The sequence below is a fragment of the Pelobates fuscus genome, chromosome 2 (genome assembly GCF_036172605.1).
Source record: "Pelobates fuscus isolate aPelFus1 chromosome 2, aPelFus1.pri, whole genome shotgun sequence".
NCBI classification, from domain to species: Eukaryota; Metazoa; Chordata; class Amphibia; order Anura; family Pelobatidae; genus Pelobates; species Pelobates fuscus.
Window position 1 is genome coordinate 11,601,900 of NC_086318.1, and position 117,080 is coordinate 11,718,979.

At 43.9% G+C, this 117,080-nt stretch overlaps 1 protein-coding gene across 1 annotated transcript; it reads left to right on the forward strand.

Moving 5' to 3' along the window:
* Positions 1 to 10,954: 10,954 nt before the first annotated feature.
* Positions 10,955 to 102,038, forward strand: LOC134585375 (uncharacterized). Its single transcript, XM_063440778.1, has 3 exons — positions 10,955 to 11,038; positions 82,840 to 82,958; positions 101,020 to 102,038. Exons 1-3 carry the CDS (start codon positions 11,027 to 11,029, stop codon positions 101,564 to 101,566), a joined length of 678 nt encoding a protein of 225 aa, XP_063296848.1. The 5' UTR covers positions 10,955 to 11,026; the 3' UTR covers positions 101,567 to 102,038.
* Positions 102,039 to 117,080: the final 15,042 nt, after the last annotated feature.

Consider the following 117,080-nt stretch of genomic DNA (forward strand, 5'->3'; position numbering starts at 1 on the left):
CCCCCACAGCCCCTGTCTGTATTATGGCAATGCAAATTGCCATAATACAGACTTTTGATTCGAGTATAAGTCGAGTTGGGGTTTTTCAGCACAAAAAATGTGCTGAAAAACTCGGCTTATACTCGAGTATATACGGTAATCAGGGGTAGGGTTAGAGGTAGCATTAGGGTTAAGGGTAGGGTTAGGTGTAGTGGTTAGGGAGTTGCCGAAGTCCCCAATTGCCAAAGTGCAGAATTTTGGAAGTTCCAAAAAATGTTTTGCCCATGCACATCCCTACTATGAAAAAAAACCTCCCTTTTACTTATCTTTTTTACCCCTCAGTGACCCCTTTTCCCCCTTCCACCACTTTCATGATCTTCTCTTGTTAATAGAAGATTTTGTCAGCAACTTTCAGATGAATCTTCGTCCACTTTTTAGCCTCATCTATATTCTTGATAAAGTGTGTGGTGTCATTAAGGTGACCAACGTTTTCACGGGGAAGCCCCAATTATATTTTACATTTTTTCCTTTTAAAAGATTTGTGAAGAATTTAAACAATTTTCTTTTGGTTCTTGTTTCTGTAGATAAGTCCTGAAAAAAACAGTTTTTATACTTTCTATCTCTTGTGTTCAAAAATGTTATATTATAGGATGAAAAGCAGACGATAACATCTCGTTCTTGTTCCTTAGGAATATTTTGGGCTCTTTCGATGATACCTAGATCCTGAGCTTCCTGAATTCCTAACTCCTGCTCACAGATCCATTAAATAGGTTACCAATTAACATGAGTCTATTTCTTTCAAGGATCCCTCTTACACGTAGGTTCTTTCTTCATGCACGGCCCTCAGCGTCTGCGAGTTTCAATTCCAGTGCTTCCTGTTTGCTTTTATATTTCTTCATCTGTTCTTTAGATTAATTAAGTTCCTGTGTCTTAATAGATCTTCCTTAAACTCACTGAATTGTTGATTATAATTCTTCATTAATTTGAGTTGGAAGTTTGACATTCATTTCTCCTTTATTTGCAACCTTAAAAACTTAGTAAGATTTTCCTCAGCAGAATGAACAACTTGTGAGTAGTGATGTCGCGAACACGAAATTTTCGGTGGGCAGGCGGATTTTAAAACCCACAGGGACTCTTTCTGGACACAATAGTGATGGAAAAGTTGTTTCAAGGGGACTAACACCTGGACTGTGGCATGCCGGAGGGGGATCCATGGCAAAACTCCCATGGAAAATTACACAGTTAATGCAGAGTCTGGTTTTAATCCATAAAGGGCATGAATCACCTAACATTCCTAAATCACAATGGATATGGATTGACACCTGACATATGACATATTGACACCTTGACATATGGATTGACACCTGTCCTCAGAGACCTTGATGCACACTGACACAGAGCAGAATAGGGACTGTAGGGTCACTTGGCAGATATGGATTGACACCTGTCCTCAGGGATCCTGATACACACTGACACAGAGCAGAATAGGGACTGTTCCCCCCACATAGGGTTATTTGGCAGATATGGATTGACACCTGTCCTCAAAGCACCTGATACGCACTGACACAGAGCAGAATAGGGAATATTCACTAAATGCCAAGCATTGTTATACAGGGGAATATTCAGTAAATAAGGATAAGGGGGGGGACCTACTGTCCTCCTCCCTGGCCCCCACCCCTGCGCGGTGGGTGGGGGCCATAAATCACAATGGGGAGACCTACTGTCCTCCCGCCCGCCCCCACCCATGAGCGGTGGGTTGGGGCCATAAAAATAATGAGGGGGGGACCTACTGTATGATGTTGTATCGATCACGTAGTGTAAGCCCGCTTCACAGTGACAGACCAAACTCCCCATTTAACGCAACGCAAACAACCGCAAACAGTCCATTTGCACAACCGCAAACTCCCCATTTGCACAAGGTTGGATACCAAGCTAGCCATGTCTGTTCCTTGTCCTCACTGATGTGATTGAAGGTCTCTTCCTCCACCCAGCCACGTACAACACCAAGGGTCCCTGAAAGTATGCTAATAAACTGAAAAAAGAAAACATCTCCCAAGAAGGAGATCTAAAACTGGCATAGGAAAAGGTTAGACAACTATAATAAAGTGATACCTACAAATCCTAGTGAGCATAGGTGTATAATAGAGGGAGAAAGGGAAAGCAGAGTAATGCTTGCTAATACCGTGGTTAGTACCCTTTGCTAAAATAAATTGAGTAATGGACAAAAGTCTTTATTGTATCATTTATAAATAACAAAGAGATACTATACTCATTCCCCTATAGTGGCTAATTGTGTAATAATGGTGTGGCGGAACCCACCTCGCCACTGGGCCTTGGAGGGGCCTGGCTGCCTGCCTCTTACCTGCTGACTATGGCCCCTGGAAAACTGGTACATTTAAAGATTTATATTTGGGCATGATGTACTGTATATTGCTGCTGCTGGCCCTTTTAAGATCATCTATGGCCATATTGGGACTTTTGGGACTACTGTCCCTTTAAGACTGTGGAACATATTCTAGTGTATTGCCTTTCATATTATATCTGTATTTATGTGTTAAGTTTAACCTGGGTGATTTGTATGCAGCATTCATCTGATTGTTCGGTAGAATCACTCCATTCATTATATTGAGTGAAACTACCGAACAACCAGACCACCCAGGAATGAGTGTGCCTCCAATTACCATTTGCAACAATGTTGCAAATGGGTAATTGGCAATCCGTGCAGTGTGGTCTGTGTCCTCTGGGTGGCCGCCATTCGGGAGCCGAACACGTGGCGGCGGCCATCTTAAACTACCGAACAGCGGTGTTTTGCCGTCGAGTGTCTGGAACTGAAAACGGACACTCGACTAGGCAAGCACCGCTGAGACCTCCAGACTTCCAGGATTTCGTGGGGAAACTACCGAATGGCCCGCCATTCGGTAGAAAGAAACGCACGCACTAGGGGATTCATGCGAATCCCCCTTAGTCCCCATAACCCAGGCAGTTCGTCTGTTTCATTCTCTTTTCTGTGACCGACCGCAGGGCCAAAATACATGGAACTGTTTTCGGATACTTTACCCATGCGGTCGGTCAAAACTTTGCCTGCTCATAACTCCCGAACCCCTGGTCCGATCTGGGTGAGTTTTGAGTATGTTGCTCACCCAGATCAGGGCTATCAGGGGATACCTGTTTTAGGGGTGTATCATATGTATTTGGGGTACATCCAGGAATTGGGGAAAAGTGTGTACTGTATAATTGGGTTAAGTGTTAATCTAAGGGGAGGAGATGTGTGTGCTGAACCATGTATGTGATTGGGTATTTTATGCCTCCCCCTGGGTGTGGACTGTATGTGTATTATTGTAATAAAAGCCAGGCTGGATGAGCCAGTCCAGAGTTCCTGTTTTTACCCTCAAAGTGATGTGTCGTCTCATTATTGGGGGGGAGGATTTATTGCATGCTGTTCCAGTTGACTGCTAGGAGTGCAAGCCTATTCGTATGGTTCCTATTCAACGGTCTACAGCATTCCTATGCTTGAGAAGGTTCATATGCTGCATCGGTTCGGTGATTGTGGTGTCTGCCAGAGTGCTTGGAGTCCTCAGGAAGCACTAGGAGCATCCATTAACGGAGGTACCAAGTCGGGGTGCCAGGCGATCCATTACAAATGGTAATACTATTACCTATTATATAATATTGGCAGGGGCAAGGAAATTCCCTCTAAATAGATGGGTATAGGCAGAGAGTATGGAGACCGGAGTGATAAAGTGTCAATAAGGTGATATAAAGGTAAATGTATCACAGACACACAGCCACCCTTTCTCTTAGCTAGTTTCCAGAAATGCTGGATAGGTAGAAGGTCTATAAAGACTCAGAGAGGTCTAAGAAGAATCCTCTAAACTAGCCCTAATCTCCTTAAACACCTTCAAGGGTGTTCTAAGCTAAAGCTCAATCTAAACGTTTAGATGACTGCCTGATTTCCCATCACAGATGCTGGCTAGGAATAACACTGTGCAAGACAAAGAGTGGGTCTAAGTGCCCATAGTGCAGTAAAGTGTCCCTAGTGAAGTGAAAAAGAGAATAACGAGCTGGCGCCCTATCAGGGGACGTGTATATGGCATCGATTTTAGGAAACGGGCGATGGAAAAAGATGCTTGGTCGGTCCTCCTACTTCAAATTTGGGGCACTGCGCGTGCAATCTAATGTGCCACCAGATAGGTGTGGTGTGTTAAGTAGTAGTATTCCTATCAGTTTAATCCCTGTTATGTGCCTTTTTTTTGGTTTGGTTTTTGAAGCCACAGTGCAGCCCCAGAGGGCCGAAAAATTAGGCATGTACACATGCCTGAAAAATTAGGTATTGTTGCAGCCGCTGCTGTAGCAGCGGCCATAAAAATTAATGTTTGTTTCCCAGGCAGAAAGTGCCCTAAAACATTGCGGCTTGAACCCTAGTTGGTGGCGGATAAGTCACGCATGTCAACTGGTATTCAGAGCTAAAATACAGCAGCGTGTGGACCATTTTTAGCCCAAGGCAGCTCATCTCATCAGGCCTTTTTTAATCGAATGTATCGCCCACTGTCAGTCCCTTCGGGATCCATCCCTCATTCATCTTAATAAACGTGAGGTAAGCTAGACTTTTTTGACCGAGGCGACTTCTCTTCTCAGTGACAATACCTCCTGCTGCACTGAAGGTCCTTTCTGACAGAACACTTGAAGCCCGCGGGGCAGGCCAGAAGTTCTATCGCAAATAGGGATAGCTCAGGCCACAGGTCAAGCCTGCACACCCAGTAGTCAAGGGGTTCATCGCTCCTCAGCTTGTTGATATCTGCAGTTAAGGCGAGGTAGTCTGCTACCTGTCGGTCGAGTCGTTCTCTGAGGGTGGATCCCGAAGAGCTGTGGCGATGCGTAGGACTTAAAAAGCTCTGCATGTTCTCCGTCAACAACACGTCTTTAAAGCGTCCTGTCCTTGCCGGCGTGGGAGGAGGAGGATGACTTTCACCTCTTTCCCTGTTATATTCCCGTTGTGCTGTGACATCACCCTTATACGCTGTGTAAAGCATACTTTTTCATTTATTTTGCAAATGCTGCAGCCTTTCCGACTTGTAATTTGGTAACATTTCAGCCACTTTCTGCTTACACCGGAGGTCTAGTAGCGTGGACACCCAGTACAGGTCATTCTCCTTCAGCCTTTTTATACGAGGGTCCCTCAACAGGCATGACAGCATGAAAGACCCCATTTGCACAAGGTTGGATGCCGAGCTACTCATTTCCCGTTCCTCCTCCTCAGTGATCTCAATGAAGGTATGCTCTTACCCCCAGCCACGTACAACACCACGGGTACCAGATAGGTGACAACGAGCACCCTGGGATGCCTGTTGTGGTTGGTCTTCCTCCTCCTCCTCAAAGCCACATTCCTCCTCTGACTCCTCTTCCTCACAATCCTCTTCCAGCGTTGCCGCAGGTCCAGCAAGCGATGCTGATAAGGCTGTTTCTGGTGGTGATGGTGACCACAACTCTTCCTCTTCCTCTTCACGCTCATCTACGGCCTGATCCAGCACTCTTCGCAGGGCACGTTCCAGGAAGAAAACAAATGGTATGATGTCGCTGATGGTGCCTTCGGTGCGACTGACTAGGTTTGTCACCTCCTCAAAAGGACGCATGAGCCTACAGGCATTGCGCATGAGCGTCCAGTAACGTGGCAAAAAAATTCCCAGCTCCCCAGAGGCTGTCCTAGCACCCCGGTCATACAAATATTCATTAACGGCCTTTTCTTGTTGGAGCAGGCGGTCGAACATTAGGAGTGTTGAATTCCAACGTGTCGGGCTTTCGCAAATCAAGCTCCTCACTGGCATGTTGTTTCGCCGCTGGATATCTGCAAAGTGCGCCATGGCCGTGTAGGAACACCTGAAATGGCCACACACCTTCCTGGCCTGCTTCAGGACGTCCTGTAAGCCTGTGTACTTATGCACAAAGCGTTGTACGATCAGATTACACACATGTGCCATGCATGGCACATGTGTCAACTTGCCCAACTTCAATGCCGCCAAAAATTTGTTCCGTTGTCACAAACCACTTTGCTGATATCCAGTTGCTACGGAGTCAGCCACTTTTCCACCTGTGCGTTCAGGGCGGACAGGAGTGCTTGTCCGGTGTGACTCTCTGCTTTCAAGCAAGTCAAACCCAAGACGGCTTGACACTGCCGTATCCGGGATGTGGAATAGTACCTGGGGAGCTGGGGGGGTGCCGTTGATGTGGAGCAAGATGCAGCAGCAGAAGAGGACTTAGCCGAGGAGGTTATGGAAGAGGATGGAGTAGGAGGAGTAGAGGAGGTGGCAGCAGACCTGCCTGCAAGTCGTGGCGGTGTCACCAACTCCTCTGCAGAGCCACGCATTCCATGCTTGGCAGCCGTCAGCAGGTTTACCCAATGCGCAGTGTAGGTGATATACCTGCCCTGACCATGCTTTGCAGACCAGGTATCAGTGGTCAGATGGACCCTTGCCCCAACACTGTGTGCCAGACATGCCATTACTTCCTTTTGCACAATCGAGTACAGGTTAGGGATTGCCTTTTGTGAAAAGAAATTTCGTCCGGGTACCTTCCACTGCCGTGTCCCAATAGCTACAAATTTTTTGAATGCCTCAGACTCCACCAGCTTGTATGGTAAAAGCTGGTGGGCTAGGAGTTCAGACAAGCCAGATGTCAGACGCTGGGCAAGGGGGTGACTTTCTGACATTGGCTTCTTACACTCAAACATGTCCTTGACAGACACCTGACTGTGGGCAGATGAGCGGGAACTGCTCAAGGCGAGAGACAGGGTGGTGGATGGTTGAGAGGGGGCAAGGAGGACAGCAGTGGTTGACGTGGCTGAAGATGCTGGACCAGGAGGAGGATGGTGGCTTTGAGTTTGTGTGCTGCTTGTACTCATGTGTTGATCCCATAGGCGTTTGTGATGTGCGATCATGTGCCTACGCAAAGCAGTTGTACCTAGGTGGATGTTGGACTTCCCACGACTCAGTTTCTTTTGGCACAGGTTGCAAATGGCATCGCTGTTGTCAGAGGCAGACACACAAAAAAAATGCCACACTGCTGAGCTCTGCAATGACGGCATTCTGGTGGTGGACACAGCATGCGTTGATTGGCGTGCTGTCGGGCTGACCCCGGGTGCCGATGCATGCTGTCTGACTGTGCCACTAGCTCCTTGAAACGACCTCCCCCTGCTTCCAACTCGTCTCTTCCTCCTCTCTGTCTCCCCATTTGAACTTTCGCCCTGTTCTTCTTCTTGCCGAGCGGGCACCCACGTGACATCCATGGATGCAGCGTCATCATCAACCGCTTCACTTGTATCTGACAACTCAGCAAAGGAAGCAGCAGCGGGTACAACATCATCATCATCACACCATACGTCCATGTGTGTAATGCTGCCTGACTGAGACATATCCCTGTTATCTACATCCTCTGGCAATAATGGTTGCGCATCACTCATTTCTTCAAATGGATGTGTAAATAACTCCTCTGACAGATAAAGTGAAGCGGCTGTGGTGCTAGTTTGGGCTGTGGTGGCAGGCGGGTGAGTGGTATCTTGAGAGGTGCCCGAAGCTAAGCTGGAGGAGGATGGTGCGTCAAGGTTCCGAGCGGAAGCTGTAGAAGATTGGGTGTCCTGTGATAGCCAGTCAACTATTACGCAAAGTAGATGGTGGGAACCGCACTCAATCCCAGCGGCCAAGGGTGCTCCGGATCAGGACCAGTGTGGTGTCAGCTTGAAAAAGACCTTTGTTGGTCGACACGTTGCTTGGCGTTGCATTTTTTCCTAATAAATCTGCATACGGTTTCAACTTGGAGTGCCTGTGGTCCTTTCTTCTTTCGTGTATAAGCCAAACTTTGTCCTCAGAACTTTTCAAGTTCAGGGTACGTGGCCTCTGAAAACTGGGCATTATTCTAGGGCAAAAGCGAATCACAGCACCACGACCACGATGGCCCCTGTGGGGTGGCCTGCCTCTGCCTGTCATTTTTTTGGGATTAGTGGTACTATGCGAGCAAGCTACTGTGAGACCAGATATGAGTGGCAATGTGCACTTGCAGAGGTTGGCAGAGTACACGCTGTAGGCCTGACACCCGCTTGAAGACAAGTAACTGCTCTTCAATCTATAACAGTGAAAAAAGTTTTTTGGCTTTAAATGCACGCTATTGTGACACCAGATATGAGTGGCAAAGTGGACTGGCAGAGGTTGGCAGAGTACACGCTGAAGGCCTGACACCCACTTGAAGGACACTGACTGCTATTAGCTTACAGTGAAAAACTTTCTTTCTTTTTAAAGGCACGCTATTGTGACACCAGATATGAGTGGCAAAGTACACTGGCAGAGGTTGGCAGAGTACATGCTGAAGGCCTGACACCCGCTTGAAGGACACTGACTGCTATTAGCTTACAGTGAAAAACTTTTTTTCTTTTTAAAGGCACGCTATTGTGACACCAGATATGAGTGGCAAAGTGGACTGGCAGAAGTTGGCAGAGTACACGCTGAAGGCCTGACACCCAGACGCTTGCAGACAACTAACTGCTATTCAATCTATTACAGTGAAAATTTTTGTTTTTAAATGCAAACTATTGTGACACCAGATATGAGTGGTGGCACTGGGCAAGTGGGCACAGTATCCACTGTGAGTCTGACACAGAAGCTGGCAGGCAGGCAACTGCAATTACATTACACACACAAAAAAAAAAAAAGCAGACTGATGTTCTAGCCCTAAAAAGGGCTTTTTGGGGTGCTGTCCTTACAGCAGAGATCAGATGAGTCCTTCAGGACTGTAGTGGACACTGAATACCCTAGCCTAGCTAGCCATTTCCCTATCAAATGAGCAGCTGCTACACTTTCCCTCCTCTATCTAAGAATGCAGCTTCAGAATGAATCTAAAATGGATGCTGTAGAGGAGGTGGGAGGGTCTGGAAGGGAGGGTCTGCTGCTAATTTGCTGGAATGTGTCTGCTGACCGTGAGGCACAGGGTTAAAGTTTACTCAATGGTGACGAATAGGGGGCGGATCGAACCGCGTATGTGTTCGCCCGCCGTGGCGAACGCGAACACGCTATGTTCGCCAGGAACTATTCGCCTGCGAACAGTTCGGTACATCACTACTTGTGAGTCTTGATTACTTGTGGTGATTAGCAGGGCCAGATTAAGAACCCATTGGGCCTGGTGCTGACAATTATATAGGCCTAATTACAGAATCTTATCGACCAAAAACACTAAAACAGCCATACCTCCCAAGTGTCATGTATCTGATGGAGATTGTGCTGGAGGGAAACTCATAATATGCAGCTATAAGAAAACACATACTCTATTCTAATCTCTCTAATTTATGCTTTCATCTTTCAAGTAAATCCATGCCCCCTAACAGCAGTGTCCAGTGAAGCAGGAAGTCAATGGGCAGGGTAAAAGGGTGGGCCACTGACGCAAATCATGTAATCAAAACTGTGAAAGAGGCAACCATGGCTTAATTGGAAGGCCAGCCTGGCACCCCAACTGAGTGCCTCCGCCAATCGATGCTCCTAGTGCTCACCGAGGACTCCAAGCACTCCACCAGACACCATCAGCACAGTAGACCCCACAAACCGCCACAGCTTGGTAGGGGTCTCGCCATCCTCCACCCACCCTGGACCCAAGACCAGGATCCAGCTTCCAGTGGGTGAACCTCTCCTACTCCAGCAAGTATAGAAGGAACAGCTCTTATAAGAGCTAGGTATTTTAATCCTAGGGAGTATAATGAGTATAGCAAGCCCCAGAGTGAATATAGCTGTCCCCTCCACACATGAGACGAGACTCTATGTTGAGGGTGAAGAGGAACTGATTTTAATGGTGCCACACTTGATCTTTTCTGACAATCCCACATGGACCTTGTGGGGAACTACGGTACAAAGTCACAGACCAATAATAACAGTGTTACAATGCCTGACACTCCCACACATAGCATACAATCTCTCCCCTCTGCCTGGGAGATAATTGAGTCAGATACTGTATTAACTCAATTATCTCCAGGCAGAAAAAAAATACATTTTTATAAAACCCCCAAAGTACCCCAAAAACACATAAGACCCCCACAAATGTTACATCCCCTGGGAGCCCTGATCTGGCTGACCAACATATCCAAAAATCACCAATATCAGTTCAAGGGTTCAGGAATTCTATGGAAGTCACATTTTGACTGACGCACGCATGGTCCCATGCCCAAAACAGTTCCAGAGAATCAGGTTGTGCGGTCGGTCTTTTTCGAGGATACATAAAACGAATGCCATTTGACTATATATACACACACACATTTCAGAACTGCAGTTAATTGTTTACCTGTTAATATTATACAGAGATTTTCCAGTGATTTTTCCTCAATGAAGATAGGATAGGGGATGACGGGATATGTTCGACATTTTGAGGTTCATTAGTGCTTATGACGATGTTTCACTTGCCACTAGCCATTTGTGAGTGGAAATGAAGCCCTGGCGAGTAGACATTCACCTCTGGTGAGTATGGTATGGCTTGCAGGGGTGCATATAACTGTTAAGCCTGGCTAGGAGCATACAAATTAAGATGTTAAGCCCTGAGCTACTTATGTGCTGGTTGTCTGACTCTAATAATTTGTTACGTTGCTGTACCAGATGCTCATATCAAACTAACATATGAAATGACAACTAATCCTGCACATGCAGTGTAATCTGCTATATCATGACACAGTATATATTTAAATATATGTGATACAGGGATTGCACTCATTTGGTAAAGGAACCGGTAGGTATTGTTGTTTTTGTAGGTTATTGGAGCCTTTTTTGTTATGGTTGTATATCAGGATATAAGCGGATTACTGGATATTATTGACTACAGTTTTAATGTTTAACTTTGCATGTTTTCCTCCTTTTCCCGTAACCGTCTACAATATTTACTTGATAAATATTGTCTTTGTGTTGGCAACAGGTTAGAATGCTGTGTGTCGAAATGATTAGCACTAATTCTCTGCTATAAATATCGTTACTGAGATAAAATCATTATATGGTTGAAGAATTAGGTAGTGATCGCATTAACTTCCTTCATTATGAAATTTCAGGTAAGTTTAAACTTACTACTTTCATTTAAAGCGACACTGTTGGTAACGAACCACTTCAATTAAGTAAAGTGGTTAGGGTGCTCGAGGTAGTCTCCTGATGCCATTCCACTGTTCAGTGTCAAACCAATGGAGAATGGTTGACACTGAATGAGGGTCACCAGATGCTTGTGGCTTTACGACCCCCTTGTAGGATAATTCACACTCCCCATTAGCCATACCAACTCATACCAGTGATGGGATGCAGGGATAGGTAGAGATCACGCAACTGACACTCTGCCAATCACTGAAGCCCATCACTACTTGGAAACTTTGGAAACTTTAGCAAAAGCAGAAGAGAAGGACTGGGCTGCAGCACGTGGGTACCCTTGTTCCATGTTAACCCCTTCAGGACGGAGTCAATAGTGCACGTTCTGATCAAAACATAACGTAAACAAAAACTGGAATTTGCGCTATATGTCTGTTCACCTGTAGTTCCCCTCTTTCAAATTATATGCACCCACACTTATTATATATCATTTTGTTCAGGAGAAACCGTTTTTTAATCTATCATTAACTATTCATATATGGAACATAATTTATTATGAATAAAATAAATAAAAAATGTGAGAAAATAAGATTTTTTTTAAATTTGCATTTCCGTCTGACATTTTAACTGTGAATGTCATAACACGGTTTTACTGCAAAAAAATGCACATATTTGTAATCAGCGATGTCTCACAAGTACAACAGTACCCCCCATTAACAGGTTTTATGTTGTTTTGGAAAGTTACAGGGTCAAATATAGAACATTCCATTTTTACCTTTGAGACGGTGTGGTAGCCCAGGAATGAGAATTACCCCCATAATGGCATAGCATTTGAAAAAGTAGACAAGCCAAGGTATTGAAAGTGGGGTATGTTTAGTCTTTTTTAGTAGCCACTTAGTCACAAACACTGGCCAAAGTTAGCGTTCATATTTGTTTTTGTGTGAAAAAAGCAAAAAACGAATATTTGGCCAGTCACAATATTTGTGACTAAGTGGCTACTAAGAAAGACTGGACATACCCCACTTGCAATACCTCGGGTTGTCTACTTTTGCAAATGGTATGCCATCATGGGGGTAATTCTCATTCCTGGGTTACCATATGCTCTCAAAGGCAACATAACCAATCTGGCAAATTTAAATGTGAAAAAATGAAATGCAAGCCTTATATGTGACTCTCTAACTTTCCAAAACACCAGAAAACCTGTACATGGGGGGTACTGTTATTCTCGGGAGGTTTCACTAAACACAAATATTAGTGTTTTATTTTTTTTGTAAATCTGTTTATTGAAGTGTAACAACAGTTTCAAGTTGGCTCACAGGCCAGAAAGGAACTCGTATTTTCCAAATGGTAGCAATATAAACAATAAGGTTCACAAATTAGTAAAACACCATTAAACTTGTTCCAGCATGTTCCAAATTTCCGAGTATCAAGTTATGAAAGTGAGTATGCATAGCAGGTCATAGCACTCGTTTCGTTCATAACAGTCAGTAAAATTACACAAGTTTTAAATAATAATGTAGGATAATATAAATCCATCCCATATCAGAACAGGGATTATATATACGTGTGTATATTTCCGACATACTGTCACTCATGTATCAGACATTGCTTGTATTTACAACCCATTCGTTTTACGCACTGCTGACTTAACATATATACAATCACCGGCCGCTATGGGTATACAGGGTGAATCGTTCAGTGTCAAGTCGTAAAAGGGGAGGGCCAATTACTCTCGCTTTGTGTGACAGTCGGCTTGGAGTAGGAAGGTAGAATGTTATCAGTGCATGGTCAGGGGGTTTGTTGGGTAAGGTCGGGTGTGTATACCCGTGTATCGGAGTTAAGGCTTCTTCAGCGTCTAGGGCGTATATTAAGCGGGCGGCTATCAGTATTATGATGCTTAAGTATCCTTTTCCACTGAAATTAACTGCCCAGTTCTCTACACCCCTCGAACCCCATTCCTCAACCCGCATCCCCCACTAGTAAGTATCCCCTTTGTAAGAGCCGTGTCAGTAACGGGAGCCTACCCAACCCCCGTGTCCATCCCCCGTAGCGGAGCTCGAGAGTCGTACATTAGGTGTTTCAGCCTCTATATCATCATTTTCACCCTGTGTCATAGGGGCGCTTCAATATTTGCGTCCTGTCAGCGGTGAGTTGCTGTGGTTTGTGTGCCTAAGAAATGTATCTGTTAATCGGGACGTCAGAGAGTACATAATGTCTTTTTTACGTATTAGTTATGGTGGAACATATCCCCGGAAACAGGGCTAGTAAACAGGGTCCAGAGTTCCACATCAGATCTCTGTCCGAGGATTATTATCGGTTGATGTTACCGTCTGTCATAATTCGTATGTCGTCTACTACCTGTTCCGTATATGGTTCCACCAGTGCCGAACCCGGGCGAGCCGATCTCCTAACGATCCAGAAGAAAAAGAAAGAGGAGAAAGTTAAGGGGGGGGAGCATCATAGTCTGAGGAGCATTCCCTCGAGCGTCCGCTTCCTGTCAATATCTAGCAATGTATAGGAACCACGGGGCCCACATTTCTGCATGCTTGGCTCCTCTGCCTGTGATGGTGGCATGGGCCTCTTCTGCCCCCTGGATCTCTTCCACCCTGCGTATCCAATCGTGTTCAGTTGGTATCGTGGTCGTCTTCCAATGGGCTGGGATGTTCGCCTTAGCGGCATTAAGTAGGTGTCGTAAGATCGATTTCTTGTATACGGAAATGGGCTGAGTGGAGATGTGTAGCAAGGCTAATTCCGCAGTCCAGTCTGGTAGAATGAGCTCTATTGTGTTTTTGATCAGGTCCCAATAGGGGGCAATAACTCTGCATTCCCACCAGATATGGTATATCGTACCTCGGTCTTCTTGGCATCTCCAGCAATCTGGGAGATGAGATGAATTAATACGGTGTAAGAAAACTGGCGTCCTGTACCACAGGGATATGAGTTTGTAGTTCATCTCCTGGTAGTAGGAGCTCATAGAGCTCTTGTGTTGCCATAGCAACGCTAAGTCCCATTGTCGAGTGGTGATGGTTCTCCCCAGCTGACCTTCCCATTGCCTTTTAAATGCCATCGGGGTAGGAGTGCCTCCTGTCAGCAGGTGTTGGTATAGCGCCGATAGTGCATGATCGAGGACGGTCCCCTGGTCACAGAGTCTCTCGAACCATGTAAGGTCTCTGCGTAAACGTTCGTTGTGTGGTATGGAGGTGTGGTAATGTTTCAATTGCAAGTATCGGAGTTGGAAAAGAGATGTCCGCGGCCTGTCTGCCAGCAATGAGGAGAAATCCCGTAATTTTCCATCGGCAAGAACCGTGTATATAGGGATATAGTCGCGCAAGCTCTCAATGGGCCACACTCCCGCAGGGAGCCCTCCACCTAATTTTTCATTATGTGTGATTGGCAACATGGAGCTGGGTGTTGGGGATATGTGCTCCATCCCTCTCAGTGTTTGCCAGGTAATCAGGGTTTGTAGAGTCAATCCTTCATCGGTCGTCGAGGCGAGTCATCCCCCAGGTGTTCCCCAGATCTCCATTTCCATTGTCCAGGGTCACCCATTGTTTGGTCGGCAGTGTCGTGTGCCAATCCAGTACGCGTTGCAATACCGCTGCCTGATGGTACCTTTTAAAATCGGGTAGTGCCAATCCGCCCAGTGTCCTAGGTCGGCACAGAATGTCATGTCGTATTCGGGATCGACCCCCGCGCCAGACGTATTTAATCACTCCCGTCTTTAGGGACGAGAAAAACGTCGCTGGTAAGGCAAGGGGTATAGTTTGCATGAGAAATAAGATCCTCGGTAGGACATTCATTTTAATCACTGCCACCCTACCATGCCACGTGATATGCGGGTAGGACCAGCTAGCCATGTCCATCAGGACCTTCTTTAGGAGAGGTGCGAAGTTATGGTCATACATGTCCTTCGGTTCGTAGTCACCCAGACGCCTAAATACTTCATCTTGCCATAGCACCAGCGGAACGCGAATTGTGACTCCAGGGAATGGAATTCTTCCGAAGGGAGCGAGATGTTGAGCGTTTCACATTTCGAGATGTTAAGCCGGAAGCCGGACATTCGTCCGAATCTGCTGAATTCCGAGAGGAGGCAGGGCAGTGTGACTCGAGGATTGTGGACAAAGAAGAGGAGATCATCTGCGTATGCAGCTACCTTATGTTGTACCTCCTGCCATGTGTAACCCATGATGTTTGGGTTTTGCCTGATCACCTGCAGGAGGGGTTCCAGTTGGAGCGCGAATAGCAGAGGTGAGAGTGGGCACCCTTGCCTGGTGCCATTCCGAATTGGGAAGACTGCGGTTGTGGCTCCATTAATTCGTACAGTCGCTCTGGGGTCCGTGTATAGGGCAGTTATCCACGTTAGAAGTCTCTCTCCGCAGCCTTGCCACTTCAACGTCTCGAACATGTACGTCCAGTTGACCCGATCAAATGCCTTTTCCGCATCTGTTGATAGGAGCATCAATCGGGTCCCTCTTTTCCGAGCATGATGTTGGATAGCGAAGAGCCTCAGCGTACTGTCTCTGGCCTCCCTACCCGGAATAAACCCTGTCTGGTCTGCGTGTATTAAATCAGGCAGGAGGTGTTTCAGGCGGGTGTCAGGGTACCTGAGGCCTCTACCTCTAAGGGAGGTAGAGACTTGATGGTTTATCCGTCCAGGCGAGCTGTTTCCTCCGTTCCTCGCGGTTCATCCAGCCACTTAAACACCGGCCGCGAGGAATCCACGTCCTTTTCTAGCAGGACGCTCAATACGTGACGTCATGACGCTATCACGAGCGACCTGTCACTCAAGTGTCCGATATCCAATCGGCACTTGTCAGAGGCGTGCTTACCATCCGGAGCCAGGGTATTTAAGCTTACTTCTCTCTTCAGCTCATTGCCCTGTCGTGGTTCTAGCTTGTCTAGTCACTCAGTGCTCTGGTATTCTAGTTTGCTCTATTTGGTTTTGACTCGGCTTGTTGTACTTCCCTGCTTCTCTGTTCTTCCTTGACCCGGCTTGTCTCTCGCTTATCTGTCTTCCCGTTCCCTCGACCTCGGCTTGTCTCTGACTATTCTCTATTACTCTCGGTACGTTAGTCCGGCCATTCTAAGGCCCGGTATACGTACCTTTCCACTCTTTGTACTCTGCGTGTTGGATCCCTGTCCCGATCCTGACATTACGACAGGGCCAATGGATCCTGCAGGTACAAACAGTCAGCTTGGTTCTTCTGATCCCAGGTTTGACGCCATGGAGCATAGGATGGATCAGATGGCTCTAGCACTACAGGCACTTTTGTCTCGTGCTAGTAACCCACCTGAGGAGACACGTACTCCTTCTATTTCTCCTGCAGTCTCAGGTCTAGAGGTAGCCACTGTAGGTGCTTCTTCCCGTATTACCCCACCAGTACGTTATGGCGGTTCACCGGAGAAATGCCGTGGTTTTCTAAACCAGATTAGCATCCATTTCGAATTACAACCCCGATCTTATCCTACAGATAGAGCGAAGGTTGGATTTGTTATTACTTTACTCATTGAGAAAGCTCTGAGATGGGCCAATCCTTTATGGGAGAATGATAATCCACTAGTCTATAATTATAATGCCTTTGTGGCTGCGTTTAGAAGAACTTTTGACCCTCCTGGTAGAAAGGTCAATGCAGCTAGATTACTGTTGCGCCTTAGACAGGACAATCGAACACTTGTGGACTATGCACTAGAGTTCAGGTCCTTGGCGGCAGAAGTTAAGTGGAACGAACAGGCTTATATAGATGTGTTTCTGAATGGGTTATCAGATGTAATTCTTGACGAGGTCGCTACTAGAGAACTCCCTGAGAATTTGGAGGATTTAATTTCTTTTATATCTCGTATTGATGAACGCATAAGAGAGAGGCAGAACACTCGAGATAGGACCCGTAGACCCTCCTTTAAACTAGCACCTACCTTTCAAAATTCTGAGTTCGAGGACTTACGTATTTCTGAACCTATGCAGATAGGCAGTACTCATCTCACAGAGAGAGAGAGACAGTACAGAAGAAGGGAGGGTTTATGTATGTATTGTGGAGTCAGAGGACATTTACGCCTAAATTGTCCTAATCGTTCGGGAAACGCTCGCACCTAAGTTTCTCTAGAGGACAGGCCTTGGGTGTTTCTACTTTGTCCTCTATTCACAACTACAAAGAGTTCAGGCTTCTGTTACCCGTTTCTTTGAGGTGGGAGAAGGGAGTAGTAAAGACTATGGCACTAATCGATTCTGGAGCTGCTGAGAGCTTTATAGATCAGGGTTTTGTTGCCAAGCATGCTATCCCATCCCAGTTAAAAGAGACACCACTGGCTGTTGAGGCCATCGATGGAAGACCGTTACTTGAGCCTGTTATTTTCCATGAGACCATACCGATTAACTTAACTGTTGGCATCCTACATAAAGAGGATATATCCTTAATGCTCATTTCTTCTCCGTCTATTCCCATAGTCCTGGGGTACTCCTGGTTGAGGAGACACAACCCTATTATTAATTGGGAGTCAGGGGAGATAGTTTCGTGGGGAAAAAATTGTCAAGAAAAATGCTTGCGGAAGGTCTTACCTCTCGGATTAACTAACACATCGACTACCTCTGACAATCCTACAGAGACACAAATTCCGCCTCAGTATCTAGATTTAAAGGCAGTATTTGACAAAAAGAAAGCCGATACCTTACCTCCTCACAGGTCCTTTGATTGCAAAATTAACCTACTCCCTGGTACCATGCCTCCCAGAGGTCATGTATACCCATTATCTACTAAAGAGAACTCAGTTCTAGAGGAGTATATTCACGAGAATTTAGACAAAGGATTCATCAGGAGGTCCTCCTCCCCTGCCGGGGCTGGATTTTTTTTTGTTAAAAAGAAAGATGGTTCTTTGAGACCTTGTATTGATTATCGAGGCTTGAATAAGATAACCATTAAAAATGCCTACCCGATTCCCTTGATCACCGAACTCTTCGATCGTTTGAAGGGCTCTACAATTTTCACCAAGTTAGACCTCAGAGGGGCATATAACTTGGTGAGAATCCAGCAGGGACATGAGTGGATGACGGCATTCAATACTCGATATGGTCACTATGAATATACTGTTATGCCTTTTGGGTTATGCAATGCGCCAGCTGTATTCCAGGATCTGATAAATGAGGTTCTTAGGGAATTTCAGCAAGAGTGCGTCATTGTATACCTAGATGATATACTTATTCATTCTAGTGAGATTGAGACTCATCACAAGCAAGTCAGGAGGGTTTTGCACAAGCTTCTCCAGCATGGCTTGTACTGCAAGTTGGAGAAATGTAGCTTTGATCAAACCCAGGTAACCTTTCTCGGCTATGTGATCTCTGGGGAGGGATTTAAGATGGATCCGGATAAGCTCCAATCCATTCTAGAGTGGCCTTTACCCAAAGGTCTTAAAGCCGTACAGAGATTTATTGGTTTTTCTAATTATTATAGGCGCTTTATTAAGGGCTATTCTTCCATTATCGCACCTATCACTAATATGACCAAACAGGGGGCTGATACTAAGAATTGGACTACTGAAGCTCTCCTTGCGTTCAAAACTCTCAAGGAGCTTTTCGCTTCCGCTCCAATTTTAGTTCACCCCGACACTTCTCTGCCTTTTCTACTTGAGGTAGACGCATCAGAGACTGGTTTAGGTGCTGTCCTATCTCAAAGGTTGGGGGTTGATAAACCATTACATCCATGTGGATTTTTCTCTAAAAAATTGACCGGTACTGAAAGCAGATATGACATTGGTGACAGAGAATTACTAGCGGTTATCAAGGCTTTGAAAGAGTGGAGACATTTATTGGAAGGTACATTACATCCTGTTACCATTCTAACTGACCACAAAAATTTGTCTTATATCGGAGAGGCTAAGCGGTTGTCCTCCAGGCAGGCTCGTTGGTCGTTGTTTCTTACCCATTTCAATTACGTTCTGACTTACAGACCTGGGTCAAAGAATTCTAAAGCCGATGCGCTATCTCGCCAATATGAGCCCTCTGCTTCAGTTGAACCACTTATGTCCTCCATTGTACCCAAATGCAATATTATTGCTAATACCAGTCTCAAAATTCATTCTCCGCTACTTGACCAGATCTTGAAGTCACAACATCTAGCTCCCGGAAACACTCCTGAGGGAAGAAACTTTGTTCCTCCTGAACTTCAACTGGAGCTCTTACAATGTTTTCACGAAAGTAAAATAGCTGGTCATCCTGGTATTCGCAAGACATACTCTTTGATATCCAAGGATTTCTGGTGGTCTTCACTTCGAAAAGATATTGAGGAGTTCGTCGCAGCTTGTGAAACTTGTGCCAAGACTAAACTACCTCATGCATCTCCATGTGGCCTCTTACACCCCTTGGACATTCCTGAGAAACCTTGGTCCTGTTTGTCCATAGACTTTATCGTTGATTTGCCTGCTTCCAAGAGACAGACTGTTATTCTCACGGTGGTGGATAGATTTACTAAGATGGCCCATTTCGTGCCATTACCTAAACTTCCGACTTCTCCTGAATTAGCGGAGATTTTTGCAAGAGAGGTTTTTCGCCTACATGGGATTCCTTCGGAGATTGTTTCTGATAGAGGCTCTCAATTTGTCTCACGTTTCTGGAGATCCTTTTGTTCTCAAATGGGCATCAAATTGAACTTCTCCTCGGCCTATCACCCTCAGTCTAACGGAGCTGCTGAACGTACCAATCAAAAGATCGAACAGTATCTGCGTTGCTTTGTTTCCGAACACCAGGACGATTGGGTCGGTCTGATTCCTTGGGCAGAGTTCGCACACAATAACCTTGTTTGCGATTCAACTCGCTCTAGCCCTTTCTTCATGAACTATGGCTTTCATCCTTCGATTTTTCCTTCGGTTTCCTCTTCTCAGGGGATACCGTCGGTTGATGATCATGTCGCCAACCTGAAGAAATTATGGGATCAGACTCGGCAAATTCTGTTACATAGTTCCTCGTTGTTCAAGAAACACGCTGACAAGCATAGAAGAGCGGCTCCTGTTTTTGTTCCTGGGGATAGGGTATGGTTAAGTACTAAGAATATTCGACTAAAAGTTCCATCTATGAAATTTGCTCCTCGCTACATAGGCCCTTACAGGGTTCTCACTCGTATCAATCCGGTTGCGTATCGCCTTGCTCTGCCACCTGCCTTACGCATTCCTAACTCTTTTCATGTCTCCTTGTTGAAACCTCTTATTTGCAACAAATTCTCCTCTAAGGTCTCCTCGCCTCGTCCTGTTCAGGTGGAGGGTCGGGAGGAGTACGAGGTCAGCTCCATCGTTGATTCCAGAATTTCAAGGGGAAAATTGCAATATCTGGTCAACTGGAGGGGATATGGTCCTGAGGAGAGGAGTTGGGTACCTCAGGAGGACGTTCATGCTTCTCGCCTTCGCAGAGCATTTCACCTCCGCTTCCCATCTCGCCCCGGTTCCTTCCGCCCGGTGGGCGTATCTGAGAGGGGGGGTACTGTCAGGGTACCTGAGGCCTCTACCTCTAAGGGAGGTAGAGACTTGATGGTTTATCCGTCCAGGCGAGCTGTTTCCTCCGTTCCTCGCGGTTCATCCAGCCACTTAAACACCGGCCGCGAGGAATCCACGTCCTTTTCTAGCAGGACGCTCAATACGTGACGTCATGACGCTATCACGAGCGACCTGTCACTCAAGTGTCCGATATCCAATCGGCACTTGTCAGAGGCGTGCTTACCATCCGGAGCCAGGGTATTTAAGCTTACTTCTCTCTTCAGCTCATTGCCCTGTCGTGGTTCTAGCTTGTCTAGTCACTCAGTGCTCTGGTATTCTAGTTTGCTCTATTTGGTTTTGACTCGGCTTGTTGTACTTCCCTGCTTCTCTGTTCTTCCTTGACCCGGCTTGTCTCTCGCTTATCTGTCTTCCCGTTCCCTCGACCTCGGCTTGTCTCTGACTATTCTCTATTACTCTCGGTACGTTAGTCCGGCCATTCTAAGGCCCGGTATACGTACCTTTCCACTCTTTGTACTCTGCGTGTTGGATCCCTGTCCCGATCCTGACAGCGGGTCGCCAAAACCTTGGTGAACAGTTTAGAGTCCACATTTAGCAGCGAGATCGGGCGGCAACTGCCGCATAGGGGGTCCTTCCCCGGCTTAAGAAGTACAGTGATGGTCGCTGCAACCGATTCCCTGCCCAGCGTTCTCCCCTCGCCAATCGCATTCAGAGCATCAGTGAGCCGTGATAGGAGTAGTCCCGAAAAGGTTTTATAATACCCCAGGGAGAAGCCATCTGGGCCAGGTGCTTTGCCGATTTTGGACGATTTAAGAGCAGTAGCTATTTCCTCCATACTGATTGGAGCATCCAGCAAGTCCGCCGAGTCCCGGTCCATGACGTTCAGGGTTGCTTCTGAGAGGTAGTCATGGATCACCGAGCGGTTCCGTGCAGCTTCTGCGTCCGTTGTGGGTGGGTATAGGTTGTAAAGTTTCTCATAGAAAGTCCTGAATTCCTCCGCGATCTTTTCGGGAAAGGGGGAGATCTCCCCTGTGGACAGGCGAAGCTGTTGGATTTGCCGGTGAGGAACAGGGCCCTTCAGTAGCCTCGCAAGATACCTGCCGCCTTTATTGGCGTGGGCATAATAAAATCCTTTATTACGTTGCACTGTTCGTAGATGTCTTTTCAATAGGAGTGCTCTCAATTTCCTCCTATGTTCCATTAAGTCGCCGTACACTGCGTTTAGTTGGGATCTCTTGTGGCTGCGTTCTAGTGTCGCGATCGCCTTGTGCAATTCAGTTAGTTCCTGCATAAACGCTTTCCGCTTCTGGGAGGCAAGGCGGATAAGAGTGCCGCGAATCACGCTCTTATGGGCTTCCCATAGGGAAATCGGGGAGATATCCGGGGTGTCGTTTTCCAGGAAGTATTGCTCCAATTCCTGACGCGTCTGTTCCTTGACGTGCGGATCTAATAACAAGGCTTCGTTCAGTCTCCAGTTCCAGACTGCCGGTTTGAATAGAGGGGAGGTCAGCTCCATTTCTACAGAACCGTGGTCCGACCAAGTAGCCGGGGTGATATCGGCTACCCGTAGGTGCGTGAGGCCCTCCCGAGCGACAAAGAGATAGTCAATACGGGAATAACGGTTGTGGAGTGCCGAATAATAGGTGAAATCCTTCACCGAAGGGTGTAGTGCCCTCCAGCAGTCCACCAACCTCAAATCCTCCATTGACTGTCGGATGGATTTAATAGTACGCTGAGGTATGCAGCTGTGTCCCGTTGAGGAGTCTAATATTGGATCCAGTGGAGTATTAAAATCACCTCCCACAATTAAGATACCGTCCGAAAAATCTTCCAGCTGCTGAAGAGCGTTACGGAGGAAGGGAGCTTGCCTCTTGTTGGGCACATAGATGGTAGCTATTGTGTAGATTTTGCCAGCAATAACACCTTTAAGGAAGAGGTACCTCCCCGACGAGTCTTGCATCCGATCCAGTTCTTCAAATCCGAGATCTGTCGCTAGGAGAATGGCTACTCCTGTTTTGTGCGACGTGGGGTGGTTGCTAAAGTAGTTATTGGAGTAATGTCGATTCTGTAGCCTAGGCTGCGTCCCTTCCTTGAAGTGAGTTTCCTGTAGCAGGGCTATCGACACATGTTTTTTCCTCAGTTCTCTCAGAAGGTGTGTTCTGCGTTCTGGTATGTTAAGACCCCTGCAGTTCTGTGTGATGATTCTCAGGGGCGTGGAGCGGTAAGCCATGATTACCGGGGCTATCGGTGATTAGAATACGGAAAAGCTCTAGGGAAGGCCCCCAGTCGGTAATTAAGTTATTACGATGCTTGAGTGGGGGGGAGAGGAAGGAGGAATATAGCAAAGTGGTACAGAGCAGTAGGTATAAGGCAAGTGTGAAAGGTAGAATAATGAGCCAGGAGTCAGCGTCCCGGGTGTGGTCCTGGTTAACACTATGGTCGATACCCTCTCAGAGTCTGGACTAAGTCCAGCTCTATGCCCTCCCTCCAGGTAAGGGGGGGGTTTCTCGTGCAGCAACCGACACTAGCGGATCCTCGTTCCGGTACCAGCCCAGGAATCCGAGGTACCCCCTATGCGGCTGCGTCACACGTAGCACGAGTGTATGAGTGTGGAAGTGTGTCTCGAGCTCCGCTCAAATGATATCTCACGGAGGGTCCATAGGCTCCCGCCCCTAACCGCCCCCCAGCGCTATGCCACCAAGGCAGGACTATCCCCGTTATAGGGCGTTAGCAGTAAGAGGATACAAAAGCATCAGGCGTTGGATAAGCGAAGGATGCGCTAAGAATCTTATACAAATTAGCTGTGTCTAAAGGAACTCAGTGTCCCCCAGGTGGTTCCCCCAGCAGGGTACCCTTGAGTCACTCCCTCTCAGCATGTCTTGGGCGGTCCTTTTCCACCCGTGTGTCAGGTGTGTGAAGCAGTAAAGATGGTCAGGAGGTATACATTAATTCCCCTGGAGCGTCAACATGTATGGGATCCCGTTGTCATGATATCCCCACGCAACCCGGGGCGTCCCTCCATAATAGCCCACCCAGGTCCACCCTCCGCAGGGTTGCGCTCCGTCCACTCCAGCCATTATGGTGTGAGATGTCATGCCTCCAGGGGCATGGGGGGGGGGGGGGGGGAGGGAGAGGGGGGGTCGACATAGAGTGCGTCCGTGAGTATGGTTATTAGGAGTGTAAGTCACATATGCTACGTGGATGGATGTACCGGTAGTCACAAGGTGCACCTACAGTAACAAACAAGCAGTTATAACGGTCAATTGCATGTAGCACATTATGTAAGACAGTACACATCATCGGGTTAAGGCACATGATAGAAATGAGCACCACCGGATCCCCCCCGCCCCCCCCACATCCCCCCCAGCCCCCATCCCAAGAGTAGGTCCAACACATTCTGAAAATCCCATTAACGATGAGTCCCAATGTGTTAGTAAGGAAAGTGGAACGGAGTGAAAAGCTGCATCCCAAGCCCGTCCCCCCCACCACAGCCCCCCACCCAAGGGTTCGCTATCCCACTCCATTACAGGCGATATCATCGATCTGGAGTCCAAGTGTCCCAACATGTAAGCGGAGTGTTGTATGTACAATCATGGCACACCCATCCAGGAACCCGTCCACCCCGTCATCCCCCACCCCAGGCTTCAATAATATGTCCCAAAGTACCTTAAAATTTGCTGTAGGCGCTTCATGTTCCTCACGAAATGGGGAAGGTAAACGTGGGGCTCCTAAAGGGGGGGTACCTGTTACGGTGCCAGCGGTCTCTCGTGGAATGAACTGGAACCGCCGGGGATAATGCGGCGTGGAGGTCCACACGGTCATCTGCAGGGGATGGAGATAGAGGCAGCTACTCCTCCAGAGATGTCGGTCTCCCATACCGTCCGGGTTGGGAAGAAGCAGGGGCACCTGTTACTCGTTGACGTGGGTCTCTTCGTGGTCTCGGGGGTGGGCCCAGCGTGCTCAGGATCCAGTTAGGGACAGTCTGTGATGGAAGGCCCAACTCCCCCAGGAAACTCGGCACCTCTTCTGGCCATCTCAGAGTAAGCCAACGATTCTGGTGCCGTGCCATCAGAGCAAAGGGAAAGCCCCATTTATAAACCACGTTGTGTTCCCGTAATGTTGCTGTCACAGGGCGGAGGGCTCGCCTGGCATCTAAGGTGATAGGGGAGAGGTCGTTGTAGAGCGACACTTGAGCTCCCCGAAAGGGCCAGGAGGGTCTCTCCCGGGCTTTAACCATAATGTTGTTCTTCACCGGGAAGGAGCTCAGGCAGCATATGAGATCTCTCGGGCCATCTTCCGAGTTTCTAGGGCGCAGGGCCCTATGGGCTCTATCGAAATCAATTTGTGGCAATAATGTCGGGTGCATGACAGAGCGGAAGAGCTCTTTAAGGGTGTCAGTCACATCTTCTGCCCCCTCAGCCTCGGGCACACCTCGCACACGAATATTGCATCGCCTACCTCTGTTATCCACATCCTCGAGGTGGCGACGCATGTTCAACAGCATTTCACCTTGCCTTGCCACTGCGGTGTCGGTAGACGCCATGCGGGGCGCGAGGGCTGTGTCCGTCTCCTCAAGCGTGGTAATATGGCCTGCATGTGCTGTAAGGTCAGCGCGGATCCCTGCGACCTCCGACCGCATGGCTTCCTGAATTGTGGCTGCCACGGTTTGCAAGTCGGTTTTCGTGGCCATAGCCAATGTTAGTTTCTCGAGGGTTCCCTCAATTCTCTCCAATGCGCTGTGCATTGTGGCATGAGGTGGCTCCGACGCCATCTTGGGGCCCGTTGGTTCGCCGCTTGCTCCGGGCTGGGGTTGAAAGAAACCGTCAATAAGTCCCTGCTGGGGGTTCCCCGGGGTCTGGGGTTGTTCCTGGCGTTTTGTGCGCCCCATCAATGCTGAAGTGCCGCTTATTATAGCTTTAGCGGGGGTTCGGCAGAGCGGAGCTCTCTCCTCACGCGGCCATCTTAGACGGAGCCGAAACCACGCCCCCTAAATATTAGTGTTTTAAAACAGTAAAACATATTACAACAATAATATAGACCATAAAAGTGCTGTTCGCTTGTAAAAAATGCTAAAAACTTCACTTTTACTTAAAATATCATCGTTGTAATACAATTTACCAGTTTGAAACACTAATATTTGAGTTCAGCGAAGTCTCCCGAGTAAAACAGTACCCCCTATGTACAGGTTTTATGGTGTCTTGGAGAGTTACAGGGTCAAATATAGTGCTTGCGAATTAAATTCTCTGCACTTTCTCCCTGTGTTGTCAGGCATGTCAATCAAATTTTAATTAATCAAATCACATAATTACATTAAAAGATTATTTAAATATACATGTCGAATTTTAATATATATGCATTTATAGGTATTTAAATTCTACGTGTATACTAATGTAATCTTTTATGTAATTATATGTATTTATATATATATATATATATGTATATATATATATATATATATATATATATATATATATATATATATATATATATATATATATATATATTTGCGGTTATTTCTATTTTATATATAGATAGATATATATAGAATGTCATTCTAAGTGTATTTTGTTACCGATTTTATATATATATATATATATATATATATATATATAACAAAATACAGTTAGAATGAAATTACATATGCATATATAATTTATATTAAATTTTGTTTCAATATTTTATTTATTTTATTATTTTATTTATTTATTATTTTAATTATACGTATTTATATATAATATATATATGTACATCTATTATATATATGTAACGTCATTCTAAGTGTATTTTAATATTAATATATATACTTATATTAGTATTAAAATACACTTTGTAAGACGTTACATATTATATATATATATATAAATATATTTAATTTATTTTTACACGTTTAATATTTTTTTTATTACTTTCCACCAGCAGGGGGACTGTCTGCTATTTCAAACAGTCCCCCTGCTGGCAGATCCATAGCCAGCTATAGGGGGCCATGTGATCACTCTTTGAGGGGGCCTGATTTGCCGGAGGGGGGCTGCCTGGGCTCTCAGGCAGCCCCCCAGAAGAGGATCGCGGCGGAGGTGAGTACAACTCATCTCCTGGGGCTCAAAGCCGTTACGACGTTCCATGCCTTCGCAACGGCTTTAAAACCGATTTAATCAGACACATTACAGGGAGTATTATTGCTGTGTGGCTCTGTTATACACTCAGACACCTTACTGGGAGTATTATTGCTGTGGAGCTCTGTTATACACTCAGACACATTACTGTGAGTATTATTGCTGTGGAGCTCTGTTATACACTCACACACATTACTGGGAGTATTATTGCTGTGGAGCTCTGTTATACACTCAGACACATTACTGGGAGTATTATTGCTGTGGAGCTCTGTTATACACTCAGACACATTACTGTGAGTATTATTGCTGTGGAGCTCTGTTATACACTCACACACATTACTGGGAGTATTATTGCTGTGGAGCTCGGTTATACACTCAGACACATTACTGGGAGTATTATTGCTGTGGAGCTCTGTTATACACTCACACACATTACTGGGAGTAGTATTGCTGTGGAGCTCTGTTATACACTCAGACACATTACTGTGAGTATTATTGCTGTGGAGCTCTGTTATACACTCACACACATTACTGGGAGTATTATTGCTGTAGAGCTCTGTTATACACTCACACACATTACTGGGAGTATTATTGCTGTGGAGCTCTGTTATACACTCAGACACATTACTGGGGGTATTATTGCTGTGGGGCTCTGTTATACACTCAGACACATTACTGGGAGTGTTATTGCTGTGGAGCTCTGTTATACACTCAGACACATTACTGGGGGTATTATTGCTGTGGGGCTCTGTTATACACTCAGACACATTACTGGGAGTATTATTACTGTGGAGCTCGGTTATACACTCAGACACATTACTGGGAGTATTATTGCTGTGGAGCTCTGTTATACACTCACACACATTACTGGGAGTATTATTGCTGTGGAGCTCTGTTATACACTCAGACACATTACTGGGAGCATTATTGCTGTGGAGCTCTGTTATACACTCAGACACATTACTGTGAGTATTATTGCTGTGGAGCTCTGTTATACACTCACACACATTACTGGGAGCATTATTGCTGTGGAGCTCTGTTATACACTCAGACACATTACTGGGAGCATTATTGCTGTGGAGCTCTGTTATACACTCAGACACATTACTGAGAGTATTATTGCTGTGGAGCTCTGTAATACACAGACACATTACTGGGAGTATTTTTGCTGTGGAGCTCTGTTATACACCCAGACACATTACTGGGAGTATTATTACTGTGGAGCTCGGTTATACACTCAGACACATTACTGTGAGTATTATTGCTGTGGAGCTCTGTTATACACTCACACACATTACTGGGAGTATTATTGCTGTGGAGTTCTGTTATACACTCAGACACATTACTGGGAGTATTATTGCTGTGGAGCTCTGTTATACACTCAGACACATTACTGTGAGTATTATTACTGTGGAGCTCGGTTATACACTCATACACATTACTGTGATTATTATTTCTGTGGAGCTCTGTTATACACTCACACACATTACTGGGAGTATTATTGCTGTGGAGCTCTGTTATACACACACACACATTACTGGGAGTATTATTGCTGTGGAGCTCTGTTATACACTCAGACACATTACTGGGAGTATTATTGCTGTGGAGCTCTGTTATACACTCTCACACATTACTGGGAGTATTATTGTTGTGGAGCTCTGTTATACACTCAGACACATTACTGTGAGTATTATTGCTGTGGAGCTCTGTTATACACTCACACACATTACTGGGAGTATTATTGCTGTGGAGCTCTGTTATACACTCACACACATTACTGGGAGTATTATTTATGTGGAGCTCTGTTATACAATCAGACACATTACTGGGAGTATTATTGCTGTGGGGCTCTGTTATACACTCAGACACATTACTGGGAGTGTTATTGCTGTGGAGCTCTGTTATACACTCAGACACATTACTGGGAGTATTATTGCTGTGGGGCTCTGTTATACACTCAGACACATTACTGGGAGTATTATTGCTGTGGGGCTCTGTTATACACTCAGACGCATTACTGGGAGTATTATTACTGTGGAGCTCGGTTATACACTCAGACACATTACTGTGAGTATTATTGCTGTGGAGCTCTGTTATACACTCACACACATTACTGGGAGTATTATTGCTCTGGAGCTCTGTTATACACTCAGACACATTACTGGGAGTATTATTGCTGTGGGGCTCTGTTATACACTCAGACACATTACTGGGAGTATTATTACTGTGGAGCTCGGTTATACACTCAGACACATTACTGTGAGTATTATTGCTGTGGAGCTCTGTTATACACTCACACACATTACTGGGAGCATTATTGCTGTGGAGCTCTGTTATACACTCAGACACATTACTGTGAGTATTATTGCTGTGGAGCTCTGTTATACACTCACACATTACTGGGAGTATTATTGCTGTGGATCTCTGTTATACACTCAGACACATTACTGGGAGCATTATTGCTGTGGAGCTCTGTTATACACTCAGACACATTACTGGGAGTATTATTGCTGTCGAGCTCTGTTATACACTCAGACACATTACTGGGAGTATTATTGCTGTGGAGCTCTGTAATACACAGACACATTACTGGGAGTATTATTGCTGTGGAGCTCTGTTATACACTCAGACACATTACTGGGAGTATTATTGCTGTGGGTGCTCTGTTATACACTCAGACACATTACTGGGAGTATTATTACTGTGGAGCTCGGTTATACACTCAGACACATTACTGTGAGTATTATTGCTGTGGAGCTCTGTTATACACTCACACACATTACTGGGAGTATTATTGCTGTGGGGCTCTGTTATACACCCAGACACATTACTGGGAGTATTATTACTGTGGAGCTCTGTTATACACTCAGACACATTACTGGGAGTATTATTACTGTGGAGCTCTGTTATACACTCAGACACATTACTGGGAGTATTATTGCTGTGGAGCTCTGTTATACACCCAGACACATTACTGGGAGTATTATTGCTGTGGAGCTCTGTTATACACCCAGACACATTACTGGGAGTATTATTACTGTGGAGCTCTGTTATACACTCAGACACATTACTGGGAGTATTATTACTGTGGAGCTCTGTTATACACTCAGACACATTACTGGGAGTATTATTGCTGTGGAGCTCTGTTATACACCCAGACACATTACTGGGAGTATTATTACTGTGGAGCTCTGTTATACACTCAGACACATTACTGGGAGTATTATTACTGTGGAGCTCTGTTATACACTCAGACACATTACTGGGAGTATTATTGCTGTGGAGCTCTGTTATACACCCAGACACATTACTGGGAGTATTATTGCTGTGGAGCTCTGTTATACACCCAGACACATTACTGGGAGTATTATTACTGTGGAGCTCTGTTATACACTCAGACACATTACTGGGAGTATTATTACTGTGGAGCTCTGTTATACACTTAGACACACTTACCATATGGAGCTCCAAGAAAATATGGACAATAGGATAGAAAAGATGCACATAGAGATTTGAGTCCAAAACAGGGACTGTCCCTCCTAATAGGACACTTGGGAGGTATGCCTCCTCAAATAAAGTCTTATCAGTACTTGTGAGGCCATTATGCATCTGTTTGCTGTTGCAATAGTCACCAACTGAACTTGCTCTAATAAGGGGCAGTAACACAGTGCAAATGTGGGATCTTACAGTAAGGGCACACGTCTGTGAAACTCATCATGGGAGGGTGGGGGGGGAGTGCGAAAACAGCAAAAATGTAAATGTAACCAGCGGTTTGGCAGAGATTGGTGACAAAACAGTTAAATAAACAGCTCTCTGTTCAGAAGCATTGCTTGTTTGGCCCTTAATTCAATAAGCTGTTGCACAGTCTGATGGTCTCATTTTAATAAGTCCAATGTTTGGAATTAATATCAGGATTAGTGAACGCACATTGAGTGTCGAATACTTGCACAATGTTTAGTCAGATAAAAGAGTGATAGAGATGGTTCACATAAGGCAAGCCAGGAGATGCCCTAAAATGATACATTTCTTTAAATATTGCATTGGCAGAATCATTCCTGATATATAATATGTATGGAGCCACTAAAAAAGACAGTGGGAAAGTATGGTGGAACAAAAGGAATGTTAGAAAAATCTCCATTATTAACCGTTTGAAATTGATTGTATGTATGTATATATATATTTTTTTTGTGTTCGGAATTTAAAATGTAATGGATAGTGTCTGAGATTAAAGTTGGTTGTGGCGTGCCAAAACCAACGTCCGAGTGGGCCTGTAAATAAAAGAGGGCCCATCAAGGAGAATTATATATTCTAAGGGTGCTGGTGGGTGGGGAACACTTTAACGCGAACGTCAGAGGTGAGTAGGGGCTGGGAGTTTAAGTAGGGGACTTACTCCTCCCACAAATTCAGGCCTGATGGCCTTTCCAAATTCAGCTGTGAATTTATTGAAAATAGTAAGTGCCCTACTGTAGGTGATATAGTGGTGTTGATAGTGCTTGGTGCGTAATAGTGCTTGGTGCGTAAGAGTCCTAGCGTGGTGCATAAGTGTGTTCTGGATGGTTGATGGTGGGCTGACGGGAGTGCCTGGAAAAATACCTGGAATTGAGATCGAGAGAGCATCAGCGGCCGTGTTGTGGATACCCGGGATGTGAAAGCAAATTAAGTGGAACTGGACGGTTGCTGCCAGCCAGGTCAGCTTGCAAATCAGCCGCATAATGGTAAGGGAGGAAGAGCGCCCCTTGTTAATGATATTGCAAGCTGACGAGTTGTCGGAATAGCATTTTATTGCCTTGCCGGACCAGAGATCACCCCAGGTGTGTGCGGCCGCCACGATGGGGTAAATTTCAGATAGGGCTGAAGTCTTTCTGAAACCCGGCAAGGCATCCGTCTCAGCGGGCCAGTGACCCCTAAACCAGTGATTACCGAATATAGCTGCGAAACCCGTGTTGGCTGCAGCGTCAGTGTGAATGCAGGGTGAGGAGCCGTAGAGAGGGGGCATAAACATGGAGATACCGTTCCACTCAGTCAAAAACTTCCCCCACATGAGTAGGTCAGCTTTGGTGTGCTGGTCCAACGCAATTGGGCAGGCGTCCGGTACCCCGTGAAGCAGACAAAGAAGCCTGGATACAAAAGACCTTCCCTGCGGAATGATGTGCATCGCGAAATTCAGGGACCCCAATAAGGACTGAAGTTCCTTCCTGGTGCATAAATCATTCCACAGGAACATGTCTATCTCCTCTCTCAAGCGGACCAGATTGTCGGGGGGGGGGGGGGGGAGAGAGTGGAGAAAAGTGCTGAGGATATCGGTGGGTGTGCGTGTGCTCGGTTCTATTGTGAGGAAGTCATCCAAATAATTAATGATGGCGTGACACCTGGGAATGTTCAGAAGCAGCCAGCATAGAGTTTCTGTGAAAATATCAAACAGTTTAGGGCTGCTTCTGGACCCGAAAGTGAGTCGCGTGGAAAAATAGTACCTGTTTCGCAAAGTGATGGGTGCATGGGCAGTAATTTGAATGCATTGGTTGTCTGTTTTGCTAAGCCAAGCATTGCTACCAGTTGAAATGATGGTTTGTATAGCGTCGTTGTAACGGATCACCTGGCACCCCGACTGGCTACCTCCGTTAAAGGATGCTCCTAGCGCTTCCTGAGGACTCCAAGCACTCTGGCAGACACCACAATCACCAAACCGGAGAAGCATATGAATCCTCTCAAGCCTCTGAATGCTGTAGACAGTTGAATAGGAACCATACGAATAGGTTTGCACTCCTAGCAGTCAAACTGGAACAGCATGCAATAAATCCTCCCCCAATAATGAGACGACACTTCACTTTGAGGGTTAAACAGGAACTCTGGACTGGCTCATCCAGCCTGGCTTTTATTTCCATCTCACACATACAGGCCACACCCAGGGGGAGGCATAAAATAACCAATCCGAGATATGGTACAACCCACACATCCTCTCCCCTTAGCCTGAGAGATAATCCACTTACTATACAGTTTAAAACATAACTTTTACACAATATCTGTAACTTCAAAACCATACATCACATTCACATACAGATCACATATTCAGACTCAGCATACTTTAAACATAAACACTTCCAAAATTCAGGCAAATCCCTCCAGTGGATCAAAAGTTACACGGAAGTCCTTTTATGACCGACCGCAAGCACATTTTCTTGCCCAAAACAGTTCCATAGATTTGGGCTGTGCGGTCGGTCAATTCCTGGCATAAAAACGGCTAAGTCCCATTCGAAGTGTGCCTGTACTTCGACTTTGGTCGAAGTGTCGAAGTGGAGTTGATGTTAAGGGTCGGCGGTGTTCGAAGTTAAAATGGCCGCCGCCACGTGGTCCTTTGTCCGATACCGGCCACTTCGACGACTTCGACAACTTCGGTAACTTCGACAGCTTCGACAGCTTCGACTGTGTCTGAAGTGCCATATACAAAAGTACCAATCTGTCCCCAAAGTATTTAAAGGGCTAGGGACAGTATTATACAATCCACATGCCCAAAAGTAGTTCTTAAAGGGTCAGTACATTATGGTAGCAGTCCATAAGCCCCAATTCAGTCCCTTAAAGGGCAATATCTCCCAGGGACCATAATCACTGGGCAGGAGGCTAGCAACCAGGCTTCTCCAGTTCTCAGTGGCGAGGTTGGTTTCGCCACAGTCGTCAATTTTTACGTACTGTAGTGAGAATTCATCTGCGGGAATGAGTGCATTAATGCTGGGAACAAAAGAAGAGTGCGGTGCCCATAAATCGATAATCATGTGCTTTTTATTCGAGTATTTGTGCACAGCTATGCCAATGGGATTAGTGCGCCAGGAGAAAAACGGTGAGGAGGTGAAGGGGCCGATCATGAAACCTTGTGCTATTTCTGTGGAAGGGAGAGCGTCCGTGGCCTCTGGGTCTAGGCAGGCTGATAGGAGATTGGGGCATTCCAGCGTGCCTGAGGGAATGGCTACGAGACCCATGAGAAAGCCCTGGGTGAACCCTGTTAACAAATATTCCACTAGATGTCTACTTGGATGAGTTTTCAAGTAAAAAACCAAGTTGTCGATATTAATGTTGGTTCACTTGCTAGGGGACAACCTGGCCGGGCACATGGTCTTAGTGTGTGCCCTGAAACAGAGAGCAGATGTGCAACAATCTACAGGTGCTGAAGCTGCAGGAGATGGGCCTACCCAGTTTATCCCGCTGACCACCCTCATGTTTATTGTGAGGAGTGGAAGTGGATTCAGGGGTGGGAGTGGGGGTGGATGGATCAGCCACAGAAGGGCACAAATCAGCCAAGTGAGTTGAAGAATTACATATGGCACAAGACAGGGGCCTGAGACCAGCGAAGTGGCGACAGAATAATTCTGTATCCATCTGACACCAGTTAATTCTTATGTTAAATTGTTTCAGATGTGTCGCCACTTTTTCGCTGATATCGATTTATGATAGTCATAAAAAGATGAGCCCCCGTACTTGACGCCCAAATCCACCACTTTATGGAGATAGAGGTCCAGTTCCTCTCTCCTGTGGGGATATACCGAGCAGATGACAGAGTCTTGGACGGAGTGAGCTGGTGACACAAAAGGAGATGTATCTGAGGCAGGAGCTGAAAAGGGAAGTATAGGGCGGGTGTTGGTGCCGTAGGTACTGCCGGGGTGAGGGCTGAGAGGTCAGGAATGTTACCTGGGGAGGCCATGGCACTCTCCACCTTGCTTAACCTGCTGTTCAAGGTCTGCAGGTTGGCCAGGATTGCCGCAAGGGTGTCCTGCAGGCTGTGCCAGCGACAGATGGTTAACCTTGAGAGCTAGTGCCTGGCCTAGGCTCAGGGGCCTGGTTGGTCAAAAGTCTGTAGAGTTCTGCCTTATGAGCCGTAGCAGGAAAGGGGAATGCCCCTAAGCCTAAGTTCGGTCGTAATTTTTGGAATAGTCCATGCTCTCAAAGACGTAGGGGTAGAAGGGGTGAGAGATTCGCCTGGAGACTCGGGTCTGATAGGCGTGATTGGTATCTCATCGGTAGGCAACTAGTCAATGGGAGCTGTATCTTGAGACATTCTAGAAATGAATTAATGAATTGTATTTAGTAGGGGCATAAGAGAAAATGACACAAAAGGGTGGGGGGGGGGTCCTCAGGTGAACTGGACTGTAAAGCTATTGCCGAAGCGAAAAACGTAACTTTGACTAGTGACAGATGAGGCCCTACTAATGCCAAGTGGCGATGAGAGGCTCTATGATTGTCAGGGTACCTGAGGTCTCTACCTCTAAGGGAGGTAGAGATTTGGTGGTTTACCCGTCCAGGCGAGCTGTTTCCTTCGTTCCTCGCGGTTCATCCAGTCACTTAAACACCGGCCGCGAGGAATCCACGTCCTTTTCTAGCGGGACGCTCAATACGTGACGTCATGGCGCTATCACGAGCGACCTGTCACTCAAGTGTCCGATATCCAATCGGTACTTGTCAGAGGCGTGATTACCATCCAGAGCCAGGGTATTTAAGCTTACTTCTCTCTTCAGCTCATTGCCCTGTCGTGGTTCTAGCTTGTCTAGTCACTCAGTGCTCTGGTATTCTAGTTTACTCTATTTGGTTTTGACTCGGCTTGTTGTACTACCCTGCTTCTCTGTTCTCCCTTGACCCGGCTTGTCTCTCGCTTATCTGTCTTCCCGTTCCCTCGACCTCGGCTTGTCTCTGACTATTCTCTATTACTCTCGGTACGTTAGTCCGGCCATTCTAAGGCCCGGTATACGTACCTTTCCACTCTTTGTACTCTGCGTGTTGGATCCCTGTCCCGATCCTGACATTACGACAGGGCCAATGGATCCTGCAGGTACAAACAGTCAGCTTGGTTCTTCTGATCCCAGGTTTGACGCCATGGAGCATAGGATGGATCAGATGGCTCTAGCACTACAGGCACTTTTGTCTCGTGCTAGTAACCCACCTGAGGAGACACGTACTCCTTCTATTTCTCCTGCAGTCTCAGGTCTAGAGGTAGCCACTGTAGGTGCTTCTTCCCGTATTATCCCACCAGTACGTTATGGCGGGTCACCGGAGAAGTGCCGTGGTTTTCTGAACCAGATTAGCATCCATTTCGAATTACAACCCCGCTCTTATCCTACAGATAGAGCGAAGGTTGGATTTGTTATTACTTTACTCATTGAGAAAGCTCTGAGATGGGCCAATCCTTTATGGGAGAATGATAATCCACTAGTCTATAATTATAATGCCTTTGTAGCTGCGTTTAGAAGAACTTTTGACCCTCCTGGTAGAAAGGTCAATGCAGCTAGATTACTGTTGCGCCTTAGACAGGACAATCGAACACTTGTGGACTATGCACTAGAGTTCAGGTCCTTGGCGGCAGAAGTTAAGTGGAACGAACAGGCTTATATAGATGTGTTTCTGAATGGGTTATCAGATGTAATTCTTGACGAGGTCGCTACTAGAGAACTCCCTGAGAATTTGGAGGATTTAATTTCTTTTATATCTCGTATTGATGAACGCATAAGAGAGAGGCAGAACACTCGAGATAGGACCCGTAGACCCTCCTTTAAACTAGCGCCTACCTTTCAAAATTCTGAGTTCGAGGACTTACGTATTTCTGAACCTATGCAGATAGGCAGTACTCATCTCACAGAGAGAGAGAGACAGTACAGAAGAAGGGAGGGTTTATGTATGTATTGTGGAGTCAGAGGACATTTACGCCTAAATTGTCCTAATCGTTCGGGAAACGCTCGCACCTAAGTTTCTCTAGAGGACAGGCCTTGGGTGTTTCTACTTTGTCCTCTATTCACAACTACAAAGAGTTCAGGCTTCTGTTACCCGTTTCTTTGAGGTGGGAGAAGGGAGTAGTAAAGACTATGGCACTAATCGATTCTGGAGCTGCTGAGAGCTTTATAGATCAGGGTTTTGTTGCCAAGCATGCTATCCCATCCCAGTTAAAAGAGACACCACTGGCTGTTGAGGCCATCGATGGTAGACCGTTACTTGAGCCTGTTATTTTCCATGAGACCATACCGATTAACTTAACTGTTGGCATCCTACATAAAGAGGATATATCCTTAATGCTCATTTCTTCTCCGTCTATTCCCATAGTCTTGGGGTACTCCTGGTTGAGGAGACACAACCCTATTATTAATTGGGAGTCAGGGGAGATAGTTTCGTGGGGAAAGAATTGTCAAGAAAAATGCTTGCGGAAGGTCTTACCTCTCGGATTAACTAACACATCGACTACCTCTGACAATCCTACTGAGACACAAATTCCGCCTCAGTATCTAGATTTAAAGGCAGTATTTGACAAAAAGAAAGCCGATACCTTACCCCCACACAGGTCCTTTGGTTGCAAAATTAACCTACTCCCTGGTACCATGCCTCCCAGAGGTCACGTATACCCATTATCTACGAAAGAGAACTCAGTTCTAGAGGAGTATATTCACGAGAATTTAGACAAGGGATTCATCAGGAGGTCCTCCTCCCCTGCCGGGGCTGGATTTTTTTTTGTTAAAAAGAAAGATGGTTCTTTGAGACCTTGTATTGATTATCGAGGCTTGAATAAGATAACCATTAAAAATGCCTACCCGATTCCCTTGATCACCGAACTCTTCGATCGTTTGAAGGGCTCTACAATTTTCACCAAGTTAGACCTCAGAGGGGCATATAACTTGGTGAGAATCCAGCAGGGACATGAGTGGATGACGGCATTCAATACTCGCTATGGTCACTATGAATATACGGTTATGCCTTTTGGGTTATGCAATGCACCAGCGGTATTCCAAGATCTGATAAATGAGGTTCTTAGGGAATTTCAGCAGGAGTGCGTCATTGTATACCTAGATGATATACTTATACATTCTAGTGAGATTGAGACTCATCACAAGCAAGTCAGGAGGGTTTTGCACAAGCTTCTTCAGCATGGTTTGTACTGCAAGTTGGAGAAATGTAGCTTTGATCAAACCCAGGTAACCTTTCTCGGCTATGTGATCTCTGGGGAGGGATTTAAGATGGATCCGGATAAACTCCAGTCCATTCTAGAGTGGCCTTTACCCAAAGGTCTTAAAGCCGTACAGAGATTTATTGGTTTTTCCAATTATTATAGGCGCTTTATTAAGGGCTATTCTTCAATTATCGCACCTATCACTAATATGACCAAACAGGGGGCTGATACTAAGAATTGGACTACTGAAGCTCTTCTTGCGTTCAAAACTCTCAAGGAGCTTTTCGCTTCCGCTCCAATTTTAGTTCACCCCGACACTTCCCTGCCTTTTCTGCTTGAGGTAGACGCATCAGAGACTGGTTTAGGTGCTGTCCTATCTCAAAGGTTGGGTGTTGATAAACCATTACATCCATGTGGATTTTTCTCTAAAAAATTGTCCGGTACTGAGAGCAGATATGACATTGGTGACAGAGAATTACTAGCGGTTATCAAAGCTTTGAAAGAGTGGAGACATTTATTGGAAGGTACTTTACATCCTGTTACCATTCTAACAGACCACAAAAATTTGTCTTATATCGGAGAGGCCAAGCGTTTGTCCTCCAGGCAGGCTCGTTGGTCATTGTTTCTTACCCATTTCAATTACGTTCTGACTTACAGACCTGGCTCAAAGAATTCTAAAGCCGATGCGCTATCTCGCCAATTTGAGCCTTCTGCTTCAGTTGAACCACTTGTGTCCTCCATTGTACCCAAATGCAATATTATTGCTAATACCAGTCTTAAGATTCATTCTCCGCTACTTGACCAGATCTTGAAGTCACAACATCTAGCTCCCGAAAACACTCCTGAGGGAAGAAACTTTGTTCCTCCTGAACTTCAACTGGAGCTCTTACAATGTTTTCACGAAAGTAAGATAGCTGGTCATCCTGGTATTCGCAAGACATACTCTCTGATATCCAAGGATTTCTGGTGGCCTTCACTTCGAAAAGATATTGAGGAGTTCGTCGCAGCTTGTGAGACTTGTGCCAAGACTAAACTACCTCATGCTTCTCCATGTGGCCTGTTACACCCCTTGGACGTTCCTGAGAAACCTTGGTCCTGTTTGTCCATAGACTTTATCGTTGATTTACCTGCTTCCAAGAGACAAACTGTTATTCTCACGGTGGTGGATAGATTTACTAAGATGGCTCACTTCGTACCATTACCTAAACTTCCGACTTCTCCTGAATTGGCGGAGATTTTTGCGAGAGAGGTTTTTCGCCTACATGGGATTCCTTCGGAGATTGTTTCTGATAGAGGTTCTCAATTTGTCTCACGTTTCTGGAGATCCTTTTGTTCTCAAATGGGTATCAAATTGAACTTCTCCTCTGCCTATCACCCTCAGTCTAACGGAGCTGCTGAACGTACTAATCAAAAGATCGAACAGTATCTACGTTGCTTTGTTTCCGAACACCAGGACGATTGGGTCGGTCTGATTCCTTGGGCGGAGTTCGCACACAATAACCTTGTTTGTGATTCAACTCGCTCTAGCCCTTTCTTCATGAACTATGGCTTTCATGCTTCGATTTTTCCTTCGGTTTCCTCTTCTCAGGGGATACCTTCGGTTGATGATCATGTCGCCAACCTGAAGAGATTATGGGATCAGACTCGGCAAATTCTATTACATAGTTCTTCGTTGTTCAAGAAACACGCTGACAAGCATAGAAGAGCGGCTCCTGTTTTTGTTCCTGGGGATAGGGTATGGTTGAGTACTAAGAATATTCGCCTAAAAGTCCCATCTATGAAGTTTGCTCCTCGCTACATAGGTCCTTACAGGATTCTCACTCGTATCAACCCGGTTGCGTATCGCCTTGCTCTGCCACCTGCCTTACGCATTCCTAACTCTTTTCATGTCTCCTTGTTGAAACCTCTTATTTGCAACAAATTCTCCTCTAAGGTTTCCTCCCCTCGTCCTGTTCAGGTGGAGGGTCGGGAGGAGTACGAGGTCAGCTCCATCATTGATTCCAGAATTTCAAGGGGAAAATTGCAATATTTGGTCAACTGGAGGGGATATGGTCCTGAGGAGAGGAGTTGGGTACCTCAGGAGGACGTTCATGCGTCTCGCCTTCGCAGAGCATTTTTTTTTTTTTTTTTTTTTTTTTTTTTTTTAAATTCTTTATTTTTGGTGCAATAAGAATTACAAACAGGCCTGTGGTGCCACGACAGCAGACACAGGCTCAATGATGCAGACACAGTCATGACAATATTCAGTTGCACGATTTTTGTATATAAGACAGGATGTAGTCGCATGTGTGTTGCATATAGAATGTGTACATCGGCATTTGTGAGATGCGTTTCTATAGAGTACAAGAATTTAAACTTTGCTTTTAAAACTAGGAACATGCTTAAATAACTTAGGCTAAACATGAGAAATAAATTGAGAAAACACACTTATGGGTTGTGCATGAGACTGTGGATATCATGTTGTAGAGCTTGGGTGTTTAACTGTATAGATTGTGTCACCAGTTTGAGAGGTAGGGTAGCTTGTACCGGTAGGGTTAAACTGGCTTTAAGTGCTTGTGGGCCTTGTTTCTAGTTTGGTAGAAGCTCGCAGGACAGGTGAACCGGATAGCTGGGGTTAAAAATTTAATAGGGTTGGGAGAATTGAGTGCGCTTAGGGCGCCGTCACGTTTCCAGCCTACCCTGAGGTCCCAGTAAGGCTACTCTTGCCCGGCATGTTGATTGCCTCCAGTATGCTACGATTTATAACTTTGCTAAATCAACTTAAATGAGGCTACAGGAAAAGGTAAAAACGTTAGGGAACCTTGCCGTCCACATGACTTGCAGTGTTAGGTTCGTCCGTTCCTTGCCGGGATTATCCGACGCCCTGCTGGGGTGTTACAGAATGTGAGGGATTTTCCTATACGGCTGTCCCATGGCGTAGGTGCAGACTTAATAGGTAAGGTTAAGGTAGGTATCTCCAGTGAGATTGCGCCGTGCCGAACCCTGGTGGGGCGCTTACAGTTATGGTTGCCTGTGGCCCAAAAGTAACACGAGATGTTAGCGCAGAGCTCCTTTAAATGATAGGACTAATACGTTAGCTTAGACTCTGCTGTTAGGGTACAGGGGGCTCATAACAGGTTGCTGTGGGCCTCTGTGACAGTGTAATCAAGGCATGTTAGTTAGGCAGATATTAACATTGTCAGAGTGAACAACTGGTGAGAAAATAAAAAGTTAATTTAAACTTATGCCTATAGTGTTAAAACGTTGTGGGAATAATTAGGAGACCGCAGATCAACATATTATAGCAGTGGAATAACGAAAAGAATAACATAAGAGAAAGAAATAGTGGCTGTGTGCCATGTGATCTGTCCCTGCAGTGTGATGCAGAAGATGAAGCCTCCCAGCAGTCCATGTTGGTCAGCCTATACCCCGTCTAGAGGCTCGTAGTGTGGCCCTAATTGTACTGTTACAGGGTACTTGCAGCTGGGTAGTCAGGACCATGAGCTGTAGCCGTGTCTGGTACGTGATGCCGTGGTGTCGCGGTTCAGCATGCTGGGAGCGGCTGTGATAGTCATCTCTCAGACCCCTTGAGGAAGCAGGAGGCCATCCGCCGTCTCTAGTTGTGGTAAGTCTCCGTTGGGCAGTGAATTTGCGGGTCTGGCGACTCTGCTGGTCCGAGGGCTTGCAACTGCTTAGTAAAGAGCCTTTCTCTGTGAAGTGCTTGTGTCCCCGGCTGGGAGCAGCTCCCCAGTATCGTGGGTGATGCGTGGTGGACTGTCTCTGCCTAGGCCGTGGCCTAGGATGGCGTACCTTGGTGGCGCCAGGCTGTTTGCGTCGTGGCACTCTCCGAAGCGCTTGCTTCCTCCGCTTGATCTCTAGTGTTGGTGCCATGTCTTGTGGCCGTTTTGTGGGCGGCCTAGCCTCAGAAGTGTGTTCCCGGCGTGCAAGTTTGGCCCAGAAGTCCTGCAGAATGCGGTCAATCCTTTCCGCTAGCGGGGGCAGTCTGGTGCCGGTCTCGAGGCTGCATGCGGTGTCCGCCATGTTTTTCACAAGGTGATTCCCTGGTGCTTGGTCGTCGTTTATGTTTGCCGGGATATCCCCCGCCGGCATGGGGGGGGGGGAGGTAGAGTCCTCCGGGGAGGCCCCAGTCCCCGAAAGTTGCAGCTGCGGAGGGATCGGCCGCCTCCCTCGTGTCGCCTGCTGCCGCCTTCCGTAGGCCCCGGGTCGGTCTCCGGTAAAAGACTGTTGCTGGCAGTTGGGACTTTGGGCTGGTAAGGTTGCTTTGGTGTGCCCCTTAGGTTGGGGCTGCTGTGCGAGCAGTTTTAAAGGCTTTGTCTCGTTTGTTTCGGCATTTTTTAGGTTTTTGCCTTGGAGCCCATGTTGTGTGCGACTGCTCGGCATGGCTGCCAGGCTCCGCCCCTTCGCAGAGCATTTCACCTCCGCTTCCCATCTCGCCCCGGTTCCTTCCGCCCGGTGGGCGTATCTGAGAGGGGGGGTACTGTCAGGGTACCTGAGGTCTCTACCTCTAAGGGAGGTAGAGATTTGGTGGTTTACCCGTCCAGGCGAGCTGTTTCCTTCGTTCCTCGCGGTTCATCCAGTCACTTAAACACCGGCCGCGAGGAATCCACGTCCTTTTCTAGCGGGACGCTCAATACGTGACGTCATGACGCTATCACGAGCGACCTGTCACTCAAGTGTCCGATATCCAATCGGTACTTGTCAGAGGCGTGATTACCATCCAGAGCCAGGGTATTTAAGCTTACTTCTCTCTTCAGCTCATTGCCCTGTCGTGGTTCTAGCTTGTCTAGTCACTCAGTGCTCTGGTATTCTAGTTTACTCTATTTGGTTTTGACTCGGCTTGTTGTACTACCCTGCTTCTCTGTTCTCCCTTGACCCGGCTTGTCTCTCGCTTATCTGTCTTCCCGTTCCCTCGACCTCGGCTTGTCTCTGACTATTCTCTATTACTCTCGGTACGTTAGTCCGGCCATTCTAAGGCCCGGTATACGTACCTTTCCACTCTTTGTACTCTGCGTGTTGGATCCCTGTCCCGATCCTGACAATGATTTGGCCGAGGTAAGTACGTTGCCACAGATGTGGTGGCGGGATGTTGGCCTCTCGATGACATTTAAGAAATTCAAACATGTGGCTATGGAAAGTGAGGCCCTGACTACGGCCCTGTAGAAGAGCGAATGAGGCTTTTAACTATGATTTGGACGTGGGACGTGTTGAGGTGGGAGATGGCCTTGTGGGGCCTGTAAATGCCTCGGTGAGCTAGGTCTGGAGCCCAGACCCTGTGAGCCAGTTCACGTACCATATATGGGATAAATTGGCAAATCATGTAATGGGTGGATACTAACCTTGATAGTGGTTATACCCAGGAACTTTAACCTTCAAGTATTTTTAGAAGAGAGGCACAGCAGTAAGTGATATCGTAGAAGAAGCCTAAGGGTTTCAGACAGATGTAGATCGTGTGAGCGTGGCGTATGAGCGCAACATGAGTTCCTGGGGGTCTGAACTAGTGATACGAGACAGAGTGACAAGTGTAAAGTGAGGCCTTGACAAACAGAAATGAAGTGAAATAAATAGTATACCTGGATTAAAGGAAAAGAACCAGGATTTTTTGTAATTTAGCCGTAATATATGACAAAATGGGCGATCTGTGGATATTAAAGATTTTTTTTTTAACAGAGCTAATATTAACTTGCACATAAAAAAAATGGTATATTGTGTAATTAGTAATTTCACGGTAACATCCAAGTAAGTAACATTGTAGCTGCTGTTAGAATTTAGGCAGGCAAGCTACATGTAATACATAAAAACCAGCCAAATCCATAAAAACCACTAGGTGGCGACTGACAAGAGAAACAATAATGGAAAGCATGAATGAGAGTTTACAACCAGTAGCAATATGCCATGCACACTATAGTAAATTATGGCATTTTACATACACAGTATAGTAGCATAGCCTCTGCTATAACAGCAGAGGCTATCCCAATGCGGATAAACATGCCCCTATTTACAAGATTATCATTTTGGCCGAGGGTATTAACATACCGCGAACCTACGAGTCCGGGGGGGGGGGGGGGGGGGGTGGAGTGTAGCTGAAAGACAGGACGCTCGGTCCGGAAGTCAAGCAAACCGGAAGTTGATCAGGAACACTTGAACTCCTCCCACAAATTCAGGCCTAATGGGCTTTCTACGCACACATTATATATATATATATAGAAACATAGAAACATAGAAACATAGAATGTGACGGCAGATAAGAACCATTCGGCCCATCTAGTCTGCCCAGTTTTCGAAATACTTTCATTAGTCCCTGGCATTATCGTATAGTTAGGATAGCCTTATGCCTATCCCACGCATGCTTAAACTCCTTTACTGTGTTAACCTCTACCACTTCAGCTGGAAGGCTATTCCATGCATCCACTACCCTCTCAGTAAAGTAATACTTCCTGATATTATTTTTAAACCTTTGTCCCTCTAATTTAAGACTATGTCCTCTGGTTGTGGTAGTTTTTCTTCTTTTAAATATAGTCTCCTCCTTTACTGTGTTGATTCCCTTTATGTATTTAAATGTTTCTATCATATCCCCCCTGTCTCGTCTTTCCTCCAAGCTATACATGTTAAGATCCTTTAACCTTTCCTGGTAAGTTTTATCCTGCAATCCATGAACCAGTTTAGTAGCCCTTCTTTGAACTCTCTCTAAGGTATCAATATCCTTCTGAAGATATGGTCTCCAGTACTGTGTACAGTACTCCAAGTGAGGTCTCACCAGTGTTCTGTACAATGGCATGAGCACTTCCCTCTTTCTACTGCTAATACCTCTCCCTATACAACCAAGCATTCTGCTAGCATTTCCTGCTGCTCTATTACATTGTCTGCCTACCTTTAAGTCCTCAGAAATAATCACCCCTAAATCCCTTTCCTCAGATGTTGAGGTTAGGACTCTATCAAATATTCTGTACTCTGCCCTTGGGTTTTTACGTCCAAGATGCATTATCTTGCACTTATCCACATTAAATGTCAGTTGCCACAACTCTGACCATTTTTCTAGTTTACCTAAATCATTTGCCATTTGGCTTATCCCTCCTGGAACATCAACCCTGTTACATATCTTAGTATCATCCGCAAAAAGACACACCTTACCATCAAGACCTTCTGCAATATCACTAATAAAAATATTAAAGAGAATGGGTCCAAGTACAGATCCCTGAGGTACCCCACTGGTGACAAGCCCAAACTTCGAATATACTCCATTGACTACAACCCTCTGTTGCCTGTCACTCAGCCACTGCCTTACCCATTCAACAATATTGGAATCCAAACTTAAAGATTGTAGTTTATTGATAAGCCTTCTATGTGCAACAGTGTCAAAAGCCTTACTGAAATCTAGGTAAGCAATGTCTACTGCACCACCCTGATCTATAATTTTAGTTACCCAATCAAAAAAATCAATAAGATTAGTTTGGCATGATCTCCCTGAAGTAAACCCATGTTGTCTCTGATCTTGAAATCCATGTGTTTTTAGATGTTCAACAATCCTATCCTTTAACATGGTTTCCATCACTTTCCCCACTACTGAAGTAAGGCTTACTGGCCTATAGTTGCCCGACTCCTCCTTATTACCTTTCTTGTGAATGGGCACAACATTCGCTAACTTCCAATCTTCTGGGACTACTCCTGTTAACAATGATTGGTTAAATAAATCTGTTAATGGTTTTGCTAGTACACCACTAAGCTCTTTTAATAGCTTTGGGTGTATTCCATCAGGTCCCATTGACTTATTTGTCTTTACTTTTGACAGTTGAAATAGAACCTCTTCCTCTGTAAACTCACATGTAATAAATGACTAATTTATCCTTTTTTTTAACAGAGGTCCCTTTCCTTCATTTTCAGCTGTAAATACCGAACAAAAATATTCATTGAGGCAGTCAGCTAGACCTTTATCCTCATCTACATACCTTCCTTCTTTTGTTTTATATATATATATATATATATATATATATATATATATATATATATATATATATATACACATATACACACATACACACACACACAGTTGCAAGAAAAAGTATGTGAACCCTTTTGAATGATATGGATTTCTGCACAAATTGGTCATAAAATGTGATCTGATCATCATCTAAGTCACAACAATATACAATCACAGTCTGATTAAAATAATACCACACAAAGAATGAAATGTTACCATGTTTTTATTGAACACACCATGTAAATATTCACAGTGCAGGTGGAAAAAGTATGTGAACCCCTAGACTAATGACATCTCCAAGAGCTAATTGGAGTGAGATGTCAGCCAACTGGAGTCCAATCAATGAGATGAGATTGGAGGTGTTGGTTACAGCTGCCCTGCCCTATAAAAAACACACACCAGTTCTGGGTTTGCTTTTCACAAGAAGCATTGCCTGATGTGAATGATGCCTCGCACAAAAGAGCTCTCAGAAGAGCTACGATTAAGAATTGTTGACTTGCATAAAGCTGGAAAGGGTTATAAAAGTATCTCCAAAAGCCTTGCTGTTCATCAGTCCACGGTAAGACAAATTGTCTATAAATGAAGAAAGTTCAGCACTGCCGCTACTCTCCCTAGGAGTGGCCGTCCTGTAAAGATGACTGCAAGAGCACAGCGCAGACTGCTCAATGAGGTGAAGAAGAATCCTAGGTCTCAGCTAAAGACTTACAAAAGTCACTGGCAAATGCTAACATTAGCGAATCTACAATACATAAAACACTAAACAAGAATGGATTTCGTGGGAGGATACCACAGAGGAAGCCACTGCTGTCCAAACAAAACATTGCTGCACGTTTACAGTTTGCACAAGAGCACCTGGATGTTCCACAGCAGTACTGGCAAAATATTCTGTGGACAGATGAAACCAAAGTTGAGTTGTTTGGAAGAAACACACAACACTATGTGTGGCGAAAAAGAGGCACAGCACACCAACATCAAAACCTCATCCCAACTGTGAAGTATGGTGGTGGGGGGCATCATGGTTTGGGGCTGCTTTGCTGCGTCAGGGCCTGGACGGATTGCTATCATCGAAGGAAAAATGAATTCCCAAGTTTATCAAGACATTTTGCAGGAGAACTTAAGGCCATCTGTCTACCAGCTGAAGCTCAACAGAAGATGGGTGTTGCAACAGGACAATGACCCAAAGCATACAATTAAATCAACAACAGAATGGCTTAAACAGAAGAAAATACGCCTTCTGAAGTGGCCCAGTCAGAGTCCTGACCTCAACCCGACTGAGATGCTTTGGCATGACCTCAAGAAAGCGATTCACACCAGACATCCCAAGAATATTGCTGAACTGAAACAGTTCTGTAAAGAGGAATGGTCAAGAATTACTCCTGACCGTTGTGCACGTCTGATCTGCAACTACAGGAAACGTTTGGTTGAGGTTATTGCTGCCAAAGGAGGTTCAACCAGTTATTAAATCCAAAGGTTCACATACTTTTTCCACCTGCACTGTGAATGTTTACATGGTGTGTTCAATAAAAACATGGCAACATTTCATTCTTTGTGTGTTATTAGTTTAAGCAGACTGTGATTGTCTATTGTTGTGACTTAGATGATGATCAGATCACATTTTATGACTAATTTGTGCAGAAATCCATCATTCCAAAGAGTTCACATACTTTTTCTTGCAACTGTGTGTGTGTGTGTACATATATATATATATATATATATATATATATATATATATATATATATATAAACACTCAAAAAGGTGTGATGCAAGCAATTTTGCCACTGGTTTTTGGAGAGTACTAATGGCCAGCCTTTTGCCCAAAGACTATGGGCCCTGCAAAAAGACATGCTAAAAAGTGACTTCCAGGGGAAAATGTACCTCTTTCCTGTCCTATTGTTTCTCCAGCAGGGCGTTGTCCCAGGGACACTGCCAGACCAGTTGAAACTCGCTGCCTTGACCCTCCTCAGTCTCCTATCAGCCCTTGCTATTGTGCAATCCCATGGCGATCCAACTGTTTTCGTGAGAGCTGAGCACTTTTCGGACATATTGAGTGCTCAGATCCAAGCTATCTGGGGATATGTTGGACACATAGGTTAAACCATGGGTCGTCAACCTGGTCCCTACCGCCCACTAGTGGGCGTTTCAGGATTCCAGGTGGGCGGTAGGGATTTCGGCTGCTAAATCCTCTGTTTGAGAGAGTGGGTGGCTGGGCTGGTGTGGCTGGGGCTGGGATGACAGCCTTAATGATCATTCTGATAAATCCTCCCCTCGGACTGTGCCAGCCTGTCTGTCCGAGGGGAGGAAGGAGGGAGGAGCTGGGGGCTGGTGTGGCTGCCAGCAGCTGCAGGGAGACCTGTCAGTCTCCCTGCACAGTCTGAAATGATTCCAGCTGCATGCTCCGCACCCAAACGGAAGCTCCGCCTCCCACTCACATGTTTCTGGAGAGCTGCCACCGGACCAAGAGGACACTGAAAGGTATTTACCTTTTTACATCCCCCTACCCACCATTCAAACGCCCCCCACCTCACACAGACAGTCCCTCTACCCACTATAGAGCCCCCTACCCACCTCACAGCCCCCCTACCCACTATAGAGCCCCCCATACCCACCTCACAGCTCCCCTACCCACCTCACAGCCCCCCCATCCACTATACAGCCCCCCTATCAACCTCACAGTCCCCCTAATTACCATACAGAATCCCTTCCACACCATACAGCCTGTAACTGATCGACGGGCACCCCGACTGGGTACCTCCGTTGAAGGATGCGCCTAGCACTTCCTGAGTACTCCAAGCACTGCAGCAGACACCACAACCATTGAACCGGAGAAGTATATGAATGCTCTCAAGCATATGAATGCTGTAAACAGCTGAACAGGAAAAGCATACAATCAGTTTACACTCCTGGCAATCAGCATACAATCCAATTCCCCCAATAACAAGACAACACTTCGTTTTGAGGTCAAGTAGAACTGACTGTACTGGCACATCCAGCCTCTTTTATTCTCAATCCACAAACATAGTACTGCCCACAGGGTTTTTAAATACAACCAATCAATCCGTACAATACACACAGACACTCCCACACAAAATCCTCCCCTCTGCCTGTGAGATGATTACAGAACACAATAGGTAATATAATTATCACAGGCAGAGAAATACAGTTTTATAAAACATCACACCCCAAAACATGCAATAACCCCATAAAGTATATCATCGGAACCGGGGGATCTGGGTGAACCACATATCCAAAATTCACCCAGATCCGTTCAGTAGTTTGGAAGATACAGTTTAATGCAGATTCCGCAGAACATATACAGGCTATATGAAAAATAATTACTGTATAATGTGTCCCCTGCTGTATAGTTTAAAACTACTGCACAATGTTTTTGTGCACCAAATACCGGCGAGATGGCACCGTGTAAAAAAAAGTCCAAACAGTGTCTGTGAGTTAAAATGGCCGCCATCCATTGTTCTCACCATGTGCTTCATCCATTGTTCTCACCATGTGCCTCTGATACATGAAATGGTGGCCACCCAGTAACTCCATAGTATGTCCCCAGATGGTTCTTAAAGGGCCAGCAGCAGCATAATAAAATACAATATGCCCAAATACTGTATTAAAACGGTCAAATCTCCCAGGGTCCATAGTCAGCAAGCAGGAGGCAGGAAAACCGGTTTCTCCAATGCCCAGTGGCGAGGTTAGTTTTGTTACACAGCCCCCCTACCCAGCTTACAGCTCCCCCATCCACCGTACGAAAATCGAACCAGATAATATTTAGTCTCGCAGCATCAACCTCAAGGACCTCATTAGTCACTAGTAAAGGTAATTTCAATTTACTTTATTGTTTTCTCATTAAACTTTATAAAGTTAAAAACATTATAAACATGGATAGATAAAAAGATAAATCTATGTACATTTTATTTTAAACCCCCCCTTTCTAAAAAATATTCTGCACTTGCGCGAAAACTGGTGGGCGGTAAGGACATTTTTCCATCAAGAAAGATGCATTAGTGGGCGGTAGGTAGAAAAAGGTTGACTACCGATGTGTTAAACATTGTATTATATGAGTTATGTATTTTTATGTGGTTTTTGTAACAGTTTTTGACTTATATTTCCTGTACCGGGAGATAATGAAGTTACCACAGCCACTGTCAATTAGAGAAGACGCTAGACCGGCCACACATCCTAAATCTGTGGAACTGTTTTGGGCATGAAAGCCATGCTTGCGGTCGGTCAAAAGAGAATTCCAGAAAACTTTTGAACCCCTGCTCTGATCTGGGTGATTTTTGGATATGTTGCTCACCCAGAACAGGGCTATTGTGGGGATATGTGGTGTTTTCTGTGTTTTGTGAAAAATTTGTGTTTTCTGCCTGTGGTTAATTGAGTTAGTCCATTGTGTTTGTTAATTGTATCACAGGCATAGGGGAGAGTTTGTGTACATTATCTGGGAGTGTCTATTGATTGGCTTTGTAACTTTGTGTCCTGTTCTCCACAAGGTCCACTGGGGTGGTAACCTTGTGGGAGAACTTGTGTTAAAAAAAAGAGACAATAAACCCTTAGTTCATTCTGGTCTACTTAACCCTCGATACGTAGCCTTGTCTCGTCATTGTAGGGAACTGCTATATTCACACTGGGGATTGCTATACTTTGTATACTCCCCTGAGCTCTAATCACTTAGCTCTTTTAAGAGCTGTTCCCGATACGCTCTCCTGGAGGAGAGGTCTCCCCCACACGGTCCTGGATGTCAGAGGTTGATCCAGGGTGGAAGGAAGACGTCGAGACTCCCGTTAAGCTACGGCGGTTGTGGAGTCTGCGGTGGTTGTGGTGTCTGGTGCGGTGCTTATGGTCCTCAGCGTCTGCTAGGAAGCGTCCGTCAACGGAGGTGCCCAGTCGGGAGTATTATTGCTGGGGAGCTCTGTTATACACTCAGACACATTACTGGGAGTATTATCGCTGTGGAGCTCTGTTATACACTCAGACACATTACTGGGAGTATTATTGCTGTGTCGCGCACCGGAAATTTTGTGTTCGCGACATCACTATCCATGACTTTATACTCATCCACATAGCTCCAATTGACCCTATATAATTACCGAAGTAATTAAATCTCCTTCAACAAACTCCACGAAAATGATTGCTAAGTCCCGGGTCCTGGGCGCAAGCCTTTAGCACAAAACCCCTAGATACACACGTTTCGCTCTCCAGCGCTGAGACCGAACTCTATTCCCTGATAGGGAAACCTCCTCCCCCCTCCCCCTTGAAATACTTACCCCTCTCCACCCTCCACCCCACATCCTTCCCACCATTCCCCAGCCTCTGTATTGCACTACCCTTTTCCTCCTACTCTTCCCCATACCCCCAATACTCACAATACACGCATACAGATACGTTTGATATTGTCCGAACACACTATTCGGATTAAAGTTATAATTGAACATAGACTCACTCTCTCTATATTCTTAAGTACCTACTCACCTTCAAGACAGAGTGATTCAAGATCTTCTGGAAGTGGGTCACAAGAATCTTTTAATTATTGAAATATTGTTATTATTGTTTTGAACTACATCTGTTCTTTGTACTATTGTTTAAGTGTATAGGCCTGACACACAGACAACAACTTCAGTGGTAAAACCCAAAGCGACATTACTTATATACAGTTTAAACGACTAAACAAAACCAACTTTCTCCAGGGGTAGTTACGAACTTAGTGTTCTCTGCCTCTAACAACTTTAGAGGCTAAGCAGCTAACTCCCATCCACACGCCCCACACCGTCAAGACATAAGCTATTAAAACCAGACGACCGCCCCAAACAACTAGATAGTAGATCCATTATTAACCCTCTAATTACAACTCTCTTCCAAGTCTCACCATGACGACTATAACGATACTCACAAAAAACGCAAGGGGTCTGAATATTCCTGAAAGGCGATCTATGGCTCTTACCGATTTTCGCAGACATGGTGCACAAATTGTATTTACCCAGGAAACTCATTTCCGTAAAAACTCACCACCCACACTAAGAAATAGGGACTACCCAAGGGAATATTTCAGCCACTACTCTGAAGCGAAAGCGAGAGGGGTGGCTATACTCATTGGCCGCCAGGCACAATTCACGTTCCAGGACAAACTATTAGATGACTCGGGCAGATTTATATTCGTAAAAGGCAAAATAGGTAATACACAAATTACGTTAGCTAACATTTACTTACCGAAGAAACAACCCCAGACCTTGAAAAGAATTCTACAAAAACTCTCTGCATTCCAAGAGGGAATACTGATACTAGGGGGCAATTTAAACTTCTCCATGGATGGTACACTAGACACCACTGCCTCTTCTCAAAATTACCTAACACAAACACGCACACAAATGAGAAACACCTTACATGAGGCCCAATTATACGATACATGGAGAGCTACTCACCCCACTAAGAAAGACTATTCCTTCTACTCACCTCCCACTGGAACTTACTCCCAAATAGACTCCATATTCCTCCAAAACAGGTACCTCTATTTGTTAAAATCCGCACTCTATGGAGCGATCACCTGGTCCGATCATGCGCCAATGATACTAACATTAATGATCCCCACCCTCCCAAACCCAACAACACAATGGAAACTCAACGACTTCATCCTGAACAACCCTGACACTGTTACACAACTACGGGAAACGGCCTCTAATTATTTTAAGGAAAATACACACCCAGACACTACGCCTATCATGACATGGGAAGCACATAAAGCAGTTCTCAGAGGAGAATTGATTTGAATAGCAGCCTCTTTGAAGCGCAAGAGAGAACAAAAGATCTCTCAACTCACCCAAGAAATCAAATCCCTCGAAGACAATCACAAAGGCTCTGCCTCACTAGAGGATTACAGACACCTACTCTCTAAAAGAACGGAACTAACAACCATACTGACTATACATGCCAAGTGCAAAATCTTCCTTACGAAAAATACATACTATATTCAAGGGGGCAAAGCCGGTAAACTACTAGCGCAATCCCTGCAAAACGAGATACAATCCTCCTTCATTTCCGAAATTAAAACAGATACAGGCAAGCAGACATGCCACATGCCCGACATAATTAAAGCATTCCATGACTTTTACACACACTTATATAATTTGACTGATGCACAACCAAACACAAATGACATTCTGGAATTTCTTGATGAGCCCATTACGATAGACGAATTCCTACACACGGTCAAAACCATCCCTCTTGGCAAGAGTCCAGGCCCAGACGGAGACACTGGGAAATACTATAAAGTAATGTCCCAAACGCTTGCACAGCACTTTATAAATGCTTTTAACACATCAAAACTCTCAACCACAACGCCCAAATCAGCGCTGGAAGCCACTATAACCCTAATACCCAAACCCGGTAAAGACCCCACCGTATGCGGTAGCTATAGGCCTATATCACTCATTAACACGGACTTGAAAATCCTTACAAAAATCATGGCCACTAGACTTAAGCCACTGTTGCCAGGCCTTATCCATCAAGATCAGGCAGGCTTTGTCCCTAACAGAGAAGCCAAAAACAATACTACAAAAATCTTAAACCTCATACACTGGGCGCAGACTCATAAAACTCACAGTGCCCTTCTGGCCATCGATGCCGAAAAGGCATTTGATAGAGTCAGCTGGGCTCTACTAAAACACATGATACAACAGCTGGGTTTCGGTCAACGCTGGCAAGATTGGCTGAGTGCAATATATTCCCTCCCCACAGCCCGGTTACGAATCAATGGCCAATTATCCACCCCCGTAACAATAACGAATGGAACGAGACAAGGTTGCCCTCTCTCACCAATCCTTTTCATCCTCGTCCTCGAACCATTCCTCCAGGGAATCCGAGACAATGAACACATAGAAGGGTTTAAAATCAACCGACAAGAATATAAAATCACAGCTTTCGCGGTTGATCTTTTATTCACCATCTCCAATCCCGCCGCGACACTGACAGCAATTGTAGCAGAAATGGCAACATATAGCAAGATTTCAAACTTCCAGGCCAACCTCACCAAATGCGAATTGATACCGATCTACACCTCAAAATCTCTTGACACGTTACTACAAGAAGATTTTAACTTCACCTGGGCCTCCAAATCTATAAAATATCTCGGGGTGCATATCCAAAACAAACTGGAATATGTCTACCAACTCAACTTCCCCCCTTGATTAATATTCTCTTACCAAAGACCTACAAAATTGGCACAAATTATCTATATTGGCCTACATTTTTACAGTTCATATTTACATTTATTACAATTGCGGTTTAGTGAACAAACTCTGCAGTTTTAACATTTTGTTCAGATAAATGAAAATCAGTAAATTATGTTTTTTTTTTTTTTTTTTAAGAACTCCGCAGAATGGCAATCCGGAACCAGACCATTACCACTGAATTTATTCTGTTGGGATTTTCTACGGACCTGAAAATAAATGTTACTATATTTTTTGTGTTTTTACTGATATATGTAGTAACATTTGTTGCAAACTGCTTTATCATTTGCGTCATTTTTTGCAACATGCGTTTGCACATGCCAATGTATTTCTTTCTGTGCAATGTAGCATTTTTGGATTTGTGTTTTTCTACAAACTCAGTGCCCCGCTTCCTGGTAGACCTTCTCCAAATCCAAAGGACGATTTCATTTGCCGCATGCGCTATCCAATTATATGCAGGTTTGTTTTTGGGAACAACTGAGTGCATTCTTCTCGCGGCAATGGCTTATGATCGTTATGTAGCCATTTGCCACCCACTACACTATGCTCTACTTATGAGTATGACTATTTGCTGCCGAATAGCAGCCTTTGTATGGATACTGAGTTTTTTCATATCTGTTGTTCCTTCTCTTACAATGCCTATTGACTTATGTTTCCCGAACATTGTCAATCATTTTACCTGTGAGGTCCTGGCGGTGTTAAAACTGGCGTGTGGTGACACCTCCCGAAGTGAAGTATTTATATTTTCCATTAGCTTCATTTCACTCGTTGTTCCCTTTACATTTATCTTAGTATCTTATGGCTGCATAATATATTCTGTGCTTCAGATTCGGTCAGTCGAGAAAAACAAGGCATTTTCCACCTGCATATCACATATCACCCTGGTGGTTTTATGGTTTGGCTCAGCAATGATCTTGTATTTTGGATCCTCGACCAGCTACGCATCAGATCAGGAAAAATATATTTCTATTTTTTATGTTGTTATCACACTAATGTTAAACCCTTTAATTTATAGCTTTAAAAATAAAGAAATTACTGAAAACATGAAAAAAATGCTCATGTAAAAATGTTAGCTTTCATGAATTATACCAAAATGTGACTTTGCAAAATGTTACATCTAAGTGTATTACAGAACTGAGCCATGTATCAATGGTTACAATAACAGACAGTATTGGATGGGTGTCAAAGGGTAATGAAAAGAGAGAAAGAAAGAGAGAGAGAGAAAGAGTGAACGGGAGAAAGGAAGGGATTGCGTAAGCGACACTTTTTGTAAGTTGAACACATTTTTTTGTTTTGTTTTATATTGATTAGTATTGATCTGTGAATATTTACTAATCGTGGAAAACTATTTGCCAAATGGTTTACTAGAACATTAAAATTAACTTTTTTTAATTTAGCTTGCATTGTATTATAAAATGACATTATTTATTTTTATTATATGTTTTGGTAATTTATTATCTGAAAATTTTACACAAAAACACTCAATTTCATTACAATTAAGAATTATTTCTAATTAATACAAGAAGGATTGTAAAATTTCAATAAATATATGATTCCATAAGGGTTGTGAAATCGTACATATACATAATAAATGTGTAAAATTATAAATTTTTTCAATACTTTTCATCATTGCTTTTGTTTGCCAATAAGCAAATTGTCAGGTTAATGCGAGAGATGTATAAAGGTAAATAAGCCTCGGGCAATGTATTAAAAAATAAATTTTCTTAGAAATAATATAAAAAGCGGATATTTCAGGGTCATATTTGCCCTCCTGTCCCCCACCTATGATTGATCTGTCATATTTTGTCACTTTATTACTGGAAGGGTAAAATACACTGAATTACACTTATTTCAATACATCCCATAATAAGGGTATTAGGATAAATGCATAAAAATGGGTATAAAGCATGAAGCCCTTAGTGACACATTCTGATTTTGTTTGTTTGCTACTTTTGTGTTTTTCTTTTCAAATATTTTTTTATTAATAATACATTTTCAATGACAATAAAAGTATAATATAACAAGTATAATAATTAACAGCAAAGGAGACCCTTGAAACAAGGGGATCCCAAAGGAAGTAGCTCTGGATACAGAAAAAGAGATGTATATAGTACCAGATAATAAAAGGAATAAACAGAAAGAAGAGAGGGAAGTTGCTCCTGACGACGGCGTGTATTCATGCTGAAACGCGCGTCGAGCGCTTTTCTTTTTATTTTTTATTTTCACTTTGGGTAGCACTTAGGTAGTCAGTATGTTGGTATAAGTTAGTTAGTTTCCCAGTTGTTTAGGGTTTCTAGATAGGCAGTCTTAGTCCTTTTCTGGACCTTATATTTAGGGCTATTTATTCAGGACCCTTTTGTCCATAGGACTTAGTCTGCCTATGAGAGAGGGGGTTTTTCATATTGCCTTTTTTTTGGGTTATCAGCTCCTATTTTTGCTTTTACCTGGGAAGCTGTGGGTGGTATAAGGTGGAGAGGGGTTCTCTCTTTTTTTGCTCCCTTCCTCCTACCCTTTCTATCCCTTTACCCATTGTTATATGCAACTTCCCTCTCTTCTTTCTGTTTATTCCTTTTATTATCTTGTACTATATACATCTCTTTTTCTGTATCCAGAGCTACTTCCTTTGGGATCCCCTTGTTTCAAGGGTCTCCTTTGCTGTATCTAATTTTGTTTGGGTTACCCCCTATCCTGTAGCTCTGAAGTAGGCTATTACAGGACAGATTCTACAGATTCACACTTCATCGTGACGCTGTGGCTCTGTCTTGTATCTTCCATTTTTTCTTAAATTTTAATAATGAACAATAATGATAAAACAAAACAGGGGAAATATAAATGTAAATTTACATTGCATAGTGTGTTTTTAATTACTAATAAGGAAGAAAATAATAAGTAATTTAAAAATATATATATTTTTTTCACAACAGAAAAAAAGACTCAGTAAGGAGAAGGGTGAAGCTTGCAAAACAAAAGTCCTTCCCATCAGGTCTATACAATAAGTACAAAAATACTTACAAAATACATTTAAATGCATCATCAGTCAACATTCATACTAACTCTCATACCCTGGGTCGGTGTCGGGATAGCTCCTCTTGATCTATTGATCCAGAGAGACCAATATTCATAGTATACATCAATAGATTATTCATTGTTTATATAGAAGTCTTTCTCCATTGAGGCTTGAATTATCTGTGATTCTATTTCAGACCATGTTAGAAAATTGAAAATCGCCAATTTCTTACTGTCTTAAGTTTTGTTGCCACTAGTTTATGTATTAGGAGACTCAGCTCAGCCTTCTCAATTTTTAGGGGGGTGAAATGGAATAATGCTAGAGCTGGAGTTAACAACATTTTTTTGTTATATTTTTGATCCATTCTGGTTTACCATCTTCCAAATTTGACAAACTGAATGACAGTCCCACCACATATGTTTAACTGAGTCCTTAACCAAATCACATCTCCAACACGTCCCTAACTGGCTAGGGTCCATTCGGCTTAGTTTTTCTGGCATTAGATACCAGCGTAGTAATACATTTTGGTAGATTTAATAGAGAGTTGTGCAGTGAACAGATTATTTTGTGTAATTATCACGGCCGTGTGATAACCCAACACAAAGTATGTAAACCCACAGAAAAACTGAGCACGTATTACCGAACCTTAGAATGGTCTGGTTTCACATATGTAGAAAAAGAGTAGTCAAGGAATAGCCAAAATGAGTTTCGCCGCCCAATGCGGAGAAAGGGCGCGAAACACGGCTGCATCAATCCGTGCTTGAGGAGCTTTGGGGGTTTCCAGGAGAGCTCCCAGGCGAGGGACAGGTATGAAGGACTACGGGCAGAACAAGGGAAGGGAGAAGTGATTATAGCTCTGTTGGGAGTGGGTAGGGTGATCCCTGACACCGGGATCAAAGACAGAGTACACAGGCTGTTCGGGAGACGAATGCTCCCCGTGGTGGGCGTTCGGTAATACGAACCGGCAGCCACCCAAGGGAAGCACACGTCGCTCGTTCCCTTGCGGTTTGTGGTTTTAACACCTCGTTAGCAAGGTGTGAACATTCTTAGTAAATGTTCTAACTGAGTTGCTGGGGTGGTCCGGCACACGGGGCTCCGTGCGCTGGAGCGCCACCGGTCGGTCAAAAGGTGTAGTGCAGGATTTTATAGGCAAAATTATAGAAAAAGGAATAATAAAGAGGGGAAACACACATTCTAGTAAGCACATCCACACGCAAAAGAAACAAGGCAATTCAGTTTAGGAAATCCCGCCACAAACCAAATAGCACTAAGGGGCACACAAGGAACCACAATAGGGCAAGGCGTACCTTTTATAAGGGAGTTTCTTTTGCTTTAAGGCCACACCTCCAAAACATTCTGGGCCGGTATTAATGATGCGGGATGCCTCATTGACGTCATGAGTTCATGTATGCATTGCGTCATGAAAAGGGGTGTGATTCCAGCGTCCGGCGTGGGACATGCTGAACCCACTGTGAGAGGAGCTGGCATTGGATCCTGCACCACGTGAGCGTGAAGGAGTATGGTAAGAGATCATGACAGTATCTCCTCTCCCAGAACCACCCACCGGGCAGGAAGGACCAGGTCGATCAGAGAATCAAGCATGGAAGGAACAGACCAATAGAGCAGCATGGACATCCAGAGCATTCTCCCATGATCTCTCTTCAGGACTGTAACCTCTCCAATCTATAAGATATTGGAGTCTACCACGAGAAGTACTGGAATCCAAAATAGAAGTAACTGGAAGTAACTATTTGTGTTTCTCTTCCTGTCCATTCACAGGTATAAAAGAAAGCCTTGACATAGGTTTTGTGTAATGGTTACACAATAAAGGTTTGGGTAAGAAACCTGAAAAGCATTAGGTTTACTTAACGATGATTGTAAGAGCAACTTATATAAGACGGGATTGAGTTTCCTAAGAATCTCAAAAAAAACAATGTAACGAGGAGCTAGCTTCATAGACCTGATATTCTTAATGCTCAGCCAAACCCTGTCACCCTCCATGTACACAGGAGCTGTCGATCAACGCTTATCAGAGTAAGTTTTTGTGTACAAGAGCTTTCTGCTTTAGGATCTGTTGTACACCATTCCATGTCTCACAAATCTCCCTTACTCTATCCTCCACAACAGGCACTTCAGTGATAGGAAAGGTCTCAGGTAGGATAATTGGATCAAACCCATAGTTAATGACAAATGGACTATGTTGAGTGGATTTGTGTATATACTATTATGGACAAAAATTCTTCCCAAGGTAGGAGCTTGACCCAATTATCTTGATGTTCAGAAATTAAGTATCGTAAGAACTCTTGAAGGTCTTGCTTCATCCTTTCTGCAGCACCGTTGGTTTGTGGGTGGTACAAAGAATGAAAAACACAGTTTGATGTATAATTGTTTATAAAAAGCCTTCTAGAAATGGGATACAAATTGTGACCATCTATCTGAGACTATCTCCTTGGGTAATCCATGTAACCGGGCTATCTATATTGTGAAAATAGAGGCCCATTTGTTGGAGGTAGATAGTTTAGGTAGAGATAATAAATGAAACATTTTGGAAAACCTATCTATAATACTCAAAATAACCATAATCTTTTCAGATACAGGTAGGTCTATTACAAAATCTATTGCAAGACTAGACCATAGTCTGTTGGGTATAGGTAAGGGTTGAAGGAAACCACATGGTTGTTTGCACAATGATTTGTTAGTCGCACATGTAACACAGGCTTTTACGTAATCACAAATGTTTTTTTTTTTTATAAGAAGACTTAAATTGCAGCGCTTCCGTTTTAATGAAAAATGGATGACCCGCTATCTTGGTCTCATACAAAAGAGAGAGAATGGTCTCCCTATGTCCCATAGGGACATATAACTTATTAGGTGGTGTATTCTCCTGTGCTTGATCCTTTGAGTGCTGATCTAATCTGTAACTTAGTAGTGACCACTAAACATTATTTTGTAATAATCAGCTGTAATTGTGGTTTGGGACTAGCTTGGGTTTTAAATTGTCGAGATAATGTGTCAGCCTTAGTATTTTTGGAACCTGGACTATAAGTCACAATGTAGTTGAAACGAGACAAGAACAGAGGCCAACATGGCTGCCTGTTTATTAGCCTATTAGTCTCCCCAAAATAGGACAATTTTTTATGGTCTGTGAGAATTGTTATAGGAGTGGAAGAACCCTCTAGCACATGTCTCCATTCTTTTAGAGCCATGATTATGGCCAACAATTCTCTCTCTCCAATGTCATATTGTTTTTAAGTTTATGTTACTTTTTTAGAAAAATAACCACAGGGGTGAAGGGGTAAATCTGCTGCTGATCTCTGAGAGAGTACTGCTCCCACCCCGGTCTTGGGATCATCCACCTCCAGTAAAAAAGGTAGGCAAGGGTCAGGGTGTACCAAGATAGGAGCCGAAGCAAAAGCTTTTTTTAAAGTTTTGAATGCAGTAAGAGCCTCAGATGCCCATTCTTGTTGGGTCTCTCCCTTTTTTGTCATGGAAGTAATTGGAGATGCTATGGAGGAAATCCCCTTAACGAATCTCCTGTAATAATTTCCAAAACCCAAGAAGAGTTGTACGGCTTTCAATCCTATTGGCAAAGGCCAATCTAATATAGCCTCTAGTTTCTTTGGGTCCATTCTAAAGCCTGTATCAGATTTTTTGTATCACAAGAATTATTTTTTCTTAATGTCAAAAAGGCATTTCTCCAACTTACAATATAATCAATTTTTAAGTAATTTAGAAAGTACGAGTTTCACATGGTTATGGTGGCTTTCAAGGTCTTTAGAATAAATCAGGATATCATCTAGATACACTATAACACATTTGTGTAAATAGTCCCTTAAAACATCATTTATGAAGTCCTGGAAAACAGCTGGGGCATTGCATAAACTGAAAGGCATAACGGTATACTCATAATGCCTATATCGTGTGTGAAAAGCTGTTTTACACTCATCCCCCTCTCTGATTCAAACCAGATTGTAAGTCCCTCGCAGATCAAGCTTGATAAATACCCATGCTCCTTTAAGCCTATTGAACAACTCCGATATTAACGAAATAGTTATTGCATTACGTATTGTTATCTTGTTAAGTCCATGGAAGTCAATACAGGGCCTAAGAGCCCCTTCTTTTTTGAAACAAAAAAAAAACCTGCACCAGCGGGAGAGGAGAATTTGGTGATGAACCCTTTCTTAGATTCTCCTTAATATATTCCAGTTTTTTTTTCTGATTCTTTAAAAACAAAGTCTGATTCCCGTTTTTCAATATGACTACATTGATTTATTAGAGGGAATAATCTACTATATCATACACTCTACTACTCTTTTTATTTTTCCATTTAGCAGAGAGGAAGTCATCCAATTTGTCATTTTCCTCATGTCGGTACGGAAAGCTCTTTTTCAGTAATTAGTGTTTAACTCTCAAATAGTTATATATCTCAGAATTATTGAGTTTATTAACCTACCAAATTCTACTATAGTGTAATTTTAAATAAATTGGGACAATCTAATATTAGCCATAGCTATATCCATCATCATGTATTTTTTTAAGGTTATACAATGGACAGTATGATTTCTTTATGTATTCCCAAGCTTTCAGGAGATCTATCACAATTGGATTTTCACATTTGCTTTTAAGACTAGGTAAAGCAGAAATTTTAGATCAAATTTCTCCAATCCAACCCCTCTTGTTCTGTAGCAAGTGAAGATTGCATATCTGTAGAGTCTCTCTACCACACTGAGATGTGGTTTTGAATTGAGGCTCGGTATAGTTTCAGGATGTTTGACATTCCTAATCATCCATTCTTAGTCCTTCTAGACACTATATTAAATGGCACTCTAGGATTTTTGGCCTTCCAAATAACTTTATTTAATATGTTTTTAAAATCTCCCATCCATTGCGATTCAATACCTATTGGAATAGATAAATACAATTTTGGGAAGTATATAGTTGTTAATGGCATTACATCTTCCTATTCAAGATATGTATGAGGGGTTCAATTCATTAAGTTTGTTTTTTATCTCCACCAACATAGGGGCTAAATTGATCCTCAAGTCTTCTTTAAAAAAAGTTATGTCTATCCCTAAATAATGGATGATTTTATATCACAATTTGAAGGAGTATGTGTTCATGATGGCTTCCTTGATATCTATTTTGTGTTAATTAGGAGAGCTTGAGTTTTTTCCACATTTAACTTGTATGGTGAAAAGTTTGAGTATGTCTCAATGTCTTCCATCAAGAATTATAGTGAGGAAACAGGGTTTGACAAAGTTAAACTTATGTCGTCTGCATATAATGATATCTTTACATGAGAAGATATTAACTTATGACCATCTATTTCCTCCTGTAATTTAATACTTTGGGCCAAAGGCTTAACGGGTACCGTTTGACACCCGAAACCATCGTGTAGCAATACCTGAGCCCATAATTCTGCCCTCCAGTGAATCGTAGAGGTCCAGAACTGCATCCAGGAAAAAAAACCTTCTAGCCCAAAACTTGTCACCCTCATAATGATCCAGCTCACCCTGTCAAATGCTTTCTCCGGATCCAATGACAGGGTCAGCATGGATTCTCTCCTAATCCATGCAACAAACATTACCCCCAAAGTCTTGCATATGTTTGAGGCAGTGGATATTAAAGTGATGAAGCTTGACTGATCAATGTGGATCAACCTAGAGATACAACCCTTGAGTCTATTTGCTAAGATAGACGAATAGATTTTGGTATCCACATCGATCCATATTGAGTGAGACTGGACAATAGTTCTTTATATCTGTTCTATTTTTACCTATTTTTAGAATAGGTGATATATTGGCCATAAACATTTCCTTCCTAAATTGTTTTAAAATGACTATTTAAGTTAAGAGACCCACTAGGATTGGGTTAAGTTCGGTCACAAAATGTTGATAAAATAAATTAGAAAACCCATCTGGACTTTGTCTGTTTATAATTTCTCTACCACCTTATTTTCTCCTCTAGTGTACCATATTTGTTATAATCTTAACATATTTAAATGCATTTTTTTCGATATTCCTTTCTTTAATTTTGCTCTTTATATTTTTTATCTCTACTGATGAATATTCTTGTGGATTAATTTATTTTTGTCTTCCAACTTTGAGAGCTCAACTATTAGGTGTTGTAAGTTCATGGTCTTTTTATTTTTATCTGTTGAAACTATTTTTATTATCTTTCCCCTAATTACCGCTTTTAGAGCGCACCAAATTGTGGGTATAGGGAAATCATCTATAAGATTTTCTTTCAGATAGTTAGTTATATCTTTCTGATTTGCTTCTTTTATTTTTTATTCTTTAACAGAGATTAATTGAGCCTCCTTCAGGGTAAAGCTTTGTTAGTATTACTATACCTGATTGACATTTTGATCGGAGCATGATCAGACCAAGTTGTTGGAAGTATTTTGATGGATATATGGGAATCAAAGGTTTCTTTCTTTACAAAAAAGTTATATATTCGTGAGAAACTTGGGATGCAGAAAAAAATATATTACTTGTGTGAGGATTTAGTGTTATCCAATATAAAAAAAAAAAGAAAGTCTATATTTACAACTATTATAGAATTAAAATCTCCCCCCGTTAATAAGTTTCCCTGTAAATATTGATCTATTTTGTGCATAGCTTTCTCCAAAAAGGGAATAGGTATATGTGTAAATATTGACTAGTATACTAACTTCATTGTTTTATATGTAAGCTCGTTTGAGCAGGGTCCTCTTCAACCTATAGTTCCAGTAAGTTTTCTTGTAATTGTCCTATTTATAGTTAAATTCCCCCCCCCCCCTCATAATATTGTAAAGCGCTACAAAATCTGTTTGCGGTATATACATGGCAATAATAATAATAATAATAATAATAATAAATAAATATTCATTTTAAAAATTACAATTAGAAATCTGCCCATTTTATCCATAATTGTGTGAATTATTTCAAAGAATACTGTGTCTCTAATTAAGATCAGAACTCCCCTCTTTTTGATTCTTAAATTATAATTTGATGTGAATAAATGGGTTCTTTTATCATAAATCCATTTTTTGTGCCCTTTACACAGTGAAATCCTGGCACCAAACTAATATCAATACCTTCTTTTTGCATTGTATCCATTGTATTTAGCCCCTGACAGTGGTGTGATTTTTAAACCAGCCATATCACAGCGAAACGACACTTGGTTTTAGACAGTTTGCAGGCATGTTTCTAGGCACTGACCCCAATCATACTTCGCATTCATACCCAACCAACTTTCGAATACAACAACCGATTGATAATTTGGATTCCCAATAGGTAACCCCATAGTCTCAAAATATGTTCTTGGGACCTCCATTTAAACAAAAATGCCCTTGATATCTTTCTGGAGGACTCTACACCTTGATGTCCGTAGGACTCCAGAGGCACCAGCAGCTTCAAATATCTGTAGCTATGTTATGGTATTTTAGCATCTGCTCTCTTGATCCGATGTATGGATCTGGCAGAAATCTTCCTCAATGTGCCTTTATCTGCATGAACCTGTCTGTGCTCTGAATCAGCCACAAATTTCTTAATAGTGCGATGATCACGCTTACGTTTTCGTGAAATATCTAATGTTTTCATACCTCGTCCAAGGCATTGAACTATTTCACTCTTTTCGGCAGCAGAGAGATCCTTTTTCTTACCCATATTTCATGAAAATGGTGCTCTGCTTAATAATGTGGAACACCCTCCTTTAGTAGTTTTTCCTTAAATTGGGCTCACCTGGCAATCTAATTATCACAGGTGTCCGAGATTGTTTTCAGTGATCAAAAGAGCTCTGAGACACAATGCCATCCATGAGTTAAACTGAAAAACAAAATATTTAATCTTTATGAAACTTAAATAGAATTTGCATAATTTGGAACTGGGTGTAGTCAGATCAGCTAAACTTTTTTCCAGAGCACACTTTTTTCGTGAATTTTTCATGATATCGAATGTACCACTTCCAATTTCTCTCTGCAGTCAGATAGTTGTTGATTCACCAAATTACAGACAGTGAGATATAAGGTACAAAATTGTGCAGGCTGGCCATTGAAAACAGGGACACTCCAAAATCCCTCCAATAAACAAGTGCAAAGATAACTGTATAAAAACCAAAGTTTAAATACAGTGACAGGGCACCACAGTCACAAATAGTGAGAAAGTTATATTTACCAAAATGAATGCATGGAACTCACATAAAAGAGAAAAATATAAAAGATCATAGTTCAAACTTTGATAGAAGTGATTCAAAATTGAAAAAAGAAACATTCACAAACTTAATGGCACAATTTAAATAATCAATATGTGCTACGGCACTTAGTGCCTATAATAGGCTAAATCCCCAGGAATGCCAGTTTGTTGTAAACACCTCTGAATGTTAGAAGGGCTTCCTCCACCGACTATTGATGTTCAGGAGTCAGGAGTCAGTTTCTTAAATCACTGCTGGGCTGGAGTCCTTTTGTGGGTATAATACTGCTAAACGCGTTTTGTCCTATTAGTGACTTCTTCAGGAGCATATATTCCATTCTTCGATCTTCAGTGTTTAAACAACGCCCTTCAGATATGCTTGCGCATACATCTGAATTGAATGTTGTTGGCTCTTAGTATCTCTGTATATTTTGCATAAGATCTTCTTTTAGCTCTTGTGTATATCTATAAATCTGAGTAAACTATTATTTTTTCATAAGGAGCATGAATTTTTCCTTCTCTGGTTGAGTTTGTTATGGCTAATTTGATTCGGAAGGACGAGCAGCAAATTATGACGTCTCTGGGAATATTTGAAGACAGATGTTTAGGTTTAGGTATCCCATGCCATCGTTCCATTAAAGGGCCGTATGTCTAGTTTTTGATATTTAAAAATTCTTCGAGTTTTTCTGTGGAAACTTCATCTGGAATATTTCTTATTTTTAAGTTGTTGCAGTGTGACCTGTCTTCCAGGTCTGCATGTTTTTGTTCCATTTGAACAATTTTGCTTTTTAGTTGATCAGTATCGTTCTGGTTCTGTATCAAGCCTTGTTCCATTAATTTTTTTTCTAGAGTTTTCTATTACTTTGCTGTTGATATTAAGTATTTCATTTTAAATATTTATAAATTGTGTTTCCAGAGCACTGTTAAGCAGATCTACCGTCACCTTTTGGAACTCAGTTGCTGTCTCAGCTTTTTCTGCTCTCTCATGTTCCCCACTCTTCGTTGTTTCGTCCAAAGAGTTACTTTGATCCCCTGTTTTCTGGGATTGAGGTGAAAAGAAAGATAAATGTTTCTCCAAAGGTTAATTTTTGTTCTCCATTTCCTTTTTAGTGTTTTCATTTTTTAGATATGAGATGAGGAGAAAAAACAAATAAACAAAACAAAGAAAAACAGCAACCAAAGTATGTACAGTCTATTTGCTTTGTGTCCTGCAAATTTCCAATCCTATAGCAGTCTAAAGACGTACTCCTTCTTCCACCCCTTAGCTTATTTTGTTAACCTGTTAATTTCCTAATGGTATTCTTGTCCTTTGTATTTCTTAAAGGGACACTATAGTCACCCAGACCACTTCAGTTACAGTTTTGACCCCTTCAGCACCACGGGAGGGGGACCCTGAGGGTGGGGGCACCCTTAGGGCACTATAGTGTCAGGAAAACAGGTTTGTTTTCCTGACACTATAGTGATCCTTTAAGATTTCTTATTTTTTCCCTTTTTTTCTCCTTTCTTTTTCCCTTCACTTCCCTTATATTCTGCTCTTTCAATCTCTCTGCCTTCCTTTTTTTTACAGAAAAAGTTGTAGATTCATATAGCGGACTACCAACCAAGGGAGTAAAGAGGACCAAAGTTTAAGAAAGCAAGATATAGGTACAGTGCAGTTCTGTGCAGCAAATACAATAGGGAATAATTAGCAATTGAATTGTGCTTGTTTTTTTTTTAATCATTGAAGAGCTTTTAGCTCACTCACATGTCCTTGGGATAAGGCAGTGTGACCCCCTTCTCAAGCTCAAGTCTGCAACGTCCTCCACAATTCTATGTAGCCTGACAGCATCTGCAAATCGCCCGTTACTCCATTACTTCGGGGTCTCACAGCCTTCGAGCCCATACATCAACCCTGTTAGCAGCGTGCTAAGCAGGGCCAGATTAAGAGCCCAGTGGGCCTGGTGCTGATAATTATGATGGGCCTAATTACAAAATCTTATTGACCAAAAACACTAAAACAGTCCTACCTCCTAAGCGTCATGTATCTGATGGAGATGGTGCTGGAGGGAAACTCATAGGATGCAACTATGAGAAAACACAAACCCTTTGCTAATCTCATGCTTTCATCTTTCAAGTAAACCCATACCCCCTAACAGCAGTGTCCAGTAAAGCAGGAAGTCTATGGATGCGGTAAAAGGGTGGGCCACTGCCACAAATCACATAACCAGAACGTCCGAAAGGGCGAACATACACAAAAAGGGTGCATGTCTGTGTCCCCATGTCTCCCAGTCCCTTAGTGTCTGTGTCCCCATGTCTCCCAGTGTCCCCATGTCACTAGGACACGAGGGGACACTGGGAGACATGGGGCACTGAGACACTGTGATATATGTAGGGGGCACTGGAGACTTGATAAAGACCTGGGTACGGGTCAAAATGTTGCAATGTCCAATAAACCTGCCTAAAGCTATCACAGTGAGTGCCTGAGATTTTTTTATTTTATACTAGGGGACACAGACACTACGGGCACTGAGAGACATGGGGCACTGAGAGACATGGGGCACTGAGACACTCTGATACATAGGGGACACTGATACCTAGGGGACATTAGAGACTTGATAAAGACCTGGGTAAAGGTCGAAACGTTGCGGTGTCCAATAAACCTGCCTAAATCTATTACAGTGAGTGCCTGAGATTTTTTCTTTTATACTAGGGGACACTGAGACACTAGGAGACATGGGGACATTGGGGGACTAGGGGACATTGGGAGACTAGGAAACACTAGGGACACTGGTACACTACAGACACCAGGGACACATGGGGATACTGAGATACTAGGGACACTGGCTGGGAGATGTGGGGACACTGGGAGTGCCCCATGTCTCCTAGGTCTCAAAGTCGCCCAGTGTCCCCATGTCTCCCTGTGTCCCCCAGTGTTTCCATGTCTCTCATTGTCCCCTAGTGTCTCAGTGTCCCCATGTCACCCAGTGTTCCCTAATGTTTGTATCCCCATGTCTTCCAGTGTCCCTTAGAGTCTGTGTCCCCATGTCTCCCAATGTCCCAATGTCACTAGGACACTAGGGGACACTTAGAGACATGGGGACACATGGTAACACTGGGAGACATGGGGCCACTGAGACACTAGGGACAGTGGCTGGGAGACATGGGGACACAGACTAGTGCCCACTGCGAGACATGGGGCCACTGTGTCCCTAGTGTCTCAGGGTCTCCATGTTCCCCAGTGTCCCAATGTCTCAGCATCCCCATGTCTTGGAGCTGCTGTCTGGACTCTCTGTGCAGAGCTGCTCCCCCGCGGATCAGTGAGTAGAGAGAGGCAGGGAGGGAGATGCCGTAACTTCTTATCACTGCCTCTATCCACACAAACAGCGGCCCCTACTGGCCGGCGCTGGTACTGCAGAATAATCTCTGTTTATACTGAGACAGACATTTGTATTGCCGGTATTACTGCAATACCGGCACCGGCTAGGAAGCCTCAAATACCTGAGAAATACTTCTGAGAAATACCTGGCAACCCTAAGAAATACATGAGAAATACCTGGCAACCCTAAGCGTAGTGTGTAAAAAGAAAAAATGTAAAAAAAATTTTTTTTTTAATCAATGGGCCTATTCCATGGGCCTGGGCCTGGAGCTGCAGCTCCATCAGCCCCTATGTTAATCCGGCCCTGGTGCTAAGTCATCGCTCCTCCCCAGCCTTTAGGAATATTTTTAAGCCAGTTACGATGGTGACAGCTGGAGAATTCGATAAAGCTATTGTCATCTGTAGGCTTAAAAAATGTTTTACTCTGTATTTGCCCATTTTTACAAAAAAAGTCAAATCTAAAAAAAATATTTCTGTTTTATAAATATCTGCAGTACATTTGAGATTGGTAGGTATTTAAATTATAACTTAAGAAATCATCCAAACTAGTTCTAGATCCCTTCCAAATAATCAGCATGTCATCTACATAACGTTTCCAAACTACCAGGTTTGCACCAAAGGGGTTATTAAGCCAGATGTTATTCAACTCCCAATTGGCCACAAAGATGTTAGCGTAGCTTGCCGCGAACCTGGTACCGAAAAGACTGCCATTTTTGGTGATTTAATAAAAATATATTCAAATTAATCTACATTAATGACCTTCGTTTAAAAAAAGGGCTAATCCAAGGAGACATCTGACTGCTATTTTGGGGTTAAGAAGGATTTTTTTCCTATTTTGTTGCAAAATTGGAAGCGCTTCAGACTGGGGTTTTTGCCTTCTTTTGGATCAACAGCAAAAACAGTTTTAATGTAAATTTTCTTAAAAATTTCTGAATGTCGATAAATAATTCGAAAGAGTTAGGACCTCTTTCTGGGGCAAATTTTAAACCTTTATTGAAGACTTTTAACTGATCTTCATTTAATGTCTGTTTAGAAAGGTTAAACATACCTTCAACTTCATAACAAGTTCTTAACAAAAAACTTCAGAATAGACATTATCCAACAGATCTTGTGGAGGCATCAAAAAAACAAGTTGAACATTTCAATAGGAAAAATATTTTTAATAAAAAAGGAGAAGTTAAACCAGGGACTGGTGAATTTAATACAGTTTTATAACGAAATATAAGACCGACCTAATTGAAAAAGCAATCAGGAAACACCGGCCCACTTTAATTCAAGATGAGTTTTTAAAAGAAATTCTACCTAAAAAACAACGTGTAATTTACAAAAGAACTGACAACTTAAAAATACTGTTAACCTGGTAGAAAAATATTGTAATCTGGTAAAAGGCCAGAGCTTTATCACCTATAATACACATGAGATCTTTAGAAATCTTTGTTCCTTTTTTTATGAAATAGAATATTTATAAAGTGAAATGTGTTATAATTCAGTTCTTTAGAATTACCTACAAATTCTATCTAGATCATACTGATAACATGCTTTATACAATGCTCAGTAGTGATGTCCCGAATGGTTCGCTGGCGAATAGTTCCTGGCGAACATAGCTTGTTCCCGTTCGCCACGGATGGCGAACATATGCGATGTTCGGTCCACCCCCTATTCGTCATCATTGAGTAAACTTTGACCCGGTACCTCACAGTCAGCAGACACATTCCAGCCAATCAGCAGCAGACCCTCCCTCCCAGACTCTCCCACCTTCTAGACAGCATACAATTTAGATTAATTCTGAAGCTGCATTTTTTTTTCTTTTGTGTTTGTGTTTATTATACATTATCCCCCATAGCCAGTAACCTGTGTTTATTATACATTATCCTCCATAGCCAGTAACCTGTGTTTATTATACATTATCCCTCCCATAGCCAGTAACCTGTGTTTATTATACATTATCCCCCATAGCCAGTAACCTGTTTTTATTATACATTATCCCTCCATAGCCAGTAACCTGTGTTTATTATACATTATCCCCCCATAGCCAGTAACCTGTGTTTATTATACATTATCCTCCATAGCCAGTAACCTGTGTTTATTATACATTATCCCCCATAGCCAGTAACCTGTGTTTATTATACATTATCCCCCATAGCCAGTATCCTGTGTTTATTATACATTATCCCCCCCATAGCCAGTAACCTGTGTTTATTATACATTATCCCCCCATAGCCAGTATCATGTGTTTATTATACATTATCCTTCCATAGCCAGTAACCTGTGTTTATTATACATTATCCTCCCATAGCCAGTAACCTGTGTTTATTGTACATTATCCTCCCATAGCCAGTAACCTGTGTTTATTATACATTATCCCCCCATAGCCAGTAACCTGTGCTTATTATACATTATCTCCCCCATAGCCAGTAACCTGTGTTTATTATACATTATACCCCACAACCAGTAACCTGTGTTTATTATACATTATCCTCCCATAGCCAGTAACCTGTGCTTATTATACATTATCCCCCCCATAGTCAGAAACCTGTGTTTATTATACATTATCCTCCCATGGCCAGTAACCTGTGTTTATTATACATTATCCCTCCCATAGCCAGTAACCTGTGTTTATTATACATCATCCTTCCATAGCCAGTAACCTGTGTTTATTATACATTATCCCCCCATAGCCAGTAACCTGTGCTTATTATACATTATCCCCCCATAGCCAGTAACCTGTGTTTATTATACATTATCCCTCCCATAGCCAGTAACCTGTGTTTATTATACATTATCCCTCCCATAGCCAGTAACCTGTGTTTATTATACATTATCCCCCATAGTCATTTATCGTTGGACCTAGGCAGCATGATGTCTTAGGCCGGCCCAGAGAGTGAGTAAGTGAGTGAGTGAGTGAATAATATAATATATATGTTCAGAAACATATTAGTACTATATGTAAATCGGGTTCATGCAAAGAGGGTGAAAAGGTATTAAAGAAAAACACACTTATTGCATCAAATTTACAAAGCCAAACTTTTAAAAGCTTTCCTCATTTATTTCTCAGGATGAGGAATATAACGGTTGTAGACGGAGGATTTCCATCTGCCCAATCTTTTAATAATATGCACTCGAGTGTCAGTGTTGAAGGAGACCGAAGCTGCCCCTATTCTAAATGAAAGACCCGAGACATGGATACAACCCAATCTTAGGAGTAGTGTTCTGATGTAGAAGACGAATTTAGCCGTAGTCAGAGGGATTCAGTGAGAGTAGTGGTGAAATGTGTGTGGCATGACTGAGTGTGGGTAAGTAAGAGTCAAGTATTTTAACTGGGCACTAGTTCTAGGTGGGATAAAGTGGTATAGCAGATGGATGAGTAGTGTTGTCGCGAACCCGAAATTTTCGGTTCGCGAACGGCGAACGCGAACTTCCTCAAATGTTCGCGAACCGGCGAACCGCGCGAACCGCCATTGACTTCAATGGGCAGGCAAATTTTAAAACCAACAGGGACTCTTTCTGGCCACAAAAGTGATGGAAAAGTTGTTTCAAGGGGACTAACACCTGGACTGTGGCATGCCGGAGGGGGATCCATGGCAAAACTCCCATGGAAAATTACACAGTTGATGCAGAGTCTGCTTTTAATCCATAAAGGGCAGAAATCACCTAACATTGACACCTGTCCTCTTTAAAATCTAAAGCTTAAGCTATTGTTAAAAGAACAGATATGAGTGGTGGCACTGACTGTGCAAATGGGCAAGGCATCCAACCTGACACAGAAGCTGGCAGGCAGGCAACTGCTCTTCTATTACAGTGAAAACAAATTATTTATTTAAAATCTAAAGCTTAACCAATTGTTAAAACAGATATGAGTGGTGGCACTGACTGTGCAAATGGGCAAGGCATCCAACCTGACACAGAAGCTGGCAGGCAGGCAACTGCTCTTCTATTACAGTGAAAACAAATTATTTATTTTAAATCTAAAGCTTAACCAATTGTTAAAACAGATATGAGTGGTGGCACTGGGCAAGTAGGCACAGTATCCAATGTGAACCTCACACAGAAGCTGGCAGGCAGGCAACTGCTCTTCTATTACAGTGAAAACAAATTATTTATTTTAAATCTAAAGCTTAACCAATTGTTAAAACAGATATGAGTGGTGGCACTGGGCAAGTAGGCACAGTATCCAATGTGAACCTCACACAGAAGCTGGCAGGCAGGCACCTGCAATTACATTACACAGGAAAAAAAAAAAAAGCAGCCTGATGTTATAGCCCTAAAAAGGGCTTTTTGGGGTGCTGTCCTTACAGCAGAGATCAGATGAGTCCTTCAGGATTGTAGTGGACACTGAATACCCTAGCCTAGCTATCAATTTCCCTATCTAATCTATCTATCTTTCCCTCCTCTCACTAAGCATGCAGCTTCAGAATGAATCGAAAATGGATGCTGGGAGGGAGGTTGGAGGGTGTGGAAGGGAGGGAGTGCTGCTGATTGGCTGGAATGTGTCTGCTGACCGAGAGGCACAGGGTCAAAGTTTGCCCAATGATGACGAATAGGGGGCGGATCGAACCGCCCATGTGTTCGCCCGCGGTGGCGAACGCGAACACGCTAAGTTCGCCGGGAACTGTTCGCCGGCGGACAGTTCGGTACATCACTATGGATGAGTAGTTTGGTTCGTTTTAGAGGTTTGTAGAGAAAGTATATAGTGATCATGATTTTTAGCGATATTCAATATTTTTAAGGTGGTCTCAAACAAACATAAAATGCTATATAAAATTTGTGGGAATATCGAATAGTCGTGTACAGTAAATCAGAGAGGGCTCAGAATATCGAACCATTGATCGGTAACCTGGATGAAGTAGGGGGTCTATCTGTTTTATTAAATACGCGGTAATATGCTTTTAATGGGATAGGATGTTAGGAAAGGTGTCTGATTGGGATAAGTGGTTGTGGCTGTATTTACCTTATCCTGGGACCGACCTGGCTCCTAAGTTTGAGCCGCGCGTGGCTGGATCACTCCTGCCTCCACACGAGCCGCATGCAGCTTAATCTCCTCTTCTGACTTAGCCGCGTGCACTGACTGCAGTGATCGGTCACATGGCCCTCCTGGCACTAGGAGCACGGCTCGAGGCACCAGCTCGTTCTTAAAGGGGCAGTGGGAGCCAAAAGTTGATTCAGGCTCCAATTGGCCCACGTCATTCCAGCACCCCCACACACGAACGTTTTGGGGGCGTAGGCATGATGTGGGCCAATCACTGGTGTAACAGTAGTGTACATTAAAAAAAACAACTAGAAATTTGACTGTGAAATAATAGCAGTCAGTTTCCTTCAGACGTGTGCGTTTCAGGGCCTGCCAGGGCACAGTGTCACACCAGTGCAACTCATATCTGGTGTAACAGTAGTGTACATTTAAAAAAAAAAAAAATACAGGGGGCTTGTTGTCACCTTTCGGGACCCTTGGTGTTGCACGTGGCTGGGTGGAGGAAGAGACCTTCAATGACATCAGTGAGGACAAGGAACGGGACATGGCTAGCTTGGTATCCAACCTTGTGCAAATGGAGAGTTTGCGGTTGTGCAAATGGACTGTTTGCGGTTGTTTGTGGTGCGTTAAACGGGGAGTTTGGTCTGTCACTGTGAAGCGGGCGTAACCCTTACACTACCTGATCGATACAACATCATACCTGATGTTTTAAAGCACGTTATTCCAAACAATTTAGGAATGTTTTATGTCCGAGACATCACTAATGCTCAGTGATTACAATCATATCATAAACAGTAGAATAAGATAAACAATCTTAGAACGAATACACAAAGTAAACCACACATTGTATGCTTATTTCTGATTGGTTAATTCATTGCTATCATGATTCCTTCTAAGGTTTATTCATTGTAGCTGTGACAACAGAGAGTTTCTGACTGATACAGAGATACATCACGAATAGACGATTTGATCTTCCTGAGAGTTAATCTGCGTTAATTACTCCATCCATTGCTGTAAACATTGCGACTGGCAGAGCCATACAGAGATCTCGCAGGTCAATTCAGAACAGATCACAATTACACAATTTCTCATAATGGCATTCATACACATGCCTTCACACTGTATATGTGACAGCAAATACAGGTGTTACCAGGGCTGCCATCAGAAATTTTGGGGCCCCTGACAAAGCACAAAGTCTGCCCCCCCCGCCCGCTCCCTCCCGGGCCCGCCCACGCCCTACCTAGTCCGCTGACAATGATGCAGGACTGAATATGTTGTGTATAGTGGAAGTGAATTAGAATGTGTGTAATGGATGTAGTGTTTGTGTGTATTAGATACTGTTTGTGCAGTGAATGCAGAGTGTGTGTTTGTGTAGCGGATGCAGTGTGTATAGTGAACGCAGAGTGTGTTTGAGTAGTGGATATAGTGTGTGTACAGTGATGTAGTGGATGTAGTGTTTGTATGTACTAGATTAAATGTGTTTAGTGGATGCAGTGTCTGTAGTGTGTGTATTAGACGCAGTGTCTGTGTATAGTGAATGCAGAGTGTTTCAATTTGTGGTGGATGTAGTGTGTGTACTGTGAATACAGGATGCTGTGTGTACAGTTAATGCAGAGTGTGTGTGTGTCAGTATAGTGAATCCAGAGTGTGTGCATAGTTTAGTGAATGCAGAGTGTGTGTTAGTGTGTAATAAATGCAGAGTGTGTGTTAGGGTGTAATAAATGCAGAGTGTGTTTTAGGGTGTAATAAATGCAGAGTGTGTGTTAGGGTGTAATAAATGCAGAGTGTGTGTTAGGGTGTAATAAATGCAGAGTGTGTGTTAGGGTGTAGTGAATGCAGAGTGTGTCAGTGTAATGAATGTAGTGTGTGTGTAAATTTGTAGTGAATGCAGGGTGTGTGTTAATGTGTAGTGAATGCAGAGAGTGTGTTAATGTGTAGTGAATGCAGAGAGTGTGTTAATGTGTAGTGAATGCAGAGTGTGTTAGTGTAGTGAATGCAGAGTGTGTTAATGTGTAGTGAATGCAGAGAGTGTGTTAGTGTGTAGCGGATGCAGAGTGTGTGTTAGTGTAGTGAATGCAGAGTGTTAATGTGTAGTGAATGCAGAGAGTGTGTAAGTGTGTAGCGGATGCAGAGTGTGTGTTAGTGTAGTGAATGCAGAGTGTTAATGTGTAGTGAATGCAGAGAGTGTGTTAGTGTGTAGCGGATACAGAGTGTGTGTTAGTGTAGTGAATGCAGAGTGTGTTAATGTGTAGCGAATGTCAGTATAGTGGATGCAGTAAGTGTGTTAGTGTGTAGTGTATGCAGAGTGCATGTTGTATTAGTGAATGCAGTGTGTGTATTGTATTAGTGTATTCATGTATGCAGTGTGTGTTGTGTTGGTGTATGCAGTGTGTTGTGTTAGTATATGGAGAGTGTGTGTTGTGTTAGTGTATGCAGTGTGTGTTGTGTTAGTGTATGCAGTGTGTGTTGTGTTAGTGTATGCAGAGTGTGTGTTGTGTCAGTGTATGCAGTGTGTGTTGCGTCAGTGTATGCAGTGTGTGTTGTGTTAGTGTATGCAGTGTGTGTTGTGTTAGTGTATGCAGTGTGTGTTGTGTTAGTGTATGCAGTGTGTGTTGTGTTAGTGTATGCAGTGTGTGTTGTGTCAGTGTATGCAGAGTGTGTGTTGTTAGTGTATGCAGTGTGTGTTGTGTTGGTGTATGCAGTGTGTTGTGTTAGTATATGGAGAGTGTGTGTTGTGTTAGTATATGGAGAGTGTGTGTTGTGTTAGTGTATGCAGTGTGTGTTGTGTCAGTGTATGCAGAGTGTGTGTTGTGTCAGTGTATGCAGAGTGTGTGTTGTGTCAGTGTATGCAGTGTGTGTTGTGTCAGTGTATGCAGTGTGTGTTGTGTTAGTGTATGCAGTGTGTGTTGTGTCAGTGTATGCAGAGTGCGTGTTGTTAGTGTATGCAGTGTGTGTTGTGTTGGTGTATGCAGTGTGTTGTGTTAGTATATGGAGAGTGTGTGTTGTGTTAGTATATGGAGAGTGTGTGTTGTGTTAGTGTATGCAGTGTGTGTTGTGTTAGTGTATGCAGAGTGTGTTGTGTCAGTGTATGCAGAGTGTGTGGTGTGTCAGTGTATGCAGTGTGTGTTGTGTCAGTGTATGCAGTGTGTGTTGTGTCAGTGTATGCAGTGTGTGTTGTGTTAGTGTATGCAGTGTGTGTTGTGTCAGTGTATGCAGAGTGCATGTTGTTAGTGTATGCAGTGTGTGTTGTGTTGGTGTCTGCAGTGTGTTGTGTTAGTATATGGAGAGTGTGTGTTGTGTTAGTGTATGCAGTTTGTGTTGTGTTGGTGTATGCAGTGTGTGTTGTGTTAGTGTATGCAGAGTGTGTGTTGTGTCAGTGTATGCAGTGTGTGTTGTGTCAGTGTATGCAGTGTGTGTTGTGTTAGTGTATGCAGTGTGTGTTGTGTTAGTGTATGCTGTGTGTGTTGTGTCAGTGTATGCAGAGTGTGTGGTGTTAGTGTATGCAGAGTGTGTTGTGTTAGTGTATGCAGTGTGTGTTGTGTTGGTGTATGCAGTGTGTGTGTGTTGTGTCAGTGTATGTAGTGTGTGCGTGTGTGTGTAAATGTGCAATCTGGGGGGGGGAGTAAAATGTATATGTTCTGTAGCATAACAAAATACAAGAGTCTGTGATGTACAAGCAAAATAAATTTTTGACTGTTTCATCATAAGACACATAATTTAACCCTTTGAGTGTCCTCCTACAGTTGGGAAGGCTATTTATATCAGAAAGTGTTCTCTTCTTCAGTGATGGCTTAACCCTCTGGCACTCCTGATGTTGTAGTCCGTACACCCTTTAATGGCTGGCAGAGCATTATGTGAAGTGTAGTTCAAATGATCAGGAATTCTGGAGGTTAAGCCATCACTTCCCTGCAGAGTATTATTGATTTTTATGCAGTCCATATGGCAACCCTGGCCAAATAATACATTGCAGGTTGTTCTGGCTTAGCATAATGAGAGTATTAGTCCAAAGCAGACAGAAGGGGAGGAAGGGGCATTTTCACACAAATAAAAATAAATTTCATTAAATGTTATTCCCCCCTCCCTGCTTACCTGGTCCAGGGAGGGGGAGATTCCATCACTGGTGGTCCGGTGGGGCCCCCCCCCCCGGCTCCCTGTTACCGCAGAGGGGGCCCAGCACACTGCCTCTTCTCCTCTCTTCTCTCTTCCTATAACTCTCGCGAGACCCGCGGAGCGTTGCCATGGCAACCGGGTCTCGCGAGAGTTATTAGAAGAGAGAAGAGAGGAGAAGAGGCAGTGTGCTGGGCCCTCCTGCGGTAACAGGGAGCCGGGGGCCCGCGGCTGCACACATAGATCGCGATATTCGCTATCTATGTGTGCAGAGAGGGAAAGTGGGGCCCGGGACTGCCAGAGCAGTCCGGGCCCCCCAGGGCCGCCGGGCCCGTAACAACAGTCATGGTTGTCACCCCCTGATGGCGGCCCTGGGTATTACTTTTCATTGAACTGGTAATTGTGAACAACTATAGAGTTTATTAAAGGGACACTCCAGGCACCCAGACCACTTCTGCCCATTGGAGTGGTCTGGGTGCCAACTCCCACTACCCTTAACCCTGCAAGTGTAATTATTGCAGTTTTTATAAACTGCAATAATTACCTTGCAGGGTTAACTCCACCTCTAGTGGCTGTCTACTAGACAGCCACTAGAGGTCACTTCCTCCTTCATAGCACAGGAAACCTGTGCTAGAGCGTCGCTGGACGTCCTCACGCTGTGTGAGGACCTCCAGCGTCGCTCATTTCCCCATAGGAAAGCAGTGAAATTATTTTTCAATGCTTTCCTATGGAGAGCGCTAATGCGCATGCGCATGCGCATGCGCGGCAATGCCGCGCATGCGCATTAGGTCTCCTCGGCCGGTGGGCGGGATCAGTCTCGCCCACCGGCCGACGCAATGCAGAGGAGGAGCGGCGCGGAGGAGGAGACAGCGACGAGGGACATCGCCGCTGCCTCAGGTAAGTGACTGAAGGGGTTTTCACCCCTTCAGTAACCAGGGATTGGGGGTGGGAGGGAGAGGGACCCTCCAGTGCCAGGAAAACGGATTGTTTTCCTGGCACTGGAGATTCCCTTTAACTAAATCGTTATTTGATAAAATGAAAACTGAATTGCAGAATTCAAGATAAAATAGTTTTACTGTGACCAAAACAAAGTTGGAGAAATTTGTCCCAATCCTCAATTTTGTCCTAAATGTTGCAATTTTCTCAATTCAAAACAATTATCTTTTTATGAGTAAGAATGTGTGTATGTGTGGGTTCCAGGACGTAGATTGTCCCTCTGGATCAAACTACTGTCAATCTATTCCTGTGAAGTGAAAGGTGACTTGCCCCCAGGCTGGCTGCTCCTAGCTCCGTTATGGCCCCAACAATGGTGGCAGACACTGTGTTAATATCAGGTGCCTCCAACTTATTTGTTATTATTATTATAAGTTATTTTTTCTTATCTATTTTTTTTTTATAACTATTTTTCCTGGGGAGAATACTTAGAAGTAAAACTCTCAATGCAGGGGTATCTGATTCAATATATTTATTGTTTGCTAGCGATATATTCTGTTTATAGAGGTCTATGGTCTAAAAAGATTTAAAAGTAATTCTTTGGCGGCATCTTGTGGCTAAACTCTGTATTGCACATGTAATTTGAATTTAGCCCCAACATCGCCAATTTATTTCACTCATTAATATGAATATGTGTGTATAGTTTATTCCTTATATATGGGACTGTCCGCTTATTTTGAGGTATTACTGCCATAAAGACATATTCCTAATTATGATTAATAACATTTAGGGCATTGAGTCTGGCACCCCACCAGCTCGAAGTGTCATTATCCCAGTTAGTGGGTATGTAATTAACAGCTGTGAGGGTATATAATAGTCTCTTTTTATTAATTCATGTGGAAAAAAAAGTCAACTGTTCTTAATTTGGCTATTGACCTAAAAAGTGGAATTCACTTTGATTGCTTAGTTTACATCATTAGACACCCTGTGGGTGTCCGCATTGTGCCTTGTACTTCTGATTATTGAAGAAACAATTAGTGATGTCCCGAACGGTTCGCAGGTGAATAGTTCCTGGCGAACATAGCTTTTTCGCGTTCGCCACGGATGGTGAAAATATGCGATGTTCGGTCCGCCCATTATTTGTCCTCATTGAGTAAACTTTGCCCCTGTACCTCACAGTCAGCAGACACATTCCAGTCAATCAGCAGCAGACCCTCCCTCCCAGACCCTCCCACCTCCAAGACAGCATGCAATTTAAATTAATTCTGAAGCTGCATTCATTTTTATTTTATTTTTTATTATTATTTTTTTTTGTGTGTTTGTGTTTATTATACATTAGCCCCATAGCCAGTAACCTATGTTTATTATAGATTATCCCCCATAGCCAGTAAAAGAGAGGATTGGGTATAAAGTACCCCTGTCTCTGACCAGCAAACTGTTGAATCTGAGACTAGGGTAACGGGCCAGGATGGTGGTACCAGTTCCACCTAAGTTGGGCTTGAACCCAGATATAGATATGCAATTTACAAAAGATTGAACAGATTAGACAGCTCCCCCCACTCTCACTTGCAGAGCCAAGCAAAGGGAGAGAAGAGCTATCAATCAACCTGGTATATTGGAGAAAATAGAGCAGTGAATAATATAGAGATATGCCTATAGTTAAGTCCAAGAAACTAGGTATCTAAAAGTTAAACACAAAAATATTTGAGACACTGTGTTTATTATACTTTATCCCCCCACAACCAGTAACCTGTGTTTATTATACATTATCCCCCATAGCTAGTAACCTGTGTTTATTATACATTATCCTCCCATAGCCAGTGACCTGTGTTTATTATACATTATCCTCCCCATAGCCAGTAACCTGTGTTTATTATACATTATCCTCCCATAGCCAGTAACCTGTGTTTATTATACATTATCCCCCCATAGCCAGTATCATGTGTTTATTATACATTATCCTTCCATAGCCAGTAACCTGTGTTTATTATACATTATCCTCCATAGCCAGTAACCTGTGTTTATTATACATTATCCTCCCCATAGCCAGTAACCTGTGTTTATTATACATTATCCTCCCATAGCCAGGACCTGTGTTTATTATACATTATCCTCCCATAGCCAGTGACCTGTGTTTATTATACATTATCCTCCCATAGCCAGTAACCTGTGTTTATTATACATTATCCCCCCCATAGCCAGTAACCTGTGCTTATTATACATTATCACCCCATAGCCAGTAACCTGTGTTTATTATACATTATCCTCCCATGGCCGGTAACCTGTGTTTATTATACATTATCCTCCCATAGCCAGTAACCTGTGTTTATTATACATTATCCTCCCATAACCAGTAACCTGTGTTTATTATACATTATCCCTCCCATAGCCAGTAACCTGTCAGTGCGGATTGGCTGAGATCATCAAGCTTGATGATCTCAGCCTTAGAGGCAGGGCCAGTTGAGGGGAGACCAGCACGATGTTGGGGGAAAAAAAAGTGAGTAAAAACACTATTTTTAAAAACACACACAGACACACACACACCCCACGACAGACACACACATATACCATGACAGACACAAACACACCATGACACACACATACTATGACAGACACAAACACACCATGACACACACATACTATGACAGACACAAACACACCTTGACACACACATACCATGACAGACACACCATGACACAGACCATGACACAGACGGAGACACACACACCATGACAGACAGACACACCATGACACAGACAGACAGACACACCATGACACAGACAGACACTCACACCATGACACAGACACAGACACACCATGACACAGACACACACACCATGACAGACACACACATACTATGACACAGGCAGACAGACACACAGACCATGACAGACACACACAGACCATGACACAGACACACACACCATGACAGACAGACACACACCCTGACAGACAGACACACACCATGACAGACAGACACACACCATGACAGACAGACACACACCATGACAGACACACATAGACCATGACACAGACAGACAGACACACACACACACACCATGACAGACAGACACACACACAGCATGACACACATAATTGTTGCTACCTTTGGGCAGACAGCTTGGTGTGCTGGCGGCCGCAGGGGCAGCTGGCTGTTCTGTCTCTGCTCCCCAGAGCGCAGCTTAAGGAGACCGGGGCCGGAATATGATGTCATATTCCAGCCCCAGTCTTAGGTAGCATGCAAGGGCGGGGGAGCAGAGACAGAACAGCCAGCTCTCCCCTCGGCCGCAAGTCACCCAGATGTCTCCCCAGCCCGAGGTGCCGACGGCCTACTGGGAAATTTCCCGGTGGGTCAGTCCGGCCCTGTATAGGGATACCAGTTTGTTTAGGGAATGAAGTGTGTGTCTAAGGGATGCAGTGTGTTTGTGTGTAAGGGATAGAAAGCAGTGTGTGTGTAAGGGATGCAGTGTGTGTGTAAGGGATGCATAGTGTGTTTCTATGTATGTGTGCAAAGCATGCATTGTGTTTGTGCGTGTGTGTAAGGGATGCATTGTGTGTGTGTGTTTGTGTGTGTAATTGATAAGTTGTGTGTTTCTGTGTGTGAGGGAAGCATGGTGTGTTTATGTGTGTGTGTGAATAGGGATGCATTGGGTGTTTGTGTGTGTGTGTGTGTGTAGGGATGCATTATGTATGTGTGTGTGTAGTGTGAGAGTTTGTTGGGTAGGATAGGGACTAATTCTTGCCTGGGCTGAGAAGGGGGTAGCTCTTTGTTTTTATTATTATATTTATTTTGTTAATTTATTGTGTGTTTTCATTTAAGCTTTGTGTCCCCTGCCCCCTGTCCCTTAGTGCTCTCCTTTGCCTCATGTCCCTTAGTAGTCTCTCCTCTCTCCCTGTTCCTTAGTAGCCCATCTGCCCTCTGTCCCTTAGTGGTCTCTCATTTCTCTCCTCCCCTGTACCTTAGTGGTCTCTCCTCTCCATCACCCTTTTCCCTTAGTGGTCTCTCCTCACGCCCCCTGCCCCTTTGTGGTCTCTTCCTCCCCCCCGTACATTAGTAGTCTCTCCTCTCAACCCTCTTCTGTCCCTTAGTGGTTTATCCTCTCCTTCCCTCCATCCCTTAGTGGTCTCTCCTAACCCACTGTCCCTTGGTGGTCTCTCCACTCCTCCCCCATTTCCTTAGTTGTCTCTCTGCTCCCCCCGTTCCTCAGTGGTCTCTCCTGACACACACTTAGGGAAACACACTGTGAGAATAGGGAATAGGGCTATATATACAGTTGCAAGAAAAAGTATGTGAACCCTTTGGAATGATATGGATTTCTGCACAAATTGGTCATAAAATGTGATCTGATCATCATCTAAGTCACAACAATAGACAATAAAAGTCTGCTTAAACTAATAACACACAAAGAATGAAATGTTGCCATGTTTTTATTGAACACACCATGTAAACAGGCCTGTTTCCATTAGGAGATCCCGTTATACCCTCCATGAATTATTCCTTCCATTAGTAACGAGGAGAATAAAATAATTGTTGTGATTCCAGGTGTGGAAGTTGCCCGTTCTCTGCCTCCTGTTCTGTTACTGGAGCTCGACATCAACAGTGACCGGATTTACGAATGAACAATTAAAAAGGGTAACGGATTATGTCAGCCAGACATACGGGTAGGGATCTGTTTCCGTTTTACTGTTTGTCGCTGTGGATGTAGTGATGGAATAATATTTATTTTCTAGGAAATATAGACCTTCAAATAATCCACTGATCGGCTGCTTACAATGTGCTTGCACGCGTCTGGGCATGTTTTGCGTTAAATAACTTTACTACCAGGTTTTTAATTTAAAGCAATGATACACAGAATGCACGGAAATTTAATATACTTTATATACTCGAGTATAAGCCGACCCGAATATAAGCCAAGGCCCCTAATTTTACCCCAAAAAACTGGGAAAACTTATTGACTCTGTGGTGGAATCTCAGTAAAAATAAATTTACTAGGACAAGATTGCCACGTGGTATGTGCACTTGCATATGTTGGTGTATCAGTTAGTCAGTTACACGTAGCTAAGATACAATCAGTAGTGTAAGGAGCAAGTGTAGGAATACAGGATATACGAGTATTTCCCCTCCTCCATTGTGCTGGGCAAGCCATGTGGTCAAACAGGAATTTAGTCTCTATTCGGTTGATGGATAAGAGTATGTGTAGGTTGAACTGATTATGGGAGGAGCTACATGCCTATATAAGGGACCTACACTGTATGATCAGGGCTCAGACTTTGCTGTTTTTTGGTGACATTAGTCCCTCTGAGTCCCGGTCGGTGAATCGAATAAAGAATCTCTTCCTTCCTGAAGAAACCTGTGTCCATCTCTCTGTGCTTGGCTTCCGTCAGTTTCTCCGGTATCATTTGGTGCAATTGGCCGGGAAGCTCATCGTTCAACAGTAGCTGAGAAGCAGAGGCGTGAGATGGTCTATCTTTGCCCACGCTCTCTACGGCTGCACCCCTGAACTTCTGCGTGGACCTCCCTTCGTCTCGGCGCCACTGGTCTGTTGTCCAGGAGATCATCGGCCTCTACGTAGTAAGTGCTGGGGTGCCCCCGTCGATGAGTGTGAACTCAGGTTCAGGAACGAGGAGGTAAGACGACTACTGTTTTAGACGGTGGACCCACTAGGGGTATTGGATACCGATTGTGCGGTAGGCCCATAAGGGGTTATTTGTGTATGGAATCTGCCCCCTCCAGTGGAGGGAAGGAGCGAAGGCGCACCGCTCAATTAAACGCCCTGTAGTCAGCCCGTTTAATTTTGGTTTGGAGTCAGGCTGGGTTCTGTGTAAATAGCCCAAGCCGGACCCCGGTGTCTTGTCTAGACTAGCGTTCTAGGGTGTATATTACGTTCGCTAGGTCGGAGGGACCGCGAGACTAAGCGGCGTCTGTGTAAATTCGGTCCGCTAGATCTCAACCTATATTGGCTAAGTGGGAAGGCGTGTAAATTTGGAACCCACTAGATTTTTGATAGAGTATATAGACTAAGAGGGTGCTGTTGTAAATTCCGCCCTCTAGTTCGCTATATGTGGTGCTTGGGCAGCGTGGCTAACCAAAACGGATGTAAATAGTTTTAGGTAGTCCATTGAGGTACTGGCCAATAGATTAGTTGGGAATTGTAAATGTGTTAAAGATTGTTGTAGTAGCGTGTATATCTTGCTAGATAGCGTGAGCTCTGCCGTCTAGCGAGAGTGTGAATAGTGTGTAACTGTATTATAGCGCACGGTACCATAACCATGTATAATTACTGATACTGTAAATAACTACTAATAACTGTCGTCCATGTTGTATGTTTAACACCATAACCACTACTAATTGAAATGTGACTTTAAATTGTACTCTAACCAATGCTAACCGTACTATAACTACTGTTTGTAAAGACAATGTTACTGGGGTATGTTATAGACGGGTAATTCAGATATAGGGAATTATAGCGTGGGTGACTGTATAGTTTCGCCAAGAGGCGCAGTAATAGTTATTTAGTGACTGGTGTAACAGCTGTGTGTGTACGGGAATTCCCTGTATGATTTGTTGTGTGCGTTTCACCTAGTAACTGTACCACGTGGTGCTGTTGCCAAGGGAACGGGTGTGACCGTTGGAAGTGTGTTTGTTTAGTTTCTGTTGGAGACAACGCTTCATTGTTAGTATGGGTGCGTCAGATTCAACGGTTATGGATCCCTTAGGATGTATGTTGAAAAACTTTAAAAAGGGATACACTGTGTATGATTTTGGGGTAAAAATATCTCCAACACGCCTGACTACTTTATGTAGTAGGGAATGGCCTACTTTGGTGGCTGCATGGCCACCACGTAGCAGTTTGGATCCTAATCTGGTACAGCGTGTACACGTGGCTGTATCAGGTAGGCCTGAACTTTGCGGCCAGTTTCCGTATATTGACTGTTGGAAGCAGGCCGTAAATGACTTGCCAAAATGGATCCGGGTATGCCACGAGGAACAATGTCGCCTCATGGTGGCCAGAACTCGCTTGTCCAATAAGGCCGTAATTACGCCCATTTTGGACACGCCTCCTGAATCCGAGATCCCCATGCCGCCCCCTTACTCCTCCTTCACAGGAAGAGGAGGTGCTGTTGGTAACGCTACTCCCCTTGCCCCGTTGTCCCCACCTACCCCCTCCTCTAGCTCAGAGCCCAGCCCTCTTGTTTTAAACCCTCCCCTTCCGGTACCTACCTCCGTTAACCCCACCTATCCAGATTTGATGTCATATCTAGTTCCTGGTCAGGCTCCTCCTAGCCCGGCCCGGAATATTTTACTCACTGATCTCCCCCTCAGTAAAGCGTCCCCTTCCCCTCTGTCAGGATCGGGACAGGGATCCAACACGCAGAGTACGAACAGGAGAGGAGTACGTATACCGGACCTTAGAATGGCCGGACTAACGTAAGGAGAAAGCAAAGAATGGTCAGAGACAAGCCGAGGTCGAGGGAACGAGAGAACAGGTAAGCGAGAGACAAGCCGAGGTCAAAGGACACGAGAGGTAAACAGGAACAATAGTACAAGCCGAGTCAAAACCAAATAGAACAATAGACATAAGAGCACTGAGGAACCAGACAAGCTAGAACAGGGCAATGAACCATTACACACATCCCTCTTTTATACCCTGGTTCTTTAATTGATGACTCCGCCCTTGCCGAGCCCTGATTCGTTGTTCCGAACTAGATTGACAGGTCGGGATGTGATTGCCGTCATGACGTCGGCTCCTGAGCGTCGTGTCATAAAAGGAAGCGGGGCTCTCGCGGCTGGCGTGGGAATGACTATGAGAGCTGTGAGGATTGGATGAATCAGCCCCGCTGAGAGAACGGCCGTCGGGAAGTCTAACCTCCTCCGAGGTAGAGACTTCAGGTACCCTGACAGTACCCCCCCCCTCAGAAACGCCCACCGGGCGGAAGGAACCGGGGCGACACGGAAAGCGAGCATGAAAAGCCCTGAGAAGGCGAGGAGCATGCACATCCTCTTGGACCACCCAAGACCTCTCCTCAGGACCATATCCTTTCCAGTCAACAAGATATTGCACCTTCCCCCGAGAAATCCGAGAATCGAGGATGGAATTGATCTCATACTCCTCCTGACCCTCAACCTGGACAGAACGAGGGGAAGGCACAGTGGAGGAAAATCTGTTACATACCAAAGGCTTCAATAAAGAAACATGAAAGGAGTTCGGGATGCGTAAAGCAGGCGGAAGAGCCAGACGATATGCAACAGGATTTATCCGAGACAGAACCCTGTAAGGGCCTATGTAACGAGGAGCAAATTTCATGGAAGGAACTTTCAAGCGGATGTTTCTGGTACTCAACCATACCCTATCACCCGGAGAGAATACAGGAGCCACCCTTCTGCGTTTGTCAGCGTGTCGTTTGGACACCATGGAATTATGAATAAGGATTTGTCGAGTCTGATCCCACAACTTTCTCAGATTGGCAACATGAATATCAACCGACGGTATCCCCTGGGAGGGGGAGGCCGACGGAAGAACGGAAGGATGAAAGCCATAATTCATGAAAAAGGGGCTAGAACGAGTAGAATCGCAAACACTGTTGTTGTGTGTAACGGATCGCCTGGCACCCCGACTGGGTACCTCCGTTAATGGATGCTCCTAGTGCTTCCTGAGGACTCCAAGCACTCTGGCAGACACCACAATCACCGAATCCGAGAAACCTTTAAATTCTCCCAAGCATATGAATGCTGTAGACCATTGAATAGGAACCATACGAATAGGCTTGTACTCCTAGCAGTCAACTGGAACAGCACTCAATAAATCCTTCCCCCCAATAATGAGACGACACATCACTTTGAGGGTAAAACAGGAACTCTGGACTGGCTCATCCAGCCTGGCTTTTATTACACTTGTACACTTACAGGCCACACCCAGGGGGAGGCATAAAATAACCAATCACATACATGGTTCCACCCACACATCCCCTCCCCTCAGATAACCAGTTAACATAATTATTACAGCCAGGAAAACTACAGTTTTTATACATGTGCTATAACTTTAAATCCATACATCCAATCTTCCTAACAACTGCATATTTAGAATCAGCACACTTTAAACATACACCCTTCCAAAAATCAGCCAAATCCCTCCAGTGGATCAAAAGTTAGCTGGAGGTCCCTTTATGACCGACCGCAAGCACGTTTTCCTGCCCAAAACAGTTCCATAGATTTGGGCTGTGCGGCCGGTCAATTTCATGCGAAAAAACGACTAAGTCCCATTTCGAACGGGACTTAGTCTCTGGAGCTGCAAGTTCAGTATGGAAGAAGGTAAGGGTCAGCGGTGTTCGGCAGAATGTGTAGCCGATTTCAGTTCCACAGAATCTTTAGCATATACCGCTGACCGCGTTCGACTGAACAAAGATGGCCGCCGCCACCTGCAATTAACCTAACCTCACAGCCTGGGAGGTAAATTGCCTGCACACTTTAGCTTCTGGGTGGTCCGCCTGTGTGGTACTTGGTTCAGTAAGCCCTATTTACTGAACCAAGTGGGGGAAAGCCAGGAACAAGTTATTTTACAGGTCTGGGGACATAGTCTTAAAGGGACATTGTTCACCAAAGTTACAAGATGTCCCCAGCCGGTTCTTAAAGGGCCATACTCACCAAATAAAAGTCCATACGTTTTCAGGGGCCATAGTCTTAAAGGGTATTGTTACCCAAAGTCTCAATATGTCCCCAGACAGTTCTTAAAGGGCCAGCAGCAGTACAATAAAATACCATTCACTGTGCTTAAAGGGCCAGTAGCCGCCATATAAAGTACAATATGCCCCAAATAACCCAGGGGCCATAGTCAGTAGGTAGGAGGCTAGCAAACAGGCTTCTCCAGGGCCCAGTGGCGAGGTTGGTTTTGCCACATTGTGCGCAAACTCCGCCCAAGGAATCAGACCGACCCAATCGTCCTGGTGTTCAGAAACAAAACAACGCAAGCTGGGAACACAAGGATCTCCAAAACCGGGAAACAAATTGGGAACCTCTATCAGAAACGATTTCAGAAGGAATCCCATGTAAATGAAAAATCTCCCTCGCAAAAATTTCAGCCAATTTGGGAGAAGAGGGCAATTTGAGCAGAGGTACAAAATGAGCCATTTTGGTAAACCTGTCAATTACTGTGAGGATAACCGTATGTTTTTTAGAAACCGGTAAATCAACGATGAAGTCTATAGCCAGACAGGACCATGGTTTCACAGGAATTTCTAGGGGGTGCAAAAGCCCACATGGAAGCGTATGAGGTTGTTTAGTCCTCATACAGACATCACATGCCCCGACGAATTCCTTAAGATCCTTACGTAATGAAGGCCACCAGAAATCTTTAGAAATCAGAGAACATGACTTGCGTATGCCAGGATGTCCGTCAAATTTACTGTTATGAAAACACTGCATAAGTTCCAGTTGGAGTTTAGGAGGAACGAAGTAACGGTCCCCCGGAATAGGTCCGGGTGCCAGATGTTGTAACTTCTTGATCTCATCCAGCAACGGAGAGTGAATCTTGATGCTAGTGCTGGCAATAATATTACGCTTGGGAACTATAGAAGAAAAAACCATATCAGGCATAGTAGAAGGTTCATGTTGGCGGGACAATGCATCGGCCTTAGAGTTCTTAGAACCAGGTCTATAAGTGAGAACATAGTTGAAATGAGTAAGGAACAAAGACCAACGAGCCTGCCTGGCAGATAATCGCTTGGCTTCCCCTATATATGACAAATTCTTGTGATCCGTCAAAATAGTAACCGGGTGTAAAGTCCCTTCCAACAAATGTCTCCACTCCTTTAAAGCCAAAATTACCGCTAACAGTTCCCTGTCACCAATATCATACCTGCTCTCAGGCCCAGACAATTTCCTGGAAAAAAAAACACAAGGATGCAGTGGTTTATTCAAACTTAACCTTTGGGACAGAATAGCGCCTACACCTGTCTCTGAGGCGTCTACCTCGAGTAAGAAAGGCAAAGATGTGTCTGGATGAACTAATATCGGTGCTGAGGCAAACTGTTCCTTGAGTGTACTGAAAGCAACAAGCGCCTCCGGGGACCATGTCTTAGTATCAGCACCCTGTTTAGTCATGTTGGTAATAGGAGCAATAATAGATGAGTACCCCTTAATGAAGCGCCTGTAGTAATTCGAGAATCCGATAAACCTCTGAATGGCCTTGAGTCCCTTGGGCAATGGCCAATCCAAGATAGATTGGAGTTTAACAGGGTCCATCTTAAACCCCTCACCAGAAATAACGTAACCAAGAAAGTTTACCTGAGATTGGTCGAAGCTACCCTTCTCCAACTTGCAATACAACCCATGCTGTAGGAGTTTGTGCAATACCCTTCTGACTTGTTTGTGATGAATCTCAGGCTCTTTAGAGTGTATTAGTATATCATCCAAATAAACTATAACACATTCATGTTGAAATTCCCTAAGAACCCCATTAATCAAGTCCTGGAATACAGCAGGGGCATTGCAAAGCCCGAAGGGCATTACCGTGTACTCATAGTGGCCATACCGGGTATTGAAAGCCGTTTTCCATTCATCGCCCTGCTGAATTCTCACCAAGTTATAAGCTCCCCTCAGATCTAACTTGGTAAAAATCTTAGAGCCTTTAAGGCGATCAAATAGCTCAGTAATTAGGGGAATCAAATAAGCATTTCTGATAGTTATCTTATTCAAGCCCCGATAATCAATGCAAGGCCGTAGTGTGCCGTCTTTTTTATCTACAAAAAAGAAACTGGCTCCGGCTGGAGAAGAGGATCTCCTAATAAATCCTTTGTCAAGATTCTCCTGAATGTACTCTAAGACTAAGTTCTCCTTAGTGGATAGAGGATATACATTGCCCCTCGGAGGCATAGTACCAGGTAGGAGATTAATCTTACAATCAAAGGACCGGTGTGGGGGTAAGGTATCAGCCTTCCTCTTATCAAAGACTGCCTTTAAATCCTGGTACTGGGAAGGTATCTGTAAATCTGTGGGCTTGTTAGAGTTACTAGGTGTGTCCACTACGCACAATGGTGAGACTTTCTGTACACAACCTTTCTGGCAACCCTGACCCCAAGAGACTATTTCACCATGCTCCCAATCAATAGTAGGGTTATGCTTTTTAAGCCAGGGATACCCCAAAACTATAGGAACTGAAGGGGATGAGATAAGCATGAGAGAAATCTCCTCCTCGTGTAAAATACCAATGGTTAACTTAACTTGTATAGTTTCACGAGAAATCACAGGATCTGATAAAGGTCTACCATCTATGGCCTCAACGGCCCATGGAGTCTCCTTTAGCTGAGATGGGATAGAGTGGTTTTTGACAAAGGTTTGATCAATAAAGCTTTCAGCTGCTCCGGAATCTATTAATGCCATAGCTTTAAGTACTCCCTTTTCCCAAGTTAAAGAAACCTGTAGTAGTAACCTATGATCCCTGTAATCATATGTAGAGGACAAAATAGAAACACCCAAGGCCTGTCCTCTGGAGAAACTTAGGTGCGAGCGTTTCCCGGACGGTTAGGGCAATTTAGGCGTAAGTGACCGCCTACTCCACAATACATACACCGACCCTCCCTTCTCCTATATTGTCTTTCATTCTCTGAAAGGCGAGTGTTACCAATTTGCATAGGTTCCGGGAGAGCTAGTATAGTAGATTCAGAATTCTGAAATGCGGGAGTTAATCTTAAGGAAGGTCTATAACCATTATCACGAGTGTTCTGCCTCTGTCTCATGCGTTCATCTATACGAGAAATAAATGAAATTAATTCCTCTAAATTTTCAGGAAGATCCCTTGTGGCAACCTCGTCTAAGATCGCATCTGATAATCCGTTCAGAAATACGTCCATATAGGCTTGTTCATTCCACTTGACCTCTGCCGCCAAGGATCTGAACTCTAGCGCATAATCTACAAGGGTTAAACTATGCTGTCTAAGATGTAATAGTAATCTAGCTGCACTGGCCTTTCTCCCTGGGGGATCAAAAGTCCTCCTAAAGGTAGTAATAAACGCATTATAGTTATAGACTACTGGATTATCATTTTACCACAGAGGGTTAGCCCATCTAAGAGCTTTGTCAATGAGTAGCGAGATTATGAATCCAACCTTCGCCCTGTCAGTAGGGTAGGCGCGGGGTTGTAATTCAAAATGAATCCCTATCTGGTTTAGGAAACCTCGACAGGTATCCGGAGCACCGCCATACCGTAAAGGGGAAGTAACACGGGAAGAAGTTCCCACTGTGGCTACCTCTAGGCCTGTGTTAGCAAGAGAGATAGATGGAGTACGCATCTCCTCTGCTTGATTACTCGGATGGGACAGTAATGCTTGCAGCGCTAGGGCCATTTGGTCCATTCTATGGTCCATGGCTTCAAACCTCGAGTCAGGCGGACCAAGCTGAGCGTTTGTACCTGCAGGATCCATGGCCCTGTCGTAATGTCAGGATCGGGACAGGGATCCAACACGCAGAGTACAAACAGGAGAGGAGTACATATACCAGACCTTAGAATGGCCGGACTAACGTAAGGAGAAAGCAAAGAATGGTCAGAGACAAGCCGAGGTCGAGGGAACGAGAGAACAGGTAAGCGAGAGACAAGCCGAGGTCAAAGGACACGAGAGGTAAACAGGAACGATAGTACAAGCCGAGTCAAAACCAAATAGAACAATAGACATAAGAGCACTGAGGAACCAGACAAGCTAGAACCACGACAGGGCAATGAACCATTACACACATCCCTCTTTTATACCCTGGTTCTTTAATTGATGACTCCGCCCTTGCCGAGCCCTGATTCGTTGTTCCGAACTAGATTGACAGGTCGGGATGTGATTGGCGTCATGACGTCGGCTCCTGAGCGTCGTGTCATAAAAGGAAGCGGGGCTCTCGCGGCCGGCGTGGGAATGACTATGAGAGCTGTGAGGATTGGATGAATCAGCCCCGCTGAGAGAACGGCCGTCGGGAAGTCTAACCTCCTCCGAGGTAGAGACTTCAGGTACCCTGACACCCTCGTCTTACTACCCCTCGACCGGAACCCCTAACTGACGTTTCTAAACGAAGCCCCATACTAACCTGACAACTGACCGGTACCTTCCAACCCCGACATTATCAAATGCGTCTCCGACTGACACCAGGCCCGACACACATTAATGGTGACGGCCAGTTACAACACACTGATCCTGTATTCGTCTATGTTCCCTTCACTACTACTGATCTATTTAACTGGAAGACCCATAACTCTTCATACACTGATAAACCTCAAGCCATGACGGATTTGTTTACCTCCATAGTCCAGACACATAATCCCACTTGGGCTGATTGCCAGCAACTGCTTATGACATTGTTTAACAACGAGGAAAGGACACGGATAAACCAAGCGGCAATTAAAGCGCTGGAAGAAGTGGCCCGTACACAAAATCAGGCCAACCCAGCAGCATGGGTCACAGCACATTATCCAAATACTGATCCGGAGTGGAATGTCAATGGCGCAGATATGGCCCATTTAAAAGCATACAGGGACGCTATTATTGTTGGCATGAAAGCCGTAGGAAAAAAGGCGATTAATATGTCTAAGACGGCTGAGGTATTACAGAAATGTGATGAATCGCCCAGTGACTTTTATGACCGATTATTGGAGGCATACCGTTTGTATACCCCCTTTAATCCAGAGGCTCCTGAGAATTCCCGAATGGTTAACTCTGCCTTTGTCAGCCAAGCCTACGGAGATATAAAGCGCAAGCTACAGAAGTTAGAAGGGTTTGTAGGGATGTCCATAACCCAACTAATGGAAATAGCAAATAAGGTCTATATGAAGGGAGACAGAGACGAAGAAGGAGGAAGAGCGAAAGATGCGTAGGAAAGCAGATATGCTAGCAGTAGCTATCGCAGGCGTAGATAGAAGGGAAAAGGAAGTATATAGGGGAACAGATAAAGGTGAGAATACGTGGAATGGGGAACCTTTGAGTAGGAACCAATGCGCGTACTGTAGGGAAGAAGGGCATTGAAGAAGTGAGTGTCCACGAAGTGAACAGTATGAGAGAGACAGACCTAGGGCAGGATATAGCAGTAATTATAGAAGTAGAGCGAGAGGTAGAGGAGGTCGAGGAGGTCCTGGAGGAAATAGTGGGAATAATAGAGGAAGTGTTAGTGGAGATAGATATTACCCAGCAGCGCAGAGACCCCGCGAGAGAGAGGATAGGGACTTTGTCGGTTTGGCTGACACAGTCATGGAGGACTATTGATACCGACCGGGCTCCATCCCCCTTGGCCGAGCGGAGCCTATGGTCGATGTAGCAATAGGGGGAAAAAGGAGTGCGTTCATGATCGATACTGGTGCTGAACATTCGGTGGTGACTGACCTAGTCGCTCCTCCTTCAGGAAGAACTATCACCGTAATTGGAGCAACTGGAAGGAGTGCCGCTAAACCGATTCTTAAAAGTCGACTCTGTACATTGGGAGGCCACATAGTGAAACACCAGTTCCTTTATATGCCTGAATGTCCAGTCCAACTACTAGGACGTGATTTGTTGTCGAAATTACAAGCACAGATAACATTTCTACCTAACGGAACAACATCTTTGAAGTTCAATGGACCCTCAGGTATAATGACAATATCTGTACCAAAGGAAGAAGAGTGGCGACTTTATACAGTGTTGACTAGCCAAAACCCTGAGTGATGAATCCTTGTTCAATATACCAGGAGTGTGGGCAGAGAATAACCCACCAGGACTTGCTCGTAATATCCCACCAATTTGTATCGAACTAAAGCTTGGGGTGTATCCAGTGAGCTTAAGACAATATCACATCCCACAAAAGGCCAAGAAGAACATACAATCGTATTTGGATGAGTTCATAAGGTATGGTATCCTAAAATTCTGTACTTTCCCCTGGAACACCCCATTGTTGCCTGTTCAAAAGCCCGGTACAGATGAGTATCGCCCTGTGCAGGACTTGAGAGCAGTCAATGATGCAGTAGTAAGTATACATCCAGTTGTGCCCAATCCATATAAACTGCTTGCTTTAATTCCGGGCGGGGCTACCTACTTCACAGTTTTGGATCTCAAAGATGCCTTCTTTTGCCTACGAATTGCTGCGGAAAGCAAGTGTCTCTTTGCATTCCAATGGGAAAACGGGCTTGAAACGCCAGATGACTTGGACAAGGCTGCCCCAAGGGTTTAAAAATTCCCCTACCCTATTTGGATCAGCTTTAAGTCAAGACTTACTGGATTTCAAGTCCATCCCAGGAGAATGTGTACTATTACAATACGTAGATGATTTGTTGATAGCGGCAGTTACAAGAGAGATATGTCAGCAAGCAACACATGATCTTCTGCACATTCTTTGGAAGGCAGGATACAAGGTGTCACGGAAGAAAGCCCAGTTGTGTCAGCCAACTGTCAAGTATCTAGGATTCCATCTCTGAAGGTCAAAGGATAATGGGGCCAGAGAGAAAAGAAGCTGTATGCCAAATACCAATACCCAAGAATAGAAGACAAGTGCGAGAGTTCTTGGGGGCAGCAGGCTTCTGTTTGATATGGATTCCCAGTTATGCGATATTGGCGAAACCTCTTTATGTGGCTATAAAAGGTACAGAACAGGATCCCTTCCTGTGGACCCCCGTACAGCAAATGGCATTTGAAGATGTGAAGAAGGCATTGATGAGCGCCCCAGCATTAGGTCTACCTGATCATACACGCCCATTCTACTTATATGTACACGAGCAAAGAAGAATGGCTGTGGGAGTATTGACACAGTACTTGGGATCATGGCAACGACCTGTTGCATATATGTCCAAACAATTGGATGCAGTGGCCAGTGGTCTTCCACCTTGTCTAAGAGCCGTAGCTGCCGCCGCCCTGCTGGTAGCCGAAGCTGATAAGCTCACTCTGGGTCAGGAACTCTACGTGCGAGTCCCACACGCAGTACAGACGCTGCTAGACTATAAAGGCAATCATTGGTTTAGCAATAGCCGCATGACTAAGTATCAAGCTATGTTATGTGAAAACCCGAGAGTGCATCTAGAGACTGTTAATACCTTGAATCCAGCTACCCTTTTGCCACAACCTACTAAGAGTCAACATGATTGCCTGGAGGTGATGGATGAAGTGTTTTCAAGTAGACCGGACCTTCGTGATTTTCCCATCCAGAACCCTGATGTCCAGTACTATACGGACGGCAGTATTTATGTGAAAGAAGGGATTTGCTATGCAGGATATGCAGTGACAACCATAGACAAGGTGATAGAAGCTCGGCCATTGTCAAAAGGAACATCGGCACAGAAGGCAGAACTAATCGCACTCACACGAGCGTTACAATTGGCTGAAGGTTTAAGGGTGAACATCTACACGGACTCCAAGTATGCGTTTTTAACCACTCATGCCCCAGCTGAGATATTACAACTACTGGAAGCCGTGTGGGAACCGAAAGAAGTTGGTATCATACATTGTCGAGTGCAACTGAAAGGTGATGGTGATGTAACAAAAGGAAATCGGATGGCAGATAATGCAGCCAAGCGTGCCGCTGAATCAGGAAAACAGGAGTATGTGGAACATATAGCTGCTCTCATACCGACCCCTCTGTCTCAATGGACTCCAGTTTATACAGCTCAAGAAGAAAAGTGGTTAAAAACCGAAACTGGGAAGTACCTGGAGAACAATTGGTATCAGTTAGAAGATGGAAGAATAGTTATTCCAGCATCGCTAGCTGTAGAAATTGTCCAGAATTATCATAACGGGACACATTTCGGAAGAGATAGTATGGAAGAATCTCTTAGGAAGCATTTCTACATACCAAAATTGTCCAACTTGACTCAAGCCATTGTACGAAGATGTGTGATATGTGCCAAGAACAACGCATGGCAAGGTCCAGTGAAACCACCGGGAGTCCAGTATATGGGAGGACTCCCTATATCCGATCTCCAAATAGACTATACAGTAATGCCTAAATCCGGCGGACATCGCTACCTACTAGTGGTTGTGTGTACCTACTCAGGTTGGGTCGAAGCATGTCCTACTCGTACAGAGAAAGCAGGAGAAGTTGTGCGATTTCTGTTGCGAGAAATAATACCCCGATATGTACTACCATGTTCTATAGGATCGGATAATGGTCCAGCCTTTGTTCACCAGTGCCTACAACAACTAACTCATATGCTTGGTATTAAGTGGAAGCTTCATACGGCATATAGACCTCAGAGTTTGGGGAAAGTGGAAAGGATGAACAGAACTATTAAGAACCAATTGGAAAAGATGTGTCAAGAAACTCAACTTAAATGGAATGTTCTTTTGCCAATAACTCTGTTACGCATTCGTAGTACACCTACCAGAAGGATGGGTCTCTCACCTTTTGAAATTATGTATGGGCGTCCACCTCCTGTACTTGGTAACTTAAGGGGGGATTTAAGTCAGTTGGCAGAAGGAATTACCCGGCAGCAGGTTGTAGAGTTGGGTAAAACTATGGAGGAGGTACAGAAATTGGTACAAGATAGATTACCTGTGAATATTTATCCACCTGTCCATTGTTATCATCCAGGAGATCAAGTTTGGATAAAGGAGTAGAACAGTGTACCGTTGGGGCCAAAGTGGAGGGGTCCTTATGTTGTTCTTTTGTCTACCCCTACAGCTATAAAGGTGGCTGAAGTGACTCCGTGGATTCATCACTCCAGGGTTAAACCAGCAGCAGTAGATTCTTGGCAAGCTACACCAGATCCAGAGAATCCCTGCAAGATCCGGTTAAAGCGAGTGACGAGGAGATATTGGGACTTCAAGAGTAAACAAAGAGATCAGCAAGTAGGTGTTTTGACGGCCATGATAAAGCCGGACCACCTACCCACGTACATAGCCAGAGTGTCTTGAAGGGACCTCTGTGAAGGGAAGAGAGGACTTGAAGGACTCCATTCCTTGCAGCCCTTACATCCTGGAAGCTGAGGTGCCATCGCACGGATGAAGAATTAGGATAAAGATGTCAGGCGAAATGCATTTGATAATATGTATATTTGTGTTTTTAAATATTCAGGAAGGTAGAGGTACCGACACACCAGGCTGCGAGGTTTGCATTAAGACTACAAAAACAGGCAATCATATTTCCCAGATTATAGTATATGCCATTTAGGAGTAGGAGAACCTAAGTGTTTTAGTCCAGAGTATCAACCCCATACAATTTGGTTGACCCTTCGGAATGGAGACTCACAGGGGACCCTAATAAATAAGACAATACTAGAAACCGTACATTCTTCGGGTGTTCTGCTATTTGATGCATGTAAGGCGATATCAAGTGGTAGAAAACCGTGGAATGTATGCGGGGATCTTAAATGGGAAAGAACGTATGGGTCTAATGATAAGTATATTTGCCCCAGTAGTAAGAACAAGTATATAGATCCAAAATGCCCAAATAAGAATTAGAATTATTGTCCATATTGGTCTTGTGTAGGGTGGGCAACTTGGGGACAGACAGTAGATAAGAATATGATTGTTACTAAGTTGCCTACCAAACCATATTGTAAGTCTATGGAGTGTAACCCAGTCCATATACTTATTAATAATCCTGAACAGTTTATAGATAGGTTCGGAAACTTATTTGGGTTCCAGATATATGGGACAGGTTTGGATCCTGGGACAATATTATTTATAGGGATAGAGACCGATACTGTGGCAGCCCAGACTCATCAGGTTTTCCATTCTTTCTACGAGGAGATGAGTGTAGAGAATAAGATCCCCCATAATGCTAAGAACTTGTTTATTGATCTAGCCGAGAGTATTACCGGTAGTCTTAATGTAACAAACTGCTATGGTTGTGGAGGTACTAATATGGGAGACCAATGGCCCTGGGAAGCAAAGGAGGTAATGTATTCCGGTTCTGAGACAATTGAACAGATAACATCTTCTCAAGCTGATTATCAAATGAGTGTTAGAGGTAAATCTGAGTGGCGATTAAAGACCTGCATTATAGGTTATGTTTGCATAGCAAGGAAAGGAATAATGTTTAATACATCTGTAGGAGAATTGACTTGTCTAGGGCAAAAAGCTTATGATGATGATACAAAGAATACAACTTGGTGGTCAGCTTCAAATGTCTCAGAACCACCTAACCCGTTTGCAAGTTATACCAATTTAAAGGATGTGTGGTTTGACCTATCTGCTACATCGAGTTGGAAAGCCCCAGCAAATTTGTACTGGATCTGTGGTAAGAAAGCCTATTCGGAGTTACCACAGGACTGGGAAGGGGCATGTGTGTTAGGTATGCTCAAACCATCCTTCTTCTTGTTGCCTATTGAAACAGGAGAGACTTTGGGAGTTAAGGTATATGATGTGAATCATAGAAAGAAAAGGGGACCCCTAGAGATAGGTACCTGGGAAGATAACGAGTGACCTCCCCAGCGTATTATAGATTATTATGGGCCAGCTACGTGGGCAGAGGATGGTACTTTTGGATATAGAACCCCAATATATATGCTCAACCGTATTATAAGGTTACAGGCAGTGGTTGAGATAATTACCAATGAAACATCGCAAGCGCTCAATCTCCTAGCGAAAAATAATACTAGGATGAGGACAGCCGTTTACCAAAATAGATTAGCCTTGGATTACCTATTGGCAGTAGAGGGAGGTGTATGTGGGAAGTTTAACCTAAGCAATTGTTGTCTTCAAATAGATGATGAAGGGCAAGCAATAGCTTAGCTTACTAGCCATATGGTTAAACTAGCGCATGTGCTTACCCAGGTATGGAAAGGGTATAATCCAAGTAGTTGGTTTGGTAATTGGTATGAGCAGTTTGGAGGACTTAAGGCATTGGTAGGTGGAGTCATGCTAATTTTGATGCTGTGCCTTCTCCTACCATGTCTGATTCCTTTGGTAGTTAGGTCTGTGCAGAGCATTATAGAAAATATAGCAGAGAGAAAGGCTGCTGCACAGATAATGGCTATATATAGGTATGAGGCTCTAAATCAGGGAGAATTAGTACAGGAAGAGGAATGTTGAGGGATTCGTATCTTTAGGGAGTCGCAAAGTCTGGTCTGGTTCATGGCAACTTGAGGTGTAAGCAAACTATGGTTAAGTGATGCATCTGGAATTGTGAAATATTAGAAGCATCAAAGGGGGGAATGTGGTGGAATCTCAGTAAAAATAAATTTACTAGGACAAGATTGCCACGTGGTATGTGCACTTGCATATGTTGGTTTTATCAGTTAGTCAGTTACACGTAGCTAAGATACAATCATAAGTGTAAGGAGCAAGTGTAGGAATAAAGGATATACGAGTATTTCCCCTCCTCCATTGTGCTGGGCAAGCCATGTGGTCAAACAGGAATTTAGTCTCTATTCGGTTGATGGATAAGAGTATGTGTAGGTTGAACTGATTATAGGAGGAGCTACATGCCTATATAAGGGACCTACACTGTATGATCAGGGCTCAGACTTTGCTGTTTTTTGGTGACATTAGTCCCTCTGAGTCCCGGTCGGTGAATCGAATGAAGAATCTCTTCCTTCCTGAAGAAACCTGTGTCCATCTCTCTGTGCTTGGCTTCCGTCAGTTTCTCCGGTATCAACTCGAGTATAAGACTAGGGTGGGAAATGCAGCAGTTACTGGTAAATTTCTAAATAAAATTAGATCCTAAAAAAATTATATTAATTGAATATTTATTTACAGTGTGTATATAATGAATGCAGTGTGTGTATATAATGAATGCAGTGTGTGTGTGAATGCAGTGTGTGTGTGAGTGCAGTGTGTGTGTGTGAGTGCAGTGCGTGTGTGTGAGTGCAGTGTGTGTGTGTGATGGAGAGAATTGGTGGGGGGTGGGCATTTTTTATTATTATTTAATTAATATTATTTTAATTATTTTAATATTTTTTTTTTCTCTTATATTATTATTTTTTTTATTTTATTATTTTTTTATTATTAATATTTATTTTTTTTCGTCCCCCCTCCCTAGTTGTTAGCTGGCCATGGAGGGGGGCTCTCACTCCCTGGTGGTCCAGTGGATGGGCTGTAGGAGGGGGCTGGCAGAGAGCTCTTACTTACCTTCACAGCAGCTCCTGTTAGCTCCCTTCTCTCACCTCCGGTCCGTGCAGCTCCCATGTCAGCTCCCTCTGCAAATCTCGCAAGAGCCGCGGGGTCAGAGCGTTGCCACGGGTTACCGTGGCAACGCTCCGCGCGGCCACGAGACTTGCAGAGGGAGCTGACCTAGGAGCTGCACGGACCGGAGGTGAGAGAAGGGAGCTGACAGGAGCTGCTGTGAAGGTAAGTTACAGCTTCCTGCCAGCCCCCGGTCCTTGTCTGTATTATGGCAATGTAAATTGCCATAATACAGACAATTGACTCGAGTATAAGACGAGTGGGGGTTTTTCAGCACAAAAAATTTGCTGAAAAACTCGTCTTATACTCGAGTATATACGGTAATAGCAATTTCATGGTTAAATAATAAACAAAATGCTGTAATTATAATGCATTCATTTATTAACAATAAAAAGTTTAGGGAGATCACATGATATCGTTTCCCTTTAGACAGGATTACTGATAAATACAATTTGTGTTACATAATGTTTTACAGTGAGCACAGTTACATCAATCAATATACAGCAATGTGTAATACATGCAGAGAATCCCCAAAACGGCAGCTTACACTTCTATAATATTAATACTATAACCTAGTGGGATACAATTCCATGTTTATATTTTCTAGTAATCTCAAAAACCTTGTAAATTTGTCTTTTTTAATCCCTCTCTTAATGTGTCTCTCTTAATTCAGGATTACAAAGCAGTACGCCTACGTGATTAAATTTGATAAGACTGAATGTGAACAACTGACTGATCAAAATATAAAGGATGCTCTGAAAAATGAAGCCAATGATGTTAGTAAAAAAGTTCTCAGCAAAGAAAGTGAAATATATGAAGGATCGCGGATGGTAATGGCTTCATATAAAGAACTGGGTAACAATAAAAGAGAGCACTCAGAACATCGACTTCTATATCCAGCTCCTGGGTCAACCGTATCACCGGTAGAAAATCTACTGAACAAAGCGCCCCCTGCTGGATGTGCAATATTCTTCACTTTAAACTCACCGTGTCAAGCATATTGTACCAAACCCAATGGGCCATATGAAATCGTATCAAAACTAGACCAGTTTCATAAGGTCACTAACAAAGCATTTGTTTACGACCTGGTATACAACGATAAAATATGTTTTGCGAAATGCATGAAATCAGTTAATGAAAAAATGCCTGTGTATCGCTGCGACAAAACCTGCTCTGAATGCTTTACAAAAGGTAAATTTAATTTGGTTTGTTTGAATTAATCATATCAAACATATCAAATTGAATCTTCACAGGCAGAAAAAAAATATTTCTAAATGAAAGTAGCACTCTAATCACCAAAACCAGTTAGTGCAGCTCTTTGTAGTGGTAATGGTAATCTGAGTTTATAGGTGCCCTCCCTCTGGTTTTTGTTATTTGTTAAACCAGTTTAGAGCTCTCTCTGACCCCCAGACTCCTCTCTGATAATTCACTGATAATACAGAAATTACGCTGGCACTGCCACAGACAGCACTTGTATTAGTGAAGCCACTTTAAGACAGTTTGACTAAACCTGGGGGTAATGCCCATAGTCTCCTAGCAGTAAAACCATTACAAGATGATGAAGTGGTTATGGTGCTTAGAGTGTCCCTTTAATAATCACACATAATCAGCATTATTTACCAATAAAATTCAACATATACATTTGTTTCATTATATATCTGTCTCCTACATAATAAATATAACATGACGGCCTGATAATGTACTGTCTTTATTTCTGATAAATGGAAGAGAATCACTAAACTAGAATTATGGTATAGTGAATTATAGTCTGGTATGTAACGTTCAGTTTGTCCCGGTGCCGATTATTATATTACTGGAATTCTATCAATGTTGTTTCTATGATATCACTGCAGGGAGGCTGGAGTTACACAGTGTGCCATTATGTATCCCTGTAACCTCCATCAGTGAGACCCTTCACAGAGTGACGGAACATTCACAGAGATCTGTGCCGGCCACAGACCGCATTGCCCCCAATACCAGACAGGGTGCTATGTCAGGATCACTCACTGTGCAAACAGATATCCCAGAGCACCTCCCACTAATTTAATTTGCAGTAGAATGATTTGAGACTGCCCAATTCCCCCCTATGCCAGCTCTCCCATGCAGGGCAGACTATAAATCTATTTTCTCTCTGATCTCAGTAAATTTTTGTTGCAGTATTGCTTTACAGTGTAGGTAAACAATCCGATGAAGATGCATTCAGATCTCTGATCATTGCATATAGAATAGTATGTGCTTGGTTGGGTAAGGGCCAATGATAGGTGTATGTTAAAAAAAGTGTTTCTGTCATAATTCTATGTGCACTTTTCTGTCCCCTCATTGCAGGGCTGGATTAACATAGGGGCTGATGGAGCTGCAGCTCCAGGCCCAGGCCCATGGAATAGGCCCATTGATTTAAAAAAAAATATATATATTTTTTTTTTTACATTTTTTTTTTTTTACATTTTTTTTTTTTACACACTACGCTTAGGGTTGCCAGGTATTTCTCATGTATTTCTTAGGGTTGCCAGGTATTTATCAGAAGTATTTCTCAGGTATTTGAGGCTTCCTATTGCAGTAATACCGGCAATACAAATGTCTGTCTCAGTATAAACAGAGATTATTCTGCAGTACCAGCGCCGGCCAGAGGCAGAGGCAGTGATAAGAAGTTACGGCATCTCCCTCCCTGCCTCTCTCTACTCACTGATCCGCGGGGGAGCAGCTCTGCACAGAGAGTCCAGACAGCAGCTCCAAGACATGGGGATGCTGAGACATTGGGACACTGGGGAACATGGAGACCCTGAGACACTAGGGACACAGTGGCCCCATGTCTCGCAGTGGCCACTAGTCTGTGTCCCCATGTCTCCCAGCCACTGTCCCTAGTGTCTCAGTGGCCCCATGTCTCCCAGTGTTACCATGTGTCCCCATGTCTCTAAGTGTCCCCTAGTGTCCTAGTGACATTGGGACATTGGGAGACATGGGGACACAGACTCTAAGGGACACTGGAAGACATGGGGATACAAACATTAGGGAACACTGGGTGACATGGGGACACTGAGACACTAGGGGACAATGAGAGACATGGAAACACTGGGGGACACAGGGAGACATGGGGACACTGGGCGACTTTGAGACCTAGGAGACATGGGGCACTCCCAGTGTCCCCACATCTCCCAGCCAGTGTCCCTAGTATCTCAGTATCCCCATGTGTCCCTGGTGTCTGTAGTGTACCAGTGTCCCTAGTGTTTCCTAGTCTCCCAATGTCCCCTAGTCCTCCAATGTCCCCATGTCTCCTAGTGTCTCAGTGTCCCCTAGTATAAAAGAAAAAATCTCAAGCACTCACTGTAATAGATTTAGGCAGGTTTATTGGACACCGCAACGTTTCGACCTTTACCCAGGTCTTTATCAAGTCTCTAATGTCCCCTAGGTATCAGTGTCCCCTATGTATCAGAGTGTCTCAGTGCCCCATGTCTCTCAGTGCCCCATGTCTCTCAGTGCCCGTAGTGTCTGTGTCCCCTAGTATAAAATAAAAAAATCTCAGGCACTCACTGTGATAGCTTTAGGCAGGTTTATTGGACACTGCAACATTTTGACCCGTACCCAGGTCTTTATCAAGTCTCCAGTGCCCCCTACATATATCACAGTGTCTCAGTGCCCCATGTCTCCCAGTGTCCCCTCGTGTCCTAGTGACATGGGGACACTGGGAGACATGGGGACACAGACACTAAGGGACTGGGAGACATGGGGACACAGACATGCACCCTTTTTGTGTATGTTCGCCCTTTCGGACGTTCTGGTTATGTGATTTGTGGCAGTGGCCCACCCTTTTACCGCATCCATAGACTTTCTGCTTTACTGGACACTGCTGTTAGGGGGTATGGGTTTACTTGAAAGATGAAAGCGTGAGATTAGCAAAGGGTTTGTGTTTTCTCATAGTTGCATCCTATGAGTTTCCCTCCAGCACCATCTCCATCAGATACATGACGCTTAGGAGGTAGGACTGTTTTAGTGTTTTTTGTCAATAAGATTTTGTAATTAGGCCCATCATAATTATCAGCACCAGGCCCACTGGGCTCTTAATCCGGCCCTGCCTCATTGATCTCTAGAGATGGTGCAGGCCCCAGGGAGAGTGCGCAGCTTAACGGACAGGGGCACATGTATGAGTGTGGGATGGATAAAGCATGATTGGCTATATGCTACATGTGGGAGTGTGAGATGTGAGGAAGTGGGTGGTGACAGATTAGACTGACCTCAGTGCCACTTAGGAGCCGGGCCAGCAACAAGTTTCCCGCCCACCCTCCCTTTGCTGTTTTGGGCCCGGGGGGTTGTCACAGCGAGGCGGGGGTGTGTCCTTGCCAAATAAGGGATGGTTTGGTAGATTAGATGAAAAAGGGGGATAATGGCCGGGTCTCATCCTCCCCCTGTCTCTTATGGTGAACCTGGAGGAGATACCAGGTTGGACGTGTCCCCACTGGGTTGTAAGTCGACCAGTGGGGAGCATTATGGTTGGGCCCCACCGAGTGGGTGGGGAGCCCTGAAAAGGAATATGTTTTTATTATGCCGAGGGGGCGAGGTGAGAGCCTTGGGGAAGTTAGATTGGCAAGGACGGTTTCTTTGGTTACTGTATGACTATATGCAAATTCTTTATGTTAATTTATGATAATTTATGATTATTATTTCGTTATATGTTAAAAGGAGTTATACAGTATTTGGTTGTGTTAATAAATGCTGTGGCCTGTTTTCTCCAAGAAGTTGTCTGTCGTTATTTGAAGGGGTAAATTATGGTTTTATGGGGGATGAAGGGAATGCTATCCAATGCCCACTACGTACATACATGAGATGCTGAGCAACTGATAAGATTTTTCTGCCTCTAGATTCCTCAAACATGTTTTGCCAGCTCTAACGAGATTTTTCACATCACCCATTAGCCTTGCATTGGGCTGTGAAAACCTGGATGCGTTTTAGCCCCCTTGAACCATTTGAGGAAGAACCTATACTACAGAAAATGAAATGTCACCGTTATATCACAGCATCTCTCTTCCAGGACCTGCCTAGGCAGTTTTATTCTGGACTGTTACTTGTGGGTGACACCAGTCTGAGACGGCTCCCAGTGATCTGGAACACATCTTAGTATTCGTGAATACAGTCTGACTCCTGAGTAACCTATTAAGTTTTGTCTGTGTACACTTGTGTGTAAGGTACATGTTTGTTTTGGTTTTTGCATATTATCACAGTCAAGTCTAAAGGCTAATCCATTTGTGACTAGATAGAGAAAGGTTGAAATCGTTTGCTGGCATTGCTATATTTTACAGGATAGCAAGTTGGGATTTTAATTTTTTTTGCAAATATAATTTTTTATTGTTTTTACAAGAGTACAATAATAACACACATTAGATACATTTTTTTCCCTTAAAATTACAAAAGACTGACATATAGTTTATACAGCATAATTGGTCTTTCATGTTTATTTGCTTTTCTAATGAAAGCTTGTAGTCCTTCATTATCGGGTTATTCGTCTAGCCCAGGGGTAGGCAACCTTTTAGCAGCACTGTGCCGATATAGGATTGTGATGTCCCGTAGCGTGCCGATCCTATTTTTTTTTAAATTGAGGTGTGTATGCTGCCATATTCTGCTTGTGTTATTTTTACTGTAATTGCTTTGTATCGTTGTATTTGTGCGTATATGAGCTATTATATTGTATATGTTCATTAGTAGTTTATGGTATCGTGTATGATACATATGAATGTGAGCTGTGTATGAAGGCTGCTTTTGGAATTGTGTGTGGATGGATATGTCACATTGTGTGTTTGGTAGTGTGTGGGGGCTGTTTGGGGTATTGCATGTGAGAAGCTGCATGCGGCGTTGTTTGCATGTATATGGATTGTTAGTGGTGTTGCGTTTGTGGGGATTGTGTGTATGTTTGTGTGTGGGCTGTTCATATTATTTGTATGAGGGGAGGGTTATTCTGCATTTCTGTGTATATCTAGCAGTGTGTGTGGCTTCCCGAGGTTCCAGTGGGGACCAGGCCGGCCGGGTATAGCTCAAGTATAGGAGCTGCAACAGCAGCTGCAGGCTGCTCTGCTACAGTGTGGATTCACATTCACAAGTGCTGGGAGGAAGTGATCTGAGATCACTTCCTCTACGTGCTGCAATGCATAAATTGAGTATTGTCCTTCACCACCTCTTCGTATTAGCAGATATCTGAAGTTTCACTGGGACTCCTGATAGGAAAGAACCTGTTTGGCTCTAGCAGCCTTGAGTGCCGCGCAAAGACACCTCGAGTGCCGTGCATGGCACTAGTGCCGTAGGTTTCCTACCCCTGGTCTAGCCAATATATGGTAAGAGTGTGTGTGTATATATAGACTAACATTAATACTAAGACAATGTAACACATCAATGACGTCATCTTCCGGCTCCGGTATCAGTACGCGGCACGCGGGGGAGCTGAAGAGGAAGCACACAGGGAAGAGTGCTCCCTCGCACGCCCACAGGACCAGCCAGCCGGGTGACACCACTGGACCCCAGGGGATCCCCTCAGCTCTCCCACAGGTAGGGAGGCTGGGGGGATTAAATTAGAAAAAAAAGGTGTGTGTGAGTGTGTGTTAGTGTGTGTGTGTGTGAGTGTGTGTTAGTGTGTGTGTGTGTGTGTGTGTATGTGTTAGTGTGTGTGAGCGTGTGTGAGTGTGTGCTAGTGTTAGAGTGTGTGTGATAGTGTGTCAGTTACTGAGTGTGTATGTATGTCTGTCACTGAGTGTGTGTGTCTGTTCATGAGAGTGTGTTTGTGTGTCTTAAGCACTTAACTTTCTCCAGCGCCGGACTCCCTTGGCGCTGGGTATCTCTCCGCCCCGATCCGCCTCTCAGCTCCAAATGCGCATGCGTGGCAAGAGCCACGCGCGCATTCAAACCGCCCATAGGAAAGCATTACTCAAGGCTTTCCTATGGACATTCAGCATCTTCTCACTGTGATTTTCACAGTGAGAATTGCAGAAGCTCCTCTAGCGGCTGTCAATGAGACAGCCACTAGAGGCTGGATTAACCCTCAGTGAAACATAGCAGTTTCTAAGAAACTGCTATGTTTTCAGCTGCAGGGTTAAAACTAGAGCCCTGCAACCAGGTGCCCGCCGCTATGTGTTGCGGCCCCAGCCCACGCAGAGAAAGCGCGCTCGGGAGGGGGGGGGGGAGGGGGCACGGATCAGTTTTCGCACCGGGGCCCCATGGGTTGTGTGTACGCCACTGGCCGGGGGCCACCGGATATTACCGGGTATTACCGGGATATTCCACGTGGAAGCTCGGCAGTGAGACAGCATCAAAAGCCTTCGGGAGATGTTGCTGAACACATATTGGGGTGTTCTTTGGCAGTAACCCAGTACATGTATTGTTAAATTGCTATGTGTGTCAAAAAAATCACCAATTTAAAAAAAAAAAAAAAATTGGCATAGATTGGTGGTAAAATGGTTGCATGAAAGGAGTCAAAATTACCCAAGTTTAATACCTTAGGTTGTCTTCTTTTAAAAAAAATATACATGTGAAGGGTTATTCAGGGATTCCTGACAGATATCAGTGTTACATTGTAACTTGCGTTAATTTTGAAAACAATGTTTTGGAAATAGCAAAGTGCTACTTGTACTTATAGCCCTATAACTTTCCAGAAAAAGCCAAGAGCATGTTAACATTGGGCATTTCTAAACTCAGGACAAATTTTAAAAACTATTTAGCATGGGTATTTTTTGGCGGTTGTAGATTAGTGATGTCCCGAACTGTTCGCCGGCTCGGTTCGGGACATCACTATTGTAGATGCGTAACAGATTTGGGGGGGTCAAAGTCAGAAAAGGTGGGTTTTTTAAAATTTTTCATCATATTTTATAATTTCTTTATGGTAAGTTATATGATATGATGAAAATAATGGTATCTTTAGAAACACAATTTAATGGTGAGAAAAACGATACATAATAAGTGTGAGTACAGTAAATGAGTAAGAAGAAAATTACAGCTAAGCACAGACACAGCAGAAATGTAAAAAGAGCCCTGGTCCTTAACGATAAGCAAATCGAAAAACAGTCTGGTCACTAAGGGGTAATAGGGAAAAGGGAATGGGAGCCCTCCCATTAAAAGGTGTCTAAGAGCCTTTATTATTATTTTAGAATTTATTTAGCCCCATCAAATTTCGTAGCACCTATATAATTGGAATCCCCTCTGGAGCAATAGGCATCCATGCCCCAATGTCAGTTTGTATATGCAAACCTGCTTTCCTCCACAGTGCTCCATCTGACTGCTCCCCAAACTGCCCCATGAACCTGCCACCGTGGATTCCCCAGGGCACTGACACCCTAGGGGAAACAACAGGGCTGTGTGAGGGACATAGGCTGCAATACCCAATCCTGCTCTTCCCCATGCTGCTCCCAGTTATAACTGGATGGGTCCCCCATGGCTCTGACCCCTTGAGGCACCTGGAGCAGAGTGGGAAGCGCCAAATGTAAGTATACCTGCCAAGTGGAAATGGGCCGAACAGCACAAAAAGTACGCCTCCCTTCCCTTGGATGCTACAACCCACATGGACAGTTGCAGGGCTTGGGGGACAGAAGGGAGGGCGGCCCGCCCTGTACTTGCGACGTGCACCTTGCGGCTTACTGTGACACTACCTTATCTTGGTGTACTAGAAGTGAAACAATCCCATTCATTCTGTTGACAATTATAGAAGAGTAAAGTTTTGTATCACAGTTGATTAGTGAGATCGGTCTGTAATTTGTCACCTTTGTAGTATCTTTTGGGGATTGGATTGTAGCATTTCCTTCGAAAAGACTTTATTAATGCTTATTATTAAAATTGCTATTTGAACCTCAGAAATATCACAAGGATCTTTAGAGGGGCCATCTGATTAGAGTTTATAGTTGGCAGTTTAAGATCTTTCAAAAATGAATTAATCTTTTTTCTATTTTGTGTTTGAGTGGCAATATTATATAAAGATGAGTAAAAGTCATGGAAAGTTTTCCCTATGTCTACGGCACGGTACTTTCTTCTGTAGCATTATTTTTTGCCCTGTTACCTAACTGGTAGCATTCTGTTTGAATTTCACTATGTGGTGGAACCAACCTCGCCACCGTGCACTGGAGAAGCCTGTTTGCCCGCCTCCTACCTGCTGCCTATGGCCCCTGGTAAATTTGTACTTTTGGTATGCAATATTTGGGCATGTTGTATTGTATTATGCTGCTATTGGCCCTTTAAGAACCATCTGGGGACATACTGTGGAGTTACTGGGTGGCCACCATTTCATGTATCAGAGGCACATGGTGAGAACAATGGATGAAGCACATGGTGAGAACAATGGATGGCGGCCATTTTAACTCACAGACACTGTTGTGACTTTTCTATACGGTGCCATCTCGCTGGTATTTGGTGCACAAAGACATCGTGCAGTGGTTTTAAACTATACAACAGGGGACACATTATACAGTAATTATTTTTTATATAATCTGTATATGTTCTGCGGAATCTGCATTAAACTGTATCTTCCAAACTACTGAACGGATCTGGGTGAATTTTGGATATGTGGTTCACCCAGATCCCCTGGTTCTGAGGATATACTTTATATGGGTTTTTTGCATGTTTTGGTGTCCCTGTGATGTGTTTTATAAAACTGTATTCCTCTGCCTGTGATAATGAGATTACCCATTGTGTTCAGTAATCATATTACAGGCAGAGGGGAGGATTTTGTGTGGGAGTGTCTGTGTGTATTGTACGGATTGATTGGTTGTTCTGTAAAACCCTGTGGGTTGTACTATGTTTGTGGATTGGGAATAAAAGAGACTGTATGTGCCAGTACAGTCAGATTTCTGCTTGACCCTCAAAATGAAGTGCCGTCTCGTTATTGGGTGAATTGGATTGTATGCTGATTGCCAGGAGTGTAAACCTTTCGTATGTTTTTTCCTGTTCGGCTGTTTCTAGGATTCGTGTAGTTTGCAGTTCGGGAGTTGGTGCTTACAGTAGCTGCCTGTGTATCTGAAAAGGGGGATATCGCCTAAACGGTTTTTAACCTCTTGTGTGCAAAACAGTCCGTTACACACTATTACTTAATTTGCTCATTCTTTCATGTGTTCTTAAGGTTAATTTATTTATTTTATTTGTAATTTCAGGGTTTTATTAGAAACTTTTAACATGTATAGTTCAGAATTTTTTTTGTGTATTTTTGTTATTTACAATTTCCATTTTAATGAGCTGGCCCCGAGTAACACATTTGTAAGCACACCACGCATTCATGGCATTAGTATCTTTATCCCAATTTTATGTTTACACAGATTTCCTCAATATTTATAAAATAATACAAATTATTTTTTTTCATTCTCCAGTGTCTCCCTCTCTCTGATTTATAAGAACATTTTAAATTCAAAATGACTGGGTCATGGTCGGACCACACAAATGAACCAATCCCGCAATTTACACAATACTTAATAGTCAAATTTGTAGATATAATCAGAGGTAGGGTTAGAGGTAGCATTAGGGTTAAGGGAAGGGTTAGGGAGTTGCCGAAGTCCCCAATTGCCAAAGTGCAGAATTTTGGAAGTTCCAAAAGATTTTTTGCCCATGCACATCCCTACTAAAAAAAAAAAAAAAAAAAAATTCTCCCTTTTATTTATCTTTTTTACCCCTCAGTGTCCCCTTTTCCCCCTTCCACCACTTTCATGATCTTCTCTTGTTAATAGAAGATTTTGTCAGCAGCTTTCAGATGAATCTTCGTCCACTTTTTAGCCTCATCTACAGTTGCAAGAAAAAGTATGTGAACCCTTTGGAATGATATGGATTTCTGCACACATTGGTCATAAAATGTGATCTGATCATCATCTAAGTCACAACAATAGACAATCACAGTCTGCTTAAACTAATAGCACACAAAGAATGAAATGTTGCCATGTTTATATTGAACACACCATGTAAACATTCACAGTGCAGGTGGAAAAAGTATGTGAACCATTGTATTTAAATAACTGGTTGAACCTCCTTTGGCAGCAATAACTTCAACCAAACATTTCCTGTAGTTGCAGATCAGACGTGCACAGCGGTCAGGAGTAATTCTTGACCATTCCTCTTTACAGAACAGTTTCAGTTCAGCAGTATTCTTGGGATGTCTGGTGTGAATCGCTTTCTTGAGGTCATGCCACAGCATCTCAATTGGGTTGAGGTCAGGACTCTGACTGGGCCACTTCAGAAGGCGTATTTTCTTCCGTTTAAGCCATTCTGTTGTTGATTTACTTCTATGCTTTGGGTAATTGTCCTGTTGCAAAACCCATCTTCTGTTGACCTTAGCTGGTAGACAGATGGCCTTAAGTTCTCCTGCAAAATGTCTTGATAAACTTGGAAATTCATTTTTCCTTCGATGATAGCAATCCGTCCAGGCCCTGACGCAGCAAAGCAGCCCCAAACCATGATGCCCCCACCACCATACTTCACAGTTGGGATGAGGTTTTGATGTTGGTGTGCTGTGCCTCTTTTTCGCCACACATAGTGTTGTGTGTTTCTTCCAAACAACTCAACTTTGGTTTCATCTGTCCACAGAATATTTTGCCAGTACTGCTGTGGAACATCCAGGTGCTCTTGTGCAAACTGTAAACGTGCAGCAATGTTTTGTTTGGATAGCAGTGGCTTCCTCTGTGGTATCCTCCAATGAAATCCATTCTTGTTTAGTGTTTTACGTATTGTAGATTCGCTAACAGGGATGTTAGTATTTAGCTGACACTCTAGGATTCTTCTTCACCTCATTGAGCAGTCTGTGCTGTGCTCTTGCAGTTATCTTTACAGGAAGGACACTCCTAGGGAGAGTAGCAGCAGTGCTGAACTTTCCCCATTAATAGACAATTTGTCTTACCGTGGACTGATGAACAGCAAGGCTTTTGGAGATACTTTTATAATCCTTTCCAGCTCTATGCAAGTCAACAATTCTTAAACGTAGGTCTTCTGAGAGCTCTTTTGTGCGAGGCATCATTCACATCAGGCAATGCTTCTCGTGAAAAGCAAACCCAGAACTGGTGTGTGTTTTTTATAGGGCAGCTGTAACCAACACCTCCAATCCTATCTCATTGATTGGACTCCAGCTGGCTGACATCTTACTCCAATTAGCTCTTGGAGATGTCTCTAGGGGTTCACATACTTTTTCCACCTGCACTGTGAATGTTTACATGGTATGTTCAATAAAAACATGGCAACATTTCATTCTTTGTGTGTTATTAGTTTAAGCAGACTGTGATTGTCTATTGTTGTGATGATGATCAGATCACATTTTATGACCAATTTGTGCAGAAATCCATATCATTCCAAAGGGTTCACATACTTTTTCTTGCAACTGTATGTTCTTGATGATGTGTGTGGTGTCATTAAGGTGACCAAAGTTTTCACGGGGAAGACCCAATGATATTTTAAGTTTTTTCCTTTTAAAAGATCTGTGAAGAATTTAAACAATTTTCTTTTGGTTCTTGTTTCTGGAGATAAGTCCTGAAAAAAACAGTTTTTATACTTTCTATCTGTTGTGTTCAAAAATTTTATATTATAGGATGAAAAGCAGACAATAACATCTCGTTCTTGTTCCTTAGGAATATTTTTGGACTCTTTCGATGATACTTAGATTCTGAGCTTCCTGAATGCCTAATGCTGCTGACAGATCCATTAAATAGGTTACCAATTGACTTGAGTCTATTTCTTCAAGGATCCCTCTTATACGTAGGTTCTTTCTTCATGCATGGCCCTCAGCGTCTTTGAGTTTCAATTCCAGTGCTTCTGGTTTGCTTTTATATTTCTTCATCTGTTCTTTAGATTCATTAAGTTCCTGTGTAATGTTGTAAATCGGTTTTGTTATTTTGGACCTTTTCTCCCAGTCGTAATAGATCTTCCTTAAACTCACTGAATTGTTGCTTTAATTCTTCATTAATTTGTGTGAGTTGGAAGTTTGACATTAATTTCTCCTTTATTTACAACTTTAAAAACTTAGTAAGATTTTCCTCAGCAGAATGAACAACTTGTGAGTCTTGTTTACTTGTGGTGATTAGCAGGGCCAGATTAAGAACCCATTGGGCCTGGTTCTGACAATTATATAGGCCTAATTACAGAATCTTATCGACCAAAAACACTAAAACAGCCATCCCTCCCAAGCGTCATGTATCTGATGGAGATGGTGCTGGAGGGAAACTCATAATATGCAGCTATAAGAAAACACATACTCTATGCTAATCTCTCTCTTATTTATGCTTTCATCTTTCAAGTAAATCCATACCTCTAATAGCAGTTTCCAGTGAAGCAGGCAGTCAATGGGCTGGTTAACAGGGTGGGCCACTGACGCGAATCATGTAATCAGAACTGCCGAAAGAGGCAAAAATGGTTTTAAAAAAGGGTCATGTCTGTCCAAAGAATTGGAAGGCCAGCCTGGTGTGACGGACTGCCTGGCACCTCAACCGAGTACCTCTGCCAATCGATGCTCCTAGTGCTCACCGAGGACTCCAAGCACTCCAGACACCATCAGCACAGTAGACCCCACAAACTGCCACAGCTTGGTTGGTCTTGCCATCCTCCACCCACCCTGGACCCAAGACCAGGATCCAGCTACCAGTGGGTGAAGTATAGAAGGAAGAGCTAGCGATTATAATCCCAGGGAGTATAATAAGTATAGAATTCCCCAGAGTTAATATAGCTGCCCCCTCCACACATGAGACGAGGCTCTATGTTGAGGATGAAGAGAAGCTGATTTTAATGGTGCCACACTTGACCTTTTCTGACAATCCCACATGGACCTTGTGGGGAACTACGGTACAAAGTCACAGACCAATAGTAACAGTGTTACAATGCATGACACTCCCACACATAGCATACAATCCCTCCCCTCTGCCTGGGAGATAATGGAGTCAAATACTGTATTAACTCCATTATCTCCAGGCAGAATTTTTTTTTTTTTTAAAAACCCCAAAAGTACCCCCAAAACACATAAGACCCCCACAAATGTTACATCCCCTGATAGCCCTGATCTGGCTCACCAACATATCCAAAAATCACCAATATCAGTTCAAGGGTTCAGGAATTCTATGGAAGTCACATTTTGACTGACGCACGCATGGTCCCATGCCCAAAACAGTTCCAGAGAATCAGGTTGTGCAGTCGGTCTTTTTCGAGGATACATAAAACAGTTCAAATACCGAACTTATAGCTTCGGGAGTAGTCTCAGTTTATGTCTCTCATACAGGAGTTTATTCTTACCGAATGCCGTTCGACTCCCGTTCGAATAGCCGAACATCCATGGAAGGTAAGTAGTTAGCCGTGTTCCTGCCGTCTAGTGTCCGATTTGAGTTCCATGTACTTGACGACCAAGCAGTGCTCATTGTGTTTGCAGCTTAAGATGGCAGCTGCCACATGTTCGAATGCCGCTTCGAACCACTTTAGGAGTTCGAAGTATTACTGTTACAAGCCCCAAAAGGCACAAACAATGGTTTCAACCAAGGTTTGTCACAGGGGTCATAGTCACAGGGTAGGAGGCTGGCAAACACGCTCGTCCAAGAACCAATGGCAGGGTTACTTTTGCTACACCTGGCATGAATGCATGTCAGGATGCCTGCCAATCATGCAGGCTAGCCAACTAATGACATACTATGCAGACAACACCCTGAGCTTGGCATAAATGCATCTAATGATGTGTTCGCTCCACGCTTTCTATGGACTGTCCCTTAGCACTCACATGTCCACTTGTTCCCTAACATTCTTACTAGCAGGCATAAGCTCTTGGTATGTAGTCTGGGACAGAGGAAATGTGTATGTAGTGAGTGTAGAAGAAAGGGAACATGCCACAGTGTTAGAGAGACCAAAGTCAGTATTACCTTAACTAATTTCATTGTCAGCCAGTCCACACAAGTTGTGTTCCCATACATCCCTCTTAAGTTTCCATACTTAAGCAATAGTATGTGAAGGATAGTTAGGGTTGCCACTCTTAGTATCCCCTAGTCTAGCAGTGTCTCCTAGTCTTCCAGTGTCCTCATGTCTCCCAGTATCCCCTAGTGTCTGGGTCCCCTATGTATCACAGTGTTTCAGTGACCCATGTGTCCCAGTGTCTCCTCGTGTCCCCATGTATCACAATGTCTCAGTGCCCCATGTGTCTCAGTGCCCCATGTCTCCCAGTGTCCACTCATGTCATCATGTTGCCCAGTGTCACTTGGACACTAGGGGACACTTAAGAGACATGGGAACACTGAGACATTGGGACACTGGGAGACACAGAGACTTAGGGACACATGGGGACACTGAGACACTAGGGACACTGGCTGGGAGATATGAGGACACAGAGACTTGGGGGCATCGGGAGACATGGGGACATAGTGTCTCAGTGTCCCTATGTCTCCCAGTGTCCCCAAGTGCCTCAGCATCCCCTAGTGTCCCAGCATCCCCATGTCTCCCAGTGTCCCCTGATCTTCAAGTGCCCCCAAGTCTCTCACTGTCCATTGATCTTCCAGTGTCCCCAAGTGTCTCAGTGTCCCCTAGTTTCTCCCAGTGCCTCCATGTCTCCCTGCAGCCTTTTCCCCATCCCTCACTTACCTGAGCAGTAGGCTGTCTCTGCAGGCTGGGAGCTGCTGACTGGACTCTCTGTGCTGTGTATATGCTGTAACTTTCTATCCCTGCCTCTCTCCACACACAGCGACCGGTATTGCAGAGTAATCTCTGTTTATACTAAGAAATATACCAGCATTTGTATTGCTGTTTTTTTTTGTCAATCTTCAGTTTTTATTGAGGCATATAGTAAAACAATACAGAAAGTAAAGCAAGGAGTTAGTGCACATAAATCACATGGTGTGTAAAACAAAAATATAGCAAGGTCACTGCTGGAACTCCTGCGAATAACAGCCTCTATTTTACAAGTTTCAACTGAGTGTTAATATACATTTTTAAACAGGTAGATTCAGTTAGTAAGGGCAATTGAGCCTGGGGTCGCATATGTGGTGGGTGTTCTGCCCCTGAGATTAAGAGAACATTTCACTGAGTACGGCATGTCTTAAGTTTTGCTAGTTCTACAGAGTCATTATGTTAGAGATAACAAGCTAGGCCCCTGTCAGAGTACTGTACAGGTTAGTGTAGCTGGCTATGCTGGTGTGCCCAGCCCTTAGGTATCGGAGGGTTAACTGTCCAGGGGACCAGGTAGATTATGGGGTAGGTAGGTCTAACATGTCAACCAATCACATATGCCATGTGTAAATACGCTATGGCTCAACTGCCCACGTGTTGCTCTGTTGAGAGTGCCACTAGGTGTGTAAGCAAGTTCGCTAGGCCCAGTTGGTCCACAGCCCACGTTCTAAATTGCAATATAACAGTAGTAGTCAGGGTAATCTGAGTTAAGACAATTATTCCTCTTTCAAGACTAAGGTATATGTATCAATTTATAGCGATGCCCTAAAACCCTCTAGGAGTGTCATTGTGACATTTTAATTACTTGCCATAAACCAGGGTAATGAGCATTGCAATAGTCCACAAGAATGTTCAGCCTACACCACAGGGTGTGATGGTGCTATAATATATGGGAGCTAGTCCATCGGGTTGTGGGGCGAAACCTCCTCGATCCCACATATGATTTGGGGTCTGTCCTGCTTCTCTTGCATGTCTGCTCTGACCATCCGGTCGGCTGACCCTCCGTGCTGCGATTCTTCCCTTGCACCTCTTGGGTTCCCGTCGCTTGAGTGCTGTGTATCTTCGGCCCGGGGCCTTAGTGGGAGCCCTGACCACATGTCCATTGACCCCATCATC

Excerpts from the sequence above, each read along its gene's own strand:
- LOC134585375 (XM_063440778.1), top strand. Across the intron at positions 82,959-101,019 it reads TATGTCAGCCAGACATACGG|GATTACAAAGCAGTACGCCT; the intron begins GTAGGGATCTGT and ends CTCTTAATTCAG.